The sequence below is a fragment of the Rhinatrema bivittatum genome, chromosome 9 (assembly GCF_901001135.1).
Source record: "Rhinatrema bivittatum chromosome 9, aRhiBiv1.1, whole genome shotgun sequence".
NCBI lineage: Eukaryota > Metazoa > Chordata > Amphibia > Gymnophiona > Rhinatrematidae > Rhinatrema > Rhinatrema bivittatum.
This window is the reverse complement of record NC_042623.1, coordinates 258,257,122-258,401,300: the sequence shown is the minus strand read 5'-3', so window position 1 is coordinate 258,401,300 and position 144,179 is coordinate 258,257,122. Positions and strand designations below refer to the sequence as shown.

Genomic DNA, 144,179 nt, shown 5'->3' with positions numbered 1-144,179 from the left:
TTGTTTTGCCTAGATTTAAGCAAGGCTGGTTAACTGGTTTGGTAATACTGTGGAGAGGGCACACTTTACTGTGATTGTGAACTGAAAAGCAAAAGCAGCCTGATTAGCAGTAATTGAGAGCCTGGGTCAGGCTGTGCTTGTGACTGAATTACTCAGCCTTCCAGAGAGCTGGGGACTACAGGCTGACATGAAGGGGGAGAGTCCTCAGGTAGTTTGGAGAAAAAAAAACTGCAAACTCTTGGTTGTAAGAAATGCAGACCACACAGCTGGGCTTGAAAGTTTAAGGGCTGTGCACTGCAAGAGACCCTCCTGATTAAAGGTTTTAGGGGAAGCCTGAATAACACTGGTGCCGGGCTCAATTGTTGAACACTGAGCGCAGGGTATGAAGCTGCATCCACTCTCAAGGTCTTGCAAATTGGTAAGTACATGGAAACGTTGTAGCTCTGTCTGTAGGTAACTGGGGAGTGGCAATGTTGGGATATTTTGGTTGTGAAGAAGTAAATAAACTTTATGAAAGTGAGCTGACCTCAAAGCATGTTATATGCTTACCTTACAAAAGATAGAATTAGAGAAAGGCCCAGAGAGGATTGAGAGGGGCAGGGAAAGAGTACCTCGGACTTGCAAAGCTTTATTCTAGGCACCGGATGTGACGCTACATACATTGAGTCTGCATCTATGGAAGGTGGGCATAGGGAGAATGGAGTGACCTTTTTCACTATGCATTAACACAGGGATTCATTTGAAGCTAGGGAAAGAATGCCATCAGCAATACCAAGAGGTATTATAGAGGGTGTTCAGACCCAGGTGACAGTCAGGGGAGAAAGTGAGCCAAGGGAGGACCCTGGTTTATTAGGGAGGTAGCAGGTCCAGTCTTAATATTTATTTTACTTTTATATTTTTTGCTTTTTGGCACCTCAAAGTAAAGTATAAGTATTGGAAATATACATGTTTTGTACAACAAATGCATGTACTTTTGGGGCAAAAATAGGTGGTATTTTGTAAACTGTGTGGCACCTGTCAGACAGCTTATAAAATTCTTGCATTAATAGCCTTGATAGTGGTTGACTACTTGGCTCATGCTGGGAAGACGCTACTCTCCATCTAAGCCAGGACTTCTGATCGGCTGACCAATGGAAGAGAATGCACCCTATAACCTAACATCTCACAACAGCTGCTCACAGGGCTGGTACAAAGTTTGCACATTTTTGACATGGGCATTGAATCAGGTGCAGAGAAGGTACCCAAAAGCTGTTATGATTCTGCTCCCGGGTCTAGACGCGAGCAGCCTCTCACCTCCAGCCGGCCTGCTCTCCCACGCTTCTGTCACGCTCTGAACCGCTGATCTTCAGCTTTGCGGCCAGGAGGCCACCACTAGTGTTCCCCGTGGTCCGGAGACCACCCACATTCAGCTCCTGCACGATGGGCCTTGCCGCTGTGCCTCCATGTGGCCTGGAGGCCGCCAAAATTCTATTCCCGCTGTGGCAGCAGGGAGCTACTGCTGCCTTCCTCTTCATGGCTAGGTCGCCCTGGCACTCCTCTTCACAGCCCGGAGGACGCCGGCACCATCTCCTTCCCTGTATGGGGAGTCTCCGCTTCCTCCTTGTGGCAGGGAGCTGCTAATGTCTCAGGCCTATTCCTGCACTACAGCATGGCTGCCGTTGTCCCTAGTCCTGCCTCTTTAGGTGCAGGGCCGTGCCTCTCCTCTGGATTTAAAGGGCCAGCAATAGGCAGTCCTCCTAGTGATGTCATCCTGGTTGTTCCTCTTCAGCCCTATAAAAGGGCTCAGCTTTCAGTTCCTCGTTGCCTTCGCAAGGAGTCAGTCATGGAGCTGGACTGCTCCTGGTTCCTCTGTTCCAGCTCTTCGATCCAGGATACTCCAATGTCCTCCTCCACTTCTTCAAGGCACTCTGTTTTTCATGGGAATTCCCTTGTCTTCATTTGTGGTTCCTGATGATCTTCATCTTTGTTCTATGTCCTGGTCTCTTGTCGGATCTTGTCTTCCTGTCCACATATGTCTCCATCTTCAGATGACCTTGCTACCTGATGTCCTGTCTCCCCTGTCATCTGTCTCAGATGCCCCTGTTCGCAGTTGTCTTCCTCTGAAGTAGTCCTCATCAGTAGACGTCCAGTTGTCCTATCCTTTGATACTTCTGTGATGCTCTTGATTAAGTGCCCAACAGGTCTGAAGTCCGGAAGGCCTCAGTGTTGCTCTTGATTGCATGCCCTGCCTGTCCGCAGTCTGGAAGGCCTGGCATTCGGCTGTTCTGTCTTTCAGTGCCTCCTTGTTGCTCCTCATTGAGTGCCTTGGGGGTCTGAAGTCCTGATGTCCTTGTCTTGGATGCCCCAGATGAATCTGCCTTCAGATGTTTTGTCTTTGATGTCTCCAATGTCCTTGTCTTCAGATGACCTCACCATCTAGACTCCAGATATTCCACCTTTCAGCATTCACTATTTCCGGCTTCTCTCTTTGAAGCCTTGTCCTCCAATGTCTTGGGCTCCAGCTTCGCCTAGCCTCCAGTGGATAGTGCTGTCAGTGGAGAGCCTGAGTGCTGTCCTGGCCACTGAAGCTTCCTTTCTGGCTGTGTGAGTTAGCATGCTATCCGGATTCCACTCCCTCCTAAGTTTTACCTTGCTGTTGTCTTTCCATTCATCTAGATTCCTCATCTCGCCTTAACCCAGCCTGAACCTTGATGTAACCATGGGCCTGAACCTTGAAGTAACCATGTCTGAACCTTGACGTAGTATGCCTGAACCTTGATGTAACCGTGCCCCAGCCTTGGCTTCTTGCCCACCCACGTTCTTGCCCACCCACGTTCAGCTCCTGCATGGTGGGCCTTGCCGCTGTGCCTCCATGCGGCCTGGAGGCCGCCGAAATTCTCCTCCCATTTGGCAGCAGGGAGCTACTGCCTCCTTCCTCTTCATGGCTAGGCCGCCCTGACACTCCTCTTCACAGCCCGGAGGATGCCGACACCATCTCCTTCTCTGTATGGGGAGTCTCCGCTTCCTCCTCATGGCAGGGAGCCGCTAATGTCTCAGACCTATTCCTGCACTACAGCATGGCTGCCGCTGTCCCTGGTCCTACCTCTCCTCCGGATTTAAAGGGCCAGCAGTAGGCAGTCCTCCTGGCTCCTCCTAGTGATGTCATCCTGGGTGTTCCTCTTCAGCCCTATAAAAGGGCTCAGCTTTCAGTTCCTCGTTGCCTTCGCAAGGAGTCAGTCATGGAGCTGGACTGCTCCTGGTTCTTCTGTTTCAGCTCTTCGGTCCAGGATACTCCAATGTCTTCTTCCGCTTCTTCAAGGCACTCTGTTCTTCGTGGGAATTCCCTTGTCTTCATTTGTGGTTCCTGATCCTTCATCTTCATCTTTGTTCCATGTCCTTGTTTCTTGTCGGATCTTGTCTTCCTGTCCACATATGTCTCCATCTTCAGATGACCTTGCTTCCTGATGTCCTGTCTCCCCTGACATCTCTGTCTCAGATGCCCCTGTTCGCAGTTGTCTTCCTCTAAAGTAGTCCTCGTCAGTAGATGTCCAGATGCCTTAACCATGGGCCTGAACCTTGATGTAACCATGGGCCTGAACCTTGATGTGGCCATGCATGAACCTTGATGTGGCCATGCCCCAGCCTTGCCTTCTTGCCTCATGTTTCGCCCGCCCGTGTCTCCAAGTACCTTTGCCCAACCATGTCTTCAAGTATTGCCTGATAGTGTCTTCAAGCATCCTCATCTGACCTCATCTTCAAGTGTCCTCGTCTGACCACGTCTTGAGTCTTTGTCTTCTTCCAGTACCATCGCCTGTCCTTGACCTCTGTCCGTCCTGATGCATTTGCCATTCCCGTACAGCAGGTCCGAAAGGGCTATCGAGTGGCTGGAGGGCTACCCCAGAGACCAGCATTGCGTTGTTGGGTCTCTTCTGATGCATCAGGTTCGGTGGAGATCAGAGTCCCTGGTCTTCAACCTGTCTGCCTGTGCTTGAATATGTCTCACCTGCCTCGGTGCTTCTATGGAATTCTCTGCAGTCACGCCATGGTCCAAGGGCACACAACTCTCCCCGGAATCGGGATCGCTCCCTAGCGCTCCCTCAACAAAAGCATGCAGATCCTCCACATAATGGGACTTTTGATTGTAGGAGTAGTCTATATGTGTGTGTGTGTGTGTATGTATGTGTATATATGTATATAGAGAGAGAGGTTACTACTCTTTAGTTACCATGCACTGATATATATATAAATATATATCTCAATGCATGGTAACTAACAAGTGGTAATTTAGTTGTTGCCAGATTTTCAAAACTGTCTGGAATACACAATTTGCACACACAAGTGGACATGCGGGCATTTATGCAAGAATTTTATAAACTGTTTGGCAGGTGCCACACAGTTTACAAAAAAATCACCTATTTTTGTCCCAAAAGTACGCACATATAGGGCAGATTTTCAAAGGGGTACGCGCATAAGATACGCGTGTAACCCCCGAAAAGCTGCGCCTTCCACCCCCTGCGCGTGCCGAGCCTATGGGCCTGTAGGGGGCGTGTCACGGCTACGCGCGTATCTATTAAAATCTGGCATACTTTTTAAAAATCTGCCCCATATTGTACAAAACACATGTAATTCCAATGCCAGAAATTGCTTACTTTCTCTATTTCATGAATGCATGAACATATATTTTAGTTGCAAAAAACATATAACTTATGCTTAGTAACCCTGATTTAAATACGGAGGCAGATATTTTTTATAAAGTATGCGAGGCATGTGTACTGCTCTGAAAATACTTACTTGTAACCGTATTTGGTCTTACCCATTTGCTAACACCTCTACAGACATCCTTCAGCTCACCCTCTAGAACTGAGTACTCCCACCAGTTCATCCTGAAACCCCATTCAAAAACCCTAGATTGCCCCTTATTTCCCCCAGAAAAATGTACGCATCCTACTGCAAGCATGCATTGTGTATACTCTTCAGATTTATAAAATAGCATACATGTGTGGACATGCTACATACATGTGTATATGCTGTTTATACACAAGAAACCCCTTTACAAATTCACTTCTTTATGAAAAGTTTCCAAAAGTACTTAATCACTGTATGAATTCCACTGGAGAAATCACACAAGCTAAAGCCCATCAAAACAGAAAGATTCCTTTCCCAATGTGTTTTCAAAAAATGTAAAGCGCTGCTCATCCACATATATATGTGTTGATGCGAACCTTCATATCTGTGGCATGTTACTCATGTTCACACTTCCAAAAGAACCATCTTCTTATCCATGAAATGTATTTAAAATATGCACATTTCAATTTTGCATAGGCAACCTCACTAAAATATACATATTTTTAAAAAGCATGCAGAGTCACGATTCATGATTATTAATTTATTTTGCCTACGTTCACAGATTTTAAATGTGCGTGGTCAGATACTTGATAAAAATATTTCATGTAGTACCCATTAGCTATTTTTCTTGTTCTAAATACTAATTTCAATTTAAAATGGTGGGGGGGGGGGATTTTTGCAGCTAACTATATATAGATAAGATTACTATTGTGTGCCCTAACGTTAGGCGCTTAATTTCCACTTTCTTGTGATATATAAACAAATGTCACCATCTTTGAAAATTAATGAATGTTTATTCATCTTAAGCTATTATTTTAATGTGAAGTAATGTTTTCATTAACTCGCCTTTTTTTTAATTTTGAAAATCATAATCTCTTATTTGTTCTTCATACTCTAGCATGCTCTAGAGAAATAATGTTGCTGTTCATTTCTCTGTGGCTTGAACATGGTAGGTTGTTTTCTGCGCTATCTGTAAGTTGATTATCCTGCTCTGAGACATACACAATGTGTGAGCCTGATTTTCCAGGAGGTTTTTATGGTGTCTAAGGGTCAGATGAGTTAGGGATACTGTTTCATGTCCCCCAGAGGTGTTTATTTTGTGTGTATGTGTTCTTCGTTATGGTAACCAGATGTCTTAGTAGTGCTAGAAAAGTCCCAGATTGTAAAAAGCTACCCAAGTGCTCTTTTGAGATTTATAGGATCCTTGTAGTGTTAACTATTTTTCTTCTTCTGTACTGCCAGAAGAAAGGCTATGACTGTTTAGTTTGTTTTTTTTTCCTTTTACCTAATACAGACAGAAAAGAACAACTCTGATTTTAGGAGCTTCCTCCTAATGTGTATTCAGTGTTGGACTACTTGTAAACATGCAGAAAAGTAAATTGCTAAAATGTGTGATCGTTTTGTCTTAGATGACAACACTCCAATCCTTTTTGAGCTGATGTGTCTAATTACATGAATGAGCTCATGCTTAAGGTCCTAGGCAATAAAATTTAGCAGGCAGGTCAAAAGGTTACGGCAAGTGCTAAAAACAGTATGCTATGCAATAAATCCGTAATGTGCACATCAAGACAGTCCCCCAATACTTTAACATGTATGCTCTAAAATTAGCATTTCCAAATGTAAATGAGGCTTACTGAGCTCACAATTAAATATCATAGTATGCTCTATGCCACCCACTATTTACTGTTGGCTGGATAAAGCCAAAATGTTAACACCTGGCACAACTGGATATTAAATTTTTAGTGAACCCTCTCCCTCAGTACTAAGAGACCCAAAATAAAAGTGCCGGTTTGCAAGGGGGAGAGAGATTTTCTTCTGATAAAAAATCATTCTGAGTCCCCCTCCTGCTGCAGACTTTGGGTGCCCCCTATAAAATCCCCAACCCCTCCACCCTGTCTTTCTAAAACAATGGCACTGCCCACTCTGGGGCAATGCAACCCTCGTACAAGAATGGCACCATTTCCCCTGCTTCAACTCCCCCTCCTGATCCCGCAGCAGGAAAGAGAGAGCCCCCCCTCTAAGTTGACAAAACCTTCGCCAAAGCCTTTCTGAGATCCCCACTCCTCTGCCCTTGCGATGGGCACCTACTAGTCTCAAATTAAAAAAATGTTATCATTACAAAGTATTCCCAAACACTAAGGTGCCGAGGCAATACAGTGCGCTCAGCCGAACTCGCAGTCGGACGCGGGATAAATAGGCACTAATCCACCCCCTAATGCAATAGGGGGATTAGACCCTATTTAACACGCGTCCAACGCGGAGTGAATGTGATAGCGCTCATCACATGTAAATGCATGTGAATGAGGCTATTACTCATTCACTCCGCATGCAAAAAAGATAAATGTGCGTCTCAGGTGCATATTTATTGCTCAGCTATTAATGCCAGCCTGGATCAGGCGTTAATAGCTGAGCACAGGTAAAAGAAGTGCACAAAAGCAGAAAAAACTGCTTTTCTGTATTTCTTTTTAAAGTAAATAAAATAAAATAACTCGGCAGACTGCCGCCGGTAAACTCGGCGTCTGTTTTCATAACCAGCCGTCTGCCAGTAATGAAAATGGCCGCACAACCCCCTAATTTACATATTGCATGGCGCCCCCTCTTGCGGGCACCATGCGCGCTGAAAAGCCAGTGCCAGCTTTCCGAGAACATTATTGCATCGGCCCCTAATATAGCATCAGAGTAGTAAAGGTTGCATAAATAAGCATGATAAATGTTTATTACCTTTTTATTTCAAATATTATTGGACAATCAGTATGTAAGAAGTTGTATTAATATTGGAAAGATAGCCAATGTATTACAAATTTTAAGAAGAAAACAGGCTGAGTGGCAGACTGTAGCAAGTAAATTTTCAGTAGCTCACCTCATTGCTCGAGTATATGCGTCCACTACTTTTAAGACCCCGTAACACAAGCTGATTTTCAACTAGAGGGCATCTGCAAAGAACGAGAAATTTTCCGATAAGATTTCTGCAGCTAAAGTAGTGCTTTGCTCACAGAAATCGCCCTTTAGAAAATAGTGCAACTGATATGCACACAAAAGTACTCTTCATTCATGCTGCTGCATGCACTCGCTTTCACGCCAGCAGGGGACAGGCATCCCCTTAGGTGGAGTACGGGCAGGGTCGGGACGTGCACATACTTTTTGAGTTTAAAAAGTCTGCATGTAATTTCTCTCGGTAAAAGTACACGAGTCACATAGTAGGTGTAATTGTAAATGTGTGTTTGTAATTTTGGCCAGGATAATTTCATATCAAATTTCTACATATGTAGAAACGTAGTCGTTATTCAATAAGGCTTATCCAGGTAGGTGGTTCTGGACTTAGAAGGGCAAACTTGGCATTTAAATATGTCCTCCTACTAACTAAAACCTAGACAGATGACAAAGATGTGCGGCAGGGGTGCTGCATGGGCAGGACTTAGGCAGTACTGAATACCTGTGCTACCCGGTGAAGATAAGCTGATTAGGTCTGGCCATGTGGAAAGCAGTCCTTAAGTTATCCAGGAATGTGTATCCTGCTGACTTTAAACAACTATGGTCAAAATGTAAACAGCAAGAAAAAAAAAAAATCCTTTTGGGACAGTAAGCCCGATCCTCTAATCCTTCCATCCTTCAAAATAACTAAAAATGTTTGCAGGCTTAGTGCCTGATCCCCCACCCCTTCTCAAGCACGGGCAAAATGTTGTGGCAATATTGGACCAAGTAGCCTCCAGATCCCCCACCCCCCCCCCCACACATTTTACAAAACAGGCCTTGAGCCTAGGGATGCCAACTGTTTGGATTTTCTACAGACTGTACAGAAATTAGGGGGAATGTCCGGCAGCCAGGAAGGAGGCTAAAACGTCCGGAAATTGTCTGGTTTTTATCCCTCCAAGTACAGTAGGAGGGGGGCTCTAGCTGACATCTTTCAGGCTTCTGCACCTCCTCCTCCTGCCCAGTGTCTGGCAGTTTGTTCCTGCAGAGCTCCCTAAATATGGAGATCAGCCGCAGTTCAAATAGCTGAGATTTGTTCTTCGGGACGCAGGAGAAACACGAAGCGTCGGCTGCAGGAACAGCATGCGCTTGGCACCCCTGGGAGGTGGAGACACCCGAAGAAGAGCAGGCAGCCTCTCCCCCCCCCCCCCCCCGAACCCCATCCCACAAAGCCCTCTATACGGTCGGCAGAGCAGGAGGTACCAAACCAGATTCCCTGCCCAAAACCTCCTACCCCACCTGCCTAGAGAAGAGAGTCCACTTCACCTGGGTGCTGGCTGCTGAAGCCTGAGGGACATTTCCTTCATCCTAGTGTCCTGGGCCTGGAAAAAGAAGTAGTGTGTTGTGGGCCCACGCCAGCGGGATGAAGGAGATGCCGCTGCAGCAGCTGTGGAGAAGCATCAAGCCACAGATCTGAAGAAAGGCGAGGCGCCTAAAGATGCAGGAGGCTAGGTGATGTCGGACTCACGGGGCCAAAGAAAAGCAGAAGAGCAGGAGATCTATTGGTATTGAGAGCATGAGGCCCAGGAAACGAGGTAAATCAGCCCAAGCCGTATCTGTCCTGAAGAGAGAACAGCAGCAACAGCCTCGGCCCACATGGCCCATAAAAACAGGAGGGGTTCCATGGACTGTGCAGGCTGAAAGAGGAGGCTGCTACTGCTTGTGCTTCCAGAGAGGGAGAGGGAGAATGTGGGTGTATGTGGAGGGTAGATAGGAAGTGAATATGTATGTGTGGGAAGGTAGTGGGAAGAGGTGTAGGAAGGTGGGGAAGTGTGTGTATGTCTGTAGGAAGTGGAGAAGTGTATATATGTGTGAGTGTGTAGGAAGATGGGGAAGTGTATGTGTGTAGGAAGGTGGGGAAGTGTCTGTGTGTGTAGGAAGGTGGGGAACTATGTGTGTGTGTGTGTGTGTAGGAAGGTGGGGAACTGTGTGTGTGTGTGTAGGAAGGTGGGGAACTGTCTGTATGTGTGTAGGAAGGTGGGGAACTGTCTGTGTGTGTGTATGTGTGTAGGAAGGTGAGGGTGTGTGCATAGGAAAGTGTGTGTGAGGGAAAGTGGGGGAAGTGTATATGTGCGTGTGTGTAGGAAGGTGGGGAACTGTGTGTGTAGGAAAGTGGGGTGTGTATGTGTGTGTAGGAAGGTGGGGGTGTGTGCATAGGAAAGTGTATGTGTGTGTGTAGGAAGTGGGGGAAGTGTGTGTGTGTGTGTGTGTGTATAAGAAGGTGGGGGAAGTGTGTGTGTGTGTGTGTAGGAAGGTGGGGAAGTGTGTGTGTGTGTGTAGGAAAGTGGGGGAGAGTGTGTGTGGGGGAGATTGGGAAAGTGTGTGTGGGGGGGGGAGAGAAGAGAGAGTGTGTGTGTGTGTGTGTGTGTATCACCAGAAGGAATGTACTGAACTCTTGACAGCCCGACGCCTTTTGCGGTGGGGGTTCCAGTTATGGTGGGAAAGTTTTTGGGTTGGGGTTGTGGGGGAGGGGATTAAATAGTAAAGGGCTTGAAGTCTGCTTGTTTTGGGGAAATTCATGGGGTATGGAGGCCCTTTGGGTCAATATGGCACACAACACTTTGTCTTTCTTTGGGGGAACTTGAGGAGGGAGAGATTAGGTGTTATGTCCAACAACATTTTTAGTAATTTTGCAGGGTGGGAGGATGGGGTATCAGGCCTCCTGGCTCATATATTTGTTTGGTTTTATTATTTAACCAGCTATATTTTCAATATAGCAAGTTAAGGTTAAAATTATCCAGGTACACTGCTTATATTCAAATATATCCAGTTAGATTTAAAATTAACCAGGTATATTTATGTTCAGCAGGACACTTGACCTGCTTAATATCCTTAACAAAATAGCCAGTTAAGTTTAGCCAGATAATTTGGCTGTTCCCTAGCTTACTGAATATGGCCCTCTAGATGACTTCAGATGGTCTTCTGTAGTATCTACCGCAGGTGATTATCAAAAATACCACTCAAGTATATTTCTCATGCCAAGAAAATGAACATTTTTTTTCCTAAGGAAATAGAGTAATTTTGTAGGCCTGCTGGTACAAATTATCAGGAGATTTCTCTTGGAAAATTCAGGGGGATTGTGTAGAACTTGGGTTCTTTACTACCTTCCTGCAGACTTTGCACGTGAAGGTATGCGTTGTAAAATGTGCATGTGGATTTCAGCATGAAATCCCTAATCATACTTTCTCTGCACCAGCCCCATCTCCAGGCCTGCCCGTTTCTAATACATTGTCTTGAAACAGGCATTCCTCAGCCATTTAAAAATTGCCCTCAGAATTAAAGGATTTGCATAGTATATTATTATTATTATTTTTCCCAAGAATATCTTCCTAGGACATCCTATTTCAGTTGGAACCGACCTCTTTCACTCTATGATATTGTGAGCTTTCATTAATAACTACCCAGGATGTCTCCCCTATTTTATATCACTGTCCCAGCTCGCTTAACCCTGCCAAGCCAATGATAGTCCTTGCTGGGCCATGCATCAAGGCTTTGTCTGGATCCAGCTGCTGAGTGTTTCCATTAGATGATGGCTATGACTTCCTCCTCCTAAGGGACTATGAATTCTGTCTCTGCAGCAACCCCATTCCTGGCCAACCCTGACAGGGTGGATTTTATATAGGTTTTTCATCAAAAATGATTTCAGAGAATGAGAAGCATGCCACAAAACTAGAACATGCAGCGCATGCAGATTTCCCTTGACTTTGGAGATGCCTGAAAGAAACCTGCCTGAAGAAATAATTTCTTAAAGAAAAGGTTATTGCTAGCTCACAAGTGAGCAAGATAAGTTTTCGGAAACCTAGACCATGAGATCTGTCAGCTGCAATATTTCTCATGATAATCCTGCAGTAAGGATAGAAATACTATTTGCATGAGATTTGTGCAACAATTCTTTACCGGATAGGGTCATAATTTTTCATGAATGATATGCAGTCTTGTCAAGGATCCATTTTTTTTTCCACTCCTTTGTGAACAGACCTCAATGTGTTATCAATGCTAATGTTTGGCAATGACATTTTTCTTCTTGTAGAAAATCTGAAGTCCTTATTTATTAAGGCTTCTTTTCTCATTCTGTGTCTATGGTGGAAAAAGCATAGTAAATTAGCCCTAACTATTGAATATTATATTTCTTTATGCATTGTACATTTGTTTTAACAAGGAATGATTATAGCCTAATTTTCCTGAATATATCTGGCACAAGATATCATCCTAGGCAGAAAAGATGTAATATAAAAAAATCCAGTAGACAATCAAGAAAAATAAAGAAGAATGCTATTGCATTATAAATCTGCAGGGTTAATAATCTTGCATTCTGCCCTAAAAGACCAAATCTTACCTCTTAGAACAAATGATTCCTGCTTTGACTAATGGATCTGTATTGTATTTAGAACTTCCTAAATCACAGTAACTGCACAACTGGCATTACACAAACATGCATTTTCTAAGAATAGCAGAAAAACAAATGGTATTTGAAGAATGTTGTGCATATGCAGAACTTAAAGCAAAAATACATGCACCCAAAAATGTGCAAGTCGAAAGAAAGCAGCCTGGGTACAGGAGAGAACGGAATACTGGAAATAAAACTCTGCACTGAAATGCTATTCAGAGTTCATGCAGTGGTTTACAAGGTGTGGAGGTAACTATTTGTGGAAGTCCAAGGTGGGAAAGTGCAGCATCTCCTTTGTTGGAGCTCCATTGGCTTCCAGTTGAGCACAGGGGTCAGGGTTCAAATGTTAGCATGGAATTCCAAAGTTCTCTCGGGGTATTGGGCTGCAGTATCTGTTATCTTGTTTAGAGCTGGTACGAGCCCAAAAGGGCATTGAGATCTAGCCAGGAAGCTTTTCTTGGTAGCCCAACAATTTGGGAAATTTGTTTAAGAAGATCAAAGAGAGAGTCTTTTCCGTAGCTGCCCCTCAGTTGTGGAATGTGATGCCAGCTGAGCTCAGACACATTTCTGATTAGGGCAGTTTTAGGCACCTTCTCAATACCTGGATTTTTTCTTTAGAATTCCTTTAAAAGCACCAGAAGAGCTGCCCATTTAGTCAGAAATAAATGGGGCATTAATCAGGGTCCTAATTTAATCAATCCTACTTTTAAGAAGTAATATTTCAAAGCGACAGTAACTCAATAATACACCTGGACTTGACCAACATTACTCAAATGATGATTTTATTTATGAAATTGTAACCAAACTTTATTGGCACCTGTTAGAATGTAAGATATCCTACATTTACTAACCTTAGTCTATGTGCCTATTTGTAAACCGTTGCGATGGTATATAACTTAGCGACGGTATAGAAAAGTTTATAAATAAATAAATATGGAATTTGTCACTGAATTTTTATTTAGCATGGCTTCTGGGGGTAGGTGGTTTACGTTAAGGGATTTATGGTGTTGCTGTTTCTCATATTTGTGGTTTCTTCAATGGGGTTTTACTGAAGTGTTGTATTATTTGTATTTTTGTTATGTTTATGTTTTTGCTTATGGTAATCCTCTTTGATTAGTTTTTTAGTATAAAGTTAGAATAGAAATTCCCGAAAATAAATTAAATGAAATATGGAATGCTTATTTGCCCTTTCCCATAGAAATAAGATTAGCGAAAACTCCATGAACTAACATGGAGATAGCAAATTGAAAACAAAATGGAGATTATTTTTTCAATTAATTCAAAATCAAGCCTTAGAATTTGTTGCTGGAGGATGTGGTCAAGGCATCTAATGCATCTGAGTTTGTAAAAGGTTTGGACAAGCACCTGGAGGAAAAGTCCATAAACATTTATTAGTCGGGTAAAAAAGCCATTGCATATCTCCTGGCGTGAGCAAAAAGGAAAGGCTCCACTCTTTGGGACCTTCCAGTAGTGATCCAGATTAGCCACTGATGGAGACTGGATGCTGGGTTCCATGCTGATCTGCCATGGCTATCTCTGCACAAGAATGGCTTGCAGTCAATTCAGCTCCCTCGTCCCCTTTTCTGCCAGGCAGTCTACTGCCAGAAACACTGAACAGAAGAAGAGAAATGCTGCTGACCTTTTTTGGCTGCATTAGCTTTAAGCAGCTGAGCATAAGTCTGAGGCATTGGCTTACGATGCCTGCGCAACAGTTAAATTATGGATAATTGAGCTCAAAGACTGTGACTTTGTCCAGATGAGAGTTTCTGGTTAATAGATTTTCAGAAAAACAGTGCTCAGCTGTACACATATTTAGAATTAGTGTAGGTTACTTTTTGAGTTATCTGCATAAAACCCGATTGCATACATTTTGGGGTAGATTTTCAAAATATATGTGTTTTCGCGCTACCCGCGCACACATGGACACGCGATTTCATAACAAGAGCTCGCTGGTGCGCGCATGTTAGAAAATTCCAGGTCGAAGCACGCAAGGGGGGTTATAATTTAGCTAATTCGCGTGGTGGCGCATCGGGGCCTTCCCCAGTTCCCTCCCAGTCCCCTCCAATTAAGCAGCGACTGAGAGGGAACTTCTCAACCCCCTACCCTAACCTCCCTTCCCCTTTCCCTATCCTACTCTCCTCCTATCCCTATCCTAGTCCTCCCCCCCCCCCCCCCAACACATTTTTTAAACTCACCTTTTGCTCCTGCAAAGGAGCAGGAGCAAGTTGCGCATGCTGGCACCCTGCCGGCAGGCGATCCCCAGGCACAGCAGCAAATGGACACTGTACCGGGTGCCTCTAGCCTTGCACCGCATCGCCCCCTGGACCACCCCCTTTTAAGGTCCTGGCACTTACATGAGTTCTGGGGTTTACGCACATGGCTGGGCCCATTTGAAAATTGAGCTGGCGCACGTAAGGCCCAGCCACGTGTGTAAACCCCGGGATTTATGCGTGCCGGGGTTTTAAAACCTGGCCTTTTGTGTGCATACATTTTTGAGTGCACAAAATTTATCTGGACTAAAAGAGGCATGAATGGAAGTTAATCTTTTGCCGGGGAGCATATATAATGAGTACTCTTCAGTTACAGTTAAATGCAGGTTTGTTGGGAAAATATCTGTCCTAACTTTCTCTGGGTAAAGATATCCAGAGAATTCTGTTATCCATGTAAGTCTCACTGAATATTCCTTAAAAAGCAACTCATGTAACTTCACTCTGATAAATTTGCTGCTTGTCAGCTCACTGAATATTGACCTCTTAAAGCATAGAGAGATGTATGAGAGAAAGTGTTGTTATGCACAGGATTTAAAGCCCAGGAATGAATATAGAAATCATACATCATGACTTCACACACATGTTTGACAACAGAGGATGCAAATTTCAGAGTTTTGTATAAGCAAAGCCTTAGGGCCAGATTTATATTTCAGGAGAAAAAAAAAAATATCAAAGAGCCTGCAAGTCAGTTTTCTTGCAGTTTTCAAACCCTAGATCATTTGAACAATGAATCAATTTCTAAAAGAGAAAAGTATTCCGAGAAAAAATGTCATGGAGACTGGAATGTGCCAAATCTAATTGGAATAGTAGAAGTGAGGCCATGTCTATCTCATTCCTGAAAACATAGGGAGGGTAACCTTCAAATTACATGTGGTGGCAGATGTACACGTACAGTATATGACGATGTGTAAATCGACGATAGTATTTTATAACCTGCACGTATTTTAAAATAAGCATATCTTTATCCCTGCAACATACATGCACATGTATGATTACACACCAATACCTGCAATGCATTATGGGCCAGATTTTAAAAGCCCTACACACGTAAATCCAGAGGATTTATGCACAGAAGGGGGTTTACACGCATGCCGGGCCTATTTTAAAAAGGCCCGGCGACACGTGTAAGTCCCAGGGCTTGCAAAAAGGGGCGGTCCGGGGGCGGGGCATGGGCAGGGCAGTCCGATCCGGGGCGGGGCAGTCCGGGGCAGGTCCAGAGGCCTCCACACAGCGGCCACTACCGCTGTGTTGAAGGATCGCATGCTGGCAAGCTGCCGGCGCACGCAACTTGTGCCTGACTGGAAGCAGGCGCAAAAGGTAAGATAAAAGTTCGGGGAGGGAAGGTTAGGGGAAGGGGTGGGAAGGTCAGGCTAGGGGGAAGGGAAGTTCCCTCCCAGGCCGCTCTGATTTCAGAGCGACCTGGGAATTGTGCACCCTCTTGCTCGCGCCGACCCCCGATTTTAATAACATGTGAGTGACAGCGCGCGCATATTATTAAATCACGTGTCCATGTGTGTGTGCCGGGTAGCGCGCACACATGGAAGCGCTCGCGCAGCTTTTAAAATCTACCCCTAAACGTGTACTTTTCCTACCTATGTTAAAAATATACACTTGCATATTTTGCCTGTGAAAGTAAAGTAATACTCGTGTAAAACTCAATTTACGCATGTAAGCCAGCATATTTTGAAACGTCTGTGCATTGAAATTCATCAGTTTAGCAATTACTTCCTCAGGGTCACCCAGTCCTTCTCCAGATCATGATGATCCTCCTGATTCTTCAGCCTGGACTCCCTCCAGTTCACCCAGACAATAATACAGGATAAACAAGCCTAATATCAATTACATCATATAATTAGCAAGTGCAAAGTGAGGAGAGTAAGTTGGCAAATGCATATGCATAAGAGTCTCTTAAAATTGCAACTTACACGTGTAACTTTGGCTTCACCAGAGAACGCCTCTTTTTCACATTCATATATGTGTATAAAGTACATTTGTACCTTTGTCTTTTATAAAATACAGATTACACGCGTACAGGCTTCTTACATGAGTATACGCTCATTTTTACTTGCATAACTCTTTCAAAATTCACCCCATAATGCTCACGGAAAAAAATTTCCCAACATACGTTTTTATTTTATGATTATTGTTGTTATTTTTACCTGTCACTGATGAGACATTGCATTGAGAAACCTTGCAGTAACTTAAGTCCATTTTAAGGAGACCTGAAACAAAGCAACCAGAATGACAAAGTTCCAACATTTGCTATTCTGTCCTTCCCCAAAGTTGGTCTCAAGGCAGATTTCAATAAATGTAAATGAACAGAGTCATCAGACCAGCTTTACAAGCAAATCAGAATTTGCTGCTAACCTAGCATTGGGATTCCAGCATAGGAAAACTCATTTGTAAATGGTTTAAGTCCACTTGCATCCCTGTTGTGTATAATGTAGTCCCTCGGGGGTTCAAGATGTTAGGAGAAGGCCTGGCTGAAAAGCCATGCTTTACCTTTTTTTGCTGAACTAGAGGAGGGAACCTTTGAAAGGAGTTACCCGTGTAAATGTAAAATACCATCGTAGAAATTTTCAAAAGCCTGTTTGCGCACACAAAGTTAATTTACAGATATAAAACCCAGTTTTAGGGGTGTTAATCCTTTTTAAATGTATCCTGTACATTAGCATAGTTCTAGGCGCAGGGTTAGTGGTACTGTGTTAAAAATGTTTCGTAGAAGCTGAAAGCACAGACACGTGCAGGACAATCTGGCGGCAGTCGGGGGAGGAGAGAAAAGAAGAGCCATTTTGGCGGACCAGAGTTTCCTTGAGGTTCAGGAAGGGAAGAGAAGTTGAGAGACGTTTTCAGGGGTCTGTTTATTCAAGCACTGGAAGACAAAGCAGAGAGTTTTACATTTTATCCTGCTTGCTACTGGAGTTGATGTAGAATAGGCTTGAAATGAACAGTTGCCTTTGCTCCTACCAAAGCTTTTGCAGCAGTATTTCGTAGGAACCGGAGGCACTTGGATCTCTATTGTGAGATACCGTTGTTTAGGGAATGCCAGCACAAAGGATTTTGCATTCACCTTGCCACTGCTTAAGTGCAGCTAATTCTGGCACTATGTTTTAGTGCTGGTTCTTAATATTTGCTCAATATGTATGAAGTGAATAGGACTGGAGGGGATTCCAAAGCTGGGTAGAGGCAGCAGCCGACCTGTCTGCTCAGTATTCATAAAGCTTTCTCTCCTTTTGGATTAGGATTCAGATTTAATTGCTTTAGCTTTCCAAATCCAAACTCAAGGCAAGTTACACAGGTACTGTGTGCAGTTCCCTGCCCCAGAGGACTTACAATCTAAGGGGGTCTGAAGAGGGAAAAAATACTGCAGCATGCCTTAAGCTGCAAAACTGTTTCCCACAGCTTAGGGCATCCCACTGTATTTTCCCTGGCGCTATAATACCACATGTGAAAAAATTGTGGTTTGGGAACCCAGATAACCTTTGCAAAATGATGGTTGCACAGCCAGGGCCTGAGAGATTCCCCAAAATACACCCCCCCCTCCCCCAACTGAGTCTTTCAAAAACACTGAGGGTCTCGGAAGACTCCCTCTCCAGCTGGTCCTTCTCTCCTGTGAGTTTGCATTTGGCCATCCTATCAACTGATTTGGTCCAGCAAGAACCAACCTTTTTTGTGGTGTCCATAAAACACCTTCTAGGTTTGAGTTTCCATCCGGTAAAATGAAGATCTCCCTTGTTCTGGAAATAGCTCTTGTTCTTGTTACCTTCAGTCCATTCCTGGAGGTGTAGCCTAATAGTTAGAGCAGCAGACTGAGAAGCCAAGGTTTAAATCCTGATGCTGTTACAAATGACCTTGGGCAAGTCACTTCACTCTCCAATTGCTCTGGTACAAATTTAGAGGGTCATTCATCAAATTGCGTTAGGACGTTATCACATGCGTTGGGGCCCTATCGCACGTCATAACATCATAACACGATTTGATGAATACCGCATCGCAAAATGTATATGCAAATTTTAAATTTGTAGTCTAGTGGGAGGAGATTGGGCGGAGTAAATAGAAATGAGGGCCGGTTAACATTGCCTGATATAAAATAACGCACAACAACGCAGGTTATAATGCCGGAAATAACTATACCTCTTTTCTGTACATTAGGCCTGCAATAGCAGTGCGTTATGCCTGAAACGGGATTTATTGCAAATCGCGGCCCAGGAAGGGGGGAGAGAGAGCCTCTGTGGAGGGTCACTTATAATTGAACTTTTTATCCCACTGTAAGAGGGGGAATTATGAAATCGGGGTGAGGTTTGTGGGGTGGGCTTTGGGGGCAATTTATCATGCACAGTCATACGTACAAACAGCACAGTTACCATCAGGGAAGATTTAATGTGATTTGGAGTGATGAAATGTAAAAGAAGAGCAGATTTTTACACTTTACTCTCGACCTACCTTGATTGCAGTTAGGTAGAGAGAGAGCATCAAGCAAGGTAGAGAGAACATGGCACAAATCTACTTTTCTTTTACCTTTAATCCCTCCAAATCACATTAAATCTTCACTTATGCTAACTGCTGTTAGTATGTATGACTGTGCATGATAAACTGCCCCCTTTTTTTACAATGGTATAAATAGTTTACTTTTTTGACAGCCTCTACAGAGGCGCTCTCTCTCTCGCCAGCAGCCCGGACCGCTATTTGTGATAAGATCCTTTTCACAGCTACAATAAATAACTCAGTGTGTGATGGAAAGCATGCATTGCGATAATGTTATTGCGCATTGCAGTAAATACCCATGCAATGCGGTAACAGGTAAATTAGCCTAACCACGCCCCTTTTTTATTGTGGGTGCTATTTTTGCTATATTTGCTATATTTATAGCAAAATGATGAATCTAGGTCTTAGATTGTAAGCCCTCTGGTAATAGGGAAATACCTACAGTACCTGAAAAGGTGTAATATAGATAGATTGCTACTCCTTACTCCTGGACCTTTGCCTGGTTCATGTTTTCTAACTTTCATTCCTGTTGTCCTGGTCCACAAATTACTATCTACCTCTGTCATCACTGGCTTGTTCCTGCTTGTTCACTATTAGACTGCTTGGCTTTCACCTTGACCCAAACCTGAGGTTGGATTTGTTTGTTTTTATTTAGGACATTAGTTTGTGGAATGATACTTCCATAGTTTTGTAAACTAAGGTTCAATATAATTACATTATTTATTCCTGATGGTCCTAAAGTGCTTTGAAAATTTTTTTTTATAAAATATTTTAAGGTTATACTTTTCTGTAATATTATTACAAAATCTGATTGTTTTTGTAGGGACTGAGTCACCTAAATGCTTTTACAGGGTAGGGGCGATAGTAGCAACATTTTCAGATTTTGCCAAATAGCAACAGTCATAAAAGGATATATTCACAGCATAATCTATACATATATAAGGCTTGGGTCATGGTCAGTCAGTTACACTGCCATGTCAGGTGGCACCCAGAACAGTGGCAGGGGCACTGTGCAAAGACAATCCATACACAGACACACACACACACACATATAGGCTCTCACAAACACACATACACACACAGAGGCAAACCGCATAGCCACACACAGGCACAGGCAACCATAGGCACAGATAGACACAAATACACGCAAACAGGTGCACACACAGGCACGTCCTACATACACATACACGCACCCCCAGGCACTTGCCCATGTTGCGTCTGAGGTGGACCCTTGGGTCGAGGTGGGGTTAGCACAACCCATAGGTAGGGACCTACAGGTCCCCACCGTCGGCAGGCGGAGAGGGCTGATAGGCAGAGGCCACTGGAGCTTCACCTATACCAGCCCTTGTTCCCCTCGGGTTGAGCCTTTGGGTGCCGGGGCCAGCAGGACTTATTTATTTTATTGATTTAGATGCTTTTAAAATATACCCACATTCATAGGACATATCATGCCGGTTCACAATCAACATTGGAAAGGCGGAAGAGGAAATTACAAATAACAGGGAGGGGGGAGGTGGAGCAGTGAAGGAAAAAGGAGAGGATGGGGGCCAGGTGACAGCAAGCGCAGAAGTTGCGGGAAGGAGAAAGGTAGTGAAGTGCTAGGAGAGAGAGAAATTGATAGGACCTATGTTAAAACTGAGTAGAAAATTAACAAATTTACAAAATTTACTTAGGTGGGCCTTGAGGTTAGTTAGAGATGAGAAGTGATTCAGCCCAGAGACAGCAGCTGGCAGTTGGCGTAGTCCTACCCTGGACTGGATTTGGTACAGGGGCTCGGGTGCCAAAGGAACAATGAGGAACTGGAGGCACCCAAGCAATGGAAGGCCTAAGCCTTGAAAGTCCACGTCTAGAGGATAGGTGGGGAGAGGCGTCACTGACAGGCTAGATTCAGAGCCTGCGGTGAGTGGAAAGTTGTGGCAAGCAACATAGAACTCTGGACATAGGAGAGTCAGTAGCGTAGTCGTGCAAAGTAAGGGTCCGGATGTGGAGAAGGCAGGCGTTAGTCAATCCAGGCAGTAGTTAAGGTACGGAGAAGGCAGAGCTTGCCTTAAGTAGGTCCTGGCACGGGACATCCACAGGAAGGGCCGGCAGCCTTAGTGTGCCGTGGGCCCTTTAAATTGATCAAAGAGGTGCGCATGCGCGCCTGGGAACCCAGATGGGGAGAGACCAATGGTGGCGGCGGCCCTGCCGCGGTGCGGCCTGTCGGCGGCATCTCGGCCGCATCTTGGGCCCGAGGAAGCAGCGGAGAGGCCGGGGCCCACCCCCCAAAAGGGCGGCAGGCTAGGTGAGGAGCACCGGTTGTGAGTTTTGCGCCGGCCGACGTAACAGCCCAGGAAGGAACAGACACACACAGGTGCATACACAGACAGGTACACACGCTTATAGGCAGACATAGGATCCCAGACATGCTCGTACAAACACATAGGATCTCCCTCGGCAAAAATGTACAGGCACAGGCAGCCGCACACAGACACACGCACACAGGCAGAGAGACCCACACATATGCACAGGCTCCCAACACCCAGAGGGACAGGTACAGAAGTTGTTATAGACCACACTACCTGAGCAACACCAGGCACTTTTTTCTAGTGATCTTATAAAAGGAAATATTTATCACAATAATTTAGAGGTTCACAAGGGAAGGAGCCACCATCAATTCCTTGCCTCTGCCCATAAATTCCTGTTTACCCAAATATCTCTGCACCATTAGTTACTTCTGGGATCCTCAGACCCAAATAGATTTGCTCCTGTAAAAGACTGTTATAATTCCAGATTGGTGCACTTCTGAAGCAGAACAGTTCCTACTACTTCCTATGGAAATTATTTTGCAATGTTTATATTTTTCATACTATTTCATATAAAGGGGCAAAATAAATAATTCTACTTATCAGCAATGTGGTTTAGAATGGGCAAGTGTAACATGACCACACAGCTAAGCTACTCCCAGAGATGGGGATAAAGGCTAGAGCAGAAAATAAAATAAAACACATAAAATATTATTGTTACAAGTAATATAAGCAAAATAAGTGCATGCACATTTTATATAACACATTTAGACACTTAGAAACTCATAGCATTATAGTAAAATAAGAATTTATAAGCACAATAAAAAAAATAGCTTTTTTGTAATTGATAATCAGAACATCAAAAGTATTACCCTTGTTCTCAATTGATGCAAATAAACAATAGGCTCCAAAATCTCATCTGAATTCTGGGCAGAAAATTAACATATGATTTTTCAGTTCAATCTCACGTGATTGCGGAATTTCTCTGCAGACAAGTTGCAGGATGATTGGGGAATCCGTGATGACTTCCAGTGTTCCACAAGGAACAGGCTATGAGCTTGCCTCACAGAGATATCAAAACTTTGCCAAAATAAAATAAAAATTCCTTCTCTATTCTGAATAAAATCATGACAAATCTGCTGATTATTCCCTAAAACCCATTTGCCTAATTCTCATAAAATACAGGCACTATCCTAATACTGTTCACCTATCTAGAAAATAAACAAAGTCATTCATTATCTAGTAATCTCTTTACCTACCTTACCTACAAAATAACATAAGAGTACCATTTCAGTCTATTGGATAAGTAATTTCTTGTCAGAATACATAATAAAAAGAATCTCCCAACTATAATAAACTTTATTCCACCTTTTTGCTTCTGTTTTCAAGATCCAGAAGTAGGCTGTGATTACTTCTCACTTCATCTCCCTGTCACTCACTCACTTTGTGCAACCCTTATATATATATATGATCATTTATTCAGCATTCTTATCATATGTTTACTTTCTTTCTCTCACGCATTATGATACTTCACTTCACTTCCCCAAGACTTACGCCAAGAACAATGCCATTCAACATTCAGAAAGAAATTGAAAACCTGGCTGTTCGCAGAAGCCTACCGCTGAAGGATCTCCTCAACCATCACTGACTCTCACTCTCCCACCCCTTCCCCCCCCACCCAACCTCACCCTTTCCTTCTCCCACTGGACATACCATGCTAATAACTGCCTAGGATATATCTATGTTTATGTATCTTATAGTTTTTGTTGATTATATATTTATCTCTCTCTAATTGTTTCTTACTGTCTTCCATTGCCCAGGTTTTACGCTCCCTGTTTAATGTAACTTTACTTTCTACCTTGATGTTAATTGGTTTCCCCTCAGTTACATTGTAAACCGGTACGATAAGACCTGGTCTTGAGCATCGGTATAGTAAAAGAAATTACATAAATAAATAAATGATACAGTTCACTCTTGCAGTCCATGTACTTTCTGCATGCATGTAGACACTTCTCAGATATGTGTCTTTTATCTTCATCACAAAATATATAAGGCTTTCAAAGAACACAATCATGTACTGCATTAGTAATCAGAAGTCACTCATGATGATTTCTTACAGCACCACATACCACCGTCCCGTACAATCCCGTACACTTCTGGGGCAATTTTCAAAAGTCTGCGAAAAGGTGCACAATCCACAGCTACTTTTACCCGCAGGCTTTACATCAGTTCTCTAAAGGAAACAGTGATCATATTTTCACTTTTAAAAGTGCCAAAGAAAAAAGTTTGCAGCTTCACCAGTTAGCCAAGTTAAGAGCTAGGTCCTCCAACCCTTCCCCCTCCCCCCCCCCCTCCCGTTTAAAAGCCTGCACTCCCCCCAGTTACCCCAGATCCTTTAAACCTGTTAGAAATGGCTAGTTTCTTTTATTTTTGAAGTTAAACCTCCTCCTCCCTAACAATGCATGCCGGGCTTTTAAGATCTCCCTGTAATCCTGTCCCCAGGAATGTTGCCACAGAGGGATGACAACTTTTTCAAACTGGTGCATGGGTGCACATTAGGGCATATATGCATGGCCTGGGTGTGTGCACATGTGCACCCAATTTTAAATAGGTGCATCAATCCCGCTTTTACCACGTAAGTCGGGGAATTTTAAAGTGGATGTGCGCCTATGCCACTGCCAGTTTCTCCAGCCGGTTCACTAGTTCACCCAGTTAAGAGCTAGGTCCTCCAACCCCCCCTAGTTTAATAGCCTACACTCCTCCCAGTAACCCTAGACCAGGGGTGGGCAGTTCCGGTCCTCGAGGGCCACAAACCAGTCTGGTTTTCAGGATATCCCTAATGAATATGCATGAGAGAGATTTGCATGCACTCTGCCTCGGTTGTATGCAAATCTATGTCATGCATATTCATTAGGATATCCTAAAACCTCAACAGGTTTGTGGCCCTCGAGGACTGGAATTGCCCACCCCTGCCCTTGACCATTAAAATCCCTTATAGCTAGTTTTCTTTTATTTATTTACACCTCCTCCATAGCAGAAGTAGACTTAATTGGCACTTGACCTGGGTGCATGCCCAGGCGCGTAAGTATTTGCAGGCACATCTCTTGGCCCCGCCCTGAAGTTCCATGCCCCACCTAGACTCCACCCCTTTTTACATTTGATTGAGATGTGCGTGCTGCCAGAGACACGTGTGCAGCTCAGCAGTTTTTAAATTCCAGTAGACATAACCCAGCCCGACTTGTGAACACATCTCCTAATCCATGCAGGAATCAGGGTTTTAAAATTCATCTTTAAGTGAGTAGAAGTAGCATGGTGTAGAGCAATGGAGATATTCTGACTATGTAGAGGGTGAGCAATTTTAAAAAAGCCCTTTTACCTAGGTAAATCAGTATTTACTAGGGTAAACGATATTTGAAAATGGTTTTGCCCATCCATCCCTCCTTTCCTCACACAGTTCAGCACCCATACATTTTCAACCATACATAGCACTTTTGAACTTGACATACAGAAAGTAACAGCATATAGAAGAAATATATATATAATATAAAACCTTTATTTATAAGAAGAATAATATTGAAGCTTTTGAAGGATGTAACGTGGTATGTGTGTATATTATACATGTCCAGTTTTTGATGTGCTGCTTCTGTATTTTCTGTTTCACATCATGGGGTCTTGAAGGTTAAGGGTGACTGTTTTGTGTGGCAGGTAATCATCCTTTTTGTAGTCCCCTCACCTTTCTGGTGCTAGTCTGCTCTGCACAGCGCAGCTCCGAGCTATCGGGATCTGCTATCCAAGGAGGTGTAGAGTACAAAATGAAGATTCGTAATAGAAAAATGCAGTCGTGTTTGTTAAAGGATTCTTTGCCTTTATATGGATTACTGCTAAGACAAATTATGTAATTAGGTGAGGTACTTTTATTTTAATGTTTTTAATTTTTAGCATACATGAGCCTTCCTTAATAACTATATAATAGGTTCAGTTCCTTCTAATTTTGACCATTTGTTATATATAGAAAACGAAAGATTTTTATATTTTTACTTTTAGCCATTGATTATGTGACATTAGGGCAATACCATAATATCATTTAAAGGTATTTAAATGAAACAATGTGGTGATTGAAGTATGGGCAAGTACTTTTGGCCTTTTGTATTTAGTTCCAGTTGACATAATGATAGGAGTATACTCAATGGTGATATCTGAAGAGCGAGTTCTGGGCTAGGCTAGTGGTTTCATAACAATAGATGTACACTGTCATATTTAAGACCATGGTTTGAATCCTGGTCCTAATTTCACTACCCAGGCTAACTGGTGAAGCTGCTGCAGAGGCAGAGTTCTCAACCCCTGAGGGAAGAGGGAGCATCAACCATCGCTCAATGATGACATGTTATGGCTGTAATTAGGGTGGATGCATAATGAATTCTGGAGGGAATTTCAGTCTGTTGCTCTAAGCCAAGGACTGTTATTGAAATGTCTGGGCTTTGGAAGATTATAAAAATAGGGGAAAAGCCTGAGGTAATTACAGATGAAGGCTCATAATGCCATTGTCCAATAAAGTAGTCTATATTGAGCTGGAAGCCTAAAAGAAACTCCTTTTATTTAAACCGAATTTTTAAAAAAGAAGTGCAATGCCACATATTTGCAAAGCAATAATGAGGGTCATATATACTATAATAAAGCTGACAATATAGTAAAAACTTTAAAGTGCATTGAAGAATATTCACCTTCTCCATGATATAAGGACATCTGTTTAATTTTTTTCATCTTATTATTTGATTATTTTTATCACTGATATTATTGAATATCTTTCTCCCAGAAAGCTTATCTAAGTCCCAAATCTGAATTGAACCCATAAAGAATATTTGAGTCAAAAAGCAGATAATATTTGGTACATCCAACAATGCCATCCATTCCTTAAGTTTTCATTAGTAAATTGACAACTTATGTAAAATTTGAAATGTGAAAAAGGACAATTCCAATACATCTTTAAGACAATAAATGTTTTTCATTGTAAAAATGTGTGTACCTATGTGTTTATAAAACAATTTTTCTTGTATAGTGTATTACAGTAGTTCTTTTAAGTGAAGTGTTAAAGTACTAGGTGTAAATAAACAAGTTTAATAAAGTTTCAAATTTGTATAGTCTTATTCATGACCCAAAATTCTTAAGATGGAATATCTAGAGAATCAATATTATAATTCTGGCATTTTGTTCATGCTCTATAATATGCTTCATGTTTAGACACATTGGATAACTACTGGTAACGATGTACCATGGACGTTCTGGAAGGAGTATAGCTATAAATTAGAGACTGCACAACTTTCCTTCTTGCTGCTATAATCATTAAATTCATTGCGCCAGTCCATCATATAATTGTTCCAGCGACGGAATTCTGCTTTCCACTGTTGTTCTGCTTCATCAATATTCCCTGTAAAACATAGAAATTATTTGCATTAACCTAAATTTGAATCTCATTCCATGCTAATTTGAAAGGAATTTTCGCTAAAACATTTTCTCAAGGTCTAGTGCATTTTATTTAAAGTATTTGATCAAAGGAAGGGCTATTTTAAAAGCCATTTCCAGGGGTGAAACAGTGCTTTATCCACAGAAATGGTATTTTAGAGAAATGCCCACCCTACGTGCAAGTAAACTTACATGCACAGTGCTTTACCAGTGGTGAGAGGAGGTGGGGTTGGCAAGGGGTTTGCACATATAAGCATATATTTGCATTTTCAAAAGTATGTGCATACATTTTTCTCTGAAAGATTTCCCATATATATTTGCAGGTATAAGTGTGTGTGGATACTTTCCTGGGATAAGTTTCAAGATTAAAGTATGCAGAGACATCTCCTAAATGATTCCCACATAAAATGCTTTCAGAGGGATTAAACTAAAAAATGTTACAGAAAGAGAAACAAATCTTTATGTTAAAAATTGATAAAAGGGGGAAAAGGGTTCTTAGAAAAAATGAGAGCAGGTGAGAAAATCTGGTAAAGCTGAAGGATGTCAATGACATCAGAGACTCCCCCCCTCATGAAACAGTACTAAGAACACCCATTACTGATTTAGGTTTAGACCTTCAAGCTGAACAGCATATTTCAGAAAGAACAGGAATAATATGCAAATAATTATTCCACAGGAATCTATAGCACATGTATCTTTAAATATTTCAGGAAGATATTTAAAAGTGCTGCTGTAGAACACGTTTAACCATAAGCCTCCAGTATCTCTAACCAGAAGTTATTGATTTGTGTCATGAACAATGAGAGAATGCAGTGTGTCGTTCAGCACATAATGCCGAGAGTGAAAATCACTAAAAAAGCCTAGGAGAACCTGGGAAATGCAAGGCAGGGTTCGTAAATGAGGACTAAAGAGAAGCAGCAGCAGAAGAACAGATTTCAGAGGTTTCATTATTTGTTTACTCTCTTTAGTGATAAGGTCAGACAATTGAAGTCACAAGTCAATGCATCCCATTATCACCAACATCATCAATCTCTTTGAACCAGTCAACCATGACTTAGGTGGACTGGCATCTAAAAGGCAAGAAAGATTAAAGGATGCAGCCTGACCAATAATTAAAATATATAGCACTTGAACAGAAATCTACTGCAGAACTCCAAAAACAACCTAATGAATGGGTTTCTAACATTAGAAATAAAATGTAATTATATCAGAGATGACTGTCAGGTCTCCAGAAGTTAAGAATTTTCCTACTTTTCAACATAAGCCATTTAAGTTACTACAAAATTTCTGCTTGCTTTTATTTCAAATTATTTTGATAATACTCATAGTATTAAGTATTGTACAGAGCAGCTGAAAGAAGTATAATTTCAAAAGCTAATTACATATGCATTAGGTTAATCATGAAAAGATACCACCTATGATATGTATATTGACCTTTACTTTTCGTATTACAAATTGAAATCCACCGTTAAAACAAAAAGAGTGGATGCAAATAGGATTTTTGCCTTGATCTCTGTTGATGATTCTGATGCTTTTGATGTGATGGATACTACATCTTGATCCTCCAGTCTCCCACAGTTTCATAGTAAGGGACCGCAGAATCTTGCCCTCAATTCAGAATCAGGTCCTTGCTAGGGACATGCTGTCATTTTCTAAAATACACTCCTAACCTGAATCCACTTTGATATGCCATAGAAAGAGAAAATCAATATCAAACAATGTAGATATCCCAAATTACTGTATCTACTTCAAAAAATATATACCTGAATTTTAAAAGCCCAGCACACATAAAAACCAGGGGACACATGCATGGCCGGGCAGTATGCAAACCGAGCGCATTTTCGAAACAGCCCGGCCACGCATGTATCCCCCGGTACATGCAGAAGTGCCAGGCTGGGTCTGGGGTGGGGGGGGGGGGGATTTGGGCTGGCCATGACAGTGCTATTAGACTCTGTCCTGGGGAAGTGTGTGCCAGCAGCCGGCCGGCTCGCATAACTTACTTCATCTATTCAGATGAAGTAAGTTCTGAAATAAAGAAAACAAAGGTAGGGAAAGGGTTTTTAGGGGTCGGGGAGGAGAAGGGAAAAGGGAGGCAATGTAGGAAGGGGTATAGGTACGCTCTCTCCCAGTCCGCTCCTTAATTGGAGTGGATTGGGAGGGAAATGGGAACTGGCCAATTGCATTGCCATGCATATTTTTCTAAAATTTCCCTCCGTTGCACGCGGGAAAAGGCCACCCGCCTGCACATGCACACGTGGACATTAAAATCTGGTGTGCATATGTGCGCAGAAATTATATATTATAACATGTGCGCGGGAATGCACGCATGTTATAAAATTGGCACATCCATGTGCGCGTGCCATGAACCGCACATGGTCAAGCATGTACATTTCCGAAAATCAACCCCTTAATTCTTAGCAATTATGTAATAATGTATGATCTTCATCAAGGACATCATCACAATGGCCCTCACTTTTAAATATCATCTGCCTTAAATGTAATCACAGGTCAACATTGTCCTTAAGCACAATGTGAAAAATTCATTTTTCAAGTTCTTTTTTATAATGCAAGTAAAATCCGAACTTATCTTTATATCTATGCTTCTGCTGTCGCCTAATATCCATGCCAAAATAAGATTCTGATGAAATTTTGTTGGAATTTAATTCATTCCATTTTGAAAATGATCCGAAATGAAATAGGAAATTTTGTCTGATTTCCCGTTTTCTTTCTCCCGAATGCCCATCCCTATTGATTAACCACAGCCTCAAGAGTACTGGTTGTTGTTGAACTCTCTGGTTCCACTTGCACCAATAAACTGGAACCTTAGCTCTGTAGTAAGTACTTGCACCCCTGGACTAGTTTGTTCTCAGTCTGGGGCAACCAACAGTGTGTATCTGCCATCTTAGCTGGTGAGTCAGTGTAAACAGTTACTGTGGCTATATAGATATTATACTGCAGTACAGATACTACTCTGCTTTGCAGAATTTTTTTTTTTCAGTGTTACTTATCTCTATCCTCTGGAAGAAGGGCACAGATACCCAGCTCCTGTGCCAAGAACTCTTGCCAACTCTTCTCTTGACTATCTGGGCTCCTTGTTTCTGTGAAGAGGAGGAGACTGGAGGGGGAAGTTCTCCCAGGAGCCTGGAACTGGCTCCACAAAGCAACTTATTGCTACTCTCTCTCTCTGCAGCTGCTATTCAAAGACTGTTTTTCCTTTTCTGCTTATCTTTTCAGGGCCATCAGAATACAGCCCTATTCCTCCTCTCAGCCCTCTCCATCTCTGTCTCTCAGTAAAAGAAACATATGTCTAGCAACCCACATTTTCAGGCTCTTTGCTCCATCATTAGTCATAAGAACATAAGAAAATGCCATACTGGGTCAGACCAAGGGTCCATCAAGCACAGCATCCTATTTCCAACAGTGGCCAATCCAGACCACAAGAACCTGGCAAGTCAGAGGCTCTCTTCCCTTCCTGGGTAATCCAGCGTGCTCCCTAATGGTCCAGTCTGCTTCTAGTATCAGCTCTGTCCTGTTATCGTCAGGAAGGGATGGGGGCGGCTTGCTGCTCTTAAGGTTTCCCGAAGAGCAGTAAGACAGGTCTTTAATATCTACAGACAGTTCCTTTCAGTCTTTTGTTTCTATTTCTTGGACTAGGGGACTGCTGGCCCGTTGGGAGTGCCTCACTTTGGCTGAGATTCATCACTCTGCTATAAATATAGCAGATTTATTTATTTGTTTATTTAATTCTTTTATATACCGACCTTCATGACAAATGTCATATCAAATCGGTTTACATGGAACTAGGGGTAAACATTCTTATCAACCGTTTAACAGCAAAACATTCAGAAGAGGCAAAAAGTTACATTTAACAAGGAGATCAAACTTGGGAATAGATTGATGAGCTATGGCCAGTAAAGGGGCGGGGAATGCGATAGTGTTTTCGGCCACACCGCACACTATTGTGTGTCCCCCCCCCCCCCCCCCCCATAGATCCATGGGAAAAGGCGGTGTTATTTCCCTTGGTGCTGCAGGTGATAATAGGTAAGACATTATCGCCCGCAGCGCTATCGGGTCCTAACACTGCCCAAACCCCGCTCACACTCCTTCCCTTCCCCTAATTAGCATTTTACTGCTGCAGTATGGCCGGTATCGCGTGTGGGAACGGCCCATCGCACAATAAATAATGACCCTGTTTATTATTAGGCGTCTTGGAGACAGTACAACAGTTCAGAATCACTGATTGCCCTTCCACTGCTCAAGCCTCATGCAAACACCTGCTCATGGGGATACTGTATTATAGTATCCAGCCACACAATGATAGAGTGGGGGGGAGAAGGGGTTGAGAGGGCTTTATTTCCTGGTGACGTCATTTTTGCTCATTTGAATTCTGACCTGAAGAAGATGACGAAAACTATCCTGGATAGCTGGTAGCTAGAATACATCCTTGGCAGTATGGGCATGGCTAACTAGACATACTGAATACTGATTGATCTCTTAAGCCATCTTCTTCTTTATTACTATGGGATCTATTTACTAATCTGAAATGAGTGCTAATGTGCATTATTTTCCATGGCTCTCACTACTGGAAATGTAGCTTATTCATGCATTACATGTTCTGCAGATTAGTAAATAGACCACCTATGTTACATAAACCCTATGTGCTTGAGCGTGTTGAGCTATTCAGAAGTATAGCAGCACTATTTTGAACTCTGTTTTTGTTGAGTAGCATCCTCCAGATAGCTCTGTGCCTACTTGTTGCAAGCATTGGTAGCATGGGATTTATTTAAATTGTGAGTACTTCACAGGTAATTTTGACTTGGATTGGCCACTGTTGGAAACAGGAGACTAGACTTGATAGACCCTTGCTGTGACCCAGTATAGCATATCTTATGTATGTTCTTAAGATTTTGTCTAATATATATTCATTATGCCCTATATTTCAAATAAAAAGTAGGATAGATAAACTTCAGTTAAACAGGCTCAAAGGAGTTCATATCTGCAGTGCAATAGATTATATCCAGAAAAAATGAGACTGATCTAATGGGGCAAGACATTTAGGATCCAATTAAATTCTGCATAATGTCTACAATAAATCAGTATTCTCTAAAACTGTCTAAACAGTGTAATCTTATTGAGATGTAGTCTTATTTCAGGCCATGTCTTTGAAACTGCCTCAACAATAACAAAAAAGTTTCTCAAATCGGGAAAAGATTTCATATCATATGTTTACGCAATAAAGCAAATAATTCCAGAACTAATTTGATGTTTTTAACCGTGTTCATTCTCATGCATTAATAGAAAAAGTGACTACCATGGCTGTGGAACTCATTTAGTTATCATTTGTAATAAAATTAACATTGGATAATGCACCCTTCTGATGTATCAATAGCAAAACAATCTTGTACTTATACAGAGTGGCCCATGGAAAAGTAGCCTGCCTCCAATACCAGTGCATTGGAGGCAGGCTACTTTTCCATAGGCCACCCTGTACTACATTTAAGTACCCAAATGTGTAAAATGAAGCAATGAACTATATCTGTATACCCTAAAGCAGATGGGGAGATAAGACAGAGATATTCAAATACCAGAAAGAGATAAATAATACACAAAAGAGCAAGCATGTTTCAGTGAAAAGGAAGTCTTAAAACAAGAGGTCATGATATGAGGCTCAAAGATTTATCCGGGAAAGGGGAAAGATCAAATGTGGCATTATAAGACTGAAAAGAGGCAAGGGTGATTGTGTAGGCAAAGGTGAAGAAAAAGCAAAATATTAAACAAATACTTCTGTTTAGTGTACACTAAAGAAAAGCTTGGAAGGCCATTGATGAGAACAGGAGTGTGGGATAGCTACTACTCCATTTACAGAAGAAATAGTTTGGTGGATCTAGTGACACTGAAAATAGACAAGCCAATGGTGCCTGATGAGATACATCCCAGGCTACTAAGTCAGCTCAACTGGTCCTGGTGGAAGACCTCTTCAGTAGATCCATGGAGACAGGAATGATGCTACAAAATTAGAGAAGGGTAGCAGAGAGCAGGCTAGAAACCTCATGCTGGTTAGCCTTACCTCAGTGGTAGGAAAATTAATGGAGTCTCTGCTTTAGGAAAGGATAGTGAATTATCCACAATCCAGGGGGTTCCGGGATCTTAGGTAACATGGTTTTACCAGATTGTTTCAAATGAATCAGATTTTTTTAATTTGATGACTAGAAATTAAGATCAAGGATGAGCACTTGGTGTATTTTATCTGGACTTCAGCAAAACTTGATACTGTCTCACATAGACACATGAATAAAATGAGAAGCCTGGGATTAAGGCCCAAATAAGGTCACAAGGTGATAGAATGATTACAATTTTTTTTTAAAAAACAGACAACAGTGATTAGTGGTAAATGGAATCTACTTTGAAGAGAGAAGAATAAATGGAGTGCCTCAAGGACCAGTTCTGGGATTGGTTCTGCTCAATATCTTTGTGAGTGATAATGCAGAAGGATTAGAAGGAAAAATGGGCTTTGTTGTGGATATACCTGAAGGAGCAGAAAAACAGATATGAGATAATAAAGCTTAAGAAGTCAAAGATTTGGCAGCTAACAGTCATTGTCAAGCAGTGAAGATTCATGCATTTGGGGTGCACAAGTCCATAGGAGCTGTATGTGATCGCAGGCATGGACTTGGAGAGAGACTTCAGAGTGATGATCTGAAGGCAGCAAAGCAATGAAGACAGTGGCTAAGGCCAGATGGATGCTGGGCTGTATAGAGAGAAGCTTAATCAGCAGGTACAGGTCATTGGTTAGGCCTCACCTGGAATATTGGAGACCATATCGCAAAAAGGACAGACAGGATGCAAATGATCGAGAGAGACAATCAAAGTGGTATAGAGTCTGCACCAAAAGACTTATGAGATGAAGCTGAAGGGTCTAAGTATATATACCCTGAAGGAGAAGATAGACAGGAGATATTACTCAGACCTTTATATACCTGAAAGGCATTAATGATTCACTAGGATCAAAACTTTTCCAATGGAAATAAAGTTGTAGAAACAGGGATCATAATAAGAAACTCCAAGAGGGTAAACTCAAAACAACTTGTGGCCGACCCTTTGGTTAGTCACTATATGGTCCTAGGTCCCTTACCATCAGGAGTAATAACAGCTTAGAGGGATTTTCTAGTCCTTTTCAGTCTTTCCAATGAGCTGACTATGATTGGCTGTCCCAAGGGCATAAGGTATGGAGAGCATGGTCATTTTTGGCTTGGCTCTAGAAGAGTTAGGATTTATTTTTTAGGGATGTGCATTCGTTTGCGACAAAATAGGAAATAGAGATGATATTTCCTATTTCGTTGCGTTTCAGGGGGTGACAAAATGATAAGAAAACCCACAAAATTTCTTGTGGTTTTCTTATCGTATTGGGGAGGGGAGAAAGGGCACATTAAAAAAAAAAAAAACCTCACCCCAACCCTTCAAATTTAATTAATTGCAACCCGCCGCCCGATCCCTCCCCCAAGACTTACCGAAAGTCTCTGATGGTCCAGCAGGGTATCGGGAGCAATCTCCCAGTCTCGGGCCGTCAGCTGCCATTAATCAAAATGGCGCCGATGGCCCTTTGCCCTTACAATGTGACAGGAGCTATTGGTGCCATTGGTCGGCCCCGTCACATGGTAGGAGCAATAGATGGCCTGTGCCATTTTTTAAGATGGCGCCGGCTGTCCATTGCTCCTACCATGTGACAGAGGCCGGCCGATGGCACTGATAGTTGTCACATGGTAAGGACAAAGAGCCATCGGCACCATTTTGATTAGTGGCAGCCGACGGCCCAAGAAGGGGAGATCTCTCCCGGGTCCCTGCTGGACCACCAGGGACTTTCGGTAAGTCTTGGAGGGGGGGTCGGGAGGGTGGGAAATCTCAATTCAATTTGAAGAGTTAGGGTGGGTTTGGTTTTTTTTTTTTTAAATTTGAAGGGTTGGGGCAGGTTTTGGGCATTGTTTCGGAGGCAGATGAAATAGTCGGCCCAAACTGCAGGAAAACAAAATTTCCCATGGCGGGCCGATGGTGAACCGAAAGGTTTGGCTGAATCACATCTCTATTTCTTTTCCTTTCACCTTGCTGAGTTTGGACTTACTAACCCAACTTGATATTTTTCTTGCATTCTGAGGAGATTTCTCATCCGTATACTCCCTGTCTGAGAGGGTCTGCCTCATTTTTGGAAGAGGGGGGAGGTTAATCAGATTTTGGATTAATTTTCATATTCTGGGGAATACCTTGTGAGCTACCCCTCTATTCCTTAGAGGAAGCAAAGCGCTGACAGCATTATCCAGCATGGGATTTTTAGATATGAGCAATTTGTGGTTTCCCCCTTTTTTGTTAGTGTGGAGGTTGCTTCCCATCCCTCTTCACAGAATTGGAGTTAGGAAATGGAGAATTTTATTTGACTGGAAACATCAGACTTCTCCCAAGAAGTCACACAAAATGGAAAAAGAGTACAGGATTGAAACATCAAGATCTGGAGACTCCCAACCCGATCTGCAACCCAAAGGGACCAGGACACAGGCTGTGGGCAAGAGACAGAACTTTGGACTCAGGTAGGATCGTTTTGAGCTTTGAGGTTCCTCAATAGGATTCCCCCTGTAGCTTAGGGCTTCTACACTGATGAGTAAAAAGTGGCAAGTTCCCCCTCAGGACTTGAAGATAAAGGTACAAGCTAATCCTCAGAGAAACTATGTAAATAGTTCAAATGTACAGTTTAATTTGTGAGATACCAAACATTTCAAAACAGCACCAAAATGTTCTGGGGAATTGGTAATATGATAATCAAAATATGTAAATAAATAACACCCCAGTGAATTTTAAGTTTTACAAATTATTAAATTATTAATAACAATTCTCTGCTCGCAACCAAGTCTTTGTTTGAATAACCACTAAAAGATTTTTTTGAAAGGTCAACTGCAATGTGTAATGAAACACTTGCAAGCTACCTAGTTTGCTGAGACCGCAAAATTTTTAGACAAGTAGAGGAAGGGTTTCATATATGATTGTTTCAGCCCAACATAAGGTCTGATCGGTTTCCATGTATAATCATCAACCAATCCTCCTCCACCTGTTATATTATTTTTAGCTCCGTGCAACCCTAGTGAAAACTGCAACACATTTTTTTATCCCATTATTCCTTAAAAGCAATTTTTTTGAGCTATGTATGTAGAATTCAAATATCATTTAATTGAACATAGCTTTCAGAGTCCCGACTTATCTGATGATGTTAAATCCACCCGACGTAGCTACGTTTCTGGTTCGCAACGGAACCTTTCTTCAGGGGATGTGTTCTTCTGAAGCAGTCGGTGTAACAATAGCTGAAAACGAAGTATCAAAAAAGATTTTTTTTAGACTCCATAGAGCGCTCCTGCTCTCTACAAACCTCTCGCTAACGATCCAAGCTTTTTAAGCTAGAGGCACAGATGGTTTTGCTACCAATCACAACACACATCGCTATGACATCATCACGTATTCATTCAAACTAAAGAGCCCCAATCAAGAGCTTCATTCATTCCCTGAGGAGCTTGCGTGTTCAAAGTAAAGATCCAAAACGCTTCGCGTTTATTCAGCAATTCTTCCCGATTCCCTCCTCGCGGCTTTATAGGTATATGATCTATAACAGTCCATCTCAAAGTACTATACGAGTGTCCATGCTCTTCACAATGTGCAACCCTCAAGATCAGAGTGAGGTTGAATGAACAAAATTAAACACATCCACTTTATCTGCTCCAATTGTTGCACATAGTGAAGAGCATGGACTCTCGTATAGTACTTTGAGATGGACTGTTATAGATCATATACCTATCAAGCCGCGAGGAGGGAATCGGGAAGAATTGCTGAATAAACGCGAAGCGTTTTGGATCTTTACTTTGAACACGCAAGCTCCTCAGGGAATGAATGAAGCTCTTGATTGGGGCTCTTTAGTTTGAATGAATACGTGATGATGTCATAGCGATGTGTGTTGTGATTGGTAGCGAAACCATCTGTGCCTCTAGCTTAAAAAGCTTGGATCGTTAGCGAGAGGTTTGTAGAGAGCAGGAGCGCTCTATGGCGCCTAAAAAAATCTTTTTTGATACTTCGTTTTCAGCTATTGTTACACCGACTGCTTCAGAAGAACACATCCCCTGAAGAAAGGTTCCGTTGCGAACCAGAAACGTAGCTACGTCGGGTGGATTTAACATCATCAGATAAGTCGGGACTCTGAAAGCTATGTTCAATTAAATGATATTTGAATTCTACATACATAGCTCAAAAAATCGCTTTTAAGGAATAATGGGATAAAAAAATGTGTTGCAGTTTTCACTAGGGTTGCACGGAGCTAAAAATAATATAACAGGTGGAGGAGGATTGGTTGATGATTATACATGGAAACCGATCAGACCTTATGTTGGGCTGAAACAATCATATATGAAACCCTTCCTCTACTTGTCTAAAAATTTTGCGGTCTCAGCAAACTAGGTAGCTTGCAAGTGTTTCATTACACATTGCAGTTGACCTTTCAAAAAAATCTTTTAGTGGTTATTCAAACAAAGACTTGGTTGCGAGCAGAGAATTGTTATTAATAATTTAATAATTTGTAAAACTTAAAATTCACTGGGGTGTTATCTATTTACATATTTTGATTATCAGTTTAATTTGTGGACACTGGACAGTATATAGGACAGTGATCGATGTTTTGGAAATAATCAGTAAGTTTTATTTGAATACCTAACCTGTGTCCAGCTTGTCTGACACTGAGGAGAGAATACACTACCAGAGAAATATGCACACTTAAGGGTAGATTTTTAAAAAATACACGCATGCCTCCATGTGTGCACGTTACCTGGCACGCACAAATGGAAGCACAATTTTACAACACGCACACACTGGGGGCGGGAGATTTGGCCAGATTATAAACATTCCTTCCCCCTTCCCTCTTCCCCTCTCCTCCCCGACCCCTTTGAAGGCCCTACCTTTAGTAGATTTCTTTATTTTGGAACTTACGCCTGCCGGTGCATGATCCCCTGGCACAGCGGCAAATGGCTGCTGTACTGGCGGCCTCCAGCTCCACCCCATCCCACCCCCTGGACTCCCCCACCCTGGGACTGCCCCTTGATAGAGGCCTGGCTTTTGTGCACGTAATGAGGGTTACGCATGCGGCCGGGCATTTTCTAAAATGCATGCAGTGCACGCAAGGCCCGGCCATGTGCATAACCCCCATTTTTTATGCACGGGGGGGGGGGGTGTGTGTTAAAATCAGGCCTTTAAGGAGAAACACTCCATTACCTAGGCCAAGAAGGATTTTCTTTTGCCCCCACAGCAAGAACTCCCTCCCTGGGATCTGCAGAAAGAAAAGGTAGAATGGAGAAAGTAGCCCAGACTAAAACATACGTTTATGGCCCTAGGGGAAATATCAAATACCTTGGCAAAGGGTTACAAACATCATGAAATATTTGTTCATGTACAAGGTGGTGAATCAATGGAATGCCCTTCCTGAAAGACGTAAAGACAAGAATGGAAATGAAATTCAAAAGAGCATGGGATAAACACAGAGGATCCATAGGAGCTAAAAGACTTGTGAACTTGGGCAAGTCACTTTACCCTCCAATGCCTCAGGAACAAACTTAGGGGATTATTTTATAACCCTTCTCGTGTGCAATACCTAGATCGGGGCGGAGTCGGGGCAGCGTCAGCACCGGAAGAGGAGGAGTCGGGGCGGCGTTGGGGTGGATGCCGCGGAAACTTCACCGACGGCGAAAAAGGTAAGGCCCCTTATCGCCGCCAGAAGCGCGTCCAATAGCACCACCTTTTACGATGGCGCTATTGGGTACAAAAGCCGGCCCCCCTGTTAGCACCGGTGAGAAGATAGAAAATCCAGGCCTTAGATTGTAAGCCCTCTGGGGATAAGGAAATACCTAGAGTACCTGAATGTAATCCACTTTGAAGTGCTGTGAAAAGTGGAATACAAATATATATATAAACAAAAGACAGAAATGAACAAACAAGATGAATTATGTTAACTTTAGGGGTAACATTTCTATATGAGGGAACCTGCATGAAGCAGCAGTTACTAGTACTACCCTTAACAGAAGGCACATTGGAACCTTGCATGGAGCGTAGAGTTATCACCCTAAACATCTTGCTGAACATACTAGATGGACCACTTTGGTCTTTTTCTGCCAACACTTAAAGAAATATTTAACACAATAGCATAGTAAGGAAATAATGGAAGATACAAGGGGTAGATGTGGGTATTTGTTTTCAAATGAAATGAAAAATGTGACAAAAAGCTTGCATTTCTTTTCACTTAAAACAAAATGAAAAAAGTACCATCCAAATTAGTTTTATTTTCATTGACTTTTGTTTCTGAAAGTCAATGAAAAAATAAAACAACAACCCTTAACAGCCACCATAACTTTTTCAATTTAAACCCTTCTCCATCCATCCCCCTTCCCTACAGATGGTAGTTTGTCCCATCTGTGTGGTCATAGTTCTCCAAATGGAGCCTGAATGATTCTCAGTCACTCCTTTTCCACTAGGTCCCAGTTGCAAAATGGTACCGGATGGCCCTGAATCCAGTAATAATTTGTTTTACAGAAGTTTGTTGTTCAGATGTAGAGATGTAGCTGGTTGGTGCTATTTTGAAACTGGAAGTAGGTGGGGCAGAATTGTCTGGGGATTGTTCCTTCCCCATTGAGAATACTTTGGCCTCACGGATGGGGAAGCTACTATCTTTGGGGAGGTGAGGGATGGAACAGTTTTTGGCTGGTTTTTTTCTATTTTCTTTCTTTCAGTTTTTGTTCATTTTGTTTCAACTAAATGAAAAAAAAAATGAAATATGCAAAAAACAAACTGAAAAACAAAGGGAAAAAAGGAAAAAAATATGTTCACATTTTTAACATTGACCAGACTCCCAAAAGAGGTTGTGGAGGCCAAAACAGCTACATAATTCAGGAAAGTAGAGGATAAGCAAAATAAAAAATAAAAATTCTTAGTTGTGAAGAAAAGACAGGAACACTGGAGTTCAAGTGGGGTCTCTAGTATTGCAACAGGAAAGAAATTGGGCTGACTCAGATGAGCCTTTTGATCCTTACCGCCTGTCATATTTTGTTTGTATGGTACGTGTGAAGTATAATCATTTCAGTGAAGTCTGTGTCAAAGTGTTCTCTAAAATTGAAGAAATAATTTTCTTTTCAGATTAAAATAGTTTAAGGAGGTATGTTTCGTCACAAACTATTAGGAAAAATAAAATAGGTTATCACTTCCTGTTGATGATTTCCACACGACTCCATTCTTTTAAAAACAAAGAATAGTCCCATGCCTTTGATACTGAGGATTGAACTTTTATTATAATACTGTATGAGTGATCTGTATACAATTTAACGTCAGCTAAATGACACAATAATCTATTTATAGTTAAATGAAGGTCATACATAGCACCTGCAATATCTTGAAACCAGACCATATGTTTACCGGGTAAAGATTTTCCTACTCTAGAGATATTTTTACTCTCTCAGGTATTTGAGGTTCATATTTCTTTACTCCCAAATGGCAAAGTGTTCTTAGTAGGTCATGTGATTAGTGGTCTTTATCCTGAAATGCTGCCCTATGGAATTGCAATGACTTTTTTAAATCTACAAGGGACTTCCTACCTGTCTGCAAAAAGTAGTGAATCCCCCATGAAAACTGGGAATCACAAGAATGGTGGTGAGAGCAGTTTTCTTTACAGTGAGCTCTTCTCTAACAAGCACCCAAACTGAATAGTGGAACCTTAGCCAAAACATAGTTAGAACATTGCTCTGCAAGTGGAAGTCCTGCTGGCATGGCATTCCATTTCTGGCTTGTAAACTTTTTCCTTCTTTTCCTCCTTATCCAGAGTTAAGCAACAGTGATCAGTTGTACTTTAGAACACCGGGATGGGAAGATGTGAAAAGTAAAGAGCTGTCTTTCACCTTTCCCTGCCTCCTTCCACTCCTTCTTCTAATATCTTTTGAACACTCATAAATGTCTTACTTTATAATGTAATACCATGTTCCAGTTCTTACAAAAATTGGAGCATTCTCTTACTTAGCTACATAATAATATTAGGACAGTTTACAGATATGTACATAGCGGTTGTAATATTGGACGTTAGGGATGTGCATTCGTTTTCAACAAATGTGCAATCCGCAACGCATAAGTCCCTGTTTGTTTGATTCGTGGGTTCGCGAAATGCATGGCAATCCCCCATGAATTAAACATATCATATTAGTTTCATTCTTTTGGTTCACAGTGATTTCTTAGCAGCCATTTGAAATAGGAGAAGGCCATGTGGGAGTATCCATAGCAAAAACCAGCCCTTTCCTGTGAGTAAAAAGTGACCTCACGGCCCTGTCACAGAGTGGGCCAGACAGGTTGGCAAAGAGATGAGAATGCAACCTATCAGAGCTAAGCATTTTTCTAATACAGCCAATTGCTGCTCTCTCTCAGTGCTCTGTGATGCTGTTCCTCCTGACGCTGTACTATTTATACCTTAAGCACGCGGCGTGCCACACACTTTTTTTCGAGTGTTGGCTAGGGAGGTGGCTTTACTCAGTAGAGATGTGCATTCGTTTTTGCCGAATTGGAAAATTGCAACGAAATTGTCCAATTCGGCATGTTTCAGGGAGCCCGAAAAAAATCAGGATTTTCCCGTTTTTTCGCAAAAATTTGTTTTTCCGATTAGTGCGCATTAACGGGACTCAGTGTGCGCTAACTCCCCGTTAGTGTGCGCTAACTCCCATTAGTTTTTGTTAGTGCGCGCTAACAAAATAACAAAATCTAATGGTTTTTGTTAGTGCGCGCTAACGGGAGTTAGCGCGTACTAACGGGGAGTTAGCGCACACTAACTAAATAGATTTTTCGCAAAAAAAAAGACCCGAACCGAAAAAAAACGACATTTTCCTTGGCGGACGAAGAACGACACGAACGCAAAAAATGATGCACATCTCTAGCTATTCTGTGTGTCTCAAATCTGTATTCAATTACTATTGCTGCTTGTGCTTGCTACTTTGATAGAATTTTCCATTGAAAAAGATATTTGTTTATTTTTGCTGCTGTGCCAGCCAGGCTATTTTACTCCACATTTTTTTTTTTATTGAACTCAGTCTCTCTGTCTCTTCCACTGAGACAAGCTGCCAGCAGTGGCATTTTGCTGCTGATCTTACCCGCCTGGGGTAGGTTGCAGGCAAGGTTTGGGTAGTGTGGGTGGGAGATAGTGTGAGTTGGTATTTTCAAACAAGAAGCAGCATCACTATTGTGCTTGCTCAGGTTTTCAGTCTTTTCTCTACAGTTTCATTTTTTTGTGCACACAGAGCAGTCTCAGTTGTAGTGTACATCAAGGCACTGCATCTGTGTGTAGTTTTCCAGACTCACATATATTGGTACAGTGGTATTCTTTTAATCCAAATCCCCAGTAGGCATCTTCTCAAGTTAAAATTTTGTTGTGTGCACATACATCAGTCTCAGTTGTAGTGCACAGCAAGGCACTGCAGTGTGTGTTTGTGTACATTTCCAGACTCACATATATTGGTACATTTGGTATATTTAATCCAAATCCCCAATAGGCCTCTGGAGTATAATTTTTTTTGTGCACATACAGCAATCTCAGTTGTAATGTACACTACAGCAAGGCACTGCACTGTGTGTCTGTGTATAGTTTTCCAGACTCACATATACTGGTACAGAGGTGTTCATTCACCAATAAAGAATTCTTTTAATTGAATCCCTAGTAGGCAGTGACATTAAATCCATGATGTCAGGGAAAAGTAGATGAGTGATTGGGACTTGCAGAGGAGGCACTTCAAAAGGCAGTGCCAGTCCCCCATTAAAGTTAAAAAGGGAGCTGTTCCAATCTAAAATCTCTGGAGGGGCAGGCAGTTCCATCCGGAAAAAAACATACATTTAAAAATGATGCACCACCACCACCTGTTTCTGACCCTGTTGTTTTGGAGGTAAGGGAAGGGGAGGCTGAGTCATGCAAGACAAAATGGAGACACCCAAAAGCAGCAGTGCGACAGCAGTCTCGACTTAGCGTTGACAATGTAGCGCAGGCAATGTTTGCTTCTGATTCCAATGAAGAATCATCTTGTGTGGGATTCTTATCACCAGACATGGATAGCTTTCAAAGGTTTAGGAGGATTTGTTAGTCCTGTCTTAGCTTCCACTTCAGTGCTGCAGGGGAGAGATGAAACTGATGATGATGAGGAGGAAGAGCAGTCAGTGCAGGCGCAGAGTGTGACTGATGCCCCTGGCATTGTTTCTCAGGGTGCACCCACTACGTCAACTCCAGTGCCAGCATCTACCCCAAAGGCTATAGAGAAGGGATCACAAAATAAATCTGTGATCTGAAGCCACTTTAAAGTGATGGAAGACCCGTGTTTTCCTCAGTGTAATTACTGTGCCAGGGCTATTAGTGGGACACATTTTGGCATAATGCATCATGTGCAGAAGCAACACCCAACCGTACTGCCAACTGGGGATGGTGGCAGTACCAGTCAGGGAACCCCTTTTTCCAGGCAGTGTAAAGTGGTTGAAAAGGAGCAAAGTCATCCCATGCCCTCAGCCCCTTCTAGCAGCCAGGTGTCAGGCCAGCAGCCCCCTGCCATGTGTCAGAAGCGACAGCCCATCACGGAGGAAATGGGGTGGTGTTCGGTAACACTATCCTGGGGAAGGAGGCAAGCAGCCTCAAAAGTAGTAATCAGGAGCATTGGGGAAATGATTGCCCTTGATGACCAGACCTTGCATGTAGTGGAGAATGTGGATTTCAAGCATTCACTGAAGGTCTTAGTTCCAAATTACAAAGTCCCCTCCAGAACCACATTTAGTAGAAAGGTCATCCCCAGCCTGTACAAACAGTGTCTCAGTCGCATCCAAGCACTGCTAGCTAAGGCAGAGGAAAGTGTGCATTTCACGTGATATCTGGACCACCATGAATGCTGCACACTCATACCTCTCCCTGACAGCACACTGGTGGGACCTGGCTGAGTCAGGGAAGGCAGCAGCTCTATTAGTGAACAAGTATCAGGGTGGAGGTAGGCTTTACTGCACACCCATCTGACTGATGAGGCATATGCCTCAGCCAATAATCTAGCATGTATCAGACAGATACTGGTGGCCCGCAGCTACACCAGTGAGACAGGGATATTCAGGCAGGGTTCTTTGTCACAGACAATGGTGCAAACATGGTAAAGGCAATATGTGATGGGCGTTTTCAGAACATCCGATGTTTTGCACACACTCTGCACCTAGTAGTGAAGTCAGCTCTGGCGTTGGAGTCCAATCACCAAGAGAATGAATACCTGCATATGTTAATACACAAGTGCAGGAACATAGCAGCACACTTCCACAGAAGTGTGAAGGCGGGTGGGGCAGGTTCTCCGACAAAAGCAGACTGATTTGGAGATGCCTCACAAGTGTCTCATTCAAGACATTGGCACCCAGTGGAATTCCACCTATATGATGCTGCAGAGGTTAGTGGAGCAGCACCCCTTCATGAACTTTCTGCAGCAATGGACATAGGTGTGTAGAGTCCCCTAGGTCACCATGATTGGTTAGTCATGAGCCAGCTGGTAAAAATCCTATAGCCCTACAAGGATGCCATGGAGGAGCTGAGTTCCAGAAGTGTCACCTTGGCTGACATCATCCCTATAGTTAATTTTCTGGAGGAAAATTTGTAAACAGGAAGAGGGAATGACAGCAGAGGTGCTGCATTATCTGGACTTTTTGCAGAAGCAGGTGCAAGAGTAAGACCTTTAACAAAAGACCACACATACATGCTTGCCACTGTCTGTGATGCCCATGTAAAAGGGAAACTCGCCCTACAGTCCAATTGTCTCACATTTGTGAAGGTCCTGCTATTAGTAAAAGTCCATGAACAGGAGCACCATAGGAAGAGACAGATTAGGCATGAAGCAGAGGAGGAAACAGCGGGCACTTCAGAGAGTAGTGCTAGCCCAAGCAGGAGCAGCACTCTGTCAATGACAGCTAGTTCTTCCTCCTCCACTTCAGTACGCCAAAGCCATGTTGCCCCTAAAAAAGCATCTGTTCTGGAATGGGTTAGAGCAAAACCAGCTGGCAAGAAGGTTAGCCCACCCAAACAAAGGAGACACCACCACAAATGTCAGTGACACGGTATCTCACAGAGCCCATAGAGGACATGCAGACAGATCCGCTGGAATATTGGACACACAAGTCCACTGTCTGGCCACACCTAGCCAAAGTGGCTCAGCGATATCTGTCATGTACACCAACCAGTGTGCCCAGTGAATATGTATTTTCAATGACACGTGATATAATGAGCCCTCATCGCTGAAGGCTGGCACTAGAGTTGATGGAAATGCAAGTGTTTGAAAATAAACATGCCTTTGTTTGGGTTTCCAGATTTTCCCTGTGAATGGCAAGATGAATAAAAGCAATTTAAAGCCTTGCACTTGATCCAACTGTTTCATATGCTCCAGATAATATCAGCACATGTACCTGACCTCAACCGCTGTGCCTGTCTGTCCACTGTCCAGTCCTTACGTCACTATGAGGGCCTGACCTCAAACACCGTGCCTGTCTGTCCAGCCCTTACGTCATTACAAGGGCCTGGCCTCAACTGATGTGCTTGCCTGTCTAGCCCTTACATCACTAGAAGGGCCTGACCCCAAACGCTGTACCTGTCTGTCCAGCCCTTACGTCACTACAGGGGCCTGACTTCAACTGATGTGCTTGCCCATCTGGCCCTTACGTCACTACAAGGACCTGACCCCAAATTCTGTGCCTGTCTGTCCAGCCCTTACGTCACTACAAGGGTCTGACACCAAATGCTGTGTCTGTCTGTCTAGCCCTTATGTCACTACAAGCACCCTACCCCAAATGCTGTGCCTGTCTGTCCAGCCCTTACGTCACTACCTCAACTGATGTGGCTGCCCATCTGCCCTTACGTCACTACAACGGCCTGACCACAAACACTGTGCCTGCCCATCCAGCCCTTATGTCACTGCAAGGGTCTGACCTCAACTGATGTGCCTGCCCATCCAGCCCTTATGTCACTACAAGGGCTTGACCCCAATCACTCTACCTGTCTGTCCAGCCCTTACGGCACTACAAGGGCCTGACCTCAACTGATGTGCCTTCCCGTCCAGCCCTTACATCACTACAAGGGCCTGACCCCAAAAGGCTGTGCCTGTCTGTCCAGCCCTTACATCACTACAACGGCCTGACCTCAAACACTGTGCCTGCCCATCCAGCCCTTATATCACTGCAAGGGCCTGACCTCAACTGATGTGCCTGCCCATCCAGCCCTTATGTCACTACAAGGGCTTGACCCCAATCACTCTACCTGTCTGTCCAGCCCTTACGTCACTACAAGGGCCTGACCTCAACTGATGTGCCTTCCCGTCCAGCCCTTACATCACTACAAGGGCCTGACCCCAAATGCTGTGCCTGTCTGTCCAGCCCTTACGTCGCTACCTCAACTGATGTGCCTGCCCATCTGGCCCTTACGTCACTACATGGGCCTGACCCCAAACGCTATGCCTGCCCATCCAGCCCTTACATCACTACAAGGGCCTGACTGCAATCGCTGTGCCTGTCTGTCCAGCCCTTACGTCGCTACCTCAACTGATGTGCCTGCCCATCCAGCCCTTACATCACTACAAGGGCCTGACTGCAATCGCTGTGCCTGTCTGTCCAGCTTGGAGCTTGGATATTTCATATGCTCAATAGTTTTCATGACCTTCATAATATGGGCCATTTTCCCTAAATCGTTCTTGGGTGCCAACATTAATGTTTCTAGTACTATAGAAAACTGGTGGTAGTTGTACTCTACTTCATCCTCTGTGTTTCCATAGTTTACAGAGGCACTGTAGGGCAGTGGTTCTCAACCTTTTTTCGGCCGGGACACACCTGACAGATGGTTCTCACACGCGTGACACACTGAACATGTGACTGTCATGGGGAAAAATGTAAATATACATTCTGCATCCTCAGGAACCCCCTCGACCCCCAAAAATGGGTACAGAGAAGAACTAGAGCATTACCCATATAGCTCACCATACAAAAAAGATATTCTGGATCTGATGACATCTCAGTAAAAGCAAAACAAACTCTCTTTACTGGCAGGCACAATACCCCGCCTTATGAAAAGACAGTAATTTACCACTACAAATATTTAACGAGGCCCTAAACACTAATACACCTCCTATTAGGAAAACTGAGCAAGCCAAGCTGCTATAGATAGATACGCACTTATAAACAATTGTAAAACTATACTAATAAATGTTAAAAAACAGCTGATGAACAGAATAACATCCAACAATTAAAAACTCATAAAAATTAATAAAAATTCTCCAAATATCAATAAAATATTTCAAAACAGCAGACACATCACATAATTCCCAATAATTAAAATGGCATCAATCAAGAAAAATAAACTTAAAAATCTGCCTTTACTTACCCTCTCCAGCAACTCTCCTACTCCTTTCCCTTGCAGACCAATAGCACTCACCAGAAGCAGCAGTGGCTTCTGAAGCTCTGTCCTCACAGTCCTCTTCCTTAGGGCCCACAACCAGTCACAACCAGTCTCTGTCTCACACACACCAGTCACCTCCCTGACCAGTCTCTGTCCCTCTCACACAGACACCAGTCACCTCAGTGACCATTCTCTGTCTCACACATACTCACACCAGTCACTTCCCTGACCAGTCTCTCTCAATCACACACATGCTCTGTCACTTACAACCCCCCCCCACACACACACACACACTTCCACTCATGCACCCATTGTACCACACACAAACACAAGCTCTCATTCATGTACCCAGGCACCCATTCTACCACACACACACACTGCCACTCATGCACCCACTGTACCACACACACACACAAGCTCACTCATGCACCCAGGCACCCATTCTCCCACACACACACAAAGCTGCCACTCACGCACCCAGGCATGCATTCTAGCATACACACACACACACACACACACACACACAAAGCTGCCACTCATGCACCCAGGCACCCATTCTAACACACACAAAGCTGCCACTTACGCACCCAGGCACCCATTCTACCACACACACACACATAAAGCTACCACTCACACACCCAGGGACCCATTCTACCACACACACACACACTAAGCTCCCACTCACGTACCCAGGCACCCATTCTACCACACACACTACACACACACACACACACACACACACACACACAAACAAAGCTCCCACTCATGCACACAGGCACCCATTCTACCACACACACACACACACACACACAAGCTCCCACTCATGCACACAGGCACCCATTCTACCACACACACGCAAGCTCACATGGAGCCTCTTTTCATTGTTTGCCCCAATAAGCCTGGCCTCCACTTCTCAGCCGCCTCTGGCCTGACCTCCGGCGGCATGTAATGTCTCTCCAGCTGCCTCTCACGGTGCACAGGGTCTCTCCGCTCTTCGGCCCTGCCGGCCTGGCCTCTGGCGGCGGTGCACAGGTCTCTCTACTCTTTGGCCCTGCCGGCGGTGGTGCACAGATCACTCTTCAGCCACCAGCGGCAGCATGCAGTGTCTTTTCATTCTTCGGCCCCGCCGGCGGCAACACACAGGTCTCAGCGTGCAGCATCTCTTCATTCTTCAGCTCTGCCAGCGGCAGCACACAGGTCTCTCTACTCTTCGGCCCCGCCAGCAGCGGCGCACAGATCTCTCCACTCTTCAGCCGCTGGCAGCGGCGTGCAGCATCTCACCATTCTTTGGCCCTGCTGGCGGCGGTGGCGCCCAGCATCTCACCATTCTTCTGCACCGCCGGCAGCAGCGCGTAAGTCTCTCTACTCTTCGGCCCTGCTGGCCTGGCCTCCAGCGGTGGCAAGCAGCGTTTCTTCACTCTTCGGCCCCACCCCTAGAGAGAAGGGAAGCATAAGTTGGGCAGTGGAACACCGAGAGCCGTGACACATCTGCCGGTGCTTGGCAACACACTGGTGTGTCGCGACACACTGGTTGAGAACCGCTGCTGTAGGGTACAAAGTCAACATAGGTTGTTATTGTAGATTTGAACTTGATTAGCAGTTTTCTTATTTCTGAGAGCTCTTCAAGTTCCTTTGTCATCAGCTGAAGTGCATAAGCAGTTAATAGCTTCTGGGTATTCACTAGACGCCAACGGAACCACCACACTTTCAGGGCAAACCCATTCCAGGGAGCCTTTCCTGCGCAAAGGAAAGGGAACTCTCCCTGGGTATAGCCAGCCTATCTCTTAGTGCCCGCCGACCCATGTTGAACCAGAACCACTGTTCATATGGAAACCTCCTCCACGTCGACTCGCCACACTTTGAAGGCTCGTGCTCCACTCTAGGGGCCAACCCATCCAAGGAGCCCTTTCCTGAACAAAGGAAAGGGAACTCTCCCCGAGGCCAGCCTGTCTTGCCCCTATCAACTTTCTGTCACTCTACCTTGCTGCCATACACCAGACGACTCACTCTACTCCTTGTAGTGTTCTTGCCACTATCATGGTTCCTCAGTGTGTTTGTGCTAGTCTTTCTGCTGCTTTGTCCTTTTATTGGCGCCTTGTGGTTTTTTATGAAACTCTTTCTGCTTTCTATGTTCCCCCTTCATTGTGCTGTAGGATGTTGATGCCACTTGTCTTGCCACTTTGCCTGTCGTGCTGCCTCCGAAGGTTCATGCAACTGTTATCGGTGCTCTCTTTTGAAGCTGTGGTGTGTTTTTGACACTCTTGCTGCTGCTTTGTACCTCTGTTAAAGCACTCTTGCCACTCCTGGTACCCCTTTGCCCCTTTACGGTGCCTTAGGCTATTCATGCCACTTTGGTGCCACTTTGCCACAGTCTAAGTATCTTGGAGCTGTTTTGTTGTTCTGATGATTGCTCCCCAGAAGTTTCATCAGAATTGATGATAAAACCCCAATTCTGCAGCCAAAAATAGGCTGCAAATACTTCCCCCATTGACTTTAATGGTAAAACGAATGAAACTAATAAACATATTAGTTTTTCCCCCTATGAAACTAATGAAACAAATTTTGGACCCTGCAAAACAAAAAACGAAATGAAACAAATGTTTTCCTTCTGCACATCCCTATGGACAGACGTGTTATTAGGGAGGCGGATTAGCCTAGTGGTCAGTGCAGCATGCAGTAAACCAGAGAAGCCAAGGTTCAAATCTCACTGCTACTCCTTGTGACCTTGGCTAAGTCACTTTAACTTTCATTGCCTCAGGTACAAACGTTCCCTTAGATTCATCAAGCTGCAATGTTCTTTTGCAGAAGGGATCCCACTAACATGGGGGGTGGGGGGTGTTGCTGTTTAGTGGGGCCCATCCCCCAAAAATGCATCACAGCTGTACAGCACATTCTTTTGTGCCATGGTGAAACAACACAACACAAAATAATGCAGCAAGCAGTCCTTTAACGTGATAGTGGCCCTAACCTCATGGTTCTGCCATCAAATTAAAGGGCCACTGGCCCAAAATAAACCTCGCAGCCAAAGGGGTAGGTGAGCGGGGGTCATTTCTGACCCCCATTTCAACCCAGGGCTGCCGCTCTCAAAATATAAAAATGTTTTAATTATGCATGGCTCCACCCCCCCCCCCCCACCTCCCCAAAATGACTCAATACCAACCCACCTCCACCCTGGCTCCCCTGACATCACTCACTATGATCCCCCAGCCCCCCAACATCACATATTACTAGCCCCCCCAAAAAATGTCAAAAAGGTTCAGCACACCCATCTCCCCGCACCATCCTCCTCCCCCTACCCTGCCACTCTCCAGATTCCCCCCTAAAATGGATTGCAAGTCGGGGCAAGCTGTGGCCCTGGGTTGAAACTGGGGTCAGCACTGACCCCTGCTCAACCTCCCCGTTTGGCTATAGGGTTTTTATTAAATTATTTTTCTTCCACTTTAAATGTGCAGTGGGAGCCTCAAGACCCACATTAGGGTTCTGGGCCTCCTGCTGCACACCTAAAGCTTTTCAAGGAGGTGTTGTTTTATCACGGCTGACCATCTTCTCGGTTGGCTGCAATAAAATATTTGCATCCAATAGGCTAGTAATGACCTTCTTTGCAATCACTTGCATTATTCATGCATGCAATCGCATGCAAAGAAGGTCATTGTAATAGGAGAGGATATCTGGGTGGGGAGATGCAAAATATTGTGTATATCATGCGATATACCCGATAGAATGAGCGTTAGAGACCTAACATGGCTTGATGAATCACCCGGTTAGATTGTGAGCTCTCTGTGGACAGGAAAATACCTACAGTGCCTGAATGTAATTCACTCTGAAGTGCCAAAAAGCAGAATATAAATAAATAAATGTCAAACAAAGTTGATAAACTCCTGATTGCAGCTATAAAAGATCAGCAAATGTAGTTAAATACATTGGATTACAATTTCAAGGGAATACTTCTAATAGGTGTATTGTTCCTGCTGAACACTATAATCTTGGTTGGTTGTGATTCTCTTCAAAGGACCAACAAAAAACGGTGCTATACAAGAGCTTTCAAGAGCACACAGGTTCCCTCTTCAGATGTGACAGTCACAGAAGTTTATCATATCTATTAGTTGATAAATATGGCATGAGGAAAATGTAATATTTCACTGAGCCCCTAAACACTGTGGTGTTGCCATGACTACCATAAAGTGTCTTTTTCCGTATATGTGCGAACCGTGCCTAATTGCATACTCTGAAACCTTGCTGGTCAAGGAGCTAATTCAGAATAGGTGAATATCATCTCACGGCTAACTTTTGCAGTCAATCTAGGGAAAATAAATTACAAACTAAATTTTAAAGCCATTTACATGCATGAAATATAAATTCACCTGAGGCTCAGTGTGCATAAAAGGATGCATGTATCGTGATTTTTCATGTACCTTTATATGATTGGGGGATAGGCATTCTGGGATTCAGAGTTGGGGGTGAAGTTGGGGCTTACACAGGGCTGGTAACTTTCAAACAGGTGTGCAGGTACACATATACATACACATATACATGCCCAGAGACACAGCACTTTTCAAATCATGCACATGTTAGAAAATAGCCTATGTGTGCATATCTGTGCGATTAATGTTAAGCTTGTGCATGTCCAGCAGCATAAGTCGGCTAACGGATGCAGAACTGAGGGCATTGTAAAACAGATGTGCATACAGCTGAGGACCAGTATCACCAGTTTGTCCACCAGTGTGCCCAGTGTTCAGTTAGATCCTTCTAAGCCCCCTGATTCTTTAGCCTGCACTCTCCCAGTTATCTCTAGAACCCTCAAACTCCTCAGAGATGATGGTAATTTATTTTAACTTATACCTCCTGCATAACAGGAGTAAAGTTATGTGGCGTTACACCTGTTCGTGCACCCAGGCGCATAGGTACTTGCGTGCCACCCCAGAATGCCCACAGCTAACCCACATCAAACCTCTTTTATAATCTGATGCCAAATATTCACACATTGGCACTTGGTGGCACATCTGCCTGCCTTATAAAATTGGGTGGAAATACGCTAGTGGAAAAATAATGGAAATTATTTTAAAGATCAAAAATCACAGAACATATAGAAAGACATAGTTTAATGGAACACAGTCAGCATGGATTTGCCCAAGGGAAGTTTTGCTTCACAAATCTGCTTTATTTTTTTGAAGGGATTAATAAACATGTGGATAAACATGAATCGGTAGATTTCGATTTTCAGAAGGCATTTGACAAAATCCCTCATGAGAGGCTTCTAAGAAAACTAAAAAGTCATGGGATAGGAGGCATTGTCCTTTCGTGGATTACAAACTGATTAACAGACAGGAAACAGAGAACAGGATTAAATGGACTAGGATAAATGGAAAAGGGTAAACAGTGGAGTGCCTCAGGGATCTGTACTTGGACTGGTGCTTTTCAATATATTTATAAATGATCTGGAAAGGAATACGATGAGTGAGGTAATCAAATTTGCAGATAATACAAAATAATTCAAAGTAGGTAAATCACAAGCAGATTGTGATAAATTGCAGGAAGCCCTTGCAAGACTGGAATATTGGGCATCCAAATGGCAGATGAAATTTAATGTGGACAAGTGCAAAGGGATACATAAAGGGAAAATTAACCCATTCTGTAGTTATGATGTTAGATTCCATATTAGGAGTTATCTCCCAGGAAAAAGATCTGGGCATCATAGTGGATAATACATTGAAATTGTCAGCTCAGTGTGTTGCAGCAGTCAAAAAAGCAAACAATGTTAGGAAGTATTGGGAAGGGAATGTGAATAAAACATAACATTTCATAATGCCTCTGTATTGCTCCATGGTGAGACCGCACCTTGAATACTGTGTACAATTCTGGTCGCCGCATCTCAAAAAAGATATAGTTGCAGTGGAGAAGGTACAAAGAAGAGCGGCCAAAATAATGTAGGGGATGAAATGGCTACTCTATGTGGAAAGGCTAAATTAAGCTCTGGAATGTGTTGCCAGAGGATGTGGTTATAGCATTTAGTGTAGCTTGGTTTAAAAAAGGTTTGGATAAGTTCTTGGAGAAGTCCTTTAACTGCTATTGCTCAAGTTAACTGCTATTACTGGTATAGCATGGGATCTAATTAATGTTTGGATACTTGCCAGGTATTTGTAGCCTGGATTGGCCACTGTTGGAAACAAGATGCTGGGCTTGATAGACCCTTGATCTGACCCAGTATGGCAACTTCTTATATTATGTTCTTGATGCACACACATCTCCCGATTTTGGTGCACGTCCAGCTTTTAAAATTCATATTTAAGGGAGTCCAACTTTCATAATTGTCCACAGATTTCACAATTTGGATGTGTAAGTGGACATGAGGAGATTTATGCAAGTATTTTATAAACTGTGTGACAGTGCTGCATAATTAATAAAATACCATGTGTAAAATGATATAAATAAAGAATTAAAAAAAAAAAAACCATGTGTTTCTGACCTGAAAATATGTGCATATATTGTAATAAACATATATTTTCAATGCCATAAAATGCTCACTTTCTCCATTTTATAAAGATAGACACACATACTTTTGTTGGATAAAAATTTATAACCTGTCCACCTAATAACCCTGATTTAATCAAGGAGGCAGATATTTTATAAAATATGTGTATTTACGATTCTCGTGCATGCTCATGGACTTACCAGTTTGTCAATATCCCCACCAGTTCACCTACACCTTTTGGCACCTCATCCTGTACCTCCACCAGTTTACCCAGGCCACCCATTCAACAACTGAAGGTAAAAGTCTGATTTCAATTGTGCGTGTCAAGTAGCAAATGTAAAAATGTTCAGTCTAGTTCACTAATGCACATGCATATTTCTCTCATAAAAAAGAAACTTCCATATTTACTTGTGAACCCTACCCTGGAGCACCGTAGACCACCCTTTGTTTCACCTTGGTAAAATTAACACATCATGCATTCTCTTGAGGTGTACAAAATAGCTTCTATATGTGTCTGATGTTTTTAGACATGAAACCCCATTGAAAATTCAACATGTTACATGTGTAAAAATTTGCATATTCGTGCATAAATAGCTTCTACTCACACATTTTGATTTTTATAAAAACCACAAATATGTGCATATTTTCACTTTGGTGTGCACATATGCACATAAAAAAACGGGATGGTCTAGGAGCATTCTAGGGCAGAGCCAACATTTATCCATGTAAGTTGCTATTTTAAAAGCCACAAATGTAGATTTGCTAACTTACTAGTGTAATTTTACACCAGTTAATTTACTGGCATAAGTGATATTAAATGTGTTTAGCACTAAGGAAGAGCGAGATCTGGGGTAATTGTATCTAATGATCTTAAGGTGACCAAATAGGTACATAAAGTGATGATAAAAGCCAGGGAGATGCTTGGCTGCATAATGAGATGGATGGTCAGCAGAAAAAGGGAGGTGATATTGCCCCTGTATAGGTCCCTGGTGAGACCTCATTTGGAATACCATGTACAATTCTGGAGATTGCATCTTCAAAAGGATATAAACAGGATGGAGTCAGTCCAGAGGGTGGTTACCAAAATGGTCAGTGGTCTTTATTCTAAAGCATATGGGGACAGACATAAAGATCTAAACATATATATATCCTAGAGGAAATGTGAGCCTTGGAAGCAGGGAGACCTCCACAGACTGGCTGCCTCCCCTGTACTTCCCTGGCATGTGGATCTGTATAATACCTGTTAGCTAAAGCTGATAGTTACTTACATTGGCCTCTCAAGCCCTCAGATGGCAGGAAATGCTTGTCTTGCAAGATACCAACACAGAAATTGCATAAGCCATCATTCCAAACACATGACACCTCTGGGAGCAGTTGCCCCAAACGTTCGGCGCCGGCCAGCCAGTGCTCCTACCATGTGACAGGGGCCGGCCAATGGCACGGATACCCTGTCACATGGTAAGGGCAAAGGGCCATCGGCGCCATCTTTATGATTGGCAGCCGACGGCCCGAGAATGGGAGATCGCTCCCGGGACCATCACTAGAGCACCAGGTAATTTAAAAATGTTTTGGGGGGATCGGGAGGGTGGGAGAAGCTAAGGGGTCATCTTTAAAGGGTCGGGTGGGTTTTTTTTAATCGGGCCTTCGGCATCATTTTTGAGTGGCAGTCAAAATGGCGCCGATGGCCCGAGAGCGGGAGATCAGTCCCCGCGCCCCCACTGGACCACTAGGTACTCGTAAAAAGTTTTGGGGGGGTTCGGGGGGGTGGGGGGAAGGTAAGGGATTAGTTTTATAGGGTCGGGGTGGGTTTAGGGGTTGTTTTGGTGTGCCGGTTTTCCCGCCCTCTCCCCAAATAACTCCCGTTAGTGGACACTAATGGGAGTAACGATTTTTCACGATAAATTGTGAAAATTTCTATTGTATCGCGCACTGTACCGATTTTTGACGATTTAAAAAATATCGGGCGATTTTTTTTTTTTTTTTTTTTTTAATCAAAAAATGATTCACATCCCTATTGCCTTTACTACTCTGCATCGTGGAGACTCAGCATTGGTGTACCCCACTCTGCAGGCCCTTGCCTTACTTCAGTGACTGTACTTGTGTTTCCATGCTCCTCGAGGCAGCGTCCTGTGTTCTTTAGTGACTGTGCCACACTTCCCTGCTCCTCGGGGCAGCGTCCTGTGCTCTTCAGTGACTGTGCCATGCTCCCCGCTCCTCAGGGAAGCGCCTTGAGTACTTCAGTGACTGTGCCGCGCTTCCCCGCTCCTCGGGGTAGCGCCTTGTGTACTTCAGTGACTGTGCTGTGCTTCCCCGCTCCTCGAGGTAGTGCCTTGTGTACTTCAGTGACTGTGCTGTGCTTCCCCGCTCCTCGGGGCAGCGTGCTGCTTCAACTTCAGAGACTGTGCTTACATTTCCCTGCTCCTCGGGGTAGTGCCCACATGCATTGCCAGAGACCTCAGGGCTTCCCCGCTCCTCGGGTAAGTCTACATCATTTCTCCTGTGCTGACTCACCCCATGGCTCTGCCCCTTGGGGTTGGTCCCTCGGCACTCCTCCATACCTTGCCTTGCATTCCCCGCTCATCGGGGCCTGTTCTGCACTTCCCCACAGGAAGTTCCTTTTCTGGCAATTGCATCCACACCCCAGCCTCCTGCTCTCTCTGTACTCCCTGGGCTGTGTCATCTGCTGCTACAGACCTCGCCTCCCGACGGTGAGGCCCAGTGGGGCTCTTCCCCATGGGCGATACCAACTCTCACCTCAGGCCAAGGGCCACTAACTCACGGATCCTAACACTAAATAGTAAATTCATACGTACCCATCACTTAATATTTGGCAGACCATATTACCGTATGTGATATCAAACTGAAAGGTTTGTAGAAACATTTTCCTTGGATAGAGCAGCTGAATATCTTGATAAATTTTGAAAATCTGTGTTTGTATTCCGCTGAAACAATTTGGCAAATTAGCAGGACGTTATTTTCATGATGTGATTTGCAACTTGGGTTCAGAATCATAAAATACTGCAGCCTAAAGTGAATAGCTTTATCAGCGAGAGACAAAAGGAGGCATTCCCACTGACTAAACAGTAGGAGTTTTAGTTTTAAGCTATGCAGTACTTAACTTTTCAAAAAAACAAATACTACAGCCACTTTACCACTGGATAATATTCATAAAAGCATGCATCTCTGCGTCCATACAATTTGAAAACAAGTCTAAAACTCCATGGCAACTTCAAAGAGCTCGATATCAATCTTTGTGCATCTTGCAGCTGTTCCTGGGTGGGTGGACGACTGTAAGTCTGGAGAGAGGGCTGTGAGAGTGGGCAAGGTCTAGGTAGGTGTGTGCGTGAGATGGAAAGATGTATGGAGGTGGGTATGTGCGTGTGGGCATGAGGGGGGAGAAGTGGGCATGAAGGTGTGCGGGTGGCATTAGGGAATGTTGTACACTCTCTTAGGGATGCGCAGAGGCAGCAGTTTAGTTTTTGTTTAGTTTTTTTTTCATTTTGGGGAGGCGTTTGGAATTCAGTTCAGTTCATTTCCTGAAGTGAAACAAACATTAAATAAACCTCCTATAGCAAACAAGCAAAAAAAAAAAAAAAGCCAGGCCCTTCCCCGCTCTTCTTTGCCCCCCTCAGCCCTCTTACCCCTTCTATAGTGCTGATGGAAGGGTGAAAGGGCAGATGCAATCCCCAGCCTCTCCTGCCTTACTGGGTCCCCATTAAAAATGGTGCTGGTCTCAGGACCAGATGGCACTATGTTGTTTTACGGCCATAAAGTAATACAGTTGTAAAGCAATACAACTATAAAAGCAGCTTTACAGCCATAGTGGTGTGGGATTTTGTTTTAAATATTTCTCTGTAAATAGTTCATTCTGGTTACTGGAAAACCTGAAAATCTCGGGGGGGGGGGGGGGGGGGTTCATTTGAACTGAATTGAAAATGGCCCTTTTCAGTTTAGATTGCAAATTTTGTTTCAAATGACTACACATGTTTGCCCTGTCTTCCATTCACTCTACCCATTCCCCTCTCACTCTTCCCTTTCTGCCCTTGTTCTCCCTCCTTTTCCACCCTCACTCCCTCTTCAGTCCTCCAGTAGATCTCCTACTTCCATCTCCACTTCTTCTCCTCCTGATAACCCTCCCCACTTACCCCTCTCTGTTGCCTCATGCTTTTTCTCTCTCTCTTCTACCTCTGCCTTGCTACTGGCACAGCAGACAGCATGGTTAGCAGGTGGAGGAGAGTCACTGGGATAGACAGCAGTGGAAGCGGAAGAGCTACATGCTTTGGCCACTGGCTTCTTCCTGGAGATCCCTGTCAGTCATTTTCCTTCTCCTGACTGTGCTTGCTCTGATGGGATGTGAGGATCCTCACTAGCCACTTGTCTCTTGTCACCGTGGCTGCTCCAGTGTTCAGCTGGAGGACCCTGGGCTTCTGACCTGACACTCTGTTCACTTCCTCTGGCACCGTCACTTCTCTGGGTCTTTGGTGGCAGGGTCTAGAGATCCCAACAGCCAAACTGCTCCCAATGCTTAGGTTCCTTTTCTCTTCAGCTTTTAAGGCCCCACCAGCCCCCACTGCTCCAGTGATTTGTTTTGCTTTTCCCATTTGTGGCATCAGTGTCACAGACAGATGGACAGAAATACTGTTTTACATTAGAAAGTGAACTCGTAATAGTGGGTATTTGTAGATGGGCCAGGAATTGAATATTCAATCTTAAGAAAGAACTTCTTCACACGGACGACAGCTGGCATTGGGAATAAAGATGTGGTAACTGAAGTATTCTTTAAAAAAAAAAAAAAAAAAAAAAGGATTGACATATTCCTCCTAGCAAATGGGATCATATGATATTAGTAGGGAATTAAAGATGGACCCAATATGCTATATGCCTCCTTCCATTTGATTATCTATTGTCTTTAAAATTCCGTGATTCCCATTTTTAATCAACTCTAAGGGAGAGTAAATTTCAAAGGGGCACGCAGGAGCACATTGATGTGTGCTTATCGGCGTGCGCCCAGAGCTATTTTATACATATACACACACGCGCAATTGTTACAGAATAGTATAGGCGCGCTTATGTGTGAGCCCTATTTTGCAAGTAAGTGTGCACAGCTGTGCACATCTAGGTCTGAACCATATAAGTAGCGTAATTTTATAACTGATGAGAGTCCCCGCATGACCAGTTCATCCATCAGTTCGCCCAGTGTAGAGCCTGTGGTTCCCCCATTTCCCCAAGACACTGTAAACCCCTCAGAAAGGACTCTTTTTTTTTTTTTTTCTTCTGCTTTTTATTTTTCTAAGTTACACCTCTTCCATAGCAGAAGTAAAGTTACGTGGCGCTGGACCTGGGCACGCATCCAGGTGCAGGACTATTTGTGCGCACATCTCTAGGCCTCACCCTGGAACGCCCAAGCTCCCCCCCACAAACCACGCAAACCCCAAACCCCTTTTTGAATCTGATTGAGATAGTCACATATCAGGAAATGCACAGGCACGAAGACAGCTTTTAAAATCTGGTGCATGCATGCATGTCCTACCTGCGCACATCTCCCGATTTTTGGCCCAAGCCTGGCTTTGAAAATTCACCTCTAGGTGTATTGCACCTTTCCACTAAAAGTGAAGTCAGTTTGCTAAAGGGAATTAAGTATTGACTTCATCTGAGTGAAAATGTTGTGCATGGCATGGAGATCTTCAGTATCAAAGGACAGGTACTCTACAACAATACAGTGAATTTCAGGATAGGGATGACTGAATTTTAATTCTTTCTGAATATTTTAAAGGTCATAAGAACATAAGAAATTGCCATGCTGGGTCAGACCAACGGTTCATCAAGCCCAGCATCCTGTTTCCAACAGAGGCCAAACCAGGCCACAACAACCTGGCAATTACCCAAACACTAAGAAGATCCCATGCTACTGATGCAATTAATAGCAGTGGCTATTCCCTAAGTCAACTTGATTAATAGCAGTTAATGGATGTCTCCTCCAAGAACGTATCCAAACCTTTTTTGAACCCAGCTACACTAACTGCACTAACCACATCCTCTGGCAACAAATTCCAGAGCTTTATTGTGCTTTGAGTGAAAAATAATTTTCTCCGATTAGTCTTAAATGTACTACTTGCTAACTTCATGGAATGCCCCCTAGCCCTTCTATTATTCGAAAGTGTAAATAACTGATTCACATCTAAATGTTCAAGACCTCTCAAGATCTTAAAGACCTCTATCATATCCCCCATCAGCCATCTCTTCTCCAAGCTGAACAGCCCTAACCTCCTCAGTCTTTCCTCATAGGGGAGCTGTTCCATCCCCTTTATCATTTTGGTTGCCCTTCTCTTTACCTTCTCCATCGCAACAATATCTTTTTTGAGATGCGGCGACCAGAATTGTACACAGAATTCAAGGTGCGGTCTCACCATGGAGCGATATATAGGAATTATATATAGAGGTCAATATTATTAAGAATGTTTTCCTAATAGTAAAATGATTCAGCATTGATTAGATATTTTATAAAAAGAAACATAGATGTATTCTTTTTAGCTCACATCTGAGACTCTTCTGTCCTACATGGTTGGTGGCTCTTTGATATTATTTCTTTCCTCTTAACATCAAGGTTGCTAGCGCCTCATACATACTGATTCTTATAATATATATGCATTTAAGAACTTTGGTTGTACTTAAGCTGTACAATAGTATTACAAGTTGTTTCTTTCAGTATGGTAGGGATGCACAAGCTGTGCTCCCCCCACACTCAGCTGTCATACTTAAGGAAAGCTACTATGCTCAAGAGAAACCTGCTTAGTCAAGGCAGCCCTCTGGTGAATGGAATGCTGGTGCTCAATATATCAGAGAGAGCCCACGGTTCATAGATCTTCAGAGCGGACCCCCATCCCATGCAAGGTGCCAATTGACCAATGGCCACCTCTGTCTTTGCAATCAGAAACCCACCTAAAAAAGGAATAGGTATTATCATTCAATAAAACAGGGCAATATCAAATCAAATTAAAGAGCGAAATGTTTGTAAAGGAAAGTGAGGGTCATCTTAAGGATGGAAGACACAGTTTGTGCAAGCAAACTCCTTTATGTTACATAAAACCAAGCAGAATCATCGTTTTAGAAGTCCTCTTGACACAAAATATGTCCATATCAGGGCTATTCAATTTTCACAATTATATTTTTTTAATACTTTTCTTATATGAACGCTATGATTATTATTTAAATTGACTGTGCTTTACTCAACTATACTTTCTTATATAATGACCCACACCTTTCTTTCCTATTTGAATATGCTCAGAATTTTTTTTTAACTAAGTTAAGATCATTTAATTGCTTTCTTTAAGACCATAACATTACATTTACCTGTTATTTCCAGGACCTTGGGGAAAAATTTATTCCAGAATCTGCAATGCTGGGCACGTAAGTTTGTCTCGTTCATTGATGGTTCTGTATTTAACATTATATATTGCTGCTCATTGATGGTGAAGACTGGCCATTTGTTTTCATGAGGCTGAGCTCCATTTGGATTTCTAAATGATTAAATAGAAATATTATTTTCAATGGATTTAGTGTATTTTTCTAAGATTAAGAGGTGTGTTTTTTTGTTGAACAATTGATTATATTGAATGATACAGTATAGAAATCTACAGTAATATTATTCAAGAAATGCACTTCATATAGAACTTGCAATTGATAGAATGAAAACAACAGTTTATTTTATAAATACACAATTCTGATAGTTGAGTTGGCCCTAGAGTAAACTGGATTCTTTTTAGTCTGTGATTAACATTTATTGGACCAACATGAAAAATATACAGATTATGTTGCACGGAAGCTATGCTTTATTATAGTATATTTGGATGAACAGCTTGATTGTCCAGGTTTAAAAAAATAAAAAAAATAATAAAGATTGTCTGAAATGTTAATAAATCAAAATTTTGTATGCTAAAACTCAACTGACGACACATCTGAGGATGAAGGTGGGAGTGAGGGAATATGAGGAAGGGGGCTGGGCTGTGCCTAGCTCACTCTTCTTCTCTCCGCGGGTGCCCTCTGCTTTGATGTCCAGGAGGGAAAGGTATCTTACCCTATCTTACCCACCCTTTGCAATGACTCCTCACTTGACAAGAACCTGCCTTTAAAGTCTGCCTCTGGTTTCAGACAATACCATTGATGACAGCTGAGTTGTGTGAACATACAAGCATGATTCACCAAACTATTTACAGGAAGGGTGAGAAGTTGATAAAACTATTCAGTAAATATGCACCAAGAATAGTGATGAAATTCAAATAAATGTACATTTCTTATTCTAGAGAGAACAGTGGGCGGTAAAGTTATATTTAAAGATGTGAACGGATTTATCAAAATTATTTCAGTGAAAATTGTGCTGAAGATTTTTCATTGAAATTAACGCTGTATTTTCAAACAGAAAAAGGCTGGTGCAAAACTAAAAGGATTTTTGAATTACAAAGCATCGTTAACTTCCTCTCCCTCGTGGTATATTAAAGTTAAGTTAAAGACATTAGGGTCAGATTTGAGTTTCAAGATTAAGCAAAATAAATCATTAAAACATCAATAAAATGTGGGTACCCATGAGTTTTCCACTCTGTACAAAATTTAAGTCTTGACCAGAAAATCCTGAAGTTGCACAAAATAGTTACACGGCAAGTATTAAAACACCAGGGTAGAGTTTTCCCCTTACAATTTCATTCCCTTAGTTTTAACCTTCATCTGTCAAGATAGTCTGGATGACTTTGGCTTTCTTCCCTGGGTGAGAGGCTTGTTATTGTGGAATAGGAGGCAATGTCTTATTGTGTATTGGTAACAGGTTAAAACAGAGAACAGGAAGAAATTGCATTTCTCTTAATGGAAAAAGGAATACAGTGGAGTATCCGATGAATCTGTACTGGGACTGGTATTTTTTAATGTGTTTAAATGATATGGAAAAGTGATAAATGAGTGAGACTTGGAAATTTGCAGATAACACAACATTATTCAAAGTAGCTAAATCACAAATCGATTGTGAGGCTTGCAAGAAGACCTTACAAGACTAGGAAATTGGCCATCTAAATAGCAGATGAAATTTAATGTGGGCAAATGCAAAGTTATAACATTTGGCCAGTCACGGGTCAGTCCTGTGACTGACTGCACTAACCATGCATGCTGAAACTCCACCACAGCTGGAATGCATCATGCTTCAATGCCCTGGCTTTCCTTGCCCAACCCCCATAAGTGTGCGTAGCATGCGCCAATACTTATAGGCTCCACAGCGGGAAAGGCTGAGAGAGGTGCCCACAGATGATGTCACACAGTGGGGTATATAAACCCCGCCGTGCACAGTTCCTTGCATCAGCAACAGGTCCTCTACCTAGTCAATTGTGCATGTTGCTAACTTTGGGGTAGATTTTAAAAGAAGCGCGATCAGCCTACTTTTGCTTGCGCATCAGACTCAAGCAAAAGTACGCTGGATTTTAGTAGATACGCGCGGAGCCGCGCGTATCCACTAAAATCCTGGATCAGCGCGCGCAAGGCTATCGATTTTGTATAGCCTGCGCGCGCCGAGCCGCGCTGGCTCCCCCCGTTCCCTCCAAGGCCGCTCCGAAATCGGAGCGGCCTCGGAGGGAACTTTCCTTTGCCCTCCCCTCACCTTACCCTCCCTTCCCCTACCTAACCCACCCACCCGGCCCTGTCTACACCCCCCCCTTACCTTTGTCGGGGGATTTACGCCTCCCGGAGGGAGACGTAAATCCCCGCGCGCCAGCGGTCCTGCTGCGCGCCGGGCCGCGACCTGGGGGCGGGTACGGAGGGCGCGGCCACGCCCCCGGGCCGTAGCCACGCCCCGTACCCGCCCCCAAAACGCTGCCGACACGCCCCCGCAACGCCGCGCGCTCCGGCCCCGCCCCCCGACACGCCCCCCTCCGAGAACCCCGGGACGTACGCGAGTCCCGGGGCTCTGCGCGCGCCGGGAGGCCTATGTAAAATAGGCTTCCCGGCGCGCAGGGCCCTGCTCGCGTAAATCCGCCCGGTTTTGGGCGGATTTACGCGAGCAGGGCTCTGAAAATCCGCCCCTTTGTGTCTCCTTGCTACCTTGCCTTGCGCCTCATCTGTGCCTAGCCTTACCTTGTTTTCCTTGCTTGTTGTTCCTCCTTTCCTTGCCCCTCCTTAGTCTGCCTCTCTGTTCCCTCATATGAGTCCATTTCATTCTGACTTGGTCCTGTGACTGGCTCTTTCTGCCTGCTCTTGCATGCTGCCTGGTACTGATCTCTGCTATGGACTTTGACCACTATCTCTTGCTTGCTGCCTTATACTGACCTCTGCTATGGACCTTGACTACTCTCATGCTTGCTGTCTGGTATAGACCTCTGCTATGGACCTTGAAAACACTCTTCCTGCTGCCTGTCCTGGCCCATGGCCTGGATCCGGTTACAGTCTGCCTGCTGCCAGGCCTGACCACTGCCCATAGCTGGACTCTGTTTTTGCTCTTTAAGGGACAATCGTCTAAATCCTGCTGGCCCCTAGAACGCAAGGGCTCAACCTGTGAGGAACGGAGCTAGTATAGGTGAAGCTCCTGTTCTGTCCCAGTAAGAGTGTATTCACCAGCTGTCAGCATGGGCCTAGTAGGTTCACCTACTAGGCTGTTTCTACCTGGCCATACCACAAGTGTTCACAATTGTAACAGTTTGCAGAGGCCATAAGCTTGGCAGACTTATCTCCAGGTCAGGCCATCTCTGGGTTGACACTTCAGGTCCAACAGCAACAAGACCAATTTAACAATATCACCAGCATCCTGCAAGGCCTGGTGGCCCAGATGGAGGCCATGAGGCTTTCTGCCCAGCACCTGCACTGGTACCTCCTTCCATCACTCTGATGCAGCATGCAGTTCCTATACCACAGCTTCCACTGCTGCCCCAGTATGAAAGTGACCCCAAGACCTGCTTCAGATTATTTTAAGGTGACTTACATTCTGTCTGTCTTGGGTGGCTCTGTGAGTGAAATGACCCATTAATAGAGAACTTAAGACAACTTTCTCCATCAGTTTCAACTGGTCTTTGATGAGCTGGGCTGTGCTTCATCCGCTGCCATGGAGTTGTTCTGGATTTAACAAGGTAATTGCATAGTGGGTGATTACAATATACAGTTCTATACCTTGGACTTTAAACTCCGGTAGGGGGAAGACATCCAGATAGACATTTTTTTGGCAGGGCTTAGTGGAGCGAATAAAGGATGTGTTGGCCAGCCAAGATATACTGCCCACATTAGAAAATCTTATTGCCCTGGCCATACAGGTGGATCTTTGCTTTCAAGAATGAGCCCGTGACAGAGGAGCATCTCACCGATCCTTCCAATTGGCTCCCAGGTTCTAGTGGCCCCCCTTGCCCCTACCACTGACTCTGTGGCCTTTTGCCCCTCTGAGGAACCTATGCAACTAGGAACATCCTGCTTCTCTGAGGAGGAGAAACAGAGGTGTAGGCAGCTCGATCTCTGCCTCTGTTGTGCAGGCCAGGGGCATTTTGCCAGCTGCTGCCCCCAAAAACTGGGACATTTCTGAGCCTAAGGTTAGTTGGAGAGGTAACTCTAGGTCAAACTTCCACCTCTCTGCAGGTGATAATGCCAATTTCTCTCATTTCTGGAGATACCATGGTGCCCACAGAGGCATTTTTGGATTGACAACCACACTAGCCAAGGCAGATACCATATCCTCTGTATATGGTGAGCCTCTGTCCAGCCACTTGACAATGGCCAGACCAGTCTTCTACATCAGGAAAGTATTTCTTTCTATGTGTTATCCAGAATTGTCAACCCTATCATTCTTGGATTGCCTTCTCTTGCTTCACAACCCTCTATAAATTGGGGAACATTACAGATTTCCCACTGAGGTTCTTCCTGCAAAATAAATTTTCTCCCTCAGATCCATCTACTGATAACCGTAGCCCAGACTACCACTCCAAATCTTCCAGGTCTTCCTCCTCAGTATACAGCCTTCATTGATGTGTTTAGTAAACAACAGGAAGAGACTCTGCTGCCTCGGACATACAACTGCCTGATAGATCTGCTATATGGGAAGATGCCTCCTAGAGGAAGGATCTATCTGTAGTTCACCCCCGAGACTTAGACCATGGCTAACTATCTCAAGAATCTGGAGTGGGGTTTCATCCTGCCCTCCTCATCTCCTGTGGGAGCAGGATTCTTCATCATGGGGAAGAAGGATGGGTCATTCAGTGTTGCGCCGGAGGTGGACCCTTGGGCCGAGGTGGGGTTGATGCAACCCGTAGGTAGGGATCTACGGGTCCCCACCGTCAGCAGGCGGAGTGGGCTGATGAACAGAGGCTAGCTGGAGCTTCACCAATACCAGCCCTCATTCCCTGCGGGTTGAGCCTTTGGGTGCTGGGGCCGACTGGACTTAGGTGGGCCTCTGTAGGTAGTCAATGAGGAGATCAGTCAGCTCAGAGACAGCAGGAGAGAGATGGTACAGTCCTACACTGTCCTGGAAACCCGTGCGCCTAAGGAATGAAGGCAGACAGGGGGCGCCCGAGCAAGAGCAGGCCAAAGCCTGAATTGCCCAAGTCCAGGAAGTAAGCTGAAAAGGCATCGAGGAACAGGCTTGATCAGGGCTGGCGGCAATATGGAAGCACTGGCAAGCAAGGCTGAGGTCTGATCACAGAGATAGTCTAGAGGTGTAGTCAGACTATGCAGAGGTCTGGGTCTGGAGAGAGGCAACGACGTAGACAGGCAATGCAGAGGTCTGGGTCTGGAAAGAGTCAATGGCATAGTCAGGCAAAGCAGAGGTCCGGGCTTGGAGAAAGTCAATGGTGTGGTCAGGCAAAGCAGAGGTCCTGGCTTGGAGAGAGTTAATGGCGTGGTCAGGCAAAGCAGAGGTCTGGGTTTGGAGATAGTCAACGGTGTGGTCAGGCAAAGCAAAGTCAGTCCATGTAGGCAATCCAAGGTAAGGTGCAAGGCAGGAACGTAGGAACAAGGAGACAGGAACCAGGATCAAATGAGGTACAGGAACACAGGAAAGAGACAAATCTCTAAGGAGGCAATGAGTAGTCGACCAGTGAGCAGACCTGTTGCAAAGGCAAAGCTAGGGAGCAGAGCCTGCACTCAAATACTGAAGCTCCGCTGACGTTATCATCCGGGGCCATGGCTAAGATCCCACCGCGGTCCCTACATAAGCATTGAAGAAGCACACATGCGCGCCTAGGGAGGGATGTGGCGCCGAGTACTAGCGTCTCTTCGCGGGCCATGCAGAGAGGCCCGACATGAAGCAATGGACACGGTGGATGGTTCGGGAACATCAGGGATAGCAGCTGAGCCGGAGGCACTAAGGGAGGCCTGAGGATGGAGCTGGCGGCCCACCGCCGCCAGAGAGGAGGAACCAGGAGCTGGAGTTACTGCAGAGAGGAGAGGGGACTGTGCCGCGGCTCTGCCGCAGACGGAATGCGTAACAGACCCTGCATTGATTACAGGGGTCTCAGTGCTATTACTTGCAAGAATTGCTACCCACTGCCTCTTATTATGGAGCTGTTCGACCTCCTGCAGGGGGACGCAAATGTTCATGAAAGTAGATCTCCGAGGAGCCTATAACATATGTATCTGGAAGGATGATGAGTGGAAGATGGCTTTCAACACCTGGGATGGCCTTTATGAATATCTGGTCATGCCATTTGGATTTTGCAATGCCCCCATTGTTTTTCAGCTTATGGTCAATGAGGTCTTATGGCGCCTCTTGTGTGCACACATAGTGGTATATCTGGATGATATCCTCATTTTCTTACATGTCTTGGCACAGCACCATGAGCACATAAGATACATGTTACAGAAACTCTGAGAATGCCACTTATACGACAAACTTCAGAAATGTACATTTGAGCAGGAAGAATTGCCATTCGTGGGATACATCATCTCCCGGAATGGTCTATATATGGTCCTGGGGAAGGTAAAGACCATTCAAGAATGGCCCCAAACCATTGGGTTCAGGGTCTTGCATTGCTTCTGGTTTTGCAGTTCATACACAGGTATTCCAGCTTGGTGGTTCCCCCCCACTGCCTGACACTAGACCAAAGTCACCATTTAGGCCTTTGACCACCTCAGTCAGGAATTTCTATGGGACGCCTGTCTCCACTGTCTAGATCCATTGAAACCCTTCATCCCGGAGGTAGACGCCTCTGCCCTGACCTGACCTGAGTTCTTTTTCTCCCATTACCTAGTAAGGTTAATGTGAGGTTGATTGTGTGCTTCTCCTTGAAAAACCTTGTAGGGCCTATTTTTGTGTCGAGTAAATAGGGATCAATGATTTACCCTTTTGAACAACACTAGGACTTGGGGACATGCCACAAAGCTAATAGCTAAATTTGAAACAAATCATGTAAACTTGGAAAGCCACTGCTTCTCCCTGGCTATGAGTAAGAATGAATGTACCTATTCTTTGGGACTCTACCAAGGACTTGTGACCAGGATTGGCTATTGTTGGAGCAGGATGCTGGGCTTGATGGACCTCTGGTTTGAACAACTATGGTATTTCTTATGTTCATATTTTTATATTCTTACTATAAATTAAGACCTACACAAAAAAATGCCACAATTGCACAAGTTTGAAGAAGCAGGGGTTTTGTTTAAACCATACATTTTGATGCTAGGGAAAAATTGTGTAAACTAAATTGAATAAGATTAAATAGGCATGAATGGTACTTTGAGACTTAAATCCAATTGCAAAGTGGATTATGCTGGAATTTAAAATTAATAAAATATGGAACATAAATATGGAATTAATCTAATATTTTAATTTGAATAGAAAACATATACAAACCTCTTAAGGACCATGTCTGCAAAAAAAAATTATTGAAATCAAATATTAAATATTATTCATGCATTCTGAGCTGTATAAAATGTATAAAGCTCAGGTTGACCAATACAGTAAACACAATGTGAATAGTCTATTGAAAGACAAGGGTACATTTTTCTTCATCTCCTTGCATACAAAGAGATTGTGGTATGTTGTTATCAGTTCACTATGCAACAAAAGGCAAAAACTAAACTGTAGGGATGGGAGATTTTGAAAATATTTTAAGCTATGTAAACCCTTTGAAACTTTTCTATAATGTTCTAGATTTTTTTTATGAACCATTCATGTTTTACAAAATGTTTAAGCTTTGATTAGTTTCTCCCAACATTTTATTCAATAAATATTTGGAGAACACATAGAAAACAAATGTATATACAAAACCAAAACCTGAAGAAAATAAACATCAATTTGTACCCACAAGACAGAGGGGCTGAGAAAAGTTAGAAGAAACCTTTCTCACTAAATCTTGCAATTTATGTATTTAAAAAAAATTCTATTCTACATGCATGCACTGAACGCAGAGTGGATAATAAACATGCAAGAAAAATAGCATATCAACAATAAACAAAAACAAAAATACCCACTGATATAACAGACATGCTATCCACCAAACTGAGGATGTTATTAAATAACATACTGGATTTAGCATAGCTGTGACACCTCAGATTACTAAACTATAAAGCAATGCAGATGTCAACCAACAACCCATAAAGAACTAACCTAAACAAATCATCACAAAAAGTATGATGTCTCAAAGTTTCACATACCTATATATACCGAAAAGTTTCTGCCATCACCTAAAACTTTCTGTATATCTATTACCGAACATGATTACTATAATTAGCCAAAGGACATTGACTTACCTAATTAAAGATGAAATGCATGTTGTACAGTATCTATTCCAAATCTCAGCAAGGTGACCACCAATATTTAAATAAGAAACCAAGCAAAAAGACATTACCAAGTATAAAATGGTACTCAGCATTGCACTAAATATGGGTTAAATAAGATGTCAGCAATAGTGTAAAATCTTTAGATAAGGATAAAACCTTGCCACAATTATAGGCCACAGTGAGTCTTTTCACTGAGCCACTACAGCTGGAAACAGACCATAGCAGTTAATGGAAAAAATGAATAGGGTGGAATATATTCACATGTCCCCCTGAAGAAATAATGTACCTCAAGTTTATCATGAAAACATTGGAAATCACTGCATCTGAATTATGAAGATGGGCAATATGACATTCCAAACATCAAAATCCAGCAAAGAATATTTCAGAGAGATTCCTTGTTGCCACCTTTGTCCTATGTGACACTAAATCAACTGAATACTTAACTCTTTGAGCAATGGATTCAGTCTTAATCACAGAGATGCAAATGATCCACAGAAATCATTGAACCATCTACTTGTAGATGATTTGAAGCTTTACAGCTCTTGTGGTCATCAATTAGCACAACAACTTCAAGTAGACGAAGTTTGATATTGACACCTTTCCAGGGTATCCTGGAAAGGTGGAGTAAAATTAACCAAAACCATAACTGTCTCCATGGCTGAAATATAAAACAACTCAAGCAGGAAGGCATAGACACAGTATAAATATCTGTGAATAGAGGAAGGTGCAACAGGGCAACATTAAACACTGAGAAAAAATTTCAGCAAAGCGTACTACAAGAGATGGAATAAGAGAGATGCCCTCAATCAAATTGCCATTTCTATGCTTTAATATAACCTTGGAATAAAGAGTGGCCACAAAAATGACTTCATCCAATTGAATGTAATAACAAGGAAACGCCTCCATACTCACCAGTGAATCTCTCTGTAAGGACCTAGGAATGCTGAGACTATATATCCCAAGAACCAAAGGAGGTATGGGTCTTGTAGGAATAGATTATTCATAGAAAGGTGCTAGAGTAGGCTTCCAAGCATGCATAATGGCAATCGAAAATTCAAATACACAAACTATTTCTGTCATTAAACTTGGACAAGCTTTCTGAAGAATAGAAGGAATGAGAGAGACTATAGAAACATAGGAGGTGTCAGCAGAAAATGGCAATTTAATCCACCTATTTTGCCATTTGTACTTCCTTGCTGTGTTGTCACAGGTCTTACTTTATCTGTGGACTTCTCTCTCCCTCTAGCACTAAAGCATCTTTCTGTCCATTTTTGAATTCTGCTCTTGTTTTGGCTCCTATAACCTCCCCTGAAAGTCTATCCCAGATATTTACTGCCTTGTCAATGCAAATGTATTTTCTCATATTCTTTTTGAGCTTCTCTCCTTCCAGTTTCATACAATGACCCCTTGTTCTTGAACTATTCATTCTGTGGAAAATACTTCCTTCTGGTACGTTACTGAGCATAAGAAGTTGCCTTACAGACCAAGGGTACATCAAGCCCAGCATCCTGTTTCTAACATGGGCCAATCCAGGATACCTGGCAAATACCCAAACAGTAAATAAATCCCATGCTAGTAATGCCAGTAATAGCAATGGCTAAATCCCTAAGTCAATTTGATTAATAGCAGTTTACGGACTTCTCCGGGAACTTGTCCAAATCTTTTTTAAAACCAGCTACGCTAACTGCCTTAACTGTATCCTCTAGCAATGAATTCCAGAGCTTAATTGTGCATTGAGTGAACAAGAAATTTCTCCAATTTGTTTTAAATGTCCTACTTGCTAATTTCATGGAATACCCCCTAGTCCTTGTATTATCTGAAAGAATAAATAACCAATTCACATTTACCTGTTCTAGTCCTATCTTGATTTTATAAGCCTCTACCGGATCCTCCCTCAGCCTTCTCTTCTCCAAGATGAACAACTCTAAGCTCTTGTCTTTCCTGATAGGGGAATATCATTGACATCTATTTAGTAGGGATGTGAATCGTTTTTTAAAATATCGTCCGATATATTTTAAATCGTCAAAAATTGTTAGGGCCACGACACAATACCAATTCCCCCGATTTATCGTTAAAAAATCGTAAATCGGGGGAAGGGGGAGGGCAGGAAAACCGGCACACTAAAACCCCCTAAAACCCACCCCCGACCCTTTAAATTAAATCCCCCACCCTCCCGAACCCCCCCAAATGCTTTAAATTACCTGGGGATCCAGCTGTGGTCCAGAACGGCGGCGGTCCGGAAAGGCCCCCTCAATTGAATCCTTTTGTCTTCAGCCGGCGCCATTTTGCAAAATGGCCGCTGCAAAATGGCGGCGGCCATAGACAAAAACGATTCGACGCAGGAGGTCGTTCCGGACCCCCGCTGGACTTTCGGCAAGTCTTGTGGGGTCAGGAGGCCCCCCCAAGCTGGCCAAAAGTTTCTGGGAGTCCAGCGGGGTTCAGGAAGCGATTTCTTGCCTCGAATCGTTTTCCGTACGGATGGCGCCCCTGAACCCCGCTGGACTCCCAGAAACATTTGGCCAGCTTGGGGGGGCCTCCTGACCCCCACAAGACTTGCCGAAAGTCCAGCGGGGGTCCGGAACGACCTCCTGCGTCGAATCGTTTTTGTCTATGGCCGCCGCCATTTTGCAGCGGCCATTTTGCAAAATGGCGCCGGCTGAAGACAAAAGGATTCAATTGAGGGGGCCTTTCCGGACCGCCACCGTTCTGGACCACTGCTGGATCCCCAGGTAATTTAAAGCATTTGGGGGGGGGGGTCGGGAGGGGGGGGGATTTAATTTAAAGGGTCGGGGGTGGGTTTTAGGTGGTTGGCTCACGATTTTAACGATTTTTCACGATATTTTTAAAACACAAACGGCAACAATACGATTCCCTCCCCCTCCCAGCCAAAATCGATCGTTAAGACGATTGAGGACACGATTCACATCTCTACTATTTAGATGTTTGGATCATATCTTCCTTTTCCTTTCTTTTTCTTTGACAGCATTTATGTAGCTCTTTTAGGGCCTCATTTTCTAAAGTATCGCAGGCCTGCGATACTTTAGAAAATTGCGCTACTCTGGGGCGGGGGGTCAGGTGGGGGGGTGGTCCTGTGCTAGCCGGCAGCGATCGCACGCCGCGGTGTGATCGCTGCCGGCATCGCGCCCAATAACTACACCATAGAAGGTGTAGTTATTGGGCGTGAAATAGCGAACAAAAAGGGCCTTACCTTTCTGCTCTGTGCGCCCTCCTTGCAGAGTCGGCCCCAGTGACGCCCCCGACTCCTCCTCTTCCGGGGCCGACTCCGCCCCGATTTCAGTAGCGCAGGCCTGCGATAGCTTTGGAAAATGAGGCCCTTAGCCAAACAGTGCATGATCTATAGTTCTATTTATGCAGCATATTCTGGTAGACCTGCCTTGAACTGACTGTCTTATCAATGTCCTTTTATAGATATGGTCTCCAGAGCTGAACACAGCTTTCAATATGAAATCTCACCAGAGTTAGGAGGCAATATTACTTTCTCTTTCTGCTAGAGATACATTTTTTATGCATCAAATATATACTATTAACTTTCTGAACGGCTTTGACACACTGACTACCTTGAGATCATCAAGATGATGACACCCTTTCCCCCCAGGTCTCTTTCTTGTTTTTGGATTGCTAATTATTCACCTCCATCCCAAATGCATGATTTACCTCTTTTTTTTTTTTTGTGTTGGGGGGGGGGAGGGGCGGGGGAATTAAAGCATTGATGCCATAACTTTGACCATTTTTTTTTCTAGTTCTTAAAATGTTCTTTAATCATAATCTACTAATGCAGAGGTTGCCAACTCCAATCCTCAAGAACCACAAACAGGCCTGGTTTTTAACATAACCATAATGAATATGCATGAGAGAGATTTGCATGCACTGCCTTCATTTTAGGCAGAACTATCCTATGCATATTCATTGTGGATATTGTTGCTTTTCTTAAATTTTTCATTTCCAATGGGGTTTTTTTGTTGTTGTTGATGTTTGCTTGAAATAAAAACCCCAAAATGAATTAAGATAAGAAATGAATAACAAAATAAAATAAAAATATTGTCTTGTTCCCCACAAAATAATAATAACAAAAATCTCCTAGGCCCTAGTCTGCCCGGTCCCTCTTACCCCATGAGGTTTTTTGAATGTTTACATTTTCATGAAACAGGAGTAATCCCTTTTCAGTTCTGCCCTGCTGCAGCTGCTGTTTCAGATGTGGTGCTGACAGACTGAAGATTGAGCCATTATTTTCTTCCATTCAAAATGTTGTCAGCCGTATGGAAGAAAGCAGCAATGGCGCCGGTCTCAATCTGAGAAATAGCGGCATCTGTGGAACAGGAGCAACCAGGGATGGCTCCTGCCACGTGAGGATTTAAATGGATTCTAAAGATGTCATGGACCTAGGGAGGCCACAGCTGGTGTTGGGAGAGGGGATCAGCGGGGTAGGGAATATATATATATATATATATATATATATATATATAATTTTATTTTTTTTTTTAAATTTTTTTTAACAAAATGAAGGAAAACAAATGCAATTTTTTTTAAATTTTATTTTAAAAATGAAATGAACCAAAATGGGGAACAGCTTCCCTATGAGGAAAGACTAAAAAGGTTAGGACTGGGATCATAACCCTGACCAAACTGCAGTGAATGAAGAAATTGTGATCAATATGGACATCTCAATATGAACCAATAAAAAGTTGATGGTACAAAACCACATATCTAGGTGTCATCCACCCAAGAAAGAGATCTCAACTTCATAGTGGATAACACATTGAAATCATCAGTTCAGTGTGCTGCGGCAGTCAAAAAAGCAAACAATGTTGGAAATTATTAGAAAGGGAATGGTGAATAAAACAGAAAATGTCATAATGCCTCTGTATCGCTCCATGGTGAGACCGCACCTTGAATACTGTGTACAATTCTGGTCGCTGCATCTCAAAAAAGATATAATTGCGATGGAGAAGGTACAGAGAAGGATGACAAAATGATAAGGGGAATGGAACAGCTTCCCTATGAGGAAAGATTAAAGAGGTTAGGACTTTTCAGCTTGGAGAAGAAACGGCTGAGGGGGGATATGATAGAGGTGTTTAAAATCATGAGAGGTCTAGAAAGGGTAGATGTGAATCGGTTACTCTTTCAGATAGTAGAAAGACTAGAGGGCACTTCATGAAGTTAGCATGTGGCACATTTAAAACTAATCGGAGAAAGTTCTTTTTCACTCAATGCACAATTAAACTCTGGAATTTGTTGCCAGAGGATGTGGTTAGTGCAGTTAGTATAGCTGTGTTTAAAAAAGGATTGGATAAGTACTTGGAGGAGAAGTCCATTAACTGCTATTAATTAAGATGACATAGAAAAAATAGCCACTGCTATTACTAGCAACAGTAACATGGAATAAACTTAGTTTTTGGGTACTTGCCAAGTTCTTATGGCCTGGATTGGCCACTGTTGGAGGCGGGATGCTGGGCTTGATGGACCCTTGGTCTGACCCAGTATGGCATGTTCTTATGTTCTTAAGGAGAAACATGCAAGAACAACATTGCTAATAGAAGTATGATCCCCAAGTGACTATTTTGTAATCTGTATGGAGAAACAATAGATCAAGTACCAAGAGATGCAATCAGATAATAGGAAAATGTGGCAGAGAGATAGAGAAATAATTCTTATTATACTTAGGTGCCACTGCTCTGATTAAAAAAAAAAACAAACTTCCAAGTTCCCCTCAATATGTTGCTGATATATATCATATCTTAGCTCTTTTTTTTGACACAATGCAAGTATTAAGAAGAGCACTAGTAGTAACTCTGAGAGATTGAGATTGTATCCAACTTACCTTGACCTAAGAGTGAGATTCATTCTTGTCATGGTATGTGCAAAATAAAACCATTTGGAGACATTGACCCGAGATAAACCAACTTGTTTACCCCAACACATTTTGTGTTTGCTATTCCTCCACTCCACTGATTGTATTCCGCACATCAGGCAAAGCTGAACTGACAAGACAGAATGGTTGATTTGTACTTTTCTGTCTTTCGAATACAGAGAGAAAATATGAAACAGGCCCTTAATTTTTTATGGAACCAATTTGTATTAGATTCCATTTTCCTTAAACGATAGTGTTCTATAATTTGGCACTGGTTAATTATGCTACTTTTGTTTATTCCTTTGGGCTACAGATGTGCTCAACATATAAAGAGCATTATTCATTCATTCCAAAGTACTTATTATATATATTTTAAACTTGACTTTGATTATATCACTGCTTTTCCTGTCTATTTCATAAGAGAAATAACATGCCTTATATTTCTGAAATGAATAAATGATAGCATACTCTCATGTGGCAAGAAGGAACTTGACCAATATAACTATGGCAGCTCCCAAATATTAATTTAAAAAATAAATCCATCCTACTATCTTCAAATGTATGTTTTATCATAGGACAGTGGTATTCACACCCAGCCCTTAGAGCATAAACAGTTCAGGTTTTCAGAATATCCTTAATGAATATGCATGAAATAGATTTGCATATAATGGTGGCAGCATACATGCAAATCTTATTTCTTGCATATTCATTGGGGATACACTGATAACCCGACCTGTTTATGGTCCTGGAGGGCTGGAAGTGAATACCATTGTAGTAAGCCATGGCCATCAGATTGGAACCCTGGCATCACAATCGCTTCTATTGAGATGTTCTTGACTTCAGTACAGAAGTCAGACATTTCTAGTCAACAATTATTACATCTACAGAGAGAACTTTAAACTAAGCAGGTTCCTCCCACTGTGGGTGGGAGGAACAAGACCTGGAGGCAGGGGCAGACTGACCATTCACCCAAAAGGGCAGTGTCCAAGGGTCCACAGAACTCTCCTCTGGCCTCAGATGGGTGGTTGGGGGCCAATGACCTTTATTGTCTGGGGGCCCTGATCACTGTCAGTCCACCCCTGCAGGGTGGGTGGGGGTGGGGAAACAAGGCACTGGGGTCTTTTTATGTGCACAGGAAGGAAGGTGGGGTGGGCTTAGAGGGGTCAGCTTTTTTATTTTGGGCTGGGCAGTGTGGGAAACCTCTGCTGCTGCAGTTAACTTCATTGTGCTTTTTTTTTATTTTTTTTCAAAATATGGCAATGGTAAGACTATTGCATTCTGCAGATAAAACCTGATGTATTGGCTGTGTTAAAATCGGCCAAAATCACATTTCTGTGGCATAGTACATAGACTCCTAAATTTGCTCACATTTCAAGATATCCATGATGTAAGAAGGTGTTCCTTCATTGGCTCAGCTGGAAGAGAACAGGGAAATTGTTTTATGTACATAATTCTGTAACTGCAGTGGGAAATTACAGGAAAATTACTAGATTACTAGAAAGTAATAGATAGCAAGGGCAATTTTAATCCACTTTTGTTTCTGCAAAAGAAGACTACTTTAAGCTTGGAAATCATTTTAAACAGCTATAATATGAAAAAAAGGAAAGGAAACAGAAACAAAATAATTTACTAAGAGATATCCCACATGCTGTGTGCATGAGAAGAAATCTTTCTCATGAGAGTTAATCTAACACCAAGGTCACAACTGAAGGTTTCTAGGAAGGAAACTCCCCAGAACTTTCAATATAATTGTTCCCGTTGACTTGCTTTCTATGCTAACAATTTAGAATAAATCGAGTAGCAGGTGTGTGTTATATTTTAGCTCAGGTCATCTTTTTTACCTTGCGTGTCTGATACTGAAATTCATTGTGTTGTCATAGATTTAATGTTGAAATTTCCTGCAAAACTGGATCGTGAGAGAAATAAGACTTTCCGAAAACTGCTGCTTAAAACTCGAGCACAATATCTTTCTAACTTTCAGCAATCGTGAAGGAACGGTTTGAAATGTAAATGGATTTACAGTGTATTACTTTGGAATGCCACCATGTTAGTAGTCATAGACTGTAAGAATAGTTTTTGATGAAAAAAAGGCATTATCCACACATTCTCGCTTTCAAGGGAGCATGAGGCAAGTGCTGTAGCGATTCTATATTTTAGAGAGTGTAAACTACGTAAAAGAAAACTTCTAGATGGCTGTTTTGCCTTTTTCTCTCCTTCAAATGTGTTCCGACAACTTTTCTTTCCAATTCAGTTATTTTGGAAGCCATGCCAAGGAATTTAGGACTGGCATGAAACGAGTAGGATCAGTTACAAGGAGAAAGAAAGCCAAAACATCATCAGCATACCACTTCTATACCACATGTGCTATCAAAAACAGGAGGGAGTCAAATTACTGTACAGTCATAGCATCTTCCTTTAGTGCAACAAAAGGTGCATATTAATAAAAGATATTTTTTTAAAACATATCATGAAGATAGTTTGAACTGTGCTATTAGATTTATAAATATATGTGTGTGTGTGTGTATAAACCAAAAATAAGGCAATATGTAGAGCTAACTAGAGCTTGTCATATATACCAAAAAAAACTCCAATAGGAGAAGGAAAAAAACACATCAACAATTATACAAATTCTACAATGAAAAAAAAAAAAAAGCAATTTTTTTATTCAAAAAGTAACTTCATTAGAATAAATTACATACACTTATCCTTAAATGTTCCCTAAAATACAAGTGTCTTAAAACACATTAGACATGTATTTGCTACTCATTATTATACGGAGTACAAATCTAAGCAAAACTGACCCTCAAGTCTAAACTACTGCTAATCTATAGCTAACCTAAGCTGGGACAACTCTTTTAAATGCAGAATGAGAAATCACACTCACTAGTGAACATTCTAACAGAGCATCTCTTGTTCTACTGTGTACAACAAAAGCATTAATTAAATATCATATGGGTGTGGAACTCTACTCTCCGGATGTTATGGTGTCCCTCGGGATTCCTATGAATGTCAAGCTGGAATGTGCAGAGGATACGATGTCCCGTCCCAACAAGGCCCTTGTTTCGCCGATCCGGCTTCCTCAGGGGAACTTTCAGAAGGAACGTTCAGCAGCGAATTGAACACCCAAGAAATATAACTGCAATAGATGCCTCATCTCTCTCCCACCTTGTCACCAATGGGGGGGGATGATGGAAATGTAACTGGGTTTGGAATCGCCACATGGCTAGGTAAACCAATTTCTGATCAGCAACCCACAGTTGCCCATAAACACACCACTATAATCCCTGCTTCAAACCTACATTAAAAACGGCATATGGCTGTATATTCAATGCCTCTTGTTACCTGAGCGAACGGCATAATCAAAATGCTTCTAAAGACTCCCTCTAATCCAACGATAAATATCCAAACTCAGGAGGGAACGGAGCTTCAGTCTTCACAAAAACTCTCTCTGGGTCTCTCTGTCAGAACCCAGAGCGACCTCAACTGTATGAACTCCCAGACGTTCTCCTCCCTCAGTTTAAGGGCTTCAAACAAAAACCGGGGGCCTTGATGTCATTAGGGAGGGGACTGTGTTATGCTGATGGGGGGTAAGAAATGTTGTTAGAGGGTTGGAGACATTGGGGTCCTTGTATGATGCCACAGATGAGTAGGGTAGGGTAGGATCATTGGGCAAGGGGGTTGAGTTATGCTGCAGGGAAAGGGACGGGATGTCAGGGGAGATTCTTGAATCAGGAGTGGGGAGTCTGGACCTGGACATTGTCTCCTTGCACAGTAGTTAAATGATAGCATGCCAACCAAATAACAAAAAAAAATGTAGTTAAATGAATCTACCTTGGTAATGCAGCTGAAATAAATATAATGCACCTTTGTAAATATCAGCTCATGCTCATTATTACAATAGTATTTGCTAATTTAAAGGATCATGTTATTTTTAACAACCCTATTAGCAGAAGCCCATTATGACATGTGTACATTAAATATTTTTTTTAACATGGGTTAGTAAACAGACGCCTTATTAACAAAGCTCACTTTCTGGTTGCTGTGGGATATATTATCTCAAGAGAAACTAAAACAAAAAAATCACTGCCAAGTGTGGAGTGTTCTTTTTTTTTTTTCTGTGTTGGGATAATCCATTCTATGCCAGGCATTTACTACAATTGGGGATCATGTTTGTGCTAGCAACTGTTCAGCAACCTCTTCAGTTACACTCTTTATTACCCTTAGTAAGTTTTATTATAGTTTTTTCTTTTTTTAGATAAGCAGAAAAAATATCGGATGCCTTACTTTTAGTTATTAGTATTACTTTGCTCTTACCACCAATCATTTATGCCAGACTCTTCTTCTTTTTTGCTTTTGTTGTTAAATAGTTCCTCACCACAACATAGGAACATCAGGATTCCTAAGAGAAATAACTTTGCACTAATCTGTATTGGTTAACACATTGCTATATCTCTGGGGGTGTAAGGCAGCAAAATTTCTATTAATGGTTAACGAGATTCTTTTCCCAATAATATGTTTAAGGCTGTTTGAGTGTTCTGTATATTAGCAGTGGCTGAAAAGATGAAACTTCCATAATGTGTAAAAAAAAAAAAAAAAAAAAAAAAAAGAAAAAGTACAAAAATGTGTGACAAATTACATTGACAATATTGCTTTTAGAGGCATATAATACCCAGACAATATGGATCAGAGTCCTCTGGCCAGTTATTCCAGTTCCAGGCAGCCTCCCATGTTAAAATACTACAATATCTTCAGTATATTAAGTACATGCTACAATAACAATTACCATTTCAAATAGTATGATTAACTGCTGCTGAGTTACTCATTGTTGCCTAGTGATAATGGTCAGGAATACTTAGGGATTGGAAGTTCAGGTAAGGGAATTTCTATAGGGAGGCCTATAGATTGTGTAAGTGGGTAGATGAGTAGGGAGTGGCTTTGTGAATTGAGGGGAAGGGGCAAATAGGGGGTAGGGTACAGGTAGATATGTAGGTGGGTGAATGGGTGAGTGAGTGGAAGGTGTGTTTGTCTGTGGAGGTTTACTAGCTCTCTGGTCCTGGAGCAGAGGCCCTCTATCTCAGAGATTTTGGGTTCTGCAACACAGTCTCTCCAGTTCAGGGGTCCCAGCACAGAGAGTGGTAGGTAAGATGGTGTTTTAGATAATTAGTGAGTAGGAGCTAGCTGGGGATAGGTGGAATGTGGGGGCTCTCAGTCAGGAATGGATTTAGGATTTTGCTGTACTTTCACATCCCCACCTTCTGTAAGAGTCTGTTACAGGGTAGCAGAGGGTTGTTCTCTGCTAAATGAGATTCAGGAGAGCTGAAAGGTAGCAAATTTTTGCCATCCTGCTTCCTCCATCTTAGTGCACTTTTCAGTGCATATTAGTATAGTAGTGTATTAAATGACAGCAGATAAAGGCCAACATGTCTCAGCTCAGGGAGGCCACCCACCACCACCATCGGGCACCCTGCAGCACCCACAGCCATGAGAATAAAAGAAAAAACAAAGTAAGAATTCACCTGGAACTGAAAAGGGAAGGGCCATGTAAGATCCCCGATCCGGAGACCCGCCCCCCCCTGATGTCACTGATGACAGCGCTGGGCCGTTAAACGGCGCCAGAACACCAGGCGTCACGCGCCGAAGGGGGCACGCCAAAGGGGCACCCCCCCTTTGTGCACCCCTTCGTGCAATCTGTAGTGCGAGTTCTAGTTAATATCTTTGTAATCGGAGGTCTCTCATGTGTGTTTAATATGCATCCTGTTATACTTTTTGCTTAATTGTTAAATGTATTGCAAGTTGAATCTTGTAAACTGTTATGATAGCTTTACCGAATGACTGTGTATATAAAACTCAACAAATAAATAAATAAATACATAGATCTAGTCTCCCTAATAGTGATTTGTATACTGGGTAGATGCACATACAAATTATATCAAAGTGAAAGTGAGAACTAAAAGGTACGCTAAGCTCAGCGCGCCTCATTACATCGGCCTCTGGGAGAGGATTCACACATTCTGACTGACTCGGCTCCTGAGAAAGAGGGAGTTAATATCCAAGAAACCTTAAAGATGACTCTTAAAAGAAAAAAAGATCAAAATGCATAAGCACACAGGATGTAGGTGAACAGCATTTGTATACGGTGCACTAGGGATGGGCATACGAGAGAAATGAAATAGGAAATAAGACAAAATTTCCTATTTCATTTTGCATCATTTTCAAAATGGAATGAGTTAAATTCTGACTAAATTTTGTTGGAATTTGGTTTTGTTTTGAAAACCTACTATAAAAGACATAGTCATCAGAAGTAGGCTGAGAATCGACGAAGAGGCCGGACCTAAGGCAAAGCGCAATGCTGAGGTCTCTGCCTAGGACCTGGCCTGATGCTGGGCCTAGATCAAGACCCAAGTAAAGGCTCATGCATGGGAAATTTCTCAACGCTCCCCCCATTCTTATCAAATCTAATGCTGCGTCCTAGCCCGGATCCGACCCCTTAGGCCTCTGTCTAGGCCAGGGCCCAGACCCAGGCCTGAAGCCATGGCCCAGTTCAGAGGCTAGTTCCCAATGCCTTGGCCTAGGCCAGGGCCTGACCCAATGTCGTAACCTGCCCCAGAGGTCAGGTCCTGAAGCCTCGGCCCAGGATCAGGCCGAGGCTTCAGGACCTCGGCCTGATCCTTTTCAATGTCTCCTTTCTTTGACTATTATTTGCCAGATGCTGTCTGCTGGGGTTGTTGTGTCATAGTTAATTAACTCTGGCACATCCTCCTCAGTGGAGGACACCATTTTGATATCTTGGCCTTGGTCCAGGGTCAGGCCCAAGCCTAGGCCTTAAAGCTCCTCTTTGGTGACTTTGTTCTTTGGCTACACTTCACCAGATGTCATCTGCTGGGATCATTGCACCAGATTAACTATGGTGCAATGACCCCAGCAGACGACAAAGAAGATGCTGAAGACGATCTCTGAGGCTTGGGCCTGACCCTGGGCAGAAGCCAAGGAGTTGGGACCCGGTCTCCGGTCCAGGCCCTGGTATCTTGCCTAAGTCTGAGCCAAGGCCCCTGCATCAGAACCTCTTCTCTGGACCAGGCCACGGCATTGGGCCTGGGTCTTAGCCTAGGTCAAGGACCAGGCCTCTGGGCTGGATCACAGCATTGGACCTGGGCTCAGCTTCCACCTAGGCTGAGTGCCAGGCTGGGCCTTGCATAGGGCCTAGGATGAGGTCACAGCGACCTACCATGGCCTAGGCCTACACAAAGCTGAGGCTTCGGGATCAACTGGCTTCAGTGTCTAGGCCCAGGCTGAAGCCTCAGCCTTGCATAGGCTTAGCCAATAGTAGGTCGCTGTGCCCTCGGGCTAGGCCCCCATGCAAGGTCTCATCTGCAGATCCGAGTAGGAGAGATGGGTGGGGTGCATGGGAAGCTCTGTTCCTTTTTTTTTCTATTTTTGGGAGGGGTTCAATGTTTATTTTGTTTTGTTTTTTTAAACTAAATAATTTAAAATTTCACAACATGAAATTCGTGGGGAACCCCCCCCCCTAGAAAAACAAAATGAAAAATGAAACAAAATATTCCCTCCTTCCCACCCCAACTGTGCACCTGCTAATTGTGCGAGCAGCAGAGGGACATAAAATAGTACATGCACTCTTTTCATATTAGTACAGTAGTATATTAAATGACAGTAGATAAAGACCAAAATGGCTCATCTAGTCTCCCTAATAGTGATTTGTCCATTGGGTAGATGCACATTCCATATGCAACCTAACAGCTACTCTGCATTTTCCCATGCGTCTTTTATGGGTGTAATTGCTGCTCCGTGCAGGATACCCCAGAGCTTCATTACCATTCTCTTGCCACTAGGGATCCTCTGTGTATGTGTACCCCCTGTCTAAACATCCTTCCCTCCCAAAAAAAAAAGTCTTTTTTTAACACATCTACATTTTGCATACGCATACTTCTACCTGGATTGAGGATCTCAATTTCAGCTAAGGAAATGATTTTGAAAATTACCTTCTTCGTGACTTGATTTATGATCTCAGAGCATCAGTCTGTAGACCACAGAGTAAGAGCACTCACACCAAGCACAGGAATGACAGAACATGCAAGCTATGCACAAAGAGGAATATTCTCTTGAAGAGACAGCATGCCCTCTTATATGTAGCATGCAATACATAGATATTCAGATGGCCATATATGATTAACTGTTCCAAACTATGTCGGTACAGTAGGTGCAAACTCTGCAGGTATTATTCTCCAAGGACTCTGTATCAATTTTCAAAGGAAAGCTACCAGCTTACTTCCCCTGTGAAAATTGTCAAGTACTCACAGAGATTCCTTGAAAAATAACATGCAGTTTTGAAACTGCAAAACTGCGAGTTCTGGTGCTTCCTTCAACCTAACCTTGCCTCTAATCCCTCCTACTTCTCCCATGGGTAAAAAAAAACAGGCATGTGGTTCATCCTAGCACACATGTTTTTGTTTACCTGCAATTTTCAGCCATTTAACAATTGCATGGCTTTTGAAACTTGCAAATTGGTCAGGAAGCTTGCAGGGAGTTTCTCTTTTAAAAATTGGGGAAGGTGAGAATCATGGAAATAAAAGTATCCGCAGTCTTTGCAACTGTAGACTGGAAAGATGTGTGTATCTGCTGAAGGCAGAGTGGGTGCTGTGTGTGTCCTGCCTGATGGAGGCTGGCCAAATACTCCTATTGCTATTTGCAATAGGAGTTTTTGGCCGGCCTCAGAGATGAGGGAAATTATCTGTTTCTTTGAGGAGTTTGTCTTCTGTACGTCAGGGAGATGGTGTGTGTTTGTGTATGCAAATAAAGGCAATATTCAGCTCAGAAAGAGGCTTATTTTGTGTCAGAGAGGTGTGATGTGTTATGTATTTGGCAGGTAGTATACAGTAGGTATGTACCAGTGAAAGGCTGAGGCATTTGGAAATTCCACCGAGAAGGTGCTTTAAGTGTGCATGGCAGCTGCAGCTTGTGGAAACAGATGATAGTTTGGAGGTGAGTATGAGACTGCCTGTGCAGAAACACACACCATGGGGCTACTTAGCAAAGGGGCAGCTGGAACCCCTTTGCTAAGGACGAGTAAAGTTTTTTTTCCTCGTGCAAATAGCAATAGGAGTATTTGGCCAGCCTCCATCAGGCAGTACCATCCATCTTTCCTCCCAGCTACAATCCTTTTGCTACAAGGATTGGGAGATCTGTCCTCCGTGGATAGGCAAACTGGATTTTGCAGCATATTGGTACAGAGATACAGAGCGTTTCATCTATAGGCAACCAGTTCAGTTCTGACTAGGGTTTTTTACTGCCTAAAACTAATTACCATCAGATTTCAGTCCATTTATCAGTGGACAAAATGTCCATAATACTAACAACCCCCTCCACACACATACACACACAACCATTATAATTGACACTAATTGCCACCATTTTTGGCATTCTTAGCAAGAGTCCAAGGATTCAATAAGATCACATGGGAATTTCAAAATTCAATTACCCTCTCATTCTTAGAAAACAGAATAAGGCCGAGGCATATTGGAAATGCATTATTTCAAAACAATTTGCAATGCTACTGCCTGTGTTCAGGGCCCGTGCAAGTGTGTTAGATCTCCAAAGTGAACCTTTAGACTTGTGACCCTCTTTCCACCCAATAAATTAAATTCAACAATCATGATGACCCCCTACTACCACCTTTCCCAGAACAATCCTGTAAAAATAAATACAGAGATGATCATGTTTAAAAGTAGTTTATGCAGATAAATACCAATTTATCTGGGGAAAAAAACTTTCTGAACATTGCCCAACCTAAAATCACAAACATTATAGAGAGCACAAAGAGAAAAAATACTCATACTTTCACCTTGAGAACTGGTATAATGTCCAAGGGTAAAACATTGCAACATAATGGACAGTTTTTAAATTGTCCCTTATATTTTTAAATATTAAACTACGTCAGGTTGATATTCAGCTAGATAAGTAAGGAATTATCAGCTAAGTGGCAGTCACAGAATATCTGACCTCACTTAGCGGCTGCCACTTATCCGGCTTAAGTGGTGGACAGGATAAGTGGTGGATAAGTAATGATTTTCAAACTCTGGCTATGTTAACCGGATAAGTTAAACCTTCTCAATAGCAGATCTCAAGTTAGCCAGAAAAACTTACCCAGCTAACTAGAAATTTAATCAAGGATATTAGCCGTGCTGCTGAATAACCCCTGCAAGTTAGCGCGATAAGTTTTATCTGGCTAATTTACTTAAACAGCTATGTTTGAATATCTCTCTCCTCAATATTTCTATGAATATTTCTCTCTATGAACATTTCTATTTCTATCTCTCTCTCTAGAGTATATAAATATAGATATACAGTATATGGTCCATATTCAGTTAGCCGGTGTGCGAACAATTTATCCGGCTAAAGTTAGCCAGATTATTTATTTTATTTTATTTTGACATTTTATATACCTTTGTTCCATGTCAAGATCACAATGGTTTACAAATGCAACATTCATAGATATGAATCAACAAAAAAAGACTGGTAACAGAGGTAGTATTCATGAACAGGCATTAATATCTATCAAATTAAATGTTCCAATATATTTGACTAAACATCTAGGACATAGATGAGCAGTACAGAAAATAAAATAGTAGCAAATTTCACATTTTATGCAATACGTTGGACTGATTCTTTTGTTCTCTCGTTAAATTTATTCCTCATGCTTCAATTAGTAGCTCTTGTCCTACTTGTTTTTGTAGCTCTCTAATTTCTAATGTTTTTAAATTAGGCCGGCCAATGGCACGGATACCCTGTCATATGGTAAGGGCAAAGGGCCATCGGCGCCATTTTTATTAGTGGCGGCAGATGGCCCGAGAGCGGGAGATCGCTCCCGGGACCCCCACTGGACCACCATGTAATTTTAAAACATTTGGGGGGGGGCAGGAGGGTGGGGGAAGCTAAGGGAGCAGTTTTAAAGGGTTGGGGTGGATTTAGGGCTTGTTTATGTGTGCCGTTTTTCCCGCCCACCCCCAAAACGATAAGAGAACCCCACGAACAATTTTGTGGGTTTTCCTATCGGTTTTGGGGAGCCCCCAATTTCTGATGACTTTGAAAATATCGTACGATATTTTCAATCGTGAGAAATAGGATTCACATCCCTACTGAATATGGTCCTTAATAAAATTATGTGAAATGCGTTATTCATGACGCTGCATGGCTGCAAACTGCCATTGTAAAAGCTGTATAATTACAGGCTGACACTGAGCATGTGTAGGAAGTCTGCTGATCCCTGCCAACCCAATCTGAAGGAAATCTGCTTTGATCCAATGCCTGAAAGTTATTTGTTTGCAATTAAGGAAAGCATCCCTTCATAACTTATTTTACCATAAATTGAGCTTGGTTATTTTTTTTTTTATAACATTGCAATCAAGTTATCCAACAAATACTTTATGTTTCTGTATTAATGCAGGCTTTTAGTGTTTGAAGTTATGCAAAATATTATTTAGTTGCATGAAAGACTAAATTAATTCTTCACTTCCGTGTTTACTAATGAGGATGTTGGGGAGATACCAGTTCTGGAGATGGTTTTCAGGGGTGATGAGTCAGACGAACTGAATGAAATCACTGTGAACCTGGAAGATGTAGTAGGCTATATTGACAAACTAAGGAATAGCAAATCACCTGGACTGAATGGTATGAATCCTAGTGTACTGAAGGAACTAAACAATGAAATTTCTGATCGATTAGTTAAAATTTGTAACTTATCATTAAAATCATCCATTGTACCTGAAGACTGGAGCGTGGCCAATGTAACACCAATATTTAAAAGAGGCTCCAGGGGTGATCCGGGTAACTTTAGACCAGTGAGCCTGACTTCAATGCTGGGAAAAATAGTGGAAACTATTCTCAAGATTAAAATCGTAGAGCATATAGAAAGACATGATTTAATGGAACACAGTCAACATGGATTACCCCAAGGGAAGTCTTGTTGCCTAACAAATCTGCTTCATTTTTTTGAAGGGGTTAATAAACATGTGGATAAAGGTGAACCGGTAGATGTAGTGTATTTGGATTTTCAGAAGGCGTTTGACAAAGTCCCTCATGAGAGGCTCTAAGAAAACTAAAACGTCATGGGATAGGAGGCGATGTCCTTTCGAGGATTACAAACTGGTTAAAAGACAGGAAACAGAGTAGGATTAAATGGTCAATTTTCTCAGTGGAGTGCCTCAGGGATCTGTACTTGGATCGGTGCCTCAGGGATCTGTACTTAGACCAGGGCTTTTCAATATATATATAAATGATCTGGAAAGGAATACGATGAGTGAGGTTATCAAATTTGCAGATGATACAAAATTATTCAGAGTAGTTAAATCACAAGCGGAATGTGATACATTATAGGAGGACCTTGCAAGACTGGAAGATTGGGCATCCAAATGGCAGATGACATTTAATGTGGACAAGTGCAAGGTGTTGCATATAGGGAAAAATAACCCTTGCCGTAGTTACACGATGTTAGGTTCATTATTAAAAGCTACCACCCAGGAAAAAGATATAGGCATCATAGTGGATAATACTTTGAAATCGTCGGCTCAGTGTGCTGCAGCAGTCAAAAAGGCAACCAGAATGTTAGGAATTATTAGGAAGGGAATGGTTAATAAAACGGAAAATGTGATAATGCCTCTATAATCACTCCATGGTGAGACCACACCTCGAATTCTATGTACAATTTTGGTAGCCGCATCTCAAAAAAGATATAGTTGCAATGGAGAAGGTACAGAGAAGGGCAACCAAAATGATAAAGGGGATGGAACAGCTCCCCTATGAGGAAAGGCTGAAAAGGTTAGGGCTGTTCAGCTTGGAGAAGAGACAGCTGAGGGAGGATATGATAGAGGTCTTTAAGATCATGAGAGGTCTTGAATGAGTAGATGTGAATCGGTTATTTAAACTTTCAAATAATAGGACTAGGGGCATTCCATGAAGTTAGCAAGTAGCACATTTAAGGCTAATCGTAGAAAATTATTTTTCACTCAACGCACAATAAAGCTCTGGAATCTGTTGCCAGAGGATGTGGTTAGTGCAGTTAGTGTAGCTGGGTTCAAAAAAGGTTTGGATAAGTTCTTGGAGGAGAAGTCCATTACCTGCTATTAATCAAGTTTACTTAGGGAATAGCCACTGCTATTAATTGCATCAGTAGCATGGGATCTTCTTAGTGTTTGCCAGGTTTTTGTGGACTGATTTGGCCTCTTTTGGAAACAGGATGCTGGGCTTGATGGACCCTTGGTCTGACCCAGCATGGCAATTTCTTATGTTCTTAACATTTCAGTTGATATTGTATTTAAATGTCAAATATGAATTTAGCAAAAGAAAATGTATGTGCATAAAATTTGGTGTAACTCATGTTTTTGGGTACTTGCCAGGTTCTTATGGCCTGGATTGGCCACTGTTGGAAACAGGATGCTGGGCTTGATGGACCCTTGGTCTGACCCAGTATGGCATTTTCTTATGTTCTTATGTTCTTATGTGAACTGGAATTTGTTGCACGTCCCGTCCGCGCTTGGCCCGCATCCGGGTCTGCTTACCTCTCTAAGACATCCGCGGGTCCTGGGTCAGCCTCCTCAGCAGCGGCAGCAAATCCAGCTAGGCCTTACAGTGGGGCTCGGCATCCTCCATGGCATCAGCCCCGCCCCTAGGCATGTGCACGTGGACCGCCTGGCCTCTTAAAGGGCCAGGGGCAGATCCCAGCTCCGCGGCGCACCCTGATTAATCTCAGTATAAAAGGAAGTTCCTACCATCACTTCCTTGCCTTGGCAATCGGGTCGATCACATCGTGATTTCTAGTTAGCCTATGCGTTCCAGTCTGTGTTCCAGTCTCATTCCAGCCTTGTTCCAGTCTTGTTCCAGTCTTGTTCCAGTTCTTTTCCAGCGTCTTCCTTTTCCAGCTTCCTTCTGTTCCAGTGTCCTTCTGTCTTCTCATCTACCCAGGTAGTACCTCACGGACTATCTTCTCGGTACTGTCCTCGGCCTGTTCTTGACTACATTGATCGCTGCCTGCCTCTGACCTTCTGCCTGTTTCTACAACCACATCTGCAGCTGCCTGGAACTGACCTCTGCCTGAACTTGACCATGTCTGACTGTCTCCTAGAACCTGACCTCTGCTTTGGCTGACTATCCACGGACTGATTCCTGGCTCTGACCCCTGCATTGGCTGACCACGCTTCATTGACTCTGGCCTTTATCCTTGCCATACATTCAGAGACTCTCTTTTGGCCTTCTCAGGCACCCTGGACTTCTAGCCTGAATATCGACCGTGCACCCTTGATCATGGTGGACACACCTCTGAACTTTCTATCCAGGAGATCCTGAACTTTCTATCCAGGAGAACCTGCGAGGCTCACCTAAGACCAGGGCTCAACCCGAGGGAACTCCAGGTTGCTAGTGGCGAAGCTCTAGCTAGCCTCTGTCTCCTCTTGTGCTCTGCCTTCTGGTGGCAGACGCTCTCAGGGTCCGACCAGGGAGCCTACCAATCCTGCACCTCCTGGCGCAACAGAATTGAGCATGAGGCAGTTTGCTGATCCTGCTAGCCTCAGACAGAGGGAAATCTGCTTTGGTGCTATCCCTAAAAGCTATTTGTTTGCAATTAGGGATTAATAAAATGTGAGGAATTTATGCTTCCTGGTGGCAGTAAGGCAGGAGGATTTCTTTTGCTCTCAGCTACTGTAGTGTGGGTTTTCTAAGATAATGATTCTAAACCTTTTAATTTTGTTAGACACCTGACAGATGATGCTGAATGTGTGACACTGAACACATGACCATCATGGGGCTAAATGTAACCATATACGCTGCATCCAAATGAATCTTCTGAGTACTGACAAAGGGTGCAGTGCAGAGCTAGATTCCCCATACAACTCGCCATACCAAAAAAAAAAAAAAAATTCTGATTCTGGTGTAATCTCAGTAACAGCACCACAAACATCCTCTACTACCAGACACCATAGCCCTACTTATGAAAAGGCAGCAGATCACCACCAATGCATATCCTATTGATAAAAAAACTACAAATAAGACTGATATAAATGCCTACATGCTAGTAAAATACCTCATCTCGTTCACACCAACTTTCACCAAATAAAGAAAGACCACAAATTACAAATATGGAGACATAAACTGAAATGGAAACCCAAAAAAGCCACTCTGCATCAATGCAAAACTGGAGAAATGGAAATAGAAATAAAGCACCTAACATAATACCAGGATCTACCATAATGCACACAAACTAATATGCATAAAGTTACACCTGTATTATGGAATGCACTCAACACTGTAACAACTAGGGATGTGCATTCTGGGACCCCAAAACCCAAATGAATTTTCGGCAAAAATTTGTTTTCGGGTTAGTGTGCTCTAATGGGGAGTTAGTGCGCACTAACTCCCCATTAATGCGCACTAACCTAAAATTCAGGTCCCTCCGAATTTCAAAGGCCCAAACTGCGGGAAATATGATATTTCCCACGGCGGGCCGAAAACAAAGCCCAACCCAAAAGGTTCGGACTTTGCACATCCCTAGTAACAACCCTACCTAGGCAAAGGCAACACTACAGATATTAAACCAGGCCCTAAACACCAGTATATCTTGTATTTGGGAAAACAGAACAAGCCAGGTTGCTGTACATCCCTACACAGAAAGTACAAGCTTGCAGAATTCCCTTTACCTTATCACTCAAGCAGAAGACAGATCCCAATCGAATATAGAATTAAATGAACATAAAGCTAATGTTTTTGTTTTTCCATTGTTGCACTGCAAATAGATTATTTGTTCTTGCTGTTTCCAGGTAAGTTTTTGTCTATAAATTTCTATTTATACATTCCTCATACAACATTAAACAATAAAATTAAGAAATATAAACAATAATAATTGTATAACTATACTAATAAACATATTTTTTGAAACATATTTCAAAAATGTTCATGAATAGAATAACACCATAATTCAAAACTCATTAAAATTCTTAAAAATTCTCCAAAACTCTTCAGCTTGGAGAAGAGATGGCTTAGGGGAGATATGATAGAGGTCTGTAAAATAATGAGTGCACTTGAATAAGTAAATGTTAATCAGATGTTTGCTCTTTCGAGAAGTACAAAGACCAGGAGATGCATAATAATGTTACTAGGTAATACATTTAAAACTAATAACAGAAAATATTTTTTTACTCAATACATAATTAAGCTTTGGAATTTGAAGCCAAAGGATGTGGTGAAAGCTATTAATGTAGCTGAGTTTTAAAAAGGTTTGGACAAGTTCCTGGAATAAAAGTCCATTAACAACTATTATTAAGGAAGAGTTGCAGAAATCCACTGCTTATTCTTGGGATAAGCAGCTTGGAATCTATCTACCCCTTGGGATCCTGCCAGGTACTTGTGACCTGGATTAGCCATTGTTGGAAACAGGATACTGCCCTTGATGTACCTGTGGTCTGATCGAGGTGGCAAGTCTTATGTTCTAAAAGAGCAGAAACATCCCATATTATCCAAAAACCACAGTCAGTCAAGAAAACTAAACTTTAAAAAAGTCACTTCTACTTACCCTTTCCGGCAACTCTCCTACTCCTTTTCCATGCAAGCCAGTAGCACATATCAGAATCAGCTGAAGCTCTGCCCTCACAGTCCTCTTCCCTTAGGGCCCATGACTAGTTTGTTTCTCTCACACACACACAAGTCACACAGCATAACCAGTCTCTTTTCTTTCACACACCAGTCATCTCCCTGATTTCTCTCTCTCTCTCTCGTCACCTAGTCCCGACCAATCTCTTTCTTGTAACCCACAACAGTCTCTCTCTCTCTCTCTCATATCTACCAGTCACCCCTGCCTACACACTTGTCAAACCTTGATAAATCTTTCTCTCTCTCTCTCTCTCTCTCTCTCTCTCTCAAATGCACACACATGCACACACACACACACACACCCCAGTTACCTCCCCAATCACACTACTACTGTAAACCGAGGTGATGTAGACCTATACGTACCGCGGTATATAAAAATCTCCAAATAAATAAATAAATACTATCAGAAATCTCTCCCTTTCTACTGGTGTATTCCCACCTTCTCTAAAATGTGCATCTGTTACCCCTATTCTCAAGAACAGTTCACTTGACACACCTAACCTAGCCAGCTATCGTATCTCATCACTCCCTTTTATTTCCAAAATAATTTAATCTGCAGTTTTGGAATAGTTAACTCAGTTTTTTGATGAACATTCTGTTTTGGATCAGAATCAGTTTGGTTTTCATCAATTTCACAACACTGAATCTCTCTTTATTTCTAGTCTTGACACAATTCACTGTGGTTTTGACTCTCATACTTGATATTTCTTTGGCTTTTGACATCTTGTTTCACACTATTTTATTATCTCACCTCTCTGAAGTTGATATGATGGGTTCTGTCCTCTCCTGGTTTTCTTCCTTTTTCTCAGATCATTCTCAAAAGGTTAAATTTAACGGTTTCACTGCATCTTGGGTTCCTATCACTTTGGATGTACCTCTAGATTCTGCACATTCTGCTGCTCTTTTCAATGTTTACTTAACCCTTCACTGTCATCTCCTTGGGCAACTCTGTGTTTCTTCCAAGTTGAATGCCAATGACATCCAGTTTTTCTTCTCCCCCTATATTCATCTTGGTCCACAACTCTTCATTTTGCTACCATCTGTCTCCAAAGCATATGTTGTTGGCTTTCTTCAAATCAGCCTTCTCTAAATCTCCATAAAACTAATATTCTTATCTTGGGTTGTCATCCTCCTTTTACTATTTCTGATTTAGTACAGCTTTTGGGGTCACTATTATAGTTTCTTCATCTGTCCGTGACTTGGGTGTTGGTTTAGACCAGTGATGGCGAACCTTTTAGAGACCAAGTGCCCAAACTGCAACCCAAACTGCAACCCAAAATCCACTTATTTATCACAAAGTGCCAACACGGCAATTTAACCTGAATACTGAGGTTTTAGTTTAGAAAAAACAACTCATACATTAACATCTTTTGTCTTAAAAGAAAAATACAATAACAGAGCTTTCAATGATAGAAACAACTTGTTATTGAGAGGTAAAATTTTGCATTTGGCGTGCTTTTGAACAATTAATATAATTTTTGCTGTTTATGCATGCTGATAATTTGTCTAATCTTGGCTCACACTTTGTAAATTTGAGAGCAACACATGCAGCACTCAGGCCATCTGTTAGTCTGTTTCTGCCCATGCCCATGCCCCCTAGGACTCTTTATACTGTGCCACAGGCAGGAGGGAGGAGAATATGATGACCTTGCCTAGTTTCTTTCTATTGCGCCTTGGGTGTGAGGAAATATATATAAATGGTCCCCACGGGTATCTTTCTAGTGCACTGTGGATGGGAAGGCGAAAATGCCAACAGCCCCTTCAGGCCTCTTTCTGTTGCACAGCACGGGATGCTTCCTCCCTCCTGGCTGCCATTGTCTGAATGAGGATCGCGGCCTTGCAGCACGGGCTGCTTCCTCCTCCTCGGCTGTCAGCACTAATGACGTCATTCAGGCACCGGCAGCCGGGAGGGAGGAAGCAGTCCACGCTGCAAGGCCACAATCCTTCCATTCTTCAGGAGCCGGGAGGGTGAGTGAGGGGATCGTGGCAGCGCCGCCGGGGCAAGCTGCATTAAGGAAAGCATGCGCCGTCCCACTGCCACCAATGAGGCTTCTCCCCTTGTCGGTGGACCTCGCCCTTCCGACGCCTTTGATAGAAAAATTAGCACGGCCCCCACTAGAATCATCAGTGTCGCTAGCGGGCCCCGCTACTTTTACACTTACTGAGGCCCCACACGGCGGCGCTTTTGGTCAGCTCTGAAACTCCGGACGATTTCCGGATATTTCAGCCCTCCGGCTTCCTTTAAATTCCGTACTGTCCGGAGAAAATCCGGACAGTTGGTAACCCTAGCGACGATGCACGTGCCCACAGAGAGGACTCTGAGTGCCTCCTCTGGCACGCGTGTGCCATAGGTTCGCCACCACTGGTCTAGACTCTAATCTTTCCATGAAAACTCAGATTAAATCCATTGTCGAAACCTCTTTTTTTCAATTTAAGAATGCTTAGATATTTAAAATCCATCTTGCAATCTGACAATTTTTGTACTGTAATTTCTAGCTATTTTTTTTTCCATGTATTGATTACTGCAATTCTCTTTATTCTGGGCTTCCACAAAATTCTCTTCATGCACTTCAAATAATTCAGAATTCTGCAGCTTGCCTCCCCATTGGCACCCCTTTTCAAAACCATATCAGACCTGCAGATGAGTCCCTTAGAGCAGAGCAGTGACTCTCAACCAATATGCCGCGACACACTAGTATGTCGCCAAGCACTGGCAGGTGTGTCAGATACTTCCCAATCTCCCACTGGCTCTGCTGCTCCTCCTCTGCTGCTTCTCCCTCCCCCTCCTCTGTCCATTCATGTCCATCCTCTGTCTATCCACCATTGGCTACCCATGTTTCCTGTATCAAATATAAAGTCACTACTTCCATACACAATTTTACTTTTTAATCTCACTATTCTGCATCTTCCCACTCCTGCACAGATTCTGCATTCCTCAAGCCAGTTCCTTCTTGATGTCCCCCCCTGTTCCAGGGCCCTCAGGTCTGTCTTCCACCCATGAATGTTCATTTTCCATTCATGGCCTCATCCTCTGGAACGCCCTCTCATTTTCATTGTGACTCACACAGGATTCCAGATTGTTTAAAAAATTATTAAAAACACACCTCTTCTGTGATGCCTTCCATTAGTGATGTCCTCCTACTTCTCCCCAGTCTAAAGAACTCATTTTTCCTCCAGCCTTTTATGAATGATGCATTGCTTTTTTTTCTCTAGCTTGTATTTTTTGGCATTTGTTTTGTTTGTATTTAATTTGTTTCCTCGTAGATAGCTACATTGTTTTTATGTCAACTTTTATGAATATTTTCTTCCATCCCACCCTGAATATTGGAGGAGTGGGAAATAAATGCTTTTTAAAATAATAAATACAAATTCTTTCCCTCTTCCAATCCCACTCTTTCTCCCATTCCCCATCACTTCCAGACCACGAGAGTGGGAAGAAGAAAAGGCTCTGCAGTGAATGTCTCCAGATTCCACTAATACTGCTGCGTTTCCCATTAGAGCTTGAAAATGCTGATAGCCTGGGCAGGAACAGCAGGAGTGTTAGTGGAAGAATTAACTGTGTCTTGAATGGACAGAGGAGGGGGAGGGAGGAGCAGCAGAGCCAGTGGGAGATTGGGAAGTATCTGACACACCTGCCAGTGCTTGGCGACATACTAGTGTGTCGCCAAGCTATCGGTTGAGAGTCACTGCTCTGCTCTGCTCTAAGGGACTCATCTGCATAAGCAGCAGTAATAATTCCCCTTACCATTTTGTGCATTAGATCAGCAACATAATAGGACAATTGAGTTGGGACATTTCTTGTTGGCCATGCAAAGACACTGCAAATTGCAATTGAACTCAATTATTGCATAACTCTGTGAACATTTCATACATGTGTTTTGTGAGCAAGTTAACCAATCCATTCAATTCTAGTAAAACTGAGTTAGTGACTAAATCTGAAAGCTCTTTCAGTCTTGAAATATTACACTTTCTCACCCTTGCAACAACTCAGTAGGATCCACTGATAGCAGCTCAAGGATGCCTCCTCTTTGAATAGTACAGATAAATAGCTTCTGCTCCTTCCAAAATCTACTGTAATTGGAGATATTAAATGCAGCTTAAAAACATTCATTTGGGTCATCTGAGCAGCCACGATGGGAGCTGTATCCATTGGGATGGGGGGGGGGGGGGAGAGAGTATTGACGTTACCCTTTCTTACACTCATTAAAACCAGGTAAATAACACACAAAATAATTGTGAAGTTCCCCAAAAGACAGTATTAACAGAGAAATGAGATACATCTTCCTATGAGAATGGCACATTGGGTCAGTCTTCAAACCAAGGTTTTTCTTTTCTTGTAAGTTAAGGAATTGAATCCAATTGCATGAAAACCATGCAAGTAAATCTCTTGCCCTGAAAGCACAGTAGAACATTTGTTTGATTCTCTTGTTCAGCTATTTTGGGCAAAATTTCCATAATAACTTTTAGACAAGTGTTTGCTTGTGCTGTTTCTCTGTGCCATTGTTCTTCTTCCCAGAAGTTGTAAGGAAGTTTAAGTCTTGGCGAACAAATTTGTGCAAGCAAACTGACTTGACAATGAACCATTTGCCTGTAAATGCCTTTAGGGATGTGTAATCTTCGTTCTGGCCACCATTGCCAGGTTGGTAATGTATATTTCTTTGTCTTCTGTTAGTAATAAAGCTTATATATTTTTAGCTTCATTGCTTCATGTTATTTCCCAGCAGAGCACGGCTGGTTTATGTTTTTGTATCATCACTGTCACCTGCTTCAAATCAAGATGCCAACTGTGAGCATTTGCATTTGGAATCACTAAGTAACAAGCCCTAAAATAATCAAAAAAAAAAGGGAGCAGAACTGTGAAACACAGCACATTTTGCAAACAAAATTAGTGCACTTCCTAGGATTTTGCGAAATGTAATTGTCGTTTATACCTACGTACCCTAAACTCAAGTCAACCACATTCGTCATGACCTCTAGAGATCAAATAGTATAAAAGCTCAAATAGCAACTGTTATACAATATTGAGCAAAAAAAAAAAAAAAGAAAATATTCTCAATGGATATAAAAAGCTATTCAGAGCCTATAGTGAGAAGAACTGCAAACACTGTTTTACATGCTAATGGGCATTTACAGAAATGCCCATTAATCCAAATATATCGGAGCCTTTTATTTCCTTTCCAGTGCCTATAGACTTGAGCACTGATACAACCATTCCTTCCTAGGGCATTGTTTTGACACATCTAAAACCTTTTTATCGTTTGTGAGAAATTGGAAAGATAATCAGACTTTCTTCTTTTATTCAATCCATAGCAACCATAAAAAATGATTGATAATTTCCTGCAAAAGATAAAAATTTTAACATGCAAAAGCTGTTTTAAAAGGGTCAGTGCAGTTGTTTCCTGTGAGAGGTTTTAAAATGTATCTTGTCAAAACTACTTTGACATTCTCTAATCTCTACATATTTTTATCCAACAACCATATTGATCTATTTAATAAGGTGTGGCATGTAAGACACTAAGGGGGTCATTTTCTAAGCCTATCGTACGTGAAAAGGGACTTTTCGCACACGAAAAGTCCCTTTTTGCGTGTGATAGCTTGCTGGGGCGGAGTCAGGGTGGTGAGGGGAGGAGTTGGGGCAGCGAGGAAGCGGACACGGCATTATCTTCACTGGCAGTGATAAGGTAAGGACCGTTATCGTCGCCAGTAGCGTGCCCAATAGCACCGCCTTTCACAGTGGTGATATTGGGTGCGAAAGCCGGCAGCGATAACACCACGGTGGTGCGATCGCTGCTGGATTTCACAGGCCCACCCCCCAACCCCCCGTTACCGCTGGATTCACCATTCGCTGCGAGAATGGGAAATCCAAGCCTAATTCATGATAGCATTCTGAATAGGACCCATTAGAAATAATGAGAGCTGAGGTAAAAACATGTGCCTGCTACCATGCATTATTTCATGCTTATCCTTAGTAAATAGATCCTATAGCTTCTCTCTAAGGGGGTCATTTTCGTAGCGTATCACATGCGAAAAGTCCCTTTTCACGTGCAAAAGCTAGATAGGGGCGGAGTCGGGAATGGAGTTGGCCCCAGAAGAGGAGGAGTCGGAGCGTCGTTGGGGCGGATGTGGCAGAAACTTCGCTGGCGGTAAAAAGTTAAGAAACCTTTTTGCTGCCTGTAGCGCACCCAATAGCACCACCTTTTACGATGGTGCTATTGGGTGCAAAAGCCGGCAGCGATGGCACTGCAGATGTGTGATCACTGCCGTCTTTCACAGGCCCGCTCCCTGCTTTGTCCCCCATTACCGCCGGATTCTCTAAGATCTGCAACTTTAGAAAATCCAGGCCTAAGGCTAGTCTAGGTGTAAATTTAATTTGATAAACCTGTTTAATACCTCTTGCTCACAGTCACTTCTTACACATCTCACACATGCATGTATGCAAATTCTTTTTCAAAACTACACCTCTTATTTTCTCTAGCACACAGCCTACATTAATCTGATTATGTAATCCTAGAATTAAAAGAACTTCATAAGACGAATACACTGCTGTGATGCTTTTCATATTTTTTAGTATGATTCACCCATTCTGACTGCACTGCAGTAGCTAAAACTACTAGACATTTCTGAAAACATTAAACACTGCATACATATTTCACACAAAGCCATGCCTTCCACTATATACATTCATATAGGTATATATATATATATAAAACATACCTTATAGGTATGGACAAGGGCACTAGCTACCTTCTTGTACTCCTGGAGATATCTGCCGCCTTCGATACTATATGCCACAATCACCTACTTGCCCGTCTAGAAGAGGTATCTCTGGCTTGGCTTTAGCATGGCTCAAATCCTACCTATCAAACAGAACTTTCTCCGTCAAAATAGGCAATACTACCTCTTTTTCCCTCCCCTTACTACAAGGTGTCCCGCAAGGCTCTTCCCTCTCCTGCACCCTATTTAACATTTACCTTACCCCTCTATGCCATCTCTTAATGGAACTCAAACTTAAATTCTATCTATATGCTGACGATATCCAAATCCTAATCCCCATCCGCAACACAATATCCAATGCTCTGAAGCACTGGGAAACCTGTCTTGTTCCCATTAATTCTCTACTCACGAACCTTCATCTTGCCCTGAACACCAATAAAATGTCGGTATATAAAAATTACTAAATAAATAAATAAATGTACTCATAGGGTCCTCACTCATATCTCTACGAGAATGTGCAGCACTATACAACCCACGGCATTTATAAAGTTCCAGAAAGAAAGTGGCAACATAGAAAATCTTTAATTTCTATGATTTATTATTTTTTTTGTAAATAAAGTAGAAACCTTGGCTTCTGATATGCTGATTCAATGTCTGACTTTTGGGGTGGTACATGACTGGACTCTTCCCATGTTCTGTATCCATTGATCCCAGGGGTTCTATGGAGCCCCTCCTTCTCCTCATGCCACTCCTCTTTGGAAGAGTACATGTCATAATTGGGCTGTGAAGGATGAAGACAACCTTACAGAAACAATGACTTAAATCCTACCTGTGACTGCAAAAAAGATCACCTTCACCTCTATAGAGATGGCAGAAAAGCAGACAGATGGGAATGTCATGGGCAGTAACAAAAAAGTAATAGAAGAAATAGAAATTATAATATACAAGTGGTAATGATGTAAACAATTACAGTCACAAAAATAATAAGAGGGAAAAGCTCAATTTAACACTTTTATTATAATTTTACAAAATATTCCCAAATGCATCAATTCATATATTGGTGATTTTTAAGACATACCAACACAAATAATGCATGAGTTAAAAACATACCACAATGCACTCATATATAAAATCAATCCACATATATACCTATCACATCTCATTCATATCTCAAACAATATATATATTATTATAAATTGTTCACAAATGTCATATCCCCAAACCATAACAAAGTAATAAAGAGTTTGGTGTCAAAAAGGTGACAGTTTTGTTTCAATATAATATATAAAACTGGCTCAGCGGAGGATCCTCATAATTTTTCAGTTCTACAAAAATGAAAACCACAAAAATGAGGATTAATTAAAATTATTAACCAGAACATTTCTAAATAAAAAAAAAGTATTTAAATAAATTGAAGTGAATACATAAACCAGGAGGACACTTACTTTACTGAAATAGGAGAATATTTTCTTGTGAGTTCAACCAACCTCATGTATATAATGGGCCCAGTTCTATACCAAACTTGCAAAGCATCTGATTCACAAAAAAACAGAAAATTTACACACTGGATATTAAATCCAAAATTTGAAAATGCAAATCTTAAAAAATAAATACCGTAATACATAAACAGCTGCCAAAAATCTTTATACCACAAACAGTAAAAAAAACTGAAATAAGATAAAAAAATACTTATGTTAACTCGCAAAGCTTACTCTCATAAGCAAAATTAGGGCCAGAGCAGACAGAAATGCGTTTAAAGTGATTGGTGCACAGAGCTTTTAAAATGCTAAGAATCAAGAAAATGAAAGTTTACACATAGGTATTAAATCTAAAATTTGAGCAAATTAATATTAAGAAATAAACAAGCTGCCAAAAGTGGGGGTTTTTTTTGGCACCAAGGATAAAAACAACTTAATAAATGCAGGAAAAACTTACTTATATGTTTATCCAAGAAACATTACTTCATAAGCAAAAGCAAAATTTGAGCCGACAAAAATTGTTGATCTCAGGTAACCCAGACACCACGGAAGACACCTAAACATCTATAAATAAATTAAAAACTATAAATTACCATAAAATAATTAAACCAATTCAAAACCAAAAAAACGAAGCACCCCATGAATGACGAATTTTACCAATTAATACAGGAGAAAGACTTACCTTGAAAACCTTTTTACCGGACTACTAAAAAAATACTTACTGATGGTACAGACAAGACAGAATGCCAGAAAATGTCATGCATATGCTCCACTGGTTCTACAGGTTCATGACGCACAGAGGGCTGAATGATGCTTTCATGCATCATACATAAGGATAAAATGACAGCCAAAGGACACTAAGCACTTGACCATCTACTACAATGCACATTCAATATTATATTTACAATAAAGAGGCCCATTCTAATTCTTGATTGATCCCTTACAGGCTTTTTGTTCCCCAAGAATAAATAAACTGTTGTTCCTTTTCTGTGAGGGCATGAGTAATATTGCCCCATGCTGCAGCATGACTGCAAATCACAAAACATTTTAAATCAACAAGGTGATGTTGATGCAACAACCAGTGTTCCACTACAGGAATTTGGACATTCAGGCTGCAAATGCAAGTTTTATGTTCTATTATATGGGCCTGGATTTATCAAAATGCACTAAATAACACGTGATAGGAAAAGGGGTGTGTTTTATGGTAATAAGCAGTTTGCACTAATGGAGAGAGAGAGAGAGACACTAAAGCATAGGTTGGTTGACCTTGGTGTCTCCTACAACTACTTCCAGCTCCCGAGGAACCATGGACCCACCTGTCTACTGATTTCATCATGGATTTGCCTCCATCGAAGGGGCATAACGTAATAAGGGTAACCATAGACTAATTTTCAAAAATGGCCCATTTTGTCCACCGGGCCTACCATCTGCTCCAGAGTTAGCATGCCTATTTTTCCACCATATCTTTAGATTGCATGGCCTACCCAAGGACATTGTCGCAGACCGAGGTCCACAGTTCATTAGTAGATATTGGTGCGCTCTTTGCTGAAAATTCAGTATTAATATCATCCTAACAACTGCCTATCATCCCCAAGCTAACGGACAAGCCGAGCAAATGAATTACTCCTTGAAGGCCTTCCTGCATGCTTACATCAATGACTGCCAAGACAATTGGTCCAGTCTTTCATCCTGGACGGAATTTTCTCTCAACTCCCACATTGCCACTGCTACAGGCATGTCACCGTTCTCTATTTTCTATGGAAAACAACCATGACCCTCACTGCCCATGCCATTATCAGTGCCGTCCCCTGCAGCTCAGATTATTGCAGATGCCCTCAAGACCTTATGGGAGCAGACAAATCTACGCTTATGTCAAGCCACTTCCTGGGCCAAGAGAACTGCTGATAGTCACCAACGCTTGGCTCCTGAATTCCTCCCTGGCCAGAAAGTCTGGTTAAGTACTCAGTATATCTGACTTTGAATACAGTCCCAAAGATTCGCTCCAAAGTATATTGGACCTTTTATGGTCACCCGACATATTGGACCCTTTACATACCAGCTTCGGCTGTCTCCTACGCTGTGAATACATAATACATTTCAAGTATCGCTCTTAAAACTCGTGGTATTATCCTGGCCTGCCCGAAAGGCTCCTGAATCACCTCCACTCATGACAGAAACTGACATGATGTACAAGGTACATGAAGTCCTCGATGTCCGCCATAGGGGACGCTGGTTGGAATACCTCCTTTCTTGGGAGGTATTCCAACCAGCTCGGGAACCAGCTCAGAATATCCTGGACAAAACTCTCCTCCTGAACTATCATCGTGCCCATCCGGGCAAACCCCAGACCTCCAAGAGGGGGGAATAAATGGGGGGCATTGTTACGCATGCCGTCTGCAGCAGACCAGTGGCACAGCCCCCTCACAATTCCACAAGGACTCCAAACCTCTGGTTCCTCCTAGCTAGCAGCAGTGGGCCGCCAGCTTCGACCTCGGGCCTCCCCCGGTGACTCCTGCTTGGCCACAGTCCCCAGCATTCCTGGTCTGGCTGCTACTGCTCGGCGGGCCTCTCTGTGTGGCCCGCTGAGAGACTCCACTACCCGCACCACGCTCCTCCTTAGGCATGCGCTCATGCATCGCTGATACTTATGTAGGGACTACGGCGGGAACCTGGCCATGGCCCCGGATGATGACTTCAACCTCTTCATGGTATTTAAGCCCAGGCCCTGCTCCATAGCATTGCCTTTGCAACAAGTCTCCTCACTGGTCAAGTACTCGTTGCTACTAAGAGATTCGTCTCTACGTACCTGATCCTTGCTGTTCCTGGTTCCTTGTTCCTGCCCTGCCTATGCTTCGGATTCATTACATGGACTTTGACTTCACTTTGCCTGACTACGCTACAGCCTATCTCCAGACCCAGACCTCCACTTTCCCTGACCACGTATTGCCTATCTCCAGACCCTGACCTTTGCATTGTCCAACTACGCTATTGACTATCTCCGTGATCAGACTTCAGCTTCGATTGAGTATGCTTTTGACTATCTCTGTGATCAGACCTCAGCTTCAATTGACTATACTATTGACTATATCAGTGATCAGACTTCACCATTGCTTGCCACAGCCCCTGGATTGCCACCAGCCCTGACTCAAGCCTACCATTGGACGTCTCATCTGCCTACTCCCTGGATGTGGACATACCAGGCTTCGGCCTACCTTTGCTCGAGCACCCTCTGTCTGCCTTCATTTCATTGGTGCCCAAGTTTCCAGAACCTTACCCAGTCCAGAGTAGGACTGTACCAATGTCTCTTGCTATTCTATACCGAGGCCCACCTAAGTCCTGCCGGCCCTGGCACCCAAAGGCTGAACCCGCGGGGAACAAGCGCTGGTATAGGTGAAGCTCCAGTGGCCTCTGCCTATCAGCCCACTCCACCTGCTGATGGTGGGGACCCGAAGGTCCTTACCTACGGGTTGTGTCAACCCCACCTCGGCCCAAGGGTCCACCTCAGACACAACAACCAGGGTTCGAGCTGGAGTTCTGGCTCATCGTTCCACGGGCAAGACCTTGTGAGCCTCGACAGGCTTTGGGAAAGTTCTGCCTCTGAGCAGGTTCAGCCCCATTGTACATAGAGGGGACAATGACTGGGTCTGTAATGGCAATTGGATCAGGGTGTATGGGCCCTGCTATTGACTCTGTAATCTTGGGCTGTCACTGAACTTCCACTAAAGGGGGGGGGGGAGGGGAAATGGGGGGAAGAGTGAGATGGGAGAGTACTATAGTATTCATTTGGTTGAGGGTCAGCACCTGAAATTGTTTATTACTATGGCTGCTGTTAATAAATTTCCAACCATACTTATTCCAAAGTGATTTATTTGTTTTATATTCTGTCTATAATAACAATATGTCAAGCTAAGCAGTCTCTGTCCTTAGTCTTGGTTTTAGGTCCACAAAAAAACAATTAGGACAAAAGTGGTGGACCAGTTGAGAGTGCTAGCGACAACAATCCTAGGTGCACTGATTAATTTCGCACCACAGACCACTATTTGCACATTCTCACATGTAGTATCCATTGTCAGAGGCATAAGAACTGCTGATAAGAATGTAATTACAACCCAAATGCTCATATATTTTTTAATTCATAAAGACAGTTGGACTTGTTAACATTTAAAGAGGTATTCAGAATAAGCAAACTAAACAAGAAGTACCTATGAAAAAAATACAAGGAGCCAAAAGTTTTGACAAGGATCCTTTGTAGGAGTTACTCCAAAGTATTTCCATTATTTTAATCAGGCAGTAAGCATGAATTCTTGGGAAAGAGAGGTGCTGGTGAGAACAAAGAAGAAGAATAAATATAGAAAAACATAATATTATACGGGTAATTGAAAAATCCCTGTTCACCTATGGTATACTTGCTTCTAAACAAGCACTGGTGTATAACAGCTTAAAAGGTAGGAAAGTCACTGTATCTGGGAAAAATCACATAAGCCATTTCCATCAAGAATGGAACTGCTTTCTGTAGTATACTTGGAATTTGTACAGGTGCAAAGGGACTTTTCGATCACAAGGCAGAAGCATAGTCTAAGGAAATCATTACAACAGAATGAAGCAGAAGACTCAATATGTGTAGAGATATATCTGGTTCCTTTTTTTAAGTTTTATTTTTTGCAAAAATAAACAAAGATTAACCTTGTTTAGAGCATCACAGTTTTTATTCTTTTGCTGCACAAGTGATGTTTGTATATGAGATGACTAGCACACATAAAGGGAACAGATTGGCATTGTCATTCTGTTATTGCTAATATTTCATTCATTTTATTTAATTAATATGTCTATCCCTGTCTTTATTGGTAACACTAACTGCAAATAACAGGCAAGGACAATAAACCGAGAGTAAGAATATTTGCTGCTAGTTAAAGCAGGACAAGGACTGATGTCTCATAAGTCACACTAAAATTGGTCATAAATGCAAGTTAACTTACTGATTTTAATATCCAGCTATTTTAATGCCCATACTAAGAAGCATAAATCCTTTAGTACACTGAGTGTTAAAATAAGGCTTTTTCATTAGTTATTGAGATCCATTACCAGAGGTAGCTAACATAGAGACTCTCCTACCCCCTTTCCTAGCCTAAACTCGTGACCAGAAGAGGCCCCTGGCTATTCCCCCTCCAGCCAAGAAAAAAGTGGCTGCAGGGACCTTATCCCATTCCAGAAACAAGAGGTCACTAAGGCCCTTCTCCACCCCCCTTCAACAGTACAAAAGCAAGTGGCTTCAGAAACCCTCCAGCAGTCAGGTGTCCCTCCACACCCACCTCATCCAAAATGGCCCAAAGAAGAGAATCGCAAAAAGCAAAAGCACCATCCTGCACCATTGCTCCAAAGCCAAATTGGAGCTTCCATGACTACTCGATTCTGGACTTGGGAGGCCTCCACTAGCATTTGCTTCTCGATGTCACTGGGGAGGGATCTTCTGCTTCTGTACAATGTGTGTGTGTGTGTGTGTGTGGGGGGGGGGATCATGACATTGATGCCCCTTGACAAACATGTCATGGGGGAGTGATCCCTATCCTCATAGGGATCTGCATTAGCCATGGAGATGTATTTAAGATTGCCGGTGGGTTAATACATATTGCATTGTTCAACACAATTTACTCCTATCCATATTAATAATTCATGAGCAGCACACTTAAAAACTCATTTACTTATTTTCCTCATTAGTCTGTGCAGTCCACATAAATGTCATTTTGAACTAATGCAGATGAATGCACAAAAGTACATTAACTGTCACAAGTGTTAACATGCATTGATATGTTTAATGCATATTAAATCTTGCATGAAAGCTAATGCATTTTAGTATATAGACTCCAAAATATGAAAATTGTCTGAATATTCTTGGCTTATATATAGGTAGATCAATACATTATACCCTTACCAGTTCTGTCTCACAGCTTTAGTTTAATATTATGACTTCAAAAATAACTTACCCTGTTTTTGCAAAATTTGCCCAATATCTCATCATAGTTCTACTCAGTGTCTCCTCAGCTTTCGTGTAATTAAGTCTTCTGTTCATCGGTAATCCAAATACAAACTCAATTTCATATCCATGCATTACTCCCATCCACTTTGGCCAAGGAAGTTTTGAGGATTGATGATCAAAGTAGTATAAAAATGCCTTATTTCCAAGTTCTGTAAACTTTTTTGTAAACTCTATTAAAGGACATATAAAGTTATAGTCTCCTATAATGTCGTCCATAGCATCACGATTTTTCTCAGGTTCATGCTCCTCTTCCCAGTTTGTGTAATGAAAAATGACTGATTCCACACCAAGTTCTGTAGCTTTTGGAAAAGATAGTTTTATACTTTCCCGAAATTCTTTGCTGTTTATAAGACTTTCATTATCTTTGCTAAAACCAGGTATTTGATATACTAAAAAATAGGTTCCTTCATCTTTATTAACGCCTGTTAAGATCTGTGTTTTCTTAAATTGTCCAAGTTTGACCAGTATTTCAGGCATTTCCATGAGAAAATCTCCATCAACTGTTGGAAGAAAATTGATGTCAATAATTGATTTATGAGTTTGTGTAGAAAATCCCTTTTCAATTATTTCCTGAGGATGCTTATTTTGAAGACATATAATTATCTCTGTTTCATTGCTATCAGAACAATTGAGTAAGTTAGCTAGGTTCAATGATCTATTTCTGGCCTCATTTGGGCTTACTGAAGCCCAAGGGGCATTAGATGTACCACTTTGCATGATGGCTCTTGTAAAAAATGGATGACTTTTAGGGGACAAGAAATGGTAACTAACAGATGCTGCGCCAGCACTTTCTCCAAAAAGAGTTACACTTTTAGAATTACCACCAAAAGCTGCTATATTTTCATGGACCCACTGAAGAGCTAATTGTTGATCAAACAGCCCTGCATTTCCTGGAGCTTGTTGATTTCCTGGAAAGGCCAGAAATCCAAATGCACCTACTCTGTAATTCATGGAGACCACAACAACACGTTCAGTGCGGGCCAGAAATTTACCATCATAGACATCAAGAGACGATGTTCCAGTCTCAAAGCCTCCACCATAGATCCATACCATGACACTTGCATTTTTTGGTTTGGGTGTAGGTGTCCATATATTTAGATATAAACAGTCTTCACTGAGTTGAGTATTTGGATTCCACATTTCTGATCCAGGGAATCCAGGAAAAGTTTTATCAATGGACTGATAGCAAGAATCTGCATATTTTGTGGCATTCCATATTTCTGCCCATGGTTTGTAGGGTTCTGGTTTTTTAAATCTTAGTTTTCCAATAGGTGGTTCTCCATATGGAATACCAAGAAAAGCTGCTACTGTTCCAGAAAGAACTGATAGATGCATCCCTCTTATTTTTCCATTTTTGGTAGTAATAATAACATCCTCCTCTCCTTGTATATTCATGACAAACAGTAAAAGGAGATAAAAGGGTATGTTTATGTTTTCTTTGCTGTTGAACACCATTGTGACCACTAAAATATAAACACAAAAATCTTTTTAATGTGATGTGCTTTTCCCATAGTTTATCAGGTACAATACTGCAACCTTTTAATTATACAAGTGAGGCACTAAAAAAAAAAAAGGTACCTTATATGAGAAAAAAAAACCTATTAAATATATTCATTGAAACACCTCTCTGAAAAACATTGAGACAAATGTATTTGTTCTATCTCCTTTTATTGCATCGGTAGTAGAGGGGAAACAGAAGGGCAATATGGAGTATTGCAATAATTTAGATTGAAAGATGAATCATATGTTGAATATGTTATACAATGTTTTGGCATTCTAGACTTTGATGTTTGTTTTCTTTTAACTGACATACTCTATAAAGCACTGACTATGCTTATCACATTTTGCAACCAAACAATGATTGTGTAGGAACCATATTCAAAGATACATTTCCTTAGTGATAAACAAAACAAAACCATAAAATGTCTTTTCTATTCCACAATATCGAGAATGGTAAAAATGAAGTATACTGAATAAATTAATTCCTGAAAATGTCCCCATTTTATTGCTTTTATATTTATCCTTTCTTGCTTTTATATTTATCTTTTCTTAAAACAAAGCCACCCAGTGACTTTCTATATATAGAGGGAAATGTTAGGCCAGTCAACTCTCTTTCCGGTGATGGTTTCTGATGTACAAGTTTAAGTGATGAAAGCAGAACTACAAATACCACATTGCATTAGGACACAGGTGGTCAATTCTGATTCAGAAGAACTACAGTAAAGAAAGTCCCCCAAAAAAGGAGAGACCACCAAAAGCAATTGTTGTACAAAGGTCAATCAAAAAAATCTTTTATATATTATCACAGATCTCATACTCAGTAATGGAAATCAGCATCTGTTCAATGATTTGATGCTTGGTGCCAAGGTTTTTTATATACTCATGGGTCTAAACATGTTTTTTCTTAAAATTAAGTGTTCATTGTGCTCCCAGGTGATAATCCCATTTGGGAGCACAATGAACATTTAATTTCAAAAAAATATTGAGACCGATGATTATACAGAAAACCTTGGCACCATCTGTCAAATCATTGAACAGGTGCTGATTTTTGTTACCAGATATGAGGTTTGTCGTAACTACAAACAGATATGGTTTTCAGGATATCCACAGTGAATATATATGAGATAGATTTGCATGCACTGCTTTCACTGCATGCAAATCTATCTGATGCATATTCATTGTGGATATTCTGAAAATCAGTCCTGTTTGTGGCTTCTGAGGACCAGAGTTGGCTATCCCTACATTAGGATATAACTTCAAAGAATAGGAATTGGCAAAAATCTCACAACTCTGCCTGAAATCGTGTTTGGCCCTAATAGGTAGAGTTCCTGGAGTCTCCAGAGTATTAGAATGTAAGAACATAAGATCTGCCATGTTGGGTCAGATGAAAGGTCCACCAAGCTCTGTTTCCTGTTTCCATCAGTAGCAATCCAGATCACAAGTACTTAGCAGGATCCCAAAATGTCAATAAATGCTATGTTGCTTATCCCAGAGATAAGCAGTGGATTTCCCCACGTCCACCTTAATAATGGTTTATTGACTTTTCTTCCAGGAATTTATCTTAACTGTTTTTAAACCCAGCTACACTAACAGCTTTCACCATATCCTCTAGCAGCAAATTCCAAAGTTTGTATTAAGTAAAAAATATTTTTTCCCATTTGTCTTAAATATATTAATTAGTAACTTCATTGTGTGTCCCCTAGTCTTTGTAATTTTTGGAAAGAGTAAACAACCTTTTCCCATTCCACTCATTATTTTATAGCCCTCTATCATATCTCCTAATAGTTGTCTCTTCTCCAAGCTAATCTTCTAACTTTGGTAATTTATAGACCTTGAGGAGAAAATGGAAGTAATTTTGAAAAGGGTTTAAAACTGGGTTTTACAAGCATAAATGGACTTTTGAAAATAGCTACTTTTATGCATGTAACTCCTTTGAAATGACTGACTACTGCTATATTGGTGTACTTTTATTGTATCTTTTTCTTTTCTCAAATAATGTATCAGAAAATTTACAAAACAATTGAAAGACCTACAACAGAGATAAGGGATTTTATTTATTTTCTATACGCTTTATGGTTCTTTCACTATTAAATTGTTGTTTTCACTGAACAGCAGGATAATGAATATCATTATAAACATTTGTAGAGAAATGAAGTGCATAAAGTCTAATACAAATAATTGTTCATTTTTCAAAGCATACGGTAGAAAAAAAGGGATTGAGTACATTTTACTTCTAGGTCACTGGCCTTTTAGAAACCATTTAAATGTCACAACTGTTCAAAGTACTCTGCTGAGTTATACCTAATTTTTAGTTTCAAGTTGAATGTTTGTTGGGAGTAGTTTTTTCTTACTCAGGCATAATTTGACCAGGGTTTGTCACTCGAAAGTTGTTTAATGTTTGAAGCAGTGAATGATTGTAACATTTTCTTAGTTAAATGCACATATGGAAGTGCTGCAACTTTTGAAATTGATTACAAAGCTTTCAGAACTCAAACAAAATATTAGATATTGGTGTTACAGCATTTTCTACAGTAGTACATTGTACCCTTTAAAATAAATAAGCAATGTTTTAATACCATTATTTATGACAAATAATTATATATATAATTAGGAAAAGGAAAAACAATTTGTTTTCTTAATGTTTACTTTTTTGCACTAGAGTGCAAATTCTAAGGAAGGCGAATTGAATTGACAAACACATTAAAACTGTCCTCTGATCTTGCAACTTACTTTCTATGAAAATATACAACAGAGTTCTTTTATTCTGCTCCAATGCAAGTAGCATAATGTCATATTTAACAGTGTGCTCTTTGTCAGAGGAACCCTTCTTTTTCACAAGCTGAGCGATTAAGCTAAGGCTGTGCTTCTATAAATGGAGAGAAATGCAGAAAAGCAAGAAAGATCTTAAGAAACTGGGTAAGTAAATGAGAGCCGGAAGGCAAAGCAGGAGTCAAGTGAGAGAGAGAGAGAGTCAGAGAGGCAGAAACAGCTAGAGACCCTGTGTAATTCTTCCACTAAAAAAATATTTCAGAATGCTTTATCATGCTAAGGAGCAATCCTGAATTGAGATATATAAAGTTATAGATGCATGTGTGTGCATGCATGCGTGTGTGCTACTTTACTTAAAACAAAATTGAATGTACTTAAGTATGTCTAATGTCAAAAGAGAATCAAGGAACTCAGCATAAACAGTACAGTCTTGTGCGTGTTTTTGGGTTGTTCAGTATATTTATTATACTCTTGTGAACTCATTAACTACAGCTAGTGCTATTTTGTTTTTCATCTGAGACTCATTCCATTACTGATCTTGATTGCTGAGGTTAGGGTCTCAATGATTTCATGAACAATGAAATATATATTAAAAAGGAAACCAGAGATGAAAAAATATTACATGAATTCAGAGCCAATATTTAAAGTGCTCTCTAGATTCATTCTAAAACAATAGCATCTACAGCTATGCTATATTTTCTGAACAGTAAAGTTAAATTCATCTTTCATATTTTGGATAAAAACAATTTTATATATAGTTTTTCTATTAGTATTTTATTTGCTTAGGTGCCTCAGCAGATAAAGGATCAAGCACAACAAATCTTTTTCAAACGAGAAAAATGGTTAGATTAATAACATATTCCAAGCTCTGATTAAGTCCTTGAATCCTATTATAATAATAATAATTCCAAAGTCTGATAAACAAGCCTAAATGTTTCTTCCATCAGTGCCACTCATGAGTGAATGTCCCCAGCTGAGCAACAAATGGGCACAGCACAACACAACACATCCCAGTCCCTGGTAAAATTTCCACTTGCACATGCACTGCTGAAAAAAAAAAAAAAAGAGAGAGAGAAATTCAAGCATACTTACCCTCAGTAAACAATAAAAAGTTTTAAACAGTCAAAAATCTCTTAATATTTGAGTGAAATGTATGTAGCTGCAGCTTCAGTCCTGTAAACTGGATAGTACTGACATTAATAGCAACTGATTCTGACGCAGGGATCGCGAGACTTGGCAACAGCAACTTGATCTGGAGGCAGACAGTCTTTAGTATCTGACATCTGTTCAAAGGATACTGGTTCAGAGTTGCAAGTCTAAGAAAATACAAGCAAGCCTAAGACATGCTGCATGGGTTTTTACTGCTAGTCAGAAATATATTTATCACAGGGCTCAGTCATTTATAACAAAGCTGCAGTCTGTCAAACTTGGAAATAACACTTGGTAAAAGCCAAACATTACTTATCTGCAGTCATTTCTTCTATGTTAAAGGAATACTGTTTGAGTGTAATACTCAAGGTCTCCTAATCAGTTTACTCAAGTGCAACATTAATCAACCTGATGAAGATGTTGAGTATATTTTTGAAGAAATGAGAATATTTTAAGAGAATTGGAGACATATCAGGTCATTTTCAAAGGGACTTCTGAAGGCAAAACAATTCTGTACCCACAGAATAAACCTTTTGAAAATTGCCTGGCTGATATGCATGCAAAATTATGCATATATACCCAGGGAGGCTAACTTTCAAAACAGCTCGTATGCACCAATATACATGTGTATATAGGCCCGCACAAAGTTACTACCATATTTTATAACCTGTACACAAAAGATATATGCAGACCATAAAATATGAGTACATATGCATGCACACATGCTCATGTATGTAAAAACTGTGAGCCACACAAGTTCAGACTTATCTGGAAAAGTAGCAGCACTTATTCAGATAAGTTCTGATTTATGCGGCTAAATAGTGGCATTTAGCTGGATAAATCTGGAAAGTACTACTTGTCCATCTGCTTAGCACTTTTCTGACTTATCTGGGTATATAAGATAGGATAAGTCTAAAACAAAACTGCTATTTATTTGTATTTCAATTTGAATATCTACATAACAGCAAAGTTGCTACCTAGCTGATAAGTTGGAATTTATCCAGTTAAGTGTGCACAAATGATATACCCGCATATTTAAATTTTAAGGGGGTACGTGAATAGATTTTGTTCAGATGCATTTACCCCCGTAAGTTGGCTTTTACACATGTAAGTCAGGGAATTTTATAAGATGCACACGGCAATGAAACTACCAATTTTACCAATTAGTCTACTGGGTTCATCCAGTCCATCGGCAGCTTGTGAAGACCCTCCTAGCTTTTCAGCCTGAAGTCCCCCCATCTCACCCAAATCACCCACCTGGTCATTTCACTTTTGAGATATTTCCAATCACTTACACCAGATATTGAGCAGGAGTAAATATACACAAGTGAAAGGCTTATACCAGTCACTTTGGCAGATTGTAAAACAGAAACTTATATGCGTTGATGTTGGTCTCTCCCTGAAAGCTCCTGGCCTGGCCTTTTTTTTTTTTTTTTTTTTTTTTTTTTACAATGTGTAAGTTTCCTTGCAGTCCCCAACTTATGCACCTATATTGCAGTTTTTAAAATAGCATATACTTGCATACATGCTATTTTACAGGTGCATGTATTATTGTATATGTGTGCATCATTTGAAAATTTACTTCAAGTATGTGCAAGGCATTGGGGAAAGGTGTCTAGGCAGAGCTTGCATTTGCATGCATGTGTTTCGATTTTAAATAGCATGCGTGTAAATAGCCACAAAATGTCCCTTGATCAAAGTAGCAAATGTGTATAGATAGTTTGTGTGAGATAACTTTCAAAGCAAATTTATCAGGTGACTTTTCAAGGGAGTTATGCATGTAAATGCAACATACCATGAGGTGAATTTTCAAAAGATATACATATAGGGCCGGATTTTAATAGGTACGCACGGGCGTAGATTTGTGCGCGCAACCCATCGCGTACAAATCTATGCCCGATTTTATAACATGCACATGCAGCCGTGCGCATGTTATAAAATCCGAGGTTGGTGTGCGCATGGGGGTGCGCACTTGTGCACCTTGCGCGCGCCGAGCCCTAGGGGAGCCCCGTTGGCTTTCCCCGTTCCTTCCGAGGCCGCTCCAAAAATCGGAGCGGCCTCGGAGGGAACTTTCCTTCCGCTCCCCCACCTTCCCGCTCCCTTCCCCTATCTAACACGCCACCCAGCCCTACCTAAATCCCCCCCTACCTTTATTTTTTATTTATGCCTGCGCGTAGGTTGCGAGCGCCGGCCGAGTGCCAGAGCGCGATCCTCCGGCACGGCCGCTGTGACGGAGGCGTCGGTCCTGCCCCCGCCCCGCCCCCGGTCCACCCTGCCCCGCCCATTCTCCGCCCCTTTTTTCAAGCCCCGGGACATACGCGCGTCCCGGGGCAAAATAGGCTCGGCGCGCGCAGGAGCGGGTTTAAATGGGTATATTACGCACGTAACCCTTTTAAAATCCGCCCCATATAAAACACCTGTTTGTATAAAATAGCATGTATGTGAGGATGCACAATTTTAAAAACCACAACATATGCGCGAATAAAGGAGGATTTTAAAAGTACCGCACACGCACCTATACACGAGCTTATCTTGCCGCGCACAAAAATACGCGCTATTTTATAACCTACGCGCATAGGTTATAAAGTACTCTCCACGCATGCCTGGAGCTATACGCATATACTTATATGTGCCACTTTGCTATTGTTCCTTGTTAGGTGCAGGAGTCTGGACGAACATGGGGAGGGGAGAGCGAGAGAGAGAGAGCATGCGCACCTCTTTATAGGGCTCATTGTGATACTCTATATATGGACCATTGTAAGGAGGGACTTTGATTTGGGGTAAGTTTTCTGGATGTGGGATGGGGTTAGGGGGGTGTTGTTGCAGACACATTCAGAGGTATCATTGTAAAATTGACCTCATTAAAGAATTGTTGACCTTATAAGTGATGAAAAGGAGGGGGGGCGGGGAAAGAATGTGTCTGCAACCACACCCCCCTAACCCCAACCCATCTCCTTAAAACTCACCCCCGAATCAAAGTGCCCACTTACAATGGTCCATATATAGAGTAGCAGACTGCGCCCTATAAAGAGGCAGTAGCAAAGTGGTGCACATATGTTACACGTGCCGGCTGAGGAAAACTGAGTGCTGGCTCCACCTCTGGATCACTCATGCCATTTTTTCTGGGCACGCATACATCAATATATGGTGCGCTCTTCCTGGCTGTTAGAAATTTGCGTAGCTCCCGCTCAGGCCACTTACACGTGTAAATGGCCGTTTTTGCACGCGCAAGGCTTTTCAAATCTACCTTATAATGAGGGAGTATGAATAAATGTGTTCATGTAAAAAAAAAAAAGGGTGGACCAGGGGCATTCTGAGGCTGGGCCGTTAAATGCATAGGCCCTGATTTTCAAAAGCATTCATATGCTTAAAAATGAGTTTTACACATGTACATGCACTTTACCTGTGTACGTGAGCTTTTGAAATTTCCTACAACAGATACCATTGCATTGCCCATAGGATTTACCTGTGTAAGTGCACTTTACGCGGGTAAATAGCTTTTGAAAATTACCTCATAAAGTGCTATTTTACAACTTGCCAAAGTGATGTGCATATGTCTTTTACTTGCACGTATATTTGTTGCTGCTCACTATCAGGTGTAAGTGATCGTAAACATCTCAGAAGTGAAAAAATGACTGGCTGGGAGGTCTGGGTAAAATGGGGGTGGGGACTTCAGGCTGAAGAGACAGGAGGATCTGCATGAGCTGCAGATGGACTGGGCAAACTGGTAGACTAATTGGTAAAACTGGTAATTTCAGTGCCACACGCATGTTATAAAATCCGCTGACTTACACCTGTTAAAGTTGACTTAACGGTTCATAAATGTGTCTAAGTGATTAAGTAAAATGTGTTAGCGTATCCCCTTATATCATTTGCATACACTTAACCGGATACATTCCAATTTATCCTGCTAAGTAGCACCTTTGCCATTACTTAGATGAACACATTTGAACTTATACGGATAAATAGCCCTTTGTTTTAACTTATTGGGCTATCTTGCATACCCAGATAAGTCGTAAAAGTGGTAATTAGATAGACAAGTAACACTTTTCAGAGTTTTCCAGCTGAGTCCCGCTACATAAGTCCAAACTTGCACAGCTCATAGTTCTTACACATATGAGCATGTACTCATATTTTATAACCTGCACATATCATTTGCACGCAGGTTATAAAATGCAGTAGTAATTTCACGTGTCCATATACACCATGTATATGGGCGCACACAAGTAGCTTTGAAAGTTATCCTCCCTGGAACAGTTTTCAAAAGTCTTTTACCCACGTTAGGTGCACGTAACATGGGTAAAACCTATTGATGATTCAATAACATATATTGTAGCAATTTTAAAAAGTGCACTTACATGGGTAATATGCATTTACACAAATAAAATCCAGTTTAAAGCGTATAGATTCTTTTGAAAATCAGGTCCTAAATATGTTAGTTCACTTTGAAAATTGGCGTAACTTAGGCTTATAACAGTTCATTTACGTAGGCTTGAGGATAATTTTCTTAGCAATTTGTGGTGATAAAAAGCATTTCACCTTTGTTAATCAACTCTCTGAAAATTCCCTCTCTCAATGCATCTAACAGTTCACTCGTTGTTCCACTATGTCCTTACTTTCGCTGCATTGGGAGGAGGAATTCCCAATGGTGTATTTAGGTCAGGAGAGAAAATGCACTTGTGTAGATGGCTTTTTCAAATCCTCATGCATAGGTTTCCAGCAAAACTCTACCCACAGAAAAGCAGGAGAAAGTGACGGCAAGTACATTGTACATGAGGGAAGTTTCAAAGCCTAAGGGGCGGATTTTAAATGCCCTGCGCACGTAAATCCGGCTGGATTTACGCGCTCAGGGCTCTCGCGCGCCGGCGCGCCTATTTTGCATAGGCCGCCGGTGCGCGCAGAGCCCCAGGACGTGCGTAAATCCCGGGGCTTTCTAAAAGGGGCGTGTCGCGGCGTGTCGGGGGCGCGTCTAAAATGACACAGCGTTTCGGGGCCATGATGCGGCATTGCGGGGGCAGGGCCGGGGGCATGGTCGAGGCCTCCGGACCAGTTCCCGGGTCGGGTAATGGCGCGCCAGCAGCCCGCTGGCGCGCGCAGATTTACATCTGCTTTTAGCAGGCATAAATCGTGGAACAAAGGTAAGGGGGGGTTTAGATAGGGCCGGGGGGGGGGGGTTAGGTAGGGAAGGTGGGGGGAGGGCGAAGGAAAGTTTCCTCCGAGGCCGCTCCGAAATCGGAGCGGCCTCGGAGGGAACAGGCAGCGCGCGCTGGGCTCGGCGCGCGCAGGTTGCACAAATGTGCACCCCCTTGCGCGCGCCGACCCCGGATTTTATAAGATACGCGTGGCTACGCGCGTATCTTATAAAATCCAGTGTACTTTTATTTGTGCCTGCTGCGTGAACAAAAGTACGCGATTGCACAAATTTAGAAAATCTACCCCTAAGTGTTCATGCACATTCTCTGTGAAACTTGGTGCAATGCGTCCAGGTTAATCGTCTGCACAAACTTTAGCCCCATGCAAACAGTTTGAAAATTGCTCCCACTATGTAGTACAGGAGACGTTTTCACACCATTCTGAACATCCCATAGATAGGGTCCTTCAATTTCAGTTTAAACCGATTTTTTCACCCATAAATTCCCAGGTTTCTCCACAGGTGATATTAGGGTTTAAAATCGATATTCACCCTAATGTTAGGCTGATTAAAAAGCTGCTCCAGAGCTGCAGATGAAACGTTTCAAGGCTTCCAGCCACTGCTAGAAGCCAGTGTGGGCCAAAGTGCCTGCTGTGTTTCAAGTTCCTCCCTCCGACAGTGCAAGCACTTGCCTTCCAGTGCCACCTGTGCCACATTTCAAGTCCTGCCTCCTCACCCCCAAGCAGCCAAAGTGCTTGCTGTCTGCTGCTCTGAATGCTTTTAAAGCAGGCCTAACCACTAGAAGCACTTTCCAGCAGGCTCCCTGGCACTGTATAGAAGCAGCAGTGCAGTGTAGTGTTGCAGAGCGAGGTAACCTCCATAAGCACGCTGCCGAGGGAGAGAGAAGAAGCCTGGAGCCACCATCAGAAGGATGAAAGCTGTAGCAGTGCACGTATAGGAGGAAGTGTGGAGGAGAGGAGGGAGGGAGCTTCTCTGTGGGGTGGGAAGAGAGAGAGAGAGAGAGAGGGGAATGTTAGGCAGGTGATGAGGGTAGAGGTGAGTATGCTGCTGAGCTGGTGGGTGGGAGAATCTGCTTAATATTTTATTGTCCTGCCTTGTGTCCACCAAAATAAAGTCTGATATTTATCCAGAAAAATTAGAATTTTTTTCAACGGATTTTCTCCTGTTTTGGTTCTTATCATAATAAATCCTAATAAATTCCTGGGAAAAAAAGAGTAATAATAATAAAAAAAGCGAAAATGAAGTTTCCTACACATAGAGAAAAAAATATGAGGATAATTTTCTTAACCATTTATCTGGGAAAATAGGGGTGTTCTTGGTAAACCACTTAGCTGAAAATGGTTATCCTCTACCAAACTTAGGGGCCGATGCAATACAGTGCGCTCAGCCGAGCGCACTGTATAACCCGCAGTTGGACGTGAGTTAAATAGGCGCTAATCCACCCCCTAATGCAATAGGGGGATTAATTCCTATTTAACGCGCGTCTGACATGGAATGAATGAGATAGTGCTCATCACATGCAAATGCATGTGAATGAGATTATTACTCATTCACTCCAATGCAAAAAAATAAATGTGTTTCTCAGGCGCACGTTTATCACTCAGCCCTGCCTGGAGCAGGCGTTAATAGCTGGACGCATTGAAAAAAAGTACAGAAAAGCAGAACAAACTGATTTTCTGTACTTTTAAAAGAAAAAAGAAAAAATCTCAGCTGGCCACATTGAAGACCAACGCTGATGTCTAATGTCTAAAAGTTCTATTCCTTATTTACAAGGAATTTATTCTTTGTGTTTTCATTTTTTTTTTTTTTTTAAGTCTTTGAAGGATTCTTCCTGTTGGCGTGTTCAGGTAAGTAATATTTCTTTATGTCTTACAGTCTTTTTCTTTCTCTTTGTATTTCTCTTTATGTCTCTTTCTATTTGTTGTCTACAGTTATTCACAGAAACACATGTGTATGCATGAGCTCAGGCCTGGCATGATAACTACAAAAAAAAAGTCGTCTTCTTTAATTGGTGCTGGTCAGATGGTTCTCTCGTCTTCTTCTTTCCTTTTCTCTATTGCTGTGTCTTGTTTCTTCTTTCTTGAGCCTACTATCCTATACTTTAAATAAATCAATAAGAAAGGCTGTCTCCCTTTCACCACTCCAGGTCCTCCGCAGCTTAGCCTGTGTGTCACCCTGTGTATTCTGTCTTTGACAGCTAATTGTTACTGTAAGGCTAACTAAACGAAACCAAAAGATCATTTGTTTGCCCTGTCTTTTTTTTATAACTGAAAGAACAGGTCCACCATAAAGACTTTCAATTCTCTCTCTAGTATACTTTCACTCATATGGGTTCCTTCTGCTCACCATTCTATGACTTGAGCATAGGCAGGTATCTCCTCAGATACAGTGTTTTATACACTGGTATAATAATTTTTTTTCAGGTAATTCTTTTACTTTTTCAGTTATTTCGCTGAGCCTTGTGAGATGGCTATCAAAGTGGGCTGTCACTGAAGTGACTTTCCTTAACCACTATGTGCTTTTGCAATTTGCAGTTCTGGTACCATCCAATATATTCCAAAATATTTCACTCATACAATAACCTCTACCCTATTAAATGGTGTGTTAAATCACGGTACAGCAATTTTAATTTACTTTTAACCTTTTCTATTCACTATCTTACCTTGCAGGAACTCTCATACATCAACACTCATACTCTCATTCACTCTCATTATCGTGATTGTTATTTTCCTGTTTTAAAATATCTTATGCTATTTATTAGGCCTTGGATTCAGAGGATCTTTACAGCACCTCTGCCCTCTTTGACTGCAGCCTCTCAACTGACTCATACTACAACTGTCTTTTCCTTTTCTTAGACCCTTAGATCCTTTCTCCCGCTGATGTCACTAACTTAAATAGTACGGTTTATTAGATGTCTTTTATTTTTCTTTCTGGGCAAATTTCTATCTGGGTTTGTTATTTTTAATTTAAGAAAAGTTTTAGTACATTCTTTATTAGCCACACTTTTTTGTGTTCCTCACTTTCATCCTGCGCTGGGGCTTAGGATGGTCTACCTGGGCTCACCTCATTACTGGTAACTAGGGAAGCCATCGTCACTGCTCCACGGTTACCACCTTATTTTTCAAAGATGTTGTGGCATGTCCTAGCTCAAATAGGGGTGTTTGGACTATACTAACTGTCCTATTAATTAATTTTCTTAACTTTCTTAGACTTTTAAATTCTTCCTACATACATGAAAAATATTTTTCGTATTTTTTAACTTTTATAGTATTTTTCTACTTTCAAATACTTATACCATCCGCACAATTGCCATAAATATATGTATCTCAGTCACACTATAACTCCTAATTATTCCTAATAATTAAATAGATTTTCTAACATTTAAATAAGCTTTTCTTATACTTTACCAAATTTTCCCTCAAGTTGTATAGGTTATTTTTATTCCTACTTGCTTAGGGTTTCCATCGGGGCAATGTATATATTTTAGAGAGTTTCTGGGAGCATGAAGCTAAGCCCCAGTCCGGTGGTCTGGGTCTCTCTATCTGGCCACAGGTATTATTTTATTTTAAAATTACTTAATTTTCTTTATTTTATTAAAAATTGATAGCCCCCCCCTACTTAAACTCGGGCTCTCATTGATGTCATTGATGAAGCCATCTTAACTGCCGCAACCTCGGCTTGCACCGGGACGCCAGGCCTCCGATGTCAGTCGCAACAACCTCATTTGAAACTCCTTTCTCCTTTCCCCCTCTCTTCCGCTCTGCTCACCACAGCTCCAGCTCCTTTTCACACCTCCTCCAAGGTACTGTACGTGGAAGGGGAAGGCCGCCGGCAGCGATCGTGATTCAGCTCAGCTGACCGCTGCGGGCCAGCTGATCCCTCCCACGCTGTTATCCTCCCTTACTTCCTTCACTCCGCTGCCATCCCAAAGGCATCCCAGTGAGGCCTGCTCCTCGTCGGGCCTCTCTCTATTTGGCAGCGGCGCTGCCCGTCCCGGCGCAGCTCCCCCTACACCTCACGATGGAACCTCCTTCAATCTCCTCGGCTCCTCCCCTCTTTCAACTTGGGCCTCCTCCTCCAAATTGCTGCCTGCCTCCCAATCGCGGCTCCTGCCTAAACGCAGCCCGCTCCCCCCCCCCCCCCCCCACCTTGCCTCACTCACCACCCCGCCTCGATGGCGGCCCCAGCGCTAGGTCCGACTCAGCGCCCTGCTGCCAATCGCATCGGGCCCAAGGCAGCGGCAACAAAAGAAAAACTAAAAAAAAAAAAAAAATCGCCAGTGCTTACAGCGCCCCTCTACCCTCAGGTAATTTTTTTTATTTTTACTCTATTTACACGTATGTGCATGCACCAGGGCTCTGGACACATGGGACTGCAAGTCCATTTTCAAAGGGAAATGTCACGTGGCTCATATGTACAGCATGGGATGCATTTGTACCTGCAGGCTTTTCACCAACTTGAAGCCGAGTGCAGAGTGTGTGCATGGAAGCATTTGCAGAGAACGGTTTCTCGCCTGGCTCCATGTCATAAGGAGCAGGCTCATCGAGTTTTTCAAGTTGCATTCTTCTAGTCCCATTGATTTAAGTAAGAAAATGAGGGCGTCTGCCAAATGTGGCCTCCCTTGGGCAAATCATACTTACGTGTTCAACTAGATCTCTAAGAAAATCAGAGCTACAAGTTCCTGCATCAGTGGCGTAGCTAAAGTATTTGGCACCCGGGGTGGATACTTCCTTTGGCAGTCTCCCCCCCCCCCCCTCCCCCAGATTCACTTCTCCATCCCTCCTCCCCCTGTTCCCTTCTCTATCCCTCCTCCCCCCATTCACTTCTCTGTCCCTCCTCTCCCCCTCACTTCTCTGTCACTCCTCCCACCCCCGACCAATGATCTCCGGTTTCCCTCTCCCTCCCACAGGCTCGTTCTCTTTTTTGGCACACACTTTCAGAGACCCCTGCACACAGGCCCCCTCCATTTCTCTCTCTCGTGCATACACACCCCTTCACACAGCTCCCTCTCTCTCTCTTTCACACACACATACACATTGACATACTCTAACACACAAATAGACACAAACACACTCTCGTTCACTTCCTTACCCCACTCCCCAACAGAAGCACAGCAGCCGTTACCTCACTCAACCCCCCTGCGACAGACGGGGACTCTTCATTTTTCTTAAGGTGGCACGGGGCTGATGTGGCTCTACTTCCTGCATCTGTGGTGGGGAGTGTGGGGGCAGCACTCCTGCCTCAGGCCGTGACTGCGTGACCTTCCCTTCTTCCCGCTCGCGTGGGCCCACCACTTCCTCTTCCGGGCTGCAGGGGGCAGGAAGAAGAAAAGGCTATGCAGTTGCCAGCTCCAGACCAGCGGTGCTCTAGGCGGCCACCCAGTGCTCCCACTGCTCATGGCCTGGAGGCCTCCCTCTTCTTCTAGTATGAGTGGGATGGCTTTTGCCCGCGGCCGCTGACCTCCCAGCTGTCACCCGGGGCTGAGAGCACCCCTGCACATTTTCTTAGTACGCCACTGCCCTGCATGCAACAGGCTACAACCCAAACTGGATTAACCTGTTACGTATGACATGGATCCAAGAGGCAACTCTACTGCAGAGATTTGAAAAAGAAACCTCCATGTGCACTTTCCCAGCCCTCCCCAGTCCAAACTTCACCCATTATTTCATTTTTTTGTGCGGTAAAGCCACACGCATTGTAAAACAGTGCATGTGCTTTAATCTGCATATGAGGATAGGGTGGGGGGAGAATTATCAAAAATGTTTTATGTGGGTAAATACATGTTTATCCATGTAAAAATACTTTGATTATTGCCTCCAAAATGTTGAAAGAGAAGGATGTTTGAAAATAGAAAAGTTGCAGAGTTTGGTATATCTGTTATGGGATACTATCTATGGTCAAGAGAGTATCAAATGGCGTATAACACTTATTGTGACATTGCTATATTGTATCACAGTACTATAAGTTTAGATAGTGCTTTTGTACTAGAATAATAATGAGGATGCATATGTTTCTAGGCTTGCCCTGCAGTTATCATTTATTATTGTTTATTTAACAGCTTTTATAAACCTCAAATAAAATACATTGTACTAAGTGATGTACAGTGTCATATAGCATAAAACATATAAAATAATACAAACAAAACACAAAGTAAAATTAACAAATATAAACACATTATAAAAGCATAAAAATGAAAGCAGTAAAAAACAATACACTTAACCCAAGCTTACATATACATTATACTAGGGTTTTATATACATATAGAAAGAGAATTGAGAAGTGATAAAGTGGGAGAGGGAAAAGAGGTAAAGATATAAATGTAAATTAAAGTAATTTTAGATGAGTCCTTCATGGTATAGATACAAATCCGGCTGTCTATGCCAAAGTAGTATCAAAAGGTGAATGCTGTCACCCCAGAATAAAGAGTAGCTTTAAGTCTATAGTTAGAGGCAATTTTAAAAACATGCTCAGACGTCCATTTTCAAAAGAATTGAAAACTTTGGGAACCAGCAGGGAAAATCTGTGGGGTTAAACATATTCCTCACCGAGAGTGAATTTTGAATATGCAAAGCATTGCACACACAAAATGTATCTGCATAGGAAGAAGGAGTACTGGATTCTGAATAGGGATTGGTCCCATCATTGCAGCTGTCCCTGAAGGGACCAATCATTGCCTGAGAGCAGTGACTAATTAATACAAAGTGCCTCTAGATAACTATCAGCACTTAGTATTCAGCACAGTGGGAAAAGGTAAGATGTTTTTCTGCTCTGCTTTTGGGACAGTTTTAGGAGTTCAGGGTGGTGATGGTGGGGGGGTGGGTAGGGATTTTTAAGGTAGGAGTTTGGGTGACTCAGCACCATGCACCATGCTACAATTTTCTTAGCACCAAAGTAATATCAAATGGCATCAAAATCAGAGCCAACTGGCACCATTTTCTTGTAAGGCTGCATGTTTTTATGGCTTTACAAGAAAATAGTGATGGGCTGCCCTGAAACCAGCACCATTTTGGCATCTCTTTGATATCAGTCCTAGAGCTAGGTGCCTTTTCTAAAGAGATATGGTGGGGCAGGAACAAGTAGGAATTACACTTGCTGCTTGTTCCTGCCAAGACTACCACAGAGGGAATAAGTGGGAGCTGAGGAGGTCTCCAGCCCTGGATGATTTCTGAGAGATTAGGGGAGAGGGGACCAAGAAGGCACCATCTGAGCTTAGCCAGGTGTGGGCCCAGGCCCCAGTATCTTGACAAAGCTGGAGGTTGGAAAGGCTCCAAGCCTTATGTTAAGGGTACGAATACTTACAATTGAAACCAAGCAACTGTCAAACTCAGAACAAAATTACTGCTAGCATCATTTTTATGGCGTGAGCAGCCTTTCTGATAAGTCAGACAATGCTTTGCTTTTGGATGTGGTTGTAGAAGCAGTCCTGCACTTTTTCCCTAATGCATGACTCTGCACTTCTTGGCATTGAATCCCAACTGCCAAATCTGTGACCACACTTCAAGCTTTCTTGACGTTTTGCTTTCCTGATTTCTTTCTTCATTTTCCTCAGTTTCACCAGGTCTTCTTCCCTGTGTTCTTCTCTTTGGGATCCTTTATAATTCTTGAATGCTGTCCTTTTTGTCTTTTGAGAACCATGTCGGTTTCTTTTTCCTCTTACTTTTGAATACTTTTCCAACATATAGATTTGTTGCCTATGTAATAGCTCCTTTCATTTAGGCCCAATCTTGTACCACCCATTTTCTCTTAGTCCTCTAGTTCTTCCTCCAGGTACGTCCCTGTGTTCACAAAGTCTGTATTTTTTAAATTCAAAACTTGGGTCTTCATGTGACTTCCCTGTATTGAATTTGTGATATCAAACCATACTGTCTGATGATCACTGTGCTGAGGTGGGCACCTATCTGGACATTAGAGGCATTATCCCCATTAGCACTAGGCCAGGTTTTACACCCTCCCTTGTGTTACGCTCGGGGGTGGACCCTTGTTCTGTGGCAGTGGAGATGCACCTCCTGGTAGGGACCAGAAGGCAACTGTCCCCAGGTTATAAGGCCCGTGCGCGGGACGGGAGCAGACAGGGCGCGTAACACGTTGTGGGTTACATTACCATTTGAATAGTCTCTCTACTTCTTATAGATTCTGCAGAAGGGATATTCCAATCCACACCCAGCAGATTAAAATTTCCAACGGGCAGCACTTCTCCCTTCTTTCCCACCTTTTGGAAGTCTTCAACCAGATTTCTGGCCATTTCTTCTGTTTGAGTCAGAGGCCTGTAGGCCAACCAGACTTTCATACCACTTTCCTATACACACACAAAGTAGGTATGCTGCCACATGCATCTGTTACCAATGCTGTGATTATATCTTTCTAAGGCTTTAATCTATAATCTTAATTCTGACCATGTAGTTTATCCAAAGACCTGCAGTTTATTATTTTCCTGAACTATGTGCTTTTTTCTTGTGATAAAGTAAGGGGCCTAAGAACTAAAACTCATGCTAAAAATATTTTAGCAGCATGTCACAAAAAATTTAACATGAATGCAAATGTCACTTAATATGTATGTGCAAAAGTGTACCTTCATAGCATGTAAATAGCATGAGCATGCACAGTAACAAAAAACTGTATCAGCATGGCATGAGAAAGTTGAATAGTGTACCCATATAAACTGATCACGTTGAGTTATCTTCCTTTTGGTTCTTCCTCTTTCCTTTACGAATGTATAAAAGTAAACCTGACACTTGCTCCTGCTTCTTGGTGCTGAAAGAAATAGGAGAACTACTGGATGACAGGAGAAAAAGGGAACGTGGAAGAGTCAGACATCAACAGATAGAACTAACTAAGGAATATCTGATGTCTTGCGAGGGTCCAGAAGAGAGAAAGGATGAGGAAAATGCCGAAGAGCTAGAAGGATTGGAGTTAGAGGCTCTAGAAGCTGTTAAAAAAGCTAGTGCGTGACCATGCCAATACATGTTGTACTTCACACAATCTCAGAACAAGATTTTGCGCCTGATACTCAGCACTGGCTGTTTAAGTAACAGCCAGATATGACTAATCCAGCTAAAATTATGATGTATATTCAGCGGCATGGCGAAGCCACTAAAAATACTCACTGCACTTAGCTGGATAAGTCTACTCATCTATGTTTAGACCTGCTCTATGGCGCATCTAAACTCACAAGTATACTTATGTAGCTAACTCCAAATTTTATCAGTTAGCAGTATAAGTTATTCGCCTAACTTGCTCCGCCCTGATCCGCCCAGTACACGCCTACTGTTTGTACGTGTAACTTTTAGCCTTATAAGGGATTAATGTGGCTAAGTGGCAGTCGTTGAGTGTAGGCACATATTCAGTGCCTGCTACTTAGCCATAAGTCCTGCTTTTCCAGTTAAATAGTGCTGAACGTGTTTTGAATTGTGAGCCCTTCATGTTTATTTATTTGTATATGACTTTATGTGATTAAGGAGATGAACTGCCCCCTACTAAGGCGGGGAGGCCAGAACCGGCAAAGGGGGGTGGGGGGCAGGGGCTGGAGGGTTAGGCCAGCAAACAAAATTTAAAGGTGGGCTGGCCCACCCCCCAGCCTCTTCTTTCGGCGGTTTTTCGCAGGTAGCAGGTGCTTTTTTTGGCGCACCTTTCTGGCCTTGGATGGCTCAGTTATTGTGACTGTTTTGGCTGCTTGCTAGCAAGCCAGTTACTCAGTTGCCTCGCACTGTTGTTCCCTTTCCCAACATGGCGGGCTCCAGAACAGAGGAAGGTGGGCGAGAGTTCTGATCGGCAACAGCCATGCGGCCCAACTGCTGTTGCGGTCCTCGACTGCCGTATGGGTAAATAGGTCTTCTGGTGCCTGGGGGTTGCAACAGGTGAGGCAACTGGATGGATGGAGTGAGGGGCCTGGCAGCCAGACATGTGAGGCTTTAGGTTTCTTCTTCAGTAAGGGCTTTGACTGGGTGCTTTCCTGACTGCTTTTGGCCCATGCTGTTCCTTGATGGAGGTCTGGTTCTCCGGATCAGCTCTGGCCCTTTGTTTTGGTTTTATTGTCCATTTCCAATGCTCTCTGCTTGGGGAGGGGGGAATTTGGTTTGAGGGCTTCCTTCCATCCAGCGACAGTTTGCAGGCCAGAGGGCAAATAAAAATAAAGGGGGATTTGCTGCCCTCAGCTGTGTCGCAATGGTGGGGCCAGATGTGGGTTTGCAGCTCTCAGCCGCTGTGTGATGATCACGCCTGTCCCCCTCCCCCTCCCCCCCCCCACCCCCCCGCCATGTGCAGCATTTGGTGTGGCAGCTTCTTTCGATGTGGCCTCGGAGCGAGCACAGGATCAGGTCCCGTTGATGCAGGACTGGGCATAACATGCAGAACATGTTTTTTGGGGGGTCGGGAGGGTGGGGGAAGCTAAGGGATTAGTTTTAAAGGGTCAGGGTGGGTTATTTGCTTATCGGCTCTGGCGCAGCCGATAAACAAAACCGCGATCGGGCCCGATGGAAAAAAAAACCACATGTGAATCTGAACCGGCATCCGAACCGATTCCGGTTCTGATTCACATCTCTAATACGGACACGCAGATGCAATTACCAGTTAAACCAGTTCATTCTCACTTTGCCCAGTTATAGAATAGAACTTCCTAATCCTCCTAGCCTACTAACCTCTCTTTTACCCTACCTGTCCCAACCCTTAACACCCCACTGACTAGCCTAGTATTTTTTGTTTTATAACTTACCCGCCATCTATAGCAGAAGTAAAGTTACATGGTAGGGGACCCCGGTGTGCTTGTGCGCTTAAATACTTAAGTGCTGGTTTCCATTTAAAATCCCGAAACGCACATGCCCTGCCCAGACCTTGTGGAAGATATGTGCTTCCATGGATGCTATTTAAAATACGTGCGATGTGCGCTGGTCCGAGACACAGACATATCACCCTGATTTGGCATGAATAGGGCTTTTAAAATCTATCCCTACAATGTTTTACAAACAGTTGTCATCTGTGAACATTTTGTTGAAAAGACATCACATAGTGCAGGGGTGGGCAATTCCGGTCCTCGAGGGCTGCAAACCAGTCGGGTTTTCAGGATATCCTTAATGAATATTCATGAGAGAGACCTGCATACACACTGCCTCAGTTGTATGCAAATCTATTTCATGCATATTCATTAGGGGTATCCTGAAAACCCGACTGGCTTGCAGCTCTCGAGGACCGGACTTGCCCACCCCTGACATAGTGTGTGTGGAGGGGAAGTGATTGCCTCTCTGGTAAATAAAATTAGCTGTTTTGGCCAGCAATATAGTGGAAGTTGATGTTTGCATTTTCCAATAGAAATGCATGAAAATGGGTTCTAGCACAAGAGAAAGACACACAACCTTTTTGGTTAAAGTAGGAGATTCTTGCTTCTCATCTGTAAGTTTACTTAAAGGAGACAGCAGAAGAAGGGCTGTACTGTTTAAAAGGAAATAAGAAAGGTGGTGTGAGGGGCTGAGTAAAACAAATCTTTTTTTGCCACTTTGGTACCATTTACAAAAGTAAACCACCATGACTTGGCTTCTGATCTAACTTCCTCGGTGTGTGGGGGTGGGGAAGGCAGAAGGTCAGGGGCAACAGAAAGGGATTAACGTGGACTTTGACATTATACTTTACTGTAATTTGGGAAATAATGCAGCAGGTGATCATAATCGGCCATTTTCTCTGGTGAGTTCTGCATCACCAGTATATGTTTGTTTCTTTAGTATGCTGCCACCCTGTGTCATATTTAGATATTGCGTAGCTTAGTGTCTTTGCTTTGGAGATCTCTTTTTCCTGATTGGTTATTGTTTGTTTGATTCTGAACTCCCTATTGGATCTGTTCCTGTTTTGCTCTGGCTCTGTCTGTGTTCGCTTCCTATTGGTCCCTTGACCCAAGGAATACCTAGGACGGTTTATTTCTTGCAGAGACCTTCAATTGGAAGAAGGCTGTTGGCAGGCTAACAGTTTGTTCTCATCCTCTTTGGGGTTCTGAAAAGCATCATCTTTTCACCTCTTATTTACTATTAACCCTCAGCTACTGTCAGCCGTCAGAGAAGCAACTGTATTAGTCTCATCACCCTGTTTGGGTACGCTTGGGATTTTCCCATCTACTGTGAGTGTTGAATTGTTCTTCATTCAAATACATTTTTTTGGTAACCAAGAACTGAGTTTATCTGATATATGCAGCTGGGGAAGAGTTTTAACTGACTATCTAGGAGTTCAAACTAGACATCACGTGCCAGGGGCAATACATGAGTAATGTAAGACCACACCTGAGTGATGGCAGCAATAGAAATGATTTTTTAACACTTCAGTTTTTTTAATTCTCACAAGAGAATGTATAAGCCTCATTGTACCTTCTCTCTTCTGAAGTCCCCTGAGTGAAGAACATTGGCTGACACCCATATCCTACATCACTTAAGATAAATTAATTGACAATGAGTGCTGCATTGGGTTTCTTACATGTTGACTGTCTGATAGGGATGTGCTTTTGTTTGGAACAAAACAGGAAAGTTCAATAAAATGACCTTTTTTTTTTTTTTTTCCATTACAGTGTAAACTGAAAGAAAATACAAACTAGCAAGCATCCCAGGGGTTCCTCTATCCCAGTGCAAAAATTGTGTCTAAAAAATAAAATGCAATTTTTTGCAGTAGGGGAAGGAGATCCATGGTTGGCTGCTACTGCTTTTCTTTATATAGCATGCTATTTTTCATTCACACTAAATGGCCTTAGCATGCACACTAATCTTGAGTGCATAGGCTCTGTGTAGTTATATGTATAAAATAGACCTATATGAACATTATCACATTTTGTTGAGAATCATTACATTATGTAAAATCCCTTTAGAACCTGAATCCATAGACTACAATTCCATTTCTAAATGGGGAGCAAAAAATCAGAGTGAGACTAGAATATTGAAGCTCCCATTAGTTTAGCAATAGTAACACATTTTTTGCAAGTTAATGTCTTTTTGTAATTGGCTTATAGATCCACTTTAAAGTCATGCTGCTTTGCTTAATCCAGCTCAAATATGTTTACTTTTTGAGCATTTTTTTTTTACTGTTTGTTAGACTTTATATTGCAGGAATATGTATTTGCTATGTTCACAGTCCCCAATTTCCAGTGGCAGCTCGGGGGAAGATTTCTTTCAAGAGTTACAAAGTTCTGTTGTAGATTTCCAGAAATTCTGCGGCAAATCTGTGGCACATTTGCCCATATCTGCATCATTTTGCATATTGTGAACAATTTTGAAAGGCCTGTGCCCGAGGAAAGGAAGCAGTTGCCTGGGTAAATTGCCCTTCCCTCACAGCACATGTACTACTTAGACAGCAGAAAAAAGGTGTGGGGTTGAGGTGAGGTTGAAACAGGGAAGGGAAAGTACACATGGGTATTTCATTTTCAAATTCCAGTACATTATATTTAGTGCATGTACTTTGCCCCATGTTTTAAAAGGTAAACTCTGTAAGAAGTTTCTTTTTGAAAATTAGCTTGCAGTTCCATGTTTGCAAAGCGCCTCTATGGACCAAGCTACCCAACTAGTTTCAGTATTGCCCGTATTTAATAATGTAAATTTGTACTGCACAATAAAAATAAAATAGTCATTCTCCAACCTTGATTACATGTCTGTATCATTTTGTACCTTTAGTGATTTTATCAATGGGGGATCTTATGGATGGGGAATGGGAGAGGTAGAGGGGATGGGGGAAGGAGAAGGAGCTAGGATTGGGGCTGGGCAGAAGAGAATTAGGGGGTTTGGGGAGAGGTTTAGGGAAGAGAGAAAGAGGGGAAAGGGATTCTGGCATCTGGTGGTGGAGGGGGGGTAGGGAGATTTTGAGATCTTGGGGACGGGGATATTTGGATGTAAGAGAGGGAGGCGGCTATCTCCTGGATCCAGGCTTGTTCCCTCTCACAATCCCTTCCACTGTCTATTTTTGTACTGCTGCAACTGTCTTTTTGTTTTAATTTGTTCTTTGCCTCCTATGCATGGTTATGTTTTGCTAACCGCTTCAAAATTTTATGATGTATGCAATATACAAATGTTTAAAAAACTAAAATTCTCTCTGCCACCGCTCTCCCTTCCTCTTCCCTCCCCTAATCCTCTTCCATTTCCAGTGTCTTCTATTTCACCCTTCCATCTTCGTGGCTAATACATGGACCCACACAGACTCACCCTCTTCCACCCCTCTTTCATTCGCACCCACACCCCTGCCAATCCCTGCTGTTATTCTCACACACACACACACACACACACACCAACCAGACTTCCTATTCCCTCTTTCACACGTCCACTCGCAAAATGCCCCAGACCCTATTTCATACACATTGCACCTCATGATCCTCCCAGTCTATCTCTCACATGCTGGTAACCTCCTTACTATTTCATTCATCTCCCATCTTGATTGGGATATATTCTCCTCATCTGCCAACGAAGTTCCAGTTTACATTTTGAACAGTGCAGATTAGAATACTGTACAGTTGAAAGAGTCATTTGGGCTTCAACTGGAAGAGAGGGGAAGATGGGGCATAAGATTCTGATGCTTTCCTCTGCTACTTGATAACTCTGACTGGCAAAGGCAGATGGACTGAAAAGGGGGATAGAGAAGATCAAATGCATGTCCAGCCAGACATTGCCTCCTGACTTGGGGGCTGACGTAATAAAGGCACATAGAAAGCGGGTGCTGAACAGTCAGCGCCTGCTCTCTTAACGCGTGCATGCTGCCCCAAAGGGGGGACGCCATGCAATACTTAAATTAGGGGGCCGCGGCTGCCTGTCTGCCAGTAATGAAAATGGCCCCCAAGTTTATCGGCGGCCATTTTCATTACTGGCAGATGGCCGGTTATGAAAACCGAGGCCGGTAAACTCGGCCTCGGTTTTCATAACCTGCCTGTCTGCAAGTCTTCAGTTTGTTTCATACTCTCGGGATCTGCCTTTAACTCTATCCATGTTTCCCGGCGAGCTACTCGTCTGTCATCGCTCCCACCTATAGAACTTTCTACTTCACTCAGCAGGTAAGAGCCTCGCTGGTCCTGGCGGGTCCGATCCAAAGCAGAAGTGTCTGCCGAGCTATTTATTTATTTATTTATACTTTAAAAATGAAGTACAGAAAAGCAGAAAAAACTTCTTTTCAGTGCGCTCAGTTCCAGGCAGGCGTTAATATCGGAGCAATAAAAGTGCGTCTAAGACGCACGTTTTATCTTTTTGCATTGGGAGTGAATGAGTAATAGGCTCATTCACATGCATTTGCATGTGATGAGCACTATCTCATTCACTCTGCGTTAGATGCACATTAAATAGGCGCTAATTCCCTTATAGCATTAGGGAATTGATTAGCGCCTATTTTTCCCTCGTCTAACTGCATGTTAACAGTGTGCTCGGCTGAGCGCACTGTATTGCATCGACTCTTTGGTGGTTTCCTGATATTGCACAGGGACCAACACATTATACAGAAAGGGCTGGATTTTGTGGTACTTGCCAGAGCAATGGAATCACAGAGGCCAGGGTCTCTAGCTGTATTATTCTGTTATCACAGCCAGAATTTCACGCTAAGAAGTCCACATTCAGATGCTGGCCAGCTAACACTTATCTGGCTATCTTTGAGGATAACTTTTAAAGATCTCTATATGCCCTGTAAATGTACTTTGCCTATTTTATAAATATACACAGGAATGTTTAAAACACACAAAAAATTATAATATGAATATATGAAATCCCGTTTCACATGCAGAAGTAGGTACATTTTAAAATATGCACATGTACTTGAAATCTCCAGTTTGCTGATATCTCCACCAGGTCACCCAGACCATCTCCAGTTCTCTAAGACTTCCTACTATTTCACCCTGAGTTTCCCACACCACTCAGACCTCCCAACCAAAAATAGCAGACAAAAGACAAGTCTAATATCATTTGTGCTGGTTAAGTAGCAGGTGTAAGTAGCTGGATAAGTTGCCTAATGTATTTCCATAAATCTCTTAGAAAATAGCAATTTAAGCCCTGCCCTGGAAAGCCCATAGACTGCCTCTTTTTTCAGTTTAACTGTTTATTAAAAAGACAAAATGCAGCATAAGCTTGGCATACACAGAGCTCTGATGCATATCAAGCAATATACAGATAACAGTCATAGCAAACAACGCATTTTCTTTTAATCCCCTCTTTTTTTTTTACCCTTCTCTCATCTTTACAACTATGCACAATAACCTTCTGCAGTTGTAAAAGACAAGTACATATAGCTGTCCTCAGAGATATTGTGCAGATCAATATAACCAATACAATACTTCTCAACCAGCCAAATATCAGATGAGCATCCACAGTCCTCCATTCCCCTCCCCCCCCTCCCCCACACACACACGCTATATCAAGAAACTATCATGGGGATAAAGACTACTTACATCTGAAATAATGCCCAACACTGCCAATGTCATAGGATACACCACACAAAAGTGTGCCACATAGCTATTATTGTCAGGGATAATCACCTCACTTCTAGCCCTGGGTTAAAGTTGGTGTAGATAAGGTTCCCATAGCTCGATAAATTTTAGCTTTTTTTTTTTGGCCCCTTTTTTATGCAAGTAAATGTGTTCATGAAACTGAAAATATGTTCATACATTTGATGTTTATAAAATGGCATATGCATGAATACAAGCTCTTATGCATATATATGCTAATTTAACACATGTAATTCCTTTGAAAATTAACTCCTTTGGAAATTAACTCCTTTGCTGGCATATTCAGTGGCATGCCTAGTAAAGTTAACTGGATACGTTTATTGGGTTAACTTAATGGCTGTTCTCTGGGAGGGCAGTGCATTTGTTTGAAACAAATGGTTAAAATGCAATGAATTAATCCTTTTTCATTTCATTCCTGAACGCTAAAAACAAATGGAGTGCGTCTATGAATGTAAACAAAAATGTTTGTTTTATTTGTTTCTCATTCAAATCTATGGCCCATTCTAATCTAATGCTGTGCTTAACAAACAGCTGTAAGGTTTAACTGATAACTATAGCAATCGACTCTTGCCTGTGTGACATCATAGCCTTCTGGGAACCAAGGCGGGACAAGTTGGCAAGGTGACTAAATGTAGGACAAATCACTGTGAAACATTTTTCTAACAAGCCTAAAGTTCCCATCTGAATCAAGGGTTGCTGAAGTCCTCCAATTGGAAGTTATGAGCATTTGTAAGAAATTTTGTATTTGTTCTCTGGCAGTTAACAGAAAAGCAACTCTTTTCGGAAGGTATAAAAAGTTTTAAAAAGCTTTAAAAAGTAGGCTTTGACACTGATAAAAGGCTTTTTCTGATCTTCTCTGCTATTTTCTCTCTATCACGTACTATGACAGAAGAAAGACAGAAGCAGTCATGCTGCTTTCTGTGGTCACTGAAGGGCAGGGTAGGATTGGAATGGAGAGTGAAGCAGTGCTAGTGGTTTTTCTGTCTCTATTTGTGATGCAACAGTGTAGTGAGGTTATCTGCAGGTAGATTGAAAAGAAGAGCCTTGTCAGGCTGTCATCCTTCTTGGCTCTATTTCTAACAGCTTTTTTGTGTATGTAAAAGAAGTCAGTCAACAGTGCACACATATACACTGTATTGGTGTATGTGTGTAAATATGAGACAGATATTTTTGCACACATAGAGTGATATTGTGAGTGGTGGCACAGTATCAATACATTTTTTGTGATCTTAACACCCTAGTAGGTACTTCAAATGAAATCACAGCACTGCTAGGAAATGGCAGAGGAGGGAATGATAGGGGCAGAGGAACTGTTGCAGAGCCAGCCCAGCCTAGTAATAGCAGGAAGAAAAAAAGGTAGTCATATCTTTAGACATTTTTAGCTGCAAAATTCCAGCAGTGGAATCCATCTTAAAGCAGAAAAAATTGAAATTTGGAGAACTTGTATCTCTGGTGTCTGTTCATCTCCTTCACATTTTAGAGTAGGTGCAGGGGAAAAAGGGGAGCAGTAGGTGCAGGGGAGCCATCTAAGACTGGCATTAGCAGGACAAGAGCAGCAGAAATACAACAGCCAAAACCAGTAGTGTGCTCCCCTATGACTATTGCTTCTCAGGCAATGGAAGTATTTTCAACAACTGATTCTGAGGAAGAATATTGTCTGTGACATCCTGAATCAGAAATTGAAGAGTGAGAAGATGAATACACTTTTGGAGGTTTAGTCAGTAGCATCTTAAACTTCAATGAGGATATAGGGAAGATAGATGATGTGGATGGTTCTGAGATCAGCCCCCAGGAAGAATAGGCAGTACAAGTAGAGAGTATGAGTGATGCCCCTAGTCTTTTTCCTCCAGGTCCACCCTGTACCTCAATTTCATTTCCAGCAGAAGACCACAAGGATGCAGAGAGGAGATTGTGCAAGACACCCTGGTCTGGAATCGGTTTAAATTGATGGAGAATCCATGTTTTGCTCAGTGTATTCACTGTAGTAAGGCCAGCATTTGAGGGAAGATACTGGGGCATCTGAGAAATATTGATATGCAGTATCAACTGCTGAATTAGCACCTCTAACATTGGCATCAGGGGAGGGTGGCAATACTAGCTTGGGGTTGCTCTCTGGCACACCAAGCAAAAGTCAGATGAAAGGGGTTGAAAAAAAACAATATTTCCACCAAGCTGATTCAACAGCCACTTCAACAAGTCAGGTGGCAGGCCAGCAGCCCCCTTCTATGTGCCTGTAGTGACAACCCACCATAGAGGAAATAGGGTAGCTTTCCATATCACTGTCCCAGGGCAAGAGGCAGGCAGCATCCAAAGAAGTAATTGGTAGCGATGTGATTCGGCCAAACCTTTTGGTTTGGCCTTCGTTATCGGCCCACCGCGGGAAATTTCGTTTCCCGCGGTTCGGCAGATTTTTTTTCGGCTGTCCCAAACCTGCCCCAGCCCTTAAGATTTAATTAAATATAATCCCCCACTCTCCTTACCCCCAAAAAACTTGCCTAAAGTCCCTGGTGATCCAGCGGGGGTCCCAGGAGCGATCTCCCACTCTTGGGCCATCAGCTGCCAGTAAACAAAATGGCGCCGGTGGCCCTTTGCCCTTACCTTGTGACAGGGGCTATCGGTGCCGTTGGCCAGCCTCTGTCACTTGGTAGGAGTAATGGACGGCCGCGCCATCTTAAAAAATGGTGCGGGTAATCCATTGCTTCTACCATGTGACAGGGGCCGGCAAACGGCACCGATAGCCTCTCCCCCCCAAAAAACGATAAGAAAACCACACAAAATTTTGTGGATTTTCCTATCGTTTCAGCGACCCCCCCCCCCCGAAATGTGACAAAATAGGAAATATTGTCTATATTTCCTATTTTGTTGCAAATGAATGCATATCCCTAGTAATTAGTGCACCAGGGAAATGATTCCCTGATTGACCAGCCCCTTCAAGTAGTAAAGAATGTGAGCTTTAAGCATCTGCTGCATATGTTAACCCCCAATTAATTTATTTATAGAACAAGATGTCTATACCACCTAGTCAGACAATGGTTCAAAACCAAAATTATTCATAATAATTTAAATACATTAGTAAAAGACATAAAGCAATCTAGCCCTCAATACATTACTCAAAAATTAAAATATCCTAATAGTTAGTGGGAAATTGTTTGGATACACTTAGGCATCCACCTGAAAAGCCAGTCTAAATAAATGAGTCTTTAGCAATTTCTTAAAACTCTTTCTGCAAGAGGTAGTTCTCAAAGAATCAGGAGGAAAGTTCCAAAGAACTGCACCAGCAACAGAGAATGCACACACTCTGGTGGTGGCTAAACAAGCTTGTCTGAGTGAAGGAAAAGTTAGTAGCTGTGAATTGCTTAACTATAGTGATCTGGTGGGCATATAGATTTTTAATAAAGCACTGGGCCAAAGTTGTTCAGGGTTTTCAAGAAGTTTATGGTATTATAGCAACATTATATTGTACGTGCCAACAGATAGGCAGCCAATGTAGCGCATATAGGGCTGTTGTAATATGTTGTCTTTTTTTTCTGGCCTGTTAGGATGTGGGCCATAGTGTGTTGTGCAACTTGAAGAGGAATCAAAATGCATGCTGGGATACCAAGGTATAATGCATTGCAGTAATCAAATTCATTGAACAACAAGGCTTGGAGGACTGTTCTGTTGCGGCTTCAAATGGTTCAGAAGTTTAATTTTTAAAAAGGTTGCTTTGGTTACTGCATTAACATAAGCAAGCATTGAGAGTGAAGGATATATAATGATATTGAGAATTTTTAACTTAAGATCCTAAGGGAATCTGGTGTCCAACAGGGAATGAAAAAAACTCAGTACAAGGTTTCCTAGATGAGTGGTCCCACAACTTTTATTTTATTTTAATTAAGTTAGAGAACTCCAGCTTAAGCATAACCCTTGTATGATTACCATATTAATCATTTACATGGACTAGATCCATGCCACATTTCTTATACCTTATTTTATATGAGCATGTACCGACATTGTAATGGCACTTTTGTAAATTTCATTTGTAACCAAACCAAATATATGTGCCCATATGTAAACCGTTGTGATGGTGCATTACTAAACGACAGTATATAAAAGATTTTAAATAAATAAATAAATAGATAAATAAACTGTAAAGTGTGCTGGTTTGTCAGCAGTTGGAGTACTCTCAAGAATTATGATTTCTGTTTTATCAAAGGATAACAGGTTGTCATATAATAACCAAGTTTTTGCTGATATTAAACATAAGGAAATCATTTGGGCTGCCTCTAACCAGGTTGTGAATGCTGGAAAGAACTGAATGTTGTTAAATTGCATGCACTCAGTAATGAATGCCGAGGATGGTGAGCAATTTATAAATGGGAGCTGAATATATGTTGAAGAGTGTGGCAGGTAATGAGGAGTTCTGAGGAACTCCTGTGTAAAGAGGTGAATGATCCAATTCTAACCTGGTTTTTGTTACTGAGATAATTAAACCAACTCAGTAGTACATTGCTTGAAATAATACCACATTCTTTTAGGCACTGGATAAGAATTTGATGGTTCAAGGTGTCGATTGCGGCAGATAAATCTAATAATATCATGACAAATCGTCTCCCTAAGTCAAAGCCTCTTCGTATCTCATTGAAGTTACAAATAAGGGGGGATTCTGTAGTAACTGATATCTTAAAGCCAAATTCAATCAATTGTTTATAGACAGTAGCTTCCAATATTTTCGGACAAAATGGGAGTGAATAGACAGGATGGTAATTAGCAAAGTCTGCTGGATTGAGTGAAAGCATCTTCGGTACCGGTCTTGCAGAGGCTTGCTTTAGAGCTGGAGGTAGGAAACCTTCTGATAAAGACAGGTTAACAATCTTTATTAATGTAGGCATAATGGTTTCTCTAGAAACTTTCAGAAGCGATGTAGAGCAAGAGTTTAAAGGGCAAGAGGACTGATTCATTCTGGGGATGATCTGACTTATTTCATCTCGTGAAACAGGTGAGAGTACATCCCATTTAGATTCTATAATTGGGATTTGTGGAGGATCATTATTTACTTACATTTTAGAACAGATATTCATTATTTTTTGTTGAAAGTAAACTCATATTTTGAGGGAACAAGCAGAGATTTTGGGTCTTGTAATATTATTGGAGAAGTGTCAGTTAAATATTGCACAGTTCAAAAGAGTTCCCTGGTGTTATTTCCAGTTTGATTTGTTTCTCTATAAAACATTTTTTTAATTTACTGATCTTAAGCCTATATCGATGAAGCAAGTACCAGTATGTTTGCAGATTTTGTACTGAGTTAGATTTGCGCCAAGCTGGTTCAGCCTTTTGCAAAGGCTGAAATTGTAATAAAGGAGAGTTCCATGACATTGAATTGTTCTTATGCATCACTACAATTTCAAAGGAGCTATTTCATTACAAGTATCCAATAGAAGTGCATTCTAAACATTTGCAGCAGTAGTCAGTTAGAGGAATAATAGGTAACACAACCTCAACTTTAGGTTAAATACATTGGGATTCAAATAACTGCACTTCATTAGGATTTGATGATTTTGTCCCATTTGTGGATTGTTTGAATAATAACTCACTGTTATGAAATGATGATCTGACTATGGCACTATTTCAACAGGATTATTGTTAATATGGAAGAACTGTTTATTTTAAAAAATGAGGTCTAGAATATGTCCAGCATGATGAGTAGGTACAGTGACGATTTGGTCAAATTCAAGTGCAGACATTGTGTCAAGGAATTGAGTAGAAGCAATTGAAGGTTGAGTGGTATTGATATATAAATTAAAGTCACTGAGAAGAACTTAAATCCAAATTTAAGTTAGAAATAAATTCAATAAAGGGGAAAAATGATGTGCCATCAGACCTGATATTAAATAAAACAGACACATTTTTTATGGCTGAAGAATCAATGAGTAATATTTATATGGATGTTCAAAGTGAACATGCATCGCGACATCTGGTATTAGTTCTTGATGGCAATGAAGTGTCCTCCTCCTCTTTTGTGAGTACGGTGCTTGAACAGAATTTTAAATCCAGGTGAACAGCGTTGGTTTAATAAGACATTATATGTATCTGTGAACCATGTTTCCATTATATAGAGGAAGTCAGGTAATTGTCTTTGCAGATTGAAAATGATTGGAACATTTTTTTCTTAATGCTTTTATATTAATTAATGTGTTTTTTCAATATTTAGTTGGTCTTTTCTTAAGCAGAGAGAATTACTCTGAATGTGCTATGCTGGGTTGGCACACTGACCGGCTTGCTGGCTCCTCTTGGTAATTGTGCTTAACTGTATAGAATGATTCTTTAAAATAGTGAACATTAATTGAGCAAAATGCAATTGTAATGAGGAACTGGCTGCAGGATGGTCCCAGGACCAGACGATTCAAGCAAAGATGCCGCAAAGTGTTGCAGCAGTTAGGACATTGCCATGCCACTCCAGCCGGACCCTCCTCATCTAGGCATGGTGCACCAGCACACTAACCTTATTGAGTCTGTGGCAGGAAGAGAGCTGAGTCACGGCTTGGTGATGATGGCGCCGGCTAGTAGGGGTGTGCATTCATTTCCAACATATTGGTAATCTGCAACGTATAGGGCCATATTCATTGTATTCATGGGGAAGCGAAACGTATCGCGATTCCCCATGAATACAACAAATCTTCACTGAATTATTTGGCCGTCTAAAGCAGTGGTCCCCTACCCTGTCCTGGGGGCCCACCAGCCAGTCGGGTTTTCAGGATATCCACAATGAAGATGCATGAGGAAAATTTGCATGCACTGCCTCCATAACATGCACATTTTCTCTCAGGCATATTCATTGTGGATATCCTGAAAACCCGACTGGCTGGTGGGCCCCCAGGACAGGGTTGGGGACCACTGGTCTAAAGGAGTGAATTTAAACAATCCCCCCCCCCCCCCCCACGACTTACCAAAACTCCCTGGTGGTCCAGCGGGGAGACCCAGAGCCATCTCCTGCACTCACGCCGTTGGCTGCCGGTATTCAAAATGGCACCGATAGCCTTTGACCTTACTATGTCACAGGGGCTACCGGTGCCATTGGTTGGTCCCTGTCACATGGTAGGAGCAATGGATGACTGGTGCCATCTTGTGCTCCTACCATGTGACAGGGGCTGACCAATGGCACCGGTAGCCCCTGTGACATAGTAAGATCAAAGGCTATCGGTGCCATTTTGAATACTGGCAGCCAAGGGCAGGAGAGCAGGAGATGGCTCCCAGACCCCCTGCTGGACCACCAGGGAGTTTTGGTAAGTCTTGGGGGGGTCAGGAGGGTGGGGGTGGGGGGGTTGTAGTTAATTCAATTTTAGCCGGGACATGAATAAAAATGAACGCATGAACGTATCGGGGGCCCCCCTTGCCGAATGCAACGTATATGCCCCCTGACGAATACAAATTATGAATGCAACGTATGCCATCCCTCTGCACATCCCTACCGGCTAGGTATTTAAATCTATCATTTGCTATCAGCTGGTGTGCCAGCAACAGATTCTCATGCCATGCTCCTGTCTTCAATGTGTGTTGTTCTAGGTCCTGTCTCATTGATTATTGTTCCTTCGCTGTGTATTCCTGTTCCTGCCTAGTCAGCTCAGTGACCCTATCCTACTTTCTCCCAATCTTTGCTTACCTTATCCAGTCTTGCTCTACCCCTTCCTTGTCTCCAGCTATGTTCTTTCTTTGTGTTCTTCCTTGCCTTGGTCTTGCCTTTCTGCTGTGTCCTGTTTGTCTTCTGTCTGAATTCTGACCCTGATTTCTGTCTTGGATATGACTTTGCTTCTTGCTTCATACCTGCCCTGACTTCAGCCTGGACCTTGACGTTACTTGATTGCCACCTACCCTGACCTCAGCCTAGACCTTACATTGCCTGATTGCATCCTGATCTGACCTTTGTTTGCTTGTTGCCTACCTTGTTCTTGGCTTGCTTCCAAACTCCACCTAACTGCTCCCTATAGGAGCCTTACCTAAGCTCTGCTGGCCCCTGGAACCCAAGGGCTCAACCTGCAAGGATCAGGGCAGATACAGCTGAAGTCCAGTCTTCATCCCAATTGAGTGTGTCCATCTACTGTCAGAGTGGCCTAGTGGGTTCTTCTGCCAGGCACCCTCTACCACACCGTAGCCAAGGATTCACATACGATGACAATGATGAATTGTTGGCCACAGTGATGATGATAATATGATTAGAGAGGGTAATTTTCAAATAGCCTACATGGCAGTAGCCCATATAGCAATCTACTTTATCAAGTATTTTCAAAGAGAATTTATGCCTCTAAATTTGCTTTGAAAATACTTGGGTCAAGTATACATACACAGTTACTCATGATGTTACACCTCCTTATCAGAGGGCACATAAAGTGCATTTTAAATAGTTGTACATGTAAAAATACCTCATATGTGTGTAAAATAGTTTATTCACAAGTAAATGCTATTTTACAAACGTCAGCATAAATCTGGATCCGCGAGTAAATTTGCACTTGTAAAAAAAAGGGGCGGGTCAAAGCATTTCGGGGCAGGGCCAACAGTTATGTGAATAAGTTGCTATTTTATGTGCAATTTGTGCATATAAATTTGGCACCTTACTTGTGTATATTCACTCCTGCTTAATATCTGGTGTAAGTTATCATTAACATCTTAAAAATGGGTGAAATGGGTAGACTGTAGGCTAAAGAGCTAGGAGGGTTCATGAGCTGCAGATGGAAAGAGTGAACTGGTAGACTAATTGGTAAAACTGGTTACTTCTTTTTGGTGCACATGTTAAAAATTCCCTGATTTTTGTGTGTAAAAGTCAACTTACTGGGGATGAGTATAACACATGTAAAATCTACTTGCCTATCCCTTTAAAATTTGAAGTAAAAATAGATGGGAATATCATTTGCACACACATATGCAACTAAACTCTTGACATATCAAGGTAAGTAATGCATTTGCCACTACTTGGACAAATGTGAATTTATCTGGGTAAGTAGTGGCACTTAACTGGCTAAATTCTGATTTATCCCGATGTCTGAAAAGTGCTACTTGTGTGTCTAATTAGCACTTTTCAGACTTGTCCAAATATATAAGGTAGCTGGATAAGTAAAAAAAGAAAAATCACTACCTAGCCCGATAAGTCTTAAAATATTACTTATCTGGCTATGGGTCAAATTCACTAAGCTATTTTCCCATAGAATGGGAATCAGGCCCTAAGCCAAATCACCAGATAAGTCAAAGCATTATTTATCTGGCTGTCTGATTTATCCTACATAGCCCGATAAGTCTGAAAAGCACTACTCAGATGGAAAAGTAGTTCTTTTCAGACCTACCCAGCTAAGTAGTGAATCTGGCTACTTAGCCAGATAAAATAAATCTTATCTGGATAAGTGCATATGTGCACATATCATTTGTGCGCAAGTTATAAAATGCTGTAGTACCATTACAAGCAGCCATATACACGCGCATATGAGCAGGCACGGCCAGTTTTGAAAGTTATGCATACCTTTTAAAATCAAAAAGCATGCATATAAGTGCCAGCTCTGCCCCAACTCCACTCCCAGGATGCCTCCCCTCAGTATGCAAACCAGGTTTTACACACAATGAGCCTGGGCTAATTTTAGAACAGTTATTTATTTATGTGCATAAAACTGTTTCACAAGTATAAGTGATTTTGAAAATTACCCCCCAACATGCACATATTGTACCTATTAGGGATGTGCAATCGTTTTTCCCAGATTAGGCAATGTCAACGATATTGCCTAATTTGGAATGTTTCGGGAGAACCGAAAAACGATAGATTTTTTTCAGAAATTTGGGGAAAAATGCATTTTTGAGTTAGTGCGCACTATCGGGAGTTAGTGCGCACTAACCCAAAAACTGGGGCCCCCGAAAAAAAACCCCCGAACCACGGGAAAAATGAGATTCCCACCAGGGGGGCCCCAAAACAAACCCCAACATAAAATTTTTACCCGAAGCACATCTCTAGTACTTATGTAAAATATAAAGCGCTCTTCAATAAATCATTTTTTTATCTGCAAGTATTTCAGTCTCTGTCTGCATTCTGTTTAGATAGCCAGCAGTAGTGAGCAAATGATAGAGTTGGCAATAGGCCAGTGAATGCAGGTGATTTCTGCATTCTGTGATAAAGTAGCTTTGTAATTTGGGGTCAGTCACACTTGCCAGGTGGCAGATGTAATGGAAGGGTTTAAAAAAAACAAGGAAGGGCTTGTGAAAGCTAGATGTGAAATGCTTCTTGGATAAAACAATGCTGGTTTAAAAAAATACTATATTAATGTTCTTTCAATAATTTTATTGAATTTCTGTATGGTCCTTCAGAAAACATTCAACATTTTTCCTTAAATGTTCCTTTTATAATAATCAAAGATTCACTTACTAATTTTTTTTTTAAATAGAGTTGCAAAATATCCCCTGTTGTAGCTACAGTACTGATCTCTAAGAGGTAAATTGGTAGTATTCTGCTCCGTAGCAAGACAGATGATTATTTTTTATCCAACATTTTTGGCATAGTGACCAATAACTACCAAGGTAATGAAGTTATATATAGTATACTAGCTAAGATTACAAATGAAAATGAATTATTCTGTAAAGGTTATTTCAATTAAGTGCATATGTTGGTATGAATGACTAATGCAAAACAAATAAACCAAACTCATTTATTCTCCAAAATACTCATCACTGTGTCCACCAGGTGGCATCTGGTCTTCTGTATAAGTATAGTACTGACATATTTTAGTTTTCAAGGGCAGGAAGAGTTTCTTAGAGAAATCAAATGCAATTTATTTGACTTGGTAGATGTTTTTAAAGTCTTTGGAATTATTAAACTGATTAGTACTGTAAACTGCTGGTAGAGCTCCTTAAAGTTATGACTACCTCACACAAGAGTCGGCAGTATCAGTATGGGAATGTTGAGCTCAGGTATAGTTTTGAACATCTGAAATTTTTATTTCAGAATCTAATCATGAATCCAATATAGTAAACTACACTGCAGGCCTATTAATAGGGGGCCCGATATTCAAAGCACGTTCAGCTCTGTTTAGCCGGATAAGTGGGACTTATGCAACTACGTAACAGCCACTGAAATAGTTCC

General features: G+C 42.2%; 1 protein-coding gene across 2 annotated transcripts; it reads right to left on the bottom strand.

The window, feature by feature from the left end:
* Nucleotides 1-24,758: 24,758 nt before the first annotated feature.
* Nucleotides 24,759-111,584, bottom strand: BCHE (butyrylcholinesterase). Of its 2 annotated transcripts, XM_029616503.1 has the most exons (4): nt 111,453-111,584; nt 106,039-107,554; nt 60,977-61,143; nt 24,759-26,646 (listed from the first exon to the last, which is right to left on the bottom strand). In XM_029616503.1, the coding sequence occupies exons 2-4, from the start codon at nt 107,544-107,546 to the stop codon at nt 26,516-26,518; spliced, it is 1,806 nt and encodes a 601-aa protein (XP_029472363.1). In that variant the 5' UTR covers nt 107,547-107,554; nt 111,453-111,584; the 3' UTR covers nt 24,759-26,515. The 2 variants fall into 2 exon arrangements, with proteins under 2 accessions (XP_029472363.1, XP_029472365.1); XM_029616505.1 differs by lacking the exon at nt 60,977-61,143.
* Between the last annotated feature and the right edge of the window lie 32,595 nt (nt 111,585-144,179).

Excerpts from the sequence above, each read along its gene's own strand:
- BCHE (XM_029616503.1), bottom strand. The coding sequence starts at position 107,546 with ATGGTGTTCAACAGCAAAGAAAACATAAACATACCCTTTTATCTCCTT. Across the intron at positions 61,144-106,038 it reads GCAAATTTTGCAAAAACAGG|AAATCCAAATGGAGCTCAGC; the intron begins GTAAGTTATTTT and ends TTAATCATTTAG. Across the intron at positions 26,647-60,976 it reads CAAGGTCCTGGAAATAACAG|GGAATATTGATGAAGCAGAA; the intron begins GTAAATGTAATG and ends TATGTTTTACAG.